The sequence below is a fragment of the Lynx canadensis genome, chromosome B1 (assembly GCF_007474595.2).
Source record: "Lynx canadensis isolate LIC74 chromosome B1, mLynCan4.pri.v2, whole genome shotgun sequence".
In the NCBI taxonomy this organism is placed as follows: Eukaryota; Metazoa; Chordata; class Mammalia; order Carnivora; family Felidae; genus Lynx; species Lynx canadensis.
Genome location: NC_044306.2, coordinates 195,823,584 through 195,967,762, shown reverse-complemented (window position 1 = coordinate 195,967,762; position 144,179 = coordinate 195,823,584). Strand labels below are relative to the sequence as shown.

At 43.0% G+C, this 144,179-nt stretch overlaps 1 protein-coding gene across 1 annotated transcript; it reads right to left on the bottom strand.

Moving 5' to 3' along the window:
- Positions 1 to 48,897: 48,897 nt before the first annotated feature.
- On the bottom strand, positions 48,898 to 103,536 carry LOC115513100 (40S ribosomal protein S5-like). Its single transcript, XM_030314513.1, is given in 5 exon segments — positions 48,898 to 48,999; positions 88,851 to 89,246; positions 89,249 to 89,623; positions 98,362 to 98,505; positions 103,456 to 103,536. Coding segments are annotated over 5 exon segments (1,098 nt in total).
- Positions 103,537 to 144,179: the final 40,643 nt, after the last annotated feature.

Here is a 144,179-nt window from a genome sequence, read left to right as displayed (position 1 = left end):
ATGGGGAATCAGCTCTGGAACTTGACATAGACTCCAGGCAGGCTGTAGCTGCCTCCTGTGGGACTTTGCCTGAAGTCACATCCTTGCTCGACTTCATTCCTTTCCCTTCTCTTTCTTTTACTCCCTTACTCGTTTCTCCCGAGAGCATTTCCTTAAGAATCACATGCACGGGAATCCTGTCTCAGGGTGTGCCCCTGGAGAATTTGACAAAGCTCTGCATTCTTTTATTCATCTTAGTCTTCCAGGGCATAATAGGGGCTTAGCAAATTCTCCAATTCTTGTGGAATAAATGAATTGGAACCTCAGAACATATTCATATGTAGAAACTTGGCAAATACCCAAGTGCCTGCCTTTACTCCGGGTAGGCGTGATGTATGTATATCAGATCCCGAGCTGGAGTCGCCACGAGCAGTCTGACAGAGAGGAGCTTTTCTCTTGTTCTTTTCAGGTGATTTGGCCTGACTGATGTGCTGCAGGTGTGAGAAGGATGCTCCAGACAGTCTTTTCATCATCAGGCAGCCCTGGTTGCTTGTTCACTTGGAGTGGAACTCTTCTCTGGTTTGGCTGATGAATGTGAGCGGATAATATTAACACAGAGGGGTACTGAGGAAATGATTTCTGAAAAGCACTGTTCCTGAAAATAAATGTTCCACACACGTGTAGTAAGAAGAGTGAAGGGCAAAGTGTTTATCTGTGTCCCTTCTTGTCTGGATCAGCCTTCTGCCGAACTCTTTTTAAGGGATCCACAGCCCCTGTCTGCTCAAGTCCAAGATCCTTAGCATGGCATTCAAGGTCCCAAATGATGTGGATCTAACATCTCCAGCATCACTCGCCATCAGTCCTTCCTTCTTGCTTAACCTTCATATAATACTACCTAATGCTGAATAGTCCCTGCTTATGCCATACTATTTCTCATCCTCATCCTGATGTCTTTGCTCATGCTCTTTCCTTTTTCTACAATGGGCTCACCCAACAAAGCCATCTTTAAAGTCCGTTTTGGTTACCACTTCCCTTATGAAGTAGGTGTTCTTGGATAGGTTCTCATAGCACCGTGTGCAAGCATCTGTTATCGGGCTTCCATCAGCGGCTGTTTATAGGTCTTTCTCTTGTAGATTGAGAGTTCTTTCACACTGTATCTTATTCCTCCTTGAATTCCTATTATCAAGGCCAGGAAGAGAGCAGACTCAATAAACGTTGGTTGAATGAATGATTTAATCACATAGATACTTCCCTCTGTTAGCACATAATCTTGCTACATCCATCATAAATCAAGTCATACAATGTTACCATTTTCATATCACGTCAAAAGGTGGCTGGGAGATACAGGAGCAAGTGATAAATAAACAGTGTTTATACTCTGCAGTGATTTGAAGGCAAACTGGAGAGCACAAGAAGTCCTCATCCTTAAGCAAGGTATGTGAAGTATGTTAACAGACTTTTCTCACAGAGCTTCCTGTCTCAGAATCATGAGAGGAAAAGGAAGTAGATGGAAGTCAAGACTTAAGTGGGAACAGAGCAGGAGCGAGAGCCCGGACGGTCACCAAAACAAGAAGGTTCATGGTGGATCAAAACCTGAGGCTGGTTGAGTCCGACAGGAGATGTCAAACGCCAGTTGGGACATTCATGAGGATTAGAGTGTTCGGAGAGTTAAGAGATTCAGAAGAAAGGACCACAAGGGATAGAGAAAATGTTTTATATACCACACAGAATTATCTTCAACATAAACTTGTCATGGAGGAGCCATCCTGAAGGTCTGATTGGCTTGACTCCAAATTACAGACTCAACCCTACAGAGCTGGTTTTGATCACAAGTTCTATCTGAAGCTTGGTGATTTTTAAAAAAAAAGTGATTCAGGGGCGCCTGGGTGGCGCAGTCGGTTAAACGTCCGACTTCAGCCAGGTCACGATCTCGCGGTCCGTGAGTTCGAGCCCCGCATCAGGCTCTGGGCTGATGGCTCAGAGCCTGGAGCCTGTTTCCGATTCTGTGTCTCCCTCTCTCTCTGCCCCTCCCCCGTTCATGCTCTGTCTCTCTCTGTCCCCAAAATAAATAAGCGTTGAAAAAAAAAAAATTTAAAAAAAAGTGATTCAAAGTATATGTAGATTTTAACAACCAAAGGGAGCACTAAGGTCATTTGTTGATAGAAGAGGTGTGAGATAAAGGAGATCCACGAGTGATCAGATGCCGGAGAGCTTCTGTTGACCCGAACAAGAAATGGATTTCTGTTCTGCTAAATCAATGAGATGTTGGGTCAGTTTGTTACCACAGCAAGCATGTCCAATCCTAACTGAAAGAGACCAAGTACTAGGTCACTAAATATTGATATTAAATAGACCATGTTCCATGGTCATAATGCAATGAAATTAGAAATCGATAGTGTAAATACAGCTTAAAATACCATAGGGGCCCCAAATAAGTAGCACACTACTAAATAATTTGGATTATAAAGGAAATGATAAGAAGTCATAAAATGCTTGGGAATAACTGGCAATGAAAACAACGCATGTCAAAAGTAGGAGGACACAGCTAAAGCGTATATAAACTTTTTTATAGTATTAAAACATTAAACGCATTTATAGAAAACTGGAAAGATTAGCAACAAACAAACTAACTTTAAAACTAAAGAGGTTCGAGGGGCGCCTGGGTGGTTCAGTCGGTTAACTCAGGCCATGATCTCACAGTTCGTGGGTTTGAGCCCAACGTTGGGCTCTGTGCTGACAGCTCAGAGCCTGGATCATGCTTCAGAGTCTGTGTCTCCTTCTCTCTCTGCCCCTTCCCCACTCTCCTTCTCTCTCTCACTCCTTTCTCTCTCTCTCTTTTTCTCTCAAAAATAAATAAGTATTTAAAAAATTAAAAAAAAAACCCACTAAAGATGTTCAAAGTGTGATGTATTCCTCCTAAGTTCAGAACAAGTTATTACAATGACTGTTTGCATAGACCAGAGGTTTTGCCACTCATCATAAGAAACTAAATCAGAGCAATAGGAATCATAAGCAAGGGATAAGAATGTCTTTCCATTAGATGATTGAATCACTGGCTTAGAAAAAGCAAGAATACTAACAGATACAAAATTAGAACTAAAATATAAAGGTCGCATGTACAAAGGACATAACAAAATGGTTCAACTTATTTGTAAATAGAAGCTAAAAATTATGGTAGCAAGATACATTACTTTATAGTTATCGGATTGGCAAAAATTAGAAAACTAATAATTCCGGGTGTACTAGGCAAGTCAGCACTCAGAAACCCAGCGGTCATGTAGAACTTAGTCAAATTAAGCATAAGCCATATGAACTCCAAATTCCACTCCTGGACAAGTGTCCCAGAGAATTTCCCTTTCAGGCCCCAAACAGAACATCTTGGAGGAGATCTGTCTCAGTATTGTCTACAGCAAAAAGGACTTAGCCAGCCCAAGGGATGGGGATGTAAGATATTGTGCAAGCAGGCTATGAAATACCTCGCAGCTGCCGAAATCAAGGAACTAGATATGCGATTATAAAAAGGAACATATCTTAACAAAATAACACTGAATGAAAGAAGTAAAAAATAGAATGAGATAAATAACGCTATATCATTCAGAGACATTTAAATGTAAAATAAAGCTACTGTTCGCGAGGCACCTGGGTCGCTCAGTTGGTTAAGCACCGGACTCCTGATTTCTGTTTAGGTCATGATCTCAAGTTTCCTGTGACGGAGCCCCATGTCAGACTCTGCGTTGACAATGTGGGGCCTGCTTGGGACTCTTTCTCTCCCTCTCTCTCCATCCCTCCCCCACTTAGGCATGAATCCTCTCTCTCTCTCTCTCTCTCTCTCTCAAAATAAATGAACTTTTTTTTTTAAAAGAAGCTACTGTTTGCAAGGACACATGCAAACGAAAAGGTGAACATTGACCACATTGGAGGAGAGGGCATATAATGGGAGTGGGGATGGTAGGAAGATACTGGGAAGGGAAGAATGTGTTTTCATCCCTTTTCTTGCAGTCAGGATGTGCACCAGCACTTGAAGGAGGATGTTGCCTTCCCAATCAGCTGGTCTTTGTGCTGCACCTTTTCCGGTGCTCACCTTCCTTGACTCTAGTGAGTTCATTCATTCATTTAGCAAACATTTATGAAAATCCTATTATGTGCCAGGCATCAGTCATATGCTTTTTGGTCTAGGAGGCTTTGGGATGAGTGTGTTTTTGTGTGGAGCAAGGACCAGCGAGCAAATACACAAGAACATACCAGATAGCGTTAAGCCCAGTGCGAGGAACGACTCCCAAGCGAAAAGTGATACATCAGGTGATCAGGATAGATCTATTCGAGGAGGAGACATTTGGAAGAGATGTGAATGATGAGAAGACACTCACCCCGCAAAGCTCAGGAGGAAAGGCTGGTGGGATAGCTAGAATCCTCTGGTGGAGAAACGGCTGATACTGGCGGCATAGCAATGGGGAGGGGGTGGGCAGTGGGAAGTGCAAGGGGAGGGGCCAGCGTCTCAGGGGGTTTGTAGACCGTTGGAAGGTGTGGAAACTGTATTCTAGGAAACAAAAAGAAAATGGAATTATTTTTAGGTTTATAATTTAGGGGCTCTTCAGATCCCAGGATGAACAGCAACTGATAGGCTAGTTTTCTGATACATAAGTACTAAGTCAACATGACTCAGGCCCTTGGAGAACCAATGAGCTATATACTAACTGTGATGGTAAATTGTGTGGGTCAACTTGACTGGGATACGGAGGGCTTGGATACTTAGTTAAGCAAGATTCTGGTGTGCCTGTGAGGGTGTTTCTAGATGAGACAAACAATGGAATCAGTAGACTAAGTAAAGCAGATCGCTCTTCCCAGTGTGGATGGGCTTCATCCAAGTCACTGGAGGCCTGAACAGAGCCAAAGGTGAAGTAAGGGAGAATTCACTCTCTCTTGCCTGGGCATTCTTGAGCTTGGACATTGGTCTTCTCCCGCACTTAGCCTCGAGCTTAGTATCACTGGTTCTCCTGGTTCTCAGGCCTTCAGACTTGGACTGGAGCTGCACCATTGGCTCCCCTGGGTCTCCAGCTTGTAGATGGTAGCTCGTGGAACTTCTTAGCCTCCATAACCATGTGAGCCAACTCCCACAAATAAAGGATATATCCAAATCCATCCATCTATCTATCTATCTATCTAGAAATATCTCTATATAGATCTAAAGATCTATCTTCTATCCATCCATCCATCCATCCATCATCTATTATCTATTTGTCTATCATATATCTATTATCTATCATCTATCTATCATCCATCTATCATCTATCTATCCATCTGTCATCTTTCTATTATGTATCATCTATCTACCTACCTACCTATCATCATCATCATCATCATCATCATCATCTATTATCTATTATCTAGCTGTCTATCTATCCATAAATACCTGTCTATATAGATCTAAAGATCTATCTTCTATCTATCCATCCATCCATCATCTATTATCTATTTATCTGTCATCTATCTATCATCCATCTATCATCTATTTATCCATCTATCATTTACCTATTATCTATCTATCCATCTGTCATCTATCTATTATGTATCATCTATCTACCGATCTATCATCATCATTATCTATCTATCTATCATCTATTATTTACCTTTATATCTAGAAATATCTGTTTATATGGATCTAAAGATCTATCTTCTATCTATCTATTTATCTATCCATCTATCCATTGTCTATTATCTATTTATCTATCATCTATTATCTATCATCTATCATCCATCTATCTCTATCTAACCATCTATCATTTACCTATTAGTTATCTATCCATCTGTCATCTATTAGGTATCACCACCTACCTATCTATCATCATCATCTGTCATCTATCTATCTATCTATCTACCTATATATCTATATATCATCTATCTAATTATCATCTATCATCTATCTATCCTATTGGTTCTGTTTCTTCAGAGAACCTTGACTAATATACTCACTCCTTGTCCTAAAACACTGCTTTACACAGTCATCATGTGCCCTTTAAAAGCTTTCAATATACTGCAAAGTCTGCAAGTTATGACCCAACTGCAACAGTCTGATTTTGGGGTTGTGACCGCTGACATTAATCTCTAACAAATCATTTGAATCCCCTGTGCTTCAGTGCTTCATCTGGAAGCTGTGCCCCATTCAGCTTCCCTGCTCCTCCTCTCACATCACTGTTTGTCCTTAACATTTCAGTCGCATCATCTTGTGACACTTTCCCCGATGGCCCCTAGTCTTGCTTCTAGCATCTGGAGTCACAATCAGAGCAGGGATGTGGAGGTTTGGGTTTGCTTCTAGCCACCCTCACCTTTCTAGTATGTAACTTTGTAATTCACACACGAGTTTGGGAAGTGATCTGGGTGCACATTTCTTACTTTAAAAGCTCTCCTCACTTGTCAAGACAGCATGGAAGGATTGGGGGACTTTTCCCCTTGCATTTCCCCGTTTAATTAGGGTAGAACAGAACTTTCTATGGTTTAAGAATTGTGTCCCAAATGCAATATTCTCTTCTCTGTTGCCTTTGACATTTGTTGCTATCAGATCTCCTCCCCCCCCTTTAAGTCTATAAATTGTTTATTTGATTTGACCTGGTTCTGAATCCAGAAATTGATTCAGAAGGGCGTCTGCCTTTGGAAGTGGTATCGAATGAAAGCGTTACGCTAACATATGCTGAAACTTGAAACTGCAAACGCAGGAGGAGAAAATGGTCTTGGAGCTACTTCCCTCATTTAGAGAACTGGAGACGTGAGACTTTATTCGAATAAAGTGTGGGGTGTTTGCAGCTGGGGCTGGGGTGACATCAAGATACATTAGGAGAAATTGACATTAAAAGTACAATATAACAGATGGATGAAAAAATGAATTTTTATCAAGAGGATCCATTAATGCTCTGCAGCCAGGCAGAGGAGAAACAATGACCCGGAACAAATCAAGAAGAATGATGCTTGACTTGTGTTTGCTTGTTCTGAAGGGTGACCCACATTTATAATCTTTAATTAGAAATGCATTTGCTTCTGGTCGATTGGATACATTTTTCAACTATTGTTATTTTTCCTTTTCTGTGGGGTTGGGGCGGTGGGCGATACAGGTGTTTCCGTGCAAAGGATTTGGTTCATCAAATTAGATGAAATGAAAAGAGAGAAAACAAGCTGGTAGAGTGAAGCCCTAACGAAATGGTGGGGTTCTTTGCAAAGGAGAGAATTAATCTGCAAGTTGGACAGAGCTGAGCAGCAACATCATCAACTGTTAACCTCGCGTAACCTCCGGTGACTTTGGCATCAATATTTAAAAGCAGATCTAGTGCAGACTTTGTTGTTAACCTCGGGTTCTCTCTATTCCTAACTATCAAGCTTCCTGTCTACTCTTTCATTGATCTCGAAATTAATAAGCACTTATTTTTCAATGGAAAGAAAGTAGCAAGGAGAAAGAAACTGTGAACAGAATGTCCTCAATTTTTCTTTAGAAACTAGGCTGAAAATGCAAGCCAGTGGGGGCACTATGCCAACTCATTCGGGAAAACTGGGAGTTTCACTGATGATGGATTGCTAGGTCGCTTGCCTCACTGCCAAGGAATAAGTAGCTTGAGATAATTCATTTACCCTGTCTGTTGCTTGTACCTATCACTTCCTTGCCTCTGGCTGATGTTAATAATATTAGCCTGGGAGGCGGAGGAGGATGGGGAGAGGGAAGTTCCCTCTGATGTCACTTAGACTCATCTAGAATCAGCACAATTGTAGCCCACGGATGCATGCTTGGATTAAAACCCCAGCCTATCAATCTCGATCAAATTCCCTGAAGAACTCGCCTGTGAATAAAACATTGTCAACATAGCTACAAGGAGGAAGGGAATAAGAAATGGCTAAGGACATTTTAAATCAAATTTTAAACCTTAAAAAACAAACAAACAAACAAACACCCCTTATAGATGACCTAATTCAACTTAACCCAGTGTGGAATTAAGGCAGGTGAAAAGAGAGTTGAACTCAATGGGGCCACTATCAAATGCCAGGTAATGTGCCTCCTGTCCACTCTAGCTTACTCGGTAGGTCAGCATATCAGGATTATGGATTATGCCCCACCTCCCTCACTTTTAGACAAGAAAAGCGGTCTCAGATACAAGAAGGGATCATCCAAGTATTCTCAGCTAGTCAGGGATAGAGTTCAGATCGGATCCTGGAATGCTGGATTCCAGTGCCCGTACGTGGATATCTCCTATGGGAGGGCCATACTGCCTTTCCCAGACAGCAGTGATGGGGACAGCAAAATAAAACAATATTCCTAATATGTATATATATATATATATATATATATATATATATATATATATTTCCCACAAAGCTCAAAATTGTAGGGTATTGCTATTACACCATTGGTCCTCTGTATAGAGGAAAGGCCATGAATTGACTATTTCCACTACTCACTGTGAGTATGCATACAAATAATTCCCTTATATGCTCTGTGCCTCAGTGTTCTCATCTCTAAAATGGCAACAGTATGCTTACACACAATATTCTCACACGCAAGGGGATCTGTCTTACGGTGTTAGCAAAGAACGTCTGGTGGGGGTTAGGTGGGGGCCATGGGGAGGGGGAGAGAGCAAATGTTAGGATTTGGAAAGGAAGGAGCCAGATGTCTCTGTGTGACAGGGTGCACTGTGTGACAGAGCTACAGGATGCGGTTGAGGGGAGAGAGAACTTATTTCTACTTGTATTCAGGTGGGATGAGGATGGGCTACAGGCACATTTGGAACCAAATGGACCTGCCTTGCGGGGAAATAAGCGTCAGCTCTTGCCCAACTGGGGTGGCCGTGTCATTGCAAGTTAGGGCTTAGTTGGTCTGGATGTAGGGCAGGACCAGCCTTGCTCTGTGGATATATGCTCGGTCTTCTCTGATACAAAAAGACTCTAATTTATTCTCTGGCATCAGGGTGGAGGGGCAAAGCAACCGGAAGCACTAAGGTCTGAAGCTTCGTGGGAGGGAGAGGCAGGGGTGAGGGAGTCTCTTGCCTGCCTTGGGCTCCTTTTGCGAGCACTGCTCAGAGTCTGATTATTTGCAACGGTTGGGACTGGGAATATATATCTTCTGAACAGCCTCCCACCCAGCCTCCCTCATCATGATGACATATCCCAGCTGAAGGAAAACCCCTGATTATTATGCAGAGATGTTAGTAATTGAACTCTGAGACCTCTAAAGGAGGCTTATAATCCTCTTATTTGAGAAAGCAGGATTCTTAATATTTGTAACTAATCCTGATTCACAACACAGAACAGAGTATGAGATTCAGATGTGCGAATCTGAATCTGAGGTTGCTTGAAAATGTTCTAAGTGATACTTTCAGGAGAACTTTGGTCCTGAGGCCACCTGGACTCAGGAGGAGCAAAGGTTTCTCGTTTTGTCCCTCTGGGGCATCTATGCTGTCTGAAGAACCACTTTGGATACACCAGGTTCTGAGCAACTTGAAGCATAGCCGTAGTCATTTGTGTCTGCGGGCCCCTTGGAAACTACCAGGCATCCGATAAGTGTTTATTACAGAAAGATGCTCTCAGAGACTTGGCGATATTCACCGTTTCGATGAGGGGAAATGCAACCCGTCTCCCAATGGGGGTTTGGGGTTGCAGGAAACAGTTATAAAAGAATTTCTAGTGGCCCTGTCCTCTAAATGATCTTCCTCTATGAATCAAACTCTCTCCAGATTTCTGTTATTGAAGAGTTTTAAAAGAAGTTTCTGATCGCATGGCATTTCAGACCTTTTGTTCTTCTCCTCATTCTCAGCTCTGCTTGATAGAAGCGCTGTGCTTCTGAGGAGAGGGAGGACTCCCAGCCCTGGAGCCGATGGAGCACAGGCTGCAATTAAAAGCAAACACATTTCCACTTCAGTCACAGCCCGTGGGTGTTTTAAGAAGGGGGAAAGAAATCTATTAAAAATATAAATGTCAAACTCCTTGGGGTTTTGATCTATACATTTCATGTAGAGCGAGTTCCTGGCAGAGCTTGGGTCTCGAGGAGCTGATAAGGATCCTTTGCTCCTACACTGTGAAACAGGCAGAGAATATCCTGCTGGGCAGTGAGCGAGGACAGCCAGGCCCTGCTGGCAGGTGCTGGGCTGCAGAGCCAAGGTGGAGACAGGAGGAGAATGCAGACGCTCTCCGGGCATGAGGGTCATGGCCAGGAAGCAAAGAGCAGAGCAGGGAAGGTGATTCCTGTCCTATTCCCCACATGGACGTAGCCTCTGACTGTAGAAGAGAGGGCTTCTAATAAAGTTTTTTGGTTTTGTTTTTGTTTTCGCAGCCCGCCTTTAGCCTCCAGCTCTTCCTTCCCAGGGGCAAAGTTGCTCATCAGGTAGTTCAGAACTTGGGATTTAACTTCAGCTTCCCTTTACTAGCGGGTAGGATGTTACCCTTCAAAAGGCACATGGCCTCGCTTTACTCCCCATTTTGATGACCTGGACCTGTTCACATGGGACAAGATCTTAGATTCTAGCCTCTAGGTCGGGCAATCGGGCAAGACTTGCCCGTTGGTAGAGGCAAGCTTCTAGCTCTTTCCCTTCAGCTTCTGGTCCATATGGTGGAGACCGTATATGTGGACCCAGAGTTGGCCAAGTAGATCTAACCATTGAGTCATATGCGTGGAAGTCCCACTTCGATGCTCAAGTCTGAGCCTGGTCTGACGGGCTGGGTTGTGTTCTCTCAACATCCATGTGTTGAGATCATGGCCTGCAGTGTCTCAGAATGTGACTGAGTAACAATATAGGGCCACTAAAGAGGTGATGATGGCCAGATGAGGTTACTGGGGTGGGTGGGTCCTAATCCAATCTGACTAGTGTCCTCATAAGGGGAGATAGGACACAGACATGCACAGAGGGCGGGCCATGTGCAGACTTGGGAAGAAGATGGCCATCCACAAGCCAAGGAGAATGGGCCCTAAGAAGAAACCAGCCTTACTGACACCTTAATCCCAACCTTTTAGCCTCCAGAACAATTAGATTTCTGCTGTTTTTAAGCCACTCAGTCTGTGGTAGTTTGTTAAGGCAGCCCTAGGAAACCACAGCGTTTGGTTTCCCCTGACCCTAGGAGCCCAGCAGCACATTGTAATTACTGAATAATCGCCCCTTTCTAGGAGAAATCATATTTTGTTTGCCGGTATGAGCCTGAGGGCACCTCCTGTGGCGGGGAGACCTGGAAGCAGGGACAATGATGGGACTGGGGATCCGAAGTTGGGCTCCAGACCCGGCCTCGCACCAGCCGTTGCAGACGACACAAGATGACGCAGAAATACCAGGTCAGGCCTGCAAACTGAGGCTGGCGGAGGGAGCTGCCAAGGTTTGCAAGAAATAGCTTAGCCTTGGGTGAGTTACCCAAGCGACAGGTGGTAAGGAGCTCTGAGGGAGGATAGCTCAGGACAAGCTTTCCTCTACCTCGATGCTTTTCCTCTACCTGGATGCCCCCCACTGCTGTTACATTTCAGCTTTCCTGGACCCTCGCCCCATGATCTCTTCTTTGCAATTCTTTTCCACCCAGATCCCCTCCAGTCCTATTTCAGCCCAGTCACTGGGAAAGGGAGCTGCTGTTACCTTAAAATTTGGAGGTATAGCTGAAAAAAAGATAATGATGACCTTTCTTTCTTTCTTTCTTTCTTTCTTTCTTTCTTTCTTTCTTTCTTTTAAATGTATTTACTTAAATTCAAGTGAGTTAACATACAGTGTAGTCTTGGCTTCAGGAGTAGAACCCAGTGATTCATCACTTACACACAACAGCCAGTGCTCATCCCAACAAGTGCCCTCCTTGATGCCCATCGCCCATTTAGCCCGTCCCCCCCCCCCACCTCCCCTCCAGCAACCCTCAGGTTGTTCTGTGTATTGAAGAGTCTCTTAGGGTTAGCCTCCCATTCTGTTTTTATCTTATTTGTCCTTCCCTGCCTCTACCTTCATCTACTGCGTTTCTTAAATTCCACATATGAGTGAAACCATTTCATTGCTTTCTTTTTAATTCCTTTTTCTAAGTGATGTAAAGGTTTCTTGGGAGTGTTGATTTACTTGTGAAACTTTCCTGGAGATTCTACTGGAATGGAAATGTAATAGATTGCTTATTTGTTTTCTGAGGGTTGGACAATTGCAACATTCCTTATATCATTTGTTCCGAATATGGTTTTTCAAAGGCAATTGTTTAAAAACGGAGCAGCGTCCTAACGGTAATAATGAAACTCATATACCTGATGAAATGGAACCCCCCCCCCTTAGGTTAGATTTTGGCCTTAGAGCCTCCACAGCATGGTGGGTATGTCCTTGGGGCAACTGCTGGAGTCACATTATCATGCATCCTTCTTTTCTCTTCTTTAACTTCCCCCTGCTTCACTCTCCTCCTCATTTCCTCCTTTGAAAAATTGTAGTGAGTGGGGAATGTATGAGTAATGTCATATGCCTCCCCCAGGCATCTCTGCCTCATTTACAAAGTTGAGAGAAGAAAGAAACTAGGAAAATATTTATTTGACTCTATCAAAAAGGATGGCTGTTGCTAAAGGGGCTTCGTTTTGCATTTCATTGAACAAGTCTCATAACAAACCCCATCAACCCCACGAGATCACATGAATGCAAAAATTGGAAACAACAGAGCTCCAATAACTCGCCACTCAGAGGCAAGTTTCCTGCCTGAGGGGGAAAAACAAAACAAAAGGGGCCCAGACTTCAGCAAAACCTGTGTGCTCCCTTGGAAGCCAGCTAAGAGCTTCCTGGGACCCATGCAACGCCTGCAGCGGGAGAATGATGTTGGTCTGGGGGCCCTGTTGTTTATGATGCGAAATAATACCCTTAGACCACTGACCCACGTGACTCAGGAACGGACTGTTTAGCCCTTCTGGGCCCAATTCTTCTATTCTAGGCCAAAATTAAAATAAACAAACAAACACAAAAACCTAGGCAACTCCAGTCCACCTTACTTCGGGGAGCTATCTCAAGTTTCATCATCTCAGATATCAGTCATTTTTGCTGCTTAGACACACGTAGTTCGGGGAAGAGGGCTCTGTCTTGAAAGCTGACTGGGCTAAAACAAGTGTTTGATCAACGAGGATGACAAAATATGGGTAACTAAATAATGCCTGAAAGCAAAGTTTGTTTCACATTTCATTCAGATTTTGCTAGCTCTCCCATCGGTGCAGGCATAACCGAATGATGAACCTAGAGGAAGGTGTGCATGAAAATAAAATGGAATCTCCCTCTGCCAAATAGTTCCCAAACCCAAATAAGCTGTTTAGTTAACAGCAACAATCTGTTAGCACACCTCTCTCCCCTGGCTTGTGAACTATTTAAGGTATGGACTCTCTCTTATTATCATTGTTCTCCCAGTGACCAATGGTATGATAAGGAATATATCAAGTTCTCATGAAACAGTTGTCTATTTAGAATGAGCCCATCGCTCACTGGTTTTGGATCATTTTATGATGGAAGTGATTGGTCAAATGTTCCATTTCTTTTTTTTTTTTAATGTTTATTTATTTTTGAGAGAGAGAGAGAGAGAGAGAGAGAGGGAGATAGGGAAGGAGCAGGGGAGAGGCAAAGAGAGAGAGAGAGAGAGACAGAATCCCAAGCTGACAGTGCAGAGCCTGATGCGGGGCTTGAACCCTCAAACTGTGAGATCGTGACTTGGGCTGAAACCAAGAGTTGGACACTTCACCGACTGAGCCACTCAGGCGCCCAAATGTACTATTTCTACAGCATTCTCATATATAGAAGAATATAACTATGAAACATAAATATAAACATAGATTCTGTAGCTCATACGCATATTTATTTATAAGTGTCACTGATATAAATGCTGGAATTTTGACTCTCTCTGCATATCCTCTGAGTGATTTAGGTTATTTGCAAGCCTCACAAGAGTGTAAGGCACGTGAAGGAAAGTAGGTTAGACTGAGGTGAATGGACATTTAGCTAAGAATAAAATCAACTAATCTAGGGTGGAGACAGAGTTCACACATTTGGGGATGAATTTATAAATACTATTGAAAGCAAAGTCTCAAGTCTTTCCTGGTAAATTTTCAGGAGTCATGGGTTGGGTTCTCTGAGAAGCAGGTGGAGAGAAGGAGGTGGGGCTGAAAAAGGTTTATGAAAGGAAAAGAGGAAGAGGCAGGACTGGGCAGGAGAAGCTATCAGAGTCTGACCCAGATCTGACAAAGTCCTCAATGGCCCAAAGGCAAGCACCAGAGCAGAGACTTCCTATAGAAGGTGTCTCACATTGGATGAACATGGGAGACCCTAGCATCACTGTCCTCCTCAGCCATTTGCTAATCACTCCCCAGAAGAGTGTAGTCTTGACTACCATACCTAAGATCAGTCACTGTCTGGGGACAGCTCTGAAAAGAGCCTGAGCTTAGCTGAAGTGGACACTGAGGGACTAACAGCTGGCAGCATCTGGGCAGCAAGTTCATTCTTGAAGGGTCACCTGAGCAGTCCATATCTGGGTCTGTGACAGTCCACCCCTGTACTTGGCAAACCCACTTCTCACTACATATGTGAAGAACAACTTCTTAAGGGCTCTGGTAGCTCTCTCTCTCTCTTAGTCTTTTACATTTATTTTGTTTAATTTTGGTAAGAACGTTTAACATGAGGTTTACCCTCTTAAACAAATTTTTAAGTGTAGGACACAGTATTGTTAACTACAGGTATAATGTAACTCATCTTGCTTAACTGAAACTTTGCACCTACTGACTAGGAATTCCCCGTTCCCCCCTCTCCCCAGTCCCTGACAGGCACCGTGTTACTCTTTGATTTTATTGGGATGGCCTTGTCAATCTGAGGAGAAACTTATGATAGGGAGTTTAGTGGGATGGTTTGCAGACCTTTTTGCCGCAAGTCCTTGTAGGACCGGAACTAGTATTTGTCGTCTCCTTCTTCCACTATCCATTCTAAGTCTCTCTTCCCCTCAGTAGTTGCCTCTGCGATTTTGGTGGGTTTTGGTGGGTTACATATTTACAACTCAAACCCTCATTCCTCAGGAAGCCTCAGATCCTGGTGACCATTGCCTTCTTGGGCCAGAATTGCTCCACTTGCCCAATAATTGTCACCATCTGGTAAGGGAGTACCAAGGGATGTCCAAGTGGATCACGCAAGATGGACAGATGTTCTCTGCCTCTGTCACTTAGCGGCAGTCCTACCTCCTCTTGCTGAACAGTGTCAATGTCCTGTGATAATATGGTGACTCCTTTTTGTCTGATGAGCCCTAGACCCAGGAACACAAAGTATACAAGAGCCAGTGGCATCTTGGAGTTCTTTGTGATCCTTGCACCTCTTTGAAGAAGAGGGCTTCAAATGCTGTAGAGCCCAGAGCTGTGGATCGAGGAAGTATGATTTCTACCAGGAGGTCATTGGGAATGATGATATGGGGCCACTCCGTCCCACATTGTTTCCTTCCTACTGGTGACACAAAGCCATATTAAAGGTCTCTGATTCAATGAGTGGGCTGAAAACAGGGGTCAGTTACCTAACCACCCTGAATCTCAGTTTCCTCGTTTTTCATGGGGCTTTACCTCTCATACACCCAGAACTAGGCTCCCATCTTATCCTGGGCTCAGAAGTTACAGACTTGAGCCTTATTCATAGCTTTCACTCTCACTAGCTTTGATCTTGAGAAAAACCACCTTAATCTTACCACACCAATACTGAGCTCATTAATTTCTAAAGTCCTTTTCAGTTTCAAGATTTTATGACTTTCTTTGATAGGCAATTTCTTAAATCTTTCCCTTAGGGTGAGAGATTTCATCGTTAAAATTGTGTTTGGTTTGTCAGAATCACTTTCGTGATTTTCAACTTGTATCAAAATGTGTCAGCAGCACATCTCTGGCCCAAATGGATTTTGAGATTCCAGTTTCCTAGCTGGTGACCAAGAAACTTCATTTTTCAATCGGTTAGAAATTCCATCAACATGCCAGAGAGCAGATTATTTAGGGCTCTAATTTCGGTCAGACAAGGTCAAATTATACAGTAACACCTGAGATTAGAGTCATCAGCTGGGAGATGGACTTTACCCTAAAATCAGTGAGACTCTAATTCAGACTAATGGTGCATCTGAGTTATCCATCTTGGTAGGTTTGCTTGATTCCCTGCAGATGTTTCTTGTTTCACTTTCCAGAAATGTTGCTGGTGATTTATTTGCTGAAATGCATGACCACTCACTTGGTTTTCTGCTGATGAATGATTTATTACCATCTATTATGCATGGAAGACAAAGTTGTTTTATTCTTACATTATTTTGGTTTTTATTTGCTGTTCGCTGGTACACAGCAGACAAGTTAGGAAACAGATCTCAATGGTGATAGATGTGATAGATGTGTGGCTGTACATCTGGGTTTGTGCACCAAGGACCAATTTCTCCACCCATAATATTGTAGCGTGGGGGCCTCTTCCTGGACCTTCTTGCAGGCATTGGGATATAGAGGTTGACTATGGAGAGTGCTTGTCCTACTCCTGCTTCACAACTGACTGCTTACTTTTTTTTTTTTAGTATGAAATTTATTGTCAGATTGTTTTTTTTTTTTAATTTTTTTTTCAACGTTTATTTATTTTTGGGACAGAGAGAGACAGAGCATGAACGGGGGAGGGGCAGAGAGAGAGGGAGACACAGAATCGGAAGCAGGCTCCAGGCTCCGAGCCATCAGCCCAGAGCCCGACGCGGGGCTCGAACTCACGGACCGCGAGATCGTGACCTGGCTGAAGTCGGACGCTTAACCGACTGCGCCACCCAGGCGCCCCTGTCAGATTGGTTTTCATACAACACCCAGTGCTCATCCCAACAGGTGCCCTCCTCGATGCCCATCACCCACTTTCCCCTCCCCCCCCACCCCCCATAAACCCTCAGTTTATTCTCAGTTTTTAAGAGTCTCTTATGGTTTGCCTCCTTCCTTCTCTGTAACTTTTTTTTTTCCCCTTTGCCTCCCCAAATGGTCTTCTGTTAAGTTTCTCAGGATCCACATAAGAGTGAAACATATGGTATCTGTCTTTCTCTGTGTGACTTATTTCACTTAGCATAACACTCTCCAGTTCTATCCACGTTGCTACAAAGGGCCAGATTTCATTTTTTCTCATTGCCAAGTAGTATTCCATTGTGTATATAAACCACAACAATAGCCAAATTATGGACTCCTTACTTTTTAGCAGTGGATTCCCAAGAGCAAATGTTTACATAGGGTTCACTTTGTGGCAGGCCTGCTTCTAAGTAGTTAGCCTATATTATCTCATTTAATGTGCTCATCAACTCTGCGAAGTAGGTACTATGATCATTTTCATTTTGTGGATTAGAAAAATGAGCCATCGAGTTTAAATAATTTTCCTAAAGTCACACAGCAGAAAAAATAATTGATTTTCTGACACGAGGCTCTTAAGCATTGCCCTAAGATGCATATAGTATCAGGGTGGAAAGGATCAGAGATTCATGAATGCCAAGGGCTCACCTTCATTTACCTTACTTTAATTTCTTGACATGCATTTCTCTATCCTCTCGGCTTCTCTAGGTACTAGGCCCTCATGTAGTCTGTGTGCGTAGCTCGTCGGTATACACATGTTCGTGCCCGCACACATACTTCACTCGCCAATTGCAGTTACGAGTACACAGAGAGCGTATACTTTCTGCTCTTTGCTCTAACAAGTAGACTGGAAACTCAGTGTATTTGTTTTGTATTGCTGCATAACAAGTTACCAACTAACATGACACGTATTTACTATTTCACAGTGTCTGGGGGTCAAGAGTCTGGAACAGCTAGAGGTCCTCTGACCTAGGGTCTCATCAGCCTGCCATCAAGATGTCAGCCCAGTCCGTGTTTTCATCTGGAGACTTGACTGGGGAAGAAACTGTTTTTGGGTGCACTCAAGTTGACGGCAGAATTCATTTCATTGAGGTTATCAGACTCTTACAGGTTATCAAGACCCTAAATCTTAATAGCTGTTGGCCGGGGACCATGCTCCACCTCTAGAGGCTGCCCATGGTTCCCTGCCATTGGGCCACTCCAGAGGCAATTCACAATATGACTGTTGGCTTTTCCAAGGACAGCAGGGGAATTCTAGTCTAGTGCCAAGGCAGAGTGTTAGATACCAAAACTTCATCGTAAGAAGGACATCCATTATTTCCACCATAGTCCATTGATGGTAAGCAAGCTACAAGTCTTGATCATAAGCTTGCACCCAAAGGCAGGCAATGTACAAGGGCATTGTACAAGGCAATGTACAATGAATGTACAATTCATTGGGGGTCAACTTTGGCTGTGTCTTCTATAGTCACTTTCACTGAGCAGACAGTTCTTTCCCTCCTGGCTAGTCTATGGACATCCAAATGACCTTCAGATCGTTATTTGGTGAGTAATCATGAAATCCAAGAAATGGGAGAGAGATGACGATAACGGCCAATGTCTTCAAGCTGTGAAGTGTAGAGCATTCTTTTCCATGTGCCTATTCCAGCTACCTTATGTCAAAGGCCCTCATCTAGATGCCCTTTTCTCTGAGTGACACCTCTCAACTCTTGTTTCATGTCATTTGTGTTAAAGTCTCAATTGTGCTAATTACTCATGTGTGATCTCAGGCTGGTGTCCTAAACTTCCTGAGCTTCCACTTATGAAATGAGAATCCTATCACCCACCTCCCTGAATTGTTGGGTGGCTGTGCCCAGCACATAATAAGTGCTTTATCTGTGTCAATTGCCCTTCTCATCTCTTCGTTTCTCTCCTTTGCCCTGAAAGCCCTTTCTCTGTTGCTTCATTTGTTAGTTCAGAACCAGAATTTTTCACTTGGTGAAGCTCAAGGTCTCTCAGGAATAATCACATTCCAGTCACATTTCTCCAAGTCTCAACCCGAGACTCCCTAAATCTCTTGGGGAACCTGACTGTTAATCATCAGTTCCTTTTAGAGCTGGCCGCATTGATTGCAGTTTCCCAAATTTCATCCTCAAAGGGTGACCCAAGCGTTTGGAAGGGTGATATGATTGTTGCTTCTTTGTGCATGGTAAACTATTGCTAGTTTTTTATGTGCCGAATGCGCTTTGCAAAGAATTACTGCTCTGCTCACTTCTCACACATTCGTGAAAATGCATACCTAAACAACAGTACTTGTTCTGTGTTTCTCCTTCCCAAAGAGGTTCAGTTATTCTATGCATGGATTCTTTCTAAATTCTGAGCAACTTCCTTAATACTTAGGGTCTTCAGTATTAACACCCCCTTGAATTTTTCTGGGACCAGTCCGTATTTGGAGTATTCAGAGATTAGGGGACACCTCCTGCACTTTCTCTTTTGCAGTCAGTGGCTGATTGTGGAGTAGATGGTATAATCCCAGAGGATGTGAGATTAAAACACCCTCGTGAAGCACTTTTAGCTGCTGAGTATTTCTATTAGGACAGACCAAAGCAAGAGGACTGTGCAGGCCCCGAAAGTAGGCTCAGGGCGGTTGTGAATGGAACTCCACGAGTCTGGAACTGACAGGGTGGTCTAGAAGAGAGCATGCAGGCAGGGAACCCACATGTCTGGAAGAGGAATACTGATTTCTTAAAGATCATTTACTTGCAGTGTTTATTCCCCTCCTGAGAGGTTTATAGTTGACCCAAGGCAGGGGCCCAGGCAACTTCCCAGCATTGCTGTGCTGATGATATGCTAGTACTCTTATCCACCTGCCTGACACAAGGCCTTCAAGTAAAGGGGGAGAGGTTCCCCCTGACCTTACATTCCTGGGGCAGAGGACCCTGCTTTTCTAGAGCTAGAACCCTGGCCACTTAGATGAGACATTCATCTCACACCCTTGGTTTGGACATCAGACTTCTTGTGCTTGGAACTTTTTATTGGTACCTCCTGACCTCTGGTTCAATTAATGTTCCACTGTTTTATTCTCTGTCCCTCTATTAAATGTGTGTAATGCAGAAGCTGATATAATTTGCACAGAGCTTGAAACAACATCAAATAATGTTCATTCCCTTTGATAGTGGTTTCAAGGAGCTACACTTTCCAATTCAAACAGAATCCTTCCTTTGGGGCACTATTTGGTTGTAGTTTTGCTGTTTAAAATGAAACAAAAGTTTGTGTTTCTTAATCTCCTTGTACGTTCTCCCCCAACATTTCTCTGAATTGTTAAAACTGCTCTTCTAGAATTGTTTTTTTTTTTCTCCCAGGAATGCTTAAAATAACCCTTTTTCATGACACATTCATCAAGTTGTGTCCTCCCTAAAGGTTAAAATTGACTGCACAATTCATTTCTGAGAAGTTCATTTTAGGTTCTCCTAGACTGGTCCAATTTCTGATAATGGACTTGAAATGGAAATACACACCCCACGCACTCACTGCTACTCCCAATCCTGCTGTTATTTCTTATGAAGACCCCACGCCTGTCTTCTCTCTGAACTCCAAACACATGCTGCTCCCTTCTTTCAACAACCTATACTGAGCAATCCTGCCTCCTTCACTTGATCAACACCCTGCATCATTAGTCGTAGTTTATAGTCTACTTCATCTATCCTTGATCCTACCAGTCCTAGAAGTGAATCTGCTGTCCCTCCCCCCACCCTGAAGTATTCCAGGGTTTGCTGTATTTAGTGCAATAGGAGAACTGATAGACCTGCCCTGTGAATTGCTGGCCTTTTGCCTTGTTTCCTGAAACAGACTATTAATTCCCTCAAGGCAGAGACTGTGGATCATTCACTGTGTTCCCCCTATACTCTCAATAGAGCTTTATTGAGTGAGCCAATGCATCTGTATCGTACACAGGAGGACACTGAGAACCAGAAAATTTAAGTGAGCTTCCCATAATTACATAGTTGTAAGAATTCAAGGCAGGGTATTAATCTGTATTTAATGGCACAAGAACTGGGTTTTTTACTGCAACATGCTAAACATGTTTTGTTTAACTGTTTACTGTGGATTGAATGTGTCCCCCTCAAAGTCATATGCTAATTCCCAATGCGATTGTATTAGAAGATGAGATCTTTGAGCGGTATTAGTGCCTTTATAAAAGAGACCCAGAGAGCTCTCTTGCCCCTTATGCCATTGTGAGTAGACGGCAAAAAGATGGCCATGTAGGAGCTAGGAAGTGGCCATCTGATGAATGAATACTCTGGTGCCTTGATCTTGGATTTCCAGCCTCTAGAACTATGGGGAATAAAATCTGGTTGCTTATCAACCACCCAGTCTATGGTATTCTGTTTATAGCAGGCTGAATGAACTAAAACATTGTTACAAAATAAACAATCAAAATTTTAATGGACTAAAAGAACCATTTATTTTGCCCACAGTTGTGTGAGTCAAATTTTGGGGGAGGGCGGAACTAAGCAGCTCATGTCATGGCACCGGCTGTGACAGTTAAGGCTACAGCATCCACTTCTGAATGGCATATCCCTCTCATGTCTGGTGACTTGGGGCTCTTTGGTGTCTATCTCTCTCCATGTCTCCTGCCATCCTGCAGGGATTCTCTCATGACTTGGGCTTGTCCAAGCATGGTATTATCTCTTCTGTTTCATTTGACTCCTAAGAGGTAACATCAAGGCAGTTAAAGGCGGTGTTCAGATCTGCCACAGTGTCACTTCTGCTGTATTCTACTGGTCAAAGCAGTCATATGGCTCATCTAGACCCAAGGGGTTGAAGAAATAGACTATACCTTTAGATGAGGGTGTGGAAAAATTACCTTGCATAAGATGTGTGGCATGGGAAATACTGTTGTATCCAATTTGGAAAATATAACCTGCCACAAACCCTAAAGGGAGCAACTGAATGTGTGAAAACAAAAATTTCTTCTTTCCTTCATTGAATACATTTTCTTTAAGTGCCTCCTATATTGTATGCATTACGCAAGTGACTAAGGCATGCTTCCTGCTTTTAAGGTGCAGCATTCTAGCCGGAGAGGCAAGAGAAGTGGCTTATTAGTCAGGATGTGCTGTGTAACAAAACACTTCAAAATCTGGTGGCCTACAAAGAACTGTTTCTTTGGCTCATGATTCTGTGAGTTGTTGATTTAGGCTGGGTTCTGCTGGGTTATTCTTCCAGCTTGTGTCATGCTCGCTCAGATGTCAGTGGTCAGCTTTAGTCAGATAGGCGGCTTTGCTGATCTCGTCTGGGGTTCCTTACTTGTTTTGAGGTTGACAAGCTGTAGGCTAGTCTAGAATAACCTTGGCTGGGGCATCTGGGCTCTCCATCATGTCACCTCTCGTAGCATAGACTTGAAACTGGCACAAAGTCAATTCTGCTGCTCTCTGTTGGGAAAAGCAAGTTACGAGGCCAGCCAAGATTCAAGAGGTCAGGAAATAAATAGACTCTAAGTTTTGATGGGAGAAGGTACAAAATCACACTGCAAAAGGCAGGGATACAGAACGACTATTATTTTTGGTCACCATACAATCCATCCATTAAAGGTGCCAACCAATGTCAGTGCAGGGTGGTCATTGCGATGGGCTGTGGGGTGCAGAGGAAAGATACTTTATGAACCCCGAGGCATCCAGAAGGGATGAGAAATGGGAAGTGGCATGAGAAGGGATCAGGGAAAGCTTCGCCCGGGTGTGGATCCTGAGAATGGGTTAGCTTCTGAGCCTGCATGGAAACCAGAAAGAAACCAGTGGTGCTGCCTTGAAGTGTACAAAGTTATTCAAGGTCTTTATCTCTTATTCCTGGTTAGGCTTGCTACCTGATGTCCCAGCTGAAAAAAAACCACAACAACCATGGAACTTGAAGATGAATGCTTACAGTCTTCCTATAGGGCAGATAGGTCTGCTCTTGTACATTAGTCGGGTAGGGCTGTCATACTAAAATACCAGACTAGGAGGCTTAAACAACAGTAACTTCTTGTCTTACAGTTCTGGAGGCTAAAAGTGATCAAAATGTCAGCAGGGTTTCTTTCTTCTGAGACCTCTCTCTTCAGCTTATAGATGGCCATCTTCTCCCTGTGTTCTCATGTGGTTGTCCCTCTGTGCGAGTCCGTGTCCTAATCTCCTCTTCTTCTAAGGATAGAAGCCAGATTGGATTAGGGCCCACCCTAAGCACCTCATTTTAAATTAATCACCTTTTTTAAAAAAAAGTTTATGTATATATTTTGAGAGAGAGACAGAGCACTGAGCAGAGGAGGGGGAGAGAGAGAGAGAGAGAGAGAGAGAGAGAGAGAGAGAATCCCAAGCAGGCTCCACACTTCAGCACAGAGCCTGACATGGGGCTTGAACCCATGAAATGTGAGATCATGACCTTAGCTGAAGTCAAGAGCTGGATCTTTAACCGACTGAACCATCTAGGCATCCCTAAATTAATCACGTTTTTAAAAGCTCTATCTCCAGGGGCACCTGGGTGGCGCAGTCGGTTGAGCGTCCGACTTCAGCCAGGTCACGATCTCATGGTCCGTGGGTTCGAGCCCCGCGTCGGGCTCTGGGCTGATGGCTCAGAGCCTGGAGCCTGTTTCCGATTCTGTGTCTCCCTCTCTCTCTGCCCCTCCCCCGTTCATGCTCTGTCTCTCTCTGTCCCAAAAATGAATAAACGTTGAAAAAAAAATTTTTTTTTTTTTTAAAAAGCTCTATCTCCAAATACACACACATTCTGAGGTACTAGGAGTTCGGGTTTCAACACGTGAATTTTAGAGGGTATAATTCACCCATGACACCATGGGTACGCGCTACTGGAGTTGAATCTGGAATCTTTTCTCCATGAACATGTAGCCTCTTGGCTTTTAGCTGAAAATGGCATTCCTTCTGCTTCCCAGATGACTGTTGTTCCTGAAAAGGATGCTCGTATCTCGTCTGATCCCTCTCTATGTGCTCGGCATGTCTCCTTCCTCGGGGATGCCTCCAAAGTCAATAAAAAGGCAGAGAAAACTCAGAGCCCAGCGGTAACAGACGACCTGGTGCACAAACAAACTTGTTAGCCGTTGGCACATGCGAGGGATATTATCTTTAAATTAGTTGGGGAAAATTAATATTGCTCCCTCGCTATGCTCTCCCTTATTGTCTGCTCTGAGAATCAGCAGGGCCAGAGCCACGGTAGATAATATTTTTTAATTAAAAGGAAAAATAACTTCTTGTGATTAATCTGCTTCTTTAGGGACTTGATCCGGAATCTCATAAATCTAAAATGGAGGCATGTGCTTGCTCACCAGGCAGACAACCCTCCCTCTCAGCCAGCTCGGGAGCTGGGGATGAGGACAAGCTGCCCAAGCAAGAAAAAACCCCATAGGTCTAAGGCAGGAGATGAGAGGCCAGACTCCAGGAGACACTAGGGATCTCAGCCGGGGCAGAATTCCTGGCGAGGACATCTTTTCGCACAGCGCCCAGGAGGGCAGGCGTCAGTAGCAGGAGGTCTTAGGTGAAGGTTCTGGGACCCTTGTCTGAGACCCTGGGAGAATGTCTGAGACTCAGTTTTGTGATCTGTGAAATGAGGCCAGATGAACGTCTGTCTCAAAGGGAGCATTTATGCAAAAGGGAGTCTGAGCCCTAGAACGATTGCCTCGTTTTGAATTTGGAAGGCTCCCCGTTCTTGTGACCTAAGCCTGGTTATTTAACTTCTCTGTGCTTCTGTTTTCCTTCTGTGAAACGGACATGGTAAGAGGGGCTGTCTCATGGGGTTTTGTGAGGACTAAATACGTTTAAACGCATCAAGTTTTGGAGCATAGTGTGATGAACACCAAATAAACATTTGCTCTTACAAGGCAGCGTTAGCACACACAGCGTCTTCTGTGTTGTTAACGTAAATAGGATCTTAGTGGGGGAAATTATCCAGCCTCCATTGTTGGAGATGGAGAAACGGAGGTCCAGAGAGAGGATGCTACTTGCCCAGAGCACAGAGCAAGTTATGAACAAGACTGGGTCCAGGATGCAAGGTTTAAACCCAGGGGTAGAATTACATACAAGAAGAGCGTGTGATGTTGGAATTCCTGCCTGGCTTCTAGTCCTCTGGCCATCTAGAAACAAGGTGACTTACAGCAGCCCAGGGAGCCCCAGGCAACGCCCCAGGCAGGCGAGAGGGGCAGGTCGTAGCACTTCTCTGCCAGCCCTGGGCAGCATGCCGTCCCCATCAACTCATTTCATCTTCCCACCCGCCCTCTGGACAGCCCTGTTAGACAGGTGGGGACATCGAGGCTCAGGAGAGTTATGTACGTAGCCACAATGCACATCCTGCAACAGTGGAACTGGCATCTCAGTCAAGGTCTAGTCCAACTCTGAAACCCTACGATGATGCAAGGCTGCCTCTCTGAGAAAGAGGGCTCTGTTCCACATCTTGCCTGCACTTCCCTTTTTTCCCTCCCTCCCTTAGACCTCACCTCTTGCTGCTGTGACCTCATCTTCTTGTAAGGAACAATCAGCTTCTTACTCTCACTAGGGTGGCAATGACTGATGAACGCTTCAAATGTTGATTCTTCCCCTTGCCCATCAGCCCTCCAGTACATTCATCACATGAAGGTCATGGGCCATTGAACACCAGCCAGAAGACTAGCGGATTGTTTCATTTGTACCAGGAGCCATGAGATACAGCTGCAAACTTGGGCAATTATAACCAACTGGCAGCTGGGTGAGGCCGGCCAGTCAGGATCATGGTCCCGCTTTATAGATGACAAAACTGAAGCCCAGGGAGATGATCCAGAGTCCGCTATGTGTCAGGCACCATTTAAGTGAATTCATGAAGTCTCGGGTGTTCCTTCCTTCCATTCTGATGCTGTCTCCACGTATGAGAGCAATCAAGAGTTCCATTTGCCTGGAAATGTTGGGATAGTGGCAGGAAGGAGGCTGGGTTTGACGAGACCATGTTCAGAATATTCATGAATTGCTTTTTTACGAACTAGAACTTCTATCAATATATCAATACCCCTGAGCTACCCTCTGAGGAAGTGCCAGGACCCACTGTCCACTGACAGATAATGAAACTGCCTCTCAGCCATGGAGGCCACTTGCACCTCTGACCATCCTGATTAATGGTGGACGCAAGACTGGGACAGCCATGTCACTCAAAGGTAACTTTTCCCCTTTCTTTCTCTGTCCGTAGATCTGCAGACTTTCAGAGCTGATAGGACACTTGGAGAACGCCTCAGCAAACACTCCTTTTACACGTGAGAAAACTGTAGCGCGGAAAGGCTGCGATGTATATCCTGAAGGCAACACGGCTAATTTTGTCCAAACACAAAAAAGAAAAACCAAGAGGACAGGTGTATGGATGATAGAGACAAACCGGTTCAGTAGCAGAAGGACCTTCCAAACAGGCTCCGATTTGTCCCTCGGTGAGACGGATCTTTGCAGGAGGGAGCGGGGTCTTTTAACCAGTGGCCGAGCACAGTGTCCGGTAAGCAACAAGGGGACCCCCGTGTCTAGCTAGGGGCTGCCTCGTGAGGAGCAAAGCGGTCGCGTGTGCACCGCATTAGCTGGTCAGCACCATCTGACTGTAAGGTTAAAGCAGGTATTGCAGGTCCCATTTCCAGATTAGAACACAAAGGTTCAGGGGCACCTGGGTTACTCAGTCGGTCAAGCATCTGACTTTGGCTCAGGTCTCGATCTCACGGTTAGTGAACTCGAGTCTGAAGTCAGGCTCTGCTGTGACCATGCAGCGCCTGCTTAGGATTCCCTCCCCCTACTCACATGTTTGTTTGTTTGTTTGTTTTTCTCTCTCTCTCTCAAAATAAATATATAAAAATAAATTTAAAAAAAAGAAAGAAAGCAAAGATCCAGAGGACTGAAGTCACTTGTCCATCGTCTTATTCTGGAAGCAGGAGGCACTTGGGCTGGAGTCTTGGCTGCCTGCTCCTAGCCTTGCCCTCTGCCCTCTGTGGACCTGCCCTCCACTTGCCAGCTGCCAGATGCCCGAATGCAGGCAGCACGGTCTTTGTTCAGCTGAAACTTTGTTCTCAGCGTGGGGGTGAGGGAGAGCGTGAGTGTACGTGCGGGTGTGGACCCAATGGATCTTTGGAGGCGGACACACTGCTTCACGATTCTAAGCTCTGTTGTTTGTGTTCTGTGTCCTTGAGCGGGTTCCTTACCATCGTGGTGGTGGGGCCCCTTTATCTCGCAGCTGTGGAGGACCGAGGAAGGTCGGGCAAGTAAGTACTGGGAACAACTCCAGGACGCGTTATCTGCACCGTGAGACTGCACGGTCTCCTTCTGGAAGGAGCGCCTCTGCGCTATACTTCCGTGGTTGGAGGGCTCCAAATAAAGCATGAGAGGAGGGGTGGCCAGAGAAGACAACAAACATTTGGAACTTTGGCAAACGTCAAGGTGGTATGGAGAAATGGCGAGTGGCCTGGGATCCTTGTGTCCAACGTGGTCATTCCTTCATTCGGTCATTCACCTGTCAGTCAGTATTTCTGAGCGGCTGGCGTGGACCTGAACTAGGTGGAAGAGAAGAAAGACAAGGGCAAGTCGTGGCTTAGGCCCTCAAAAACTGCCTGATTTTTGTGCAGACCAAGCTCTTCATTAAAAATGCAAGTAAGGAGCATCTGGGTGGCTCAGTCAGTTAAATCTCTGATTCTCGACTTCAGCTCAGGTCACGATCTTATGGTTCACGAGATCGAGCCACATCAGGCTCTGCGCTGACAGTGTGGAGTTTGCTTGGGATTCTCTCTCCCTGTCTCTCTAATCCTTCCCCGTTCATTCTCTCTCTCTTTCTCAAAATATATCAACTTAGAAAAATGCCAAATAAATCCCCACAGCAGGCCAGTCTGGTCGCGGGGGCTGTCAGAACAAAATGCCACAGATGGGCAGGTAAAACAACAGAAATGTATTATTTCTGTATGTATTGTTCTGGAAGCTAGGAGTCCAAGATCAAAGTGTCACAGGGCTGATTTCTTCGGACACCTCTTTCCTTGGCTTGCAGATGGCCTCTTCCCCTTGTGTCCTCACCGGATCTGTCCTCTGTGTTCATGTCCTAATCTCTATTGTAAGGATACCAGTCATATTGGATTAAGGCCCAACTTAATGATTTCATTTTAACTTCATTACTTTTTTTTTTAATGTTTATTTATTTTTGAGAGAGAGACAGAGAGAGACAGAGAGACAGAGCACGGATGGGGGGAGGGGCAGAGAGAGAGAGAGGGAGACAGAATCTGAAGCAGGCTCCAGGCTCTGAGCTGTCAGCACAGAGCCCGATCTGGGGCTTGAACTCACAAGACATGAGATTGTGACCTGAATCAAAGTCAGATGCTTAACCAACTGAGCTACCCAGGTGCCCCAACTTCATTACTTCTTTAAAGACCCTGTCTCCAAGCACAGTCTCATTCTGATATACTGGGGGCCAGGACTTCAATATATGAGATGGGGGGACACAACTCAGCCCATCACAGGATTTGTGATTTCTGATCTTTTTGCCTGGAACAGTCATGCCTCAGATATTTACATGCCTTGCCCCTCACTTCATCTTAAGCCTCTGCTCAAATATTCCCCTTGGAGGAATTATCTGATCATCATTGTTAAAATAGCAGCTCTGGTCTTTTTTCCTCTCTCTCTCTTTGCTTTATCTTGATTTTTCATCATTGATCTCATGGATACACGCACGTTCGTTGTTTTATGTCTGTCTCCCACACCATAAGGTAAATTCCCAGAGGGCAAGGGTTTTGTCCATCTTCTTCACTGATGCATCCTAAGGGCTTTGAGCAAAGCTTGGCCCATGCTGGGAGGTCAGCATGTATTTTGTGAATGACTGAATGACTGAATGAAATGTACCATCCTCTGTGGACTCTTCCCCTCCCTCCTCTGCACTTACTGTTCTAGAATTGGTCAGTTTCCAATCCTTCTCACTCATGAATCTCATGGAGGCCAGGAACCCCTTTTCACTTTGGATCCCTAGAAACCAGCAGCTTGTCAGGCGCTCGATACAAGTCCAGGAAATGTGTGTGCATGTAATTGTTAATATTCCAACAACGATGCCTATTATGCTATGCATTTTCCAAAGGGCTCACATGAGAAATCTCTTTTAGAATTTAGTAGCAGGCTAAAAAACATATAATTTTGTCCCAGGAGGAATTTGTTCATTTCTATTTTTCTTATAAAGAGGACGATGTTAGATTTTCTTTCGTGTCCTGACTGCAAGGAATTGCAAAGCCAAATCTGACACATACTTAAAGCAACATTTTTGGCACTCGTGGTTCAAATGTTTCCCTTCTCCATCTTTCTTAATCTTGAGTTTGCTTTTCTATGCTCAGAATATATTTAGAATTTTCTCAAATCTTTAAAGTCACTCCCAGTATGTTTCTGACAGACAGAGGTAAGAAATAAGTAAGATGAGTAAGTTTTAAGAATGAGAGACTACCTGCTTAGCAGACATTGAATGGCGGTGGAGATGGGGAGAAGGGAAGGTGGGTGACGGTGAGGTCTGGAGAGCTTAGGAGGAAATGGGCCAGGTCTGCTGTCCTGTACCTCCCACAGCTGCCCCCACCCCTGCACTATAGAAGCTGGAACAGGGAGGGGCTGCTGGAGAGCAGACAGGACGTTACAAGGAGCTACGGAGAAGGACGGGCAGACACTGGGAAGATCACTACCCATCAAGTCACTCAGAATTGATACTGGGGAACATATTTGGAAATTGAACGCAAATGAAAGCCCATCGTTCTGCTCAGAAATCAAGAGACTTTTGAAACATGGGCTTGTGTTGCAGCTTTCCCAGCGTTTTGTTAATTGTTGTTATTGCTTAACTCTGCAATCTCGCCCTTCTCCTTCGGGCCAGCGAGTTTTCCTGCCAGATGGGGGTGCTGTGCCAGGATCCCAGGGGTAGCCATGGGACTGATGTCTAGGTTTAGGAAATCTGTTCCCCAGTGGTACGGCCCGCAGAATGGGCATTTCTTTTTACATTTATTTGTTTTTGAGAGAAAGAGTGAGACAAAGTGAGAGTGGGGGAGGGGCAGAGATGGAGGGAGACACAGGATCGGAAGCAGGCTCCAGGCTCTGAGCTGTCAGCACACAGCCCGACACGGGGCTTGAACCCACAGACTGTGAGATCATGACCTGAGCCGAAGTCGGATGCTCAACCGACTGAGCCACCCGGGCGCCCCACAGAATGGGCATTTCTTGAGTGTATGGTTTTCTCTGATGCTCAGACAAGTCTGTGATACTGTACTTGCCCGCAATCTCCCTCTAATGAAAGTGCTGGCTGGCATTGAGTATACACCTTGCCATTTAGAGGTGAGGAAGATAAAGCCCAGGGGAAGAAAGTGACTTGCCCCAGGCCGAATGGATGTCACAGCTGTGCCCTGAAGGCAGACCCATCTCCTGGCTCCGACACGATTGGAGTGCAAGACGGCTTGTAGGCTGGAGAGCTGGTGCCGTAGGTGATGAGGTGACTTTGCCACTCCACGCGTGCCCAGACACCTGAGGCGATCGGGCAGTTCCCTGAGTCTCTAGACAGCCCGGAGAACCTCTGGCATCCAGAGCTGTCTAAGTCAGCTCAGGATGCTGTAAGAAAAGTACAACAGAGATTTATTTCTCACAGTTGTGGAGGCTGCAAGCCTGAGATCAAGGCGTCGGCCTGGGCAGGTTCTGATGAGGGCCCTTTTCGAGGTTGCAGACTGCCAACTTCATGTCGAATCCTCACATGGGGGGAAGTAGACAGAGTTCTCTGAGGTCCCTTTATAAGGCACTAATCTTATTCATGAGGGGTCTACCCTCAGGACCTGACCTCCTCCCAAAGGCCCCACCTCCAAATACCGGGGGTTAGGATTTCAACGTACGAATTTGGGGAGGACACAAACATTTAGTCTATAGCAAGAACCTTCTCTGGTGATGCCTTGGCTGTAGGTATTTAGGGACTTTTCTGGCTTCCAAAGAAGCAAATCTCATCTGCACAGCTGCTTGAGAAGCAACATACGTTCTCTCTCTAATTTCAAAGCCCATATTACCTGTGTAAGAAAATCATCTTCCCAGGGAGGCAAGGGGAAGCTGGAATATCAGGGTAACTACGTTGCACTGGCTGCAAAAGGGAGACCTCACTCTTTTATGGTCATAATGTAGACATGTTCAACAGAGGCGAATTTTAATAGTACATTTCTGTCTAAAAGGGCGACTTTCCTTCTTAGAGCTCAGGGTTTCACAAACAGGGAGAGAACAAGGCCTCCATCCAAAGTGCATTTGGGTCACAAATTTCCACCTCATTTCTCAGGTGAGTCCAAGCCGAAGCTCAGGAAATAGAGGTGATGTTTGGGTAAAAGGTAGACTGAGGTGTGGGGCTTCTCCAGAATCTGTACCAACTGTCAAGGGAGGCCAATTGCAAGAAGAGAGTGTTGCATGTCCTTCTCTGTCTTTTCAACATAATTCCACGGTTGGCAAAATCCAGAGACATTAGTTGAGCTTAATTTACACGCTTACCTTGGGGAATGATGAACTACCTTGAGTTGTTCCTAAGACCTGATTTGCATTTGTGCTCCTGAGCCAAAAGATATGACAAATGAGGAAGGATTTGGGACTATTGCCAGGTTCCTTGCAAATCTTGGTGGGAAGACTGTTGAGAAGGCGTGATGGCGTCCAGCCCAGTGTCCCCTGTGTTTGTGGGCCGGAGACGTGGGGTGAGGGCTGCAAACCCAAGGAGCTCAGTTCAGTGTCGGCTGCTTTGGTTAAGTGATTCTCCTGAGCACTGGGACTTTAACAGTGACTCTTGCAGCTTCTGTTCTTGAGAAGCTCATGATGTTGTCATGAAGATGGATACACAACAGGGAAATATGATCGACTCTAGTGACTAAATGATAGAGATATGAATAAGGGGTCATGGCGGCAGACAGGACCTAACCCGGTATGGGAGGGGCCAGGGAAGGCCTCCTTGAGAGATGATGCCAAACTGGGTTCAAGGCTGACAAGGAGATAAGCAGAAGCATCACGAGTAAGGGAAGCAAGGGAAGCAAGACTGGAGTTGAGCAAACCTAGGGTGGAGCAATGATGTGAGAAGTTCCTGACGGCGGGTGGGGGAGTGAGCTGTGAGGGACGGGGTGGGTCCAGGTAGGGAGGTAATAATCCTCACCTCCTCAACTACCTGGGGAAGTGAGCACTATCAGATGTGGGAATCACATGGAGAGATTTGAGTTGTAAACCAATTAGTCTGATGACCCAAGGGAATGGTGGGTTGGATGGGAAGAGACTGTGGGAGAGGTCAGCTGGAAGTCACCCAGAGAGGAAGGTCTAATGAAATCAGAGGCCACAGGGTTGGAAAAGAAAGGAACATCTTGACATACGTTTCTGGAGTAGTGTCATCTCATCTTGAGCTAAGGGACACCTGGAGGAACCGTTTGCTGCTCTAAGATATGAGAAAAGGGGCCTGAGCACAGCAGCAGACACATGACTCAGAAGTGACAGAGGAAAAACATAAAAAGCCTGGGTCTGGAATGCACATATGAGACCTTCTGTGTTTGTTGTTTGAAAGGCTCCAAGGGGCTGTTCTCTAGGCGTGATGTTGCTGAGACAATTAGATGAGCTATCTGTTCCCCGGAGGACCAGATTTTTTTTTCCCCCCGGAAGGAGAGCATAAGCACAGAAAAGGCATACCCAGTTCTACCACAGAACACTCTGGGAGATTAGCCCAGCAGGAGCTTCTGCAACGAGGCCTAGGGAGAGCAGTGGTGGTGTGGCAATTAGAGCTTGGGGCGACGTCTCAGGAAAAACTGCAGGGTATAGGGTGCCAGGGATGAAGGGGTGGCGTCCCTATTGGGAGCACCCACGGACTGGACCAGTGAGCTGTCCTGCCGAAGAGCATGGGCTTTCATCAGAGTCTTGGACCCAAAGCTAGGCAGTGATACACCCTTTGTAACCCCAGGTGCTTTCTCTGTCTGTTATGGGCTGAAATGTGTCCCCATCAAGTTCATATGTTAAAGCCTTTACCTCTAGCACCTTAGAATGTGACTGTATTTGGAGATGGGGCCCTTAAAGAGAAGATTAACTTAAAAATGAGCACTTCAGGGTGGATTTACCAGGGAAAGCATCCTCTAATAGGTGGGATTTGAGTTATATTATATCTTGATCCCTCTAGATACCTAACAGAATCCTAAGGTGAAGGGTGTTCTCCTGAGTAGATACTTGTAGCATTTCTTCTTTACTTTTATTCCTTCAACAAGCATCTGCTGAGCACCTTGTAAGTTTCAGAGACTGCTGCCCCAAAGGATGACGTGGTCGGTGGCCTGGGAAGGCTTACCGTTCAGTGAAGGGGTTGGCAATCCATATTGCCTGTCACCAGAGTTGAGTATTTGCAACAGAGACTTCATGGCCATGTGGTCTGGCCCTCTGCCGAAAAAGGTTGCCAATCGTGGATCTACTGGAAGGTGGATTGTTTTGGAAGAGCTTGGAATGCTCTCCCAAATCCTTCTTCTCCTTCCAGTAAAGTCTCGCTCGACTGGTTCTCTCCCTTCCAATGTCACCACTTTTAAATAACCTTTGATTCTCCCTCTCCTGGATTCATCCGGGTCTCATTTACCTACATGCCTTTCTTTCATAACACACATCAGTTTCTCTAATTATCCATTTTCTTGGTGATTATTTGATTAATGTCTGTTTTCTCCACCAATGCAGCCTTGATTATGTGCCTAGCACTCTTCTAAGCACTTTACATATATTACCTCACCTTCATCCTCTCGACAGCCCTATGAAGTAGGTTTTGTTATTACCTCCGTTTTACCAACGAGGGCCTGAGATAACCTGCCCCAGGTCCCTGGGAATTACCACTCTTCATATGCACTGTTGGTGTTCCAGGTGCTGGCTTTTGAATGTGACTGTTTGAGGCTCACATCCTGACCCCATCCCTGACTTCTGCATACGGACCCACCATGGTGGATCTTAAACATATGTTTGTCGAGTGGATTCAGCGTCATAAGCCAATACTATTCTAGACAAATCCACTCAGTACTGTGCAGGCAGAAATGATGAGCGCATTTAGAGCTGATGTGGGCGGATCAAAGGAAACTACACACTTGACCTTCGTCTTTCTAAGCCAACTCGAGACCTCAGAATAAGAAACAAGGGAACAGACACCGTTTCATTCCCACTGTCCCTTCATGCCACTGAGGGCTTGTCCTCCTGGTACCCCCCACGTGCCGTGTCTGGGCTGAGATCACGCCTCCCCAGCTGTCCTTCCTGTTTTTCTGATCTGTGCATTTGCAATCAGCCGCTCAAAGCAATTCCCTTTTTCCAACCTCTTCCTTCCTCCCCCAGACTCTATTAAGCTTCTGGAAACATAAAAGCAGCTCAGCTGTTACCCGAACTGAACTTGAACTCTAAACCTCGGGAGATTCACCCATCACTGAGCTGCAAGGCTCCCCGGGCTTCCAGCTGCAGCAATCTTGTGAAGTCAGCACAGCGTGCCCACGGGAGACACCATATTTTATTTTTCAATCAAGCATGGGGCCGTCAAGTATTGCTTAAGTGGCTCGGTATCAGCACTTTTTTTTTTTTCCTTCAAATAACTTGAGCTCGATGTGCGTGAAGCTTCCCTGTTTGAAAATGTGTTGGTTATGAAGATTTTCCGAAGTCCTGGCTTTCCCGTTCTGAGCCACTGCAGGCATTTCCTCCAGCTGTATCCCTCGGGCCCTGCTCTGCTGGTTGGCCAGCCTCCCTCTTCGAGGGGGAAATACACTCTTAGGACTCAAGGTGGAAGCAGTCAGAATCAACCCCAGGGACTCAGGTCAAGGGGGGCCCCAGGCATTTTGTTCCTAGTATTCAGGGCTCCTTCTGTGCAGGTTGACAGTGCAATTCCGTGCTGCTTTCAGACCGAGCAGCCTGTCAGGAGTTGGCTCACAGGTGAAATTTCCCTTCCGGCTCTTCAAAAGTGGCTGTTCCCCACTCTGGGTGGCTGTTCAAAAGATGCTGCTTCTAGCAGAAGTTTCATATTGTCACCGTGAGTCCTTAATCTGTAAAGGAATTTGATTTTGCAAGTGAGAAGTTCTCACCTTCCAGGACCCCGATTTTCACAAGATAGCCGCTGCAGCACCCGGATTTTACCAGTTCCCCTCCCTGGAGCAAAACTGGTTCTGGACTGCGTGGGGTGTAACATCCCCAAGGTCATAGCAGGTGAGGGAGAAAGAGAATGTTGCATGGCTGTAGGCGTCACTGAACTCATTTTCAGAAGCATCTAAACCAGGATGTCACTGTTTGTCATCTACTAATTCAACAACAGCAACAGGGCAACCCTCCCCCCCCCCCCCAAACCCCAGTCATTCTGTATTTGGAGTCAGAGGCACTCAGAGCCTTGGCTCTAACCAGCTCTGGGTTGATTCTCTCTGATCTGAGCACCAAGCTTTTAGGGGAGGGCCAGAAGGAAGCACCTTGGAGACGAACATTCCACACACGTAGTTATTAATATATGTGGGTAGGTTGTAAATTGTAAGGTACTGTACACATTTGAGGCATTATCCTTTATTACTTTTCTAATGTTTATTTATTTTGAGAGAGAGAGAGAGAATGTGAGAAGGGCAGAGAGAGAGAGAGAGAGAGAGAGGGAGAGAGAGAATCCCAAGCAGGCTCCACAGTGTCGGTACGTGGGGCCCGATGTGGGGCTCGATCCCATGAACTGTGAGATCACGACTTGAGCCAAAATCAAGAATTGCTTGCTTAACTGACTGAGTACCCCAGGTGCCCAAGGCCTTATCATTTAGAATATGTCTAGGTTAGTATTACTTCAGTCACTGTGATATTATTTATATAAGTATTATGATCATCGAAATAGTAGGAAAATATAGGATAAATAGGAAATTGGTCTATCTAAAGTAGAAGAATTAATTTTAAGCAATTATTTATTCCCCTTCCCTCTAAAAGTAGGCTGATAGGAAGTTGCATGTGTCATATACAATATGTATTTCATGTCCACAGTGTGTATCATGGCTGTAGCTTTGTTCCTGTTCAATATCTTTTATCTATAAGATTAAGTTCCATGAGGGCAGAAACGATACCTGATTTGCTCACCACTTTTGCAGGTCACAGGTGCTTCACGGATGTCCGCAGAATGAGTGAGATGAAAAATGATCATGCACACTTCTCCCAGAATCTGCTTCTCTGGAGGTTTGCAAGGAAAGACTTTGGGTGTCGACCATTGGCCCAACGTGTGGCAGCCTTAGTCACCCTCAAAATGCCCTCCAATCTTAACATCGGTAAATGAGTCTTTTCTAGCATTGATTGAACCGCCAAATCGTGCAGGCCCATCTCGCCTAGTGCCACATGAGCAGCTTTATCTCACAAACCTTGGGAGGTAGGGTTTTTAAATACAGGCTTTGTTATTATTCAGTTAGGATGAGGCTCACGGGCCAGGAGACGATTGCCATTGGAAAGGTAGTTACTCACGTTTCCCAAGAAGAGGGGGACATCACACCACAGGGACCCATGCAGGGCAGCATTAGGGTTAGTCAGGAAGCAGAGGGACTGAGGGGAAAAGGTGTGCAGGAGCCTTTACAGTGGTTTCCTTGCGAAGGAACAGGCAAGGCAAGCTGATTTAGGATTGGTGAGTTGGAGTAATGTCAGGGCACTCTGGGACATTGGAGCTATTCCTAGCCATCTGGCACTTGGCCTTGGGGCGAATAGAGCAGGACATAGTGGCCTAGCGTGTGAGGTCTTGAGAGCAGAGGAAGTTGGGTGCACACATTCTGGATGGGTTGGCCTGCATATCAAAAGCATGCTCCTAGGAAAGCCCTTTACTGTCTCTAGGAACTGGCCGGCCCTGGGAAGGGTGGTCGTTGTAGAGTCAGCAAGGCCCCGAGATGTTAGATCATTGAAAATGCAGAAAATGAAAAGGCATGAACAATAAATACAGGGTGGTGCTTATTTATATTTTTCTGCCCAGGAAGACGTGGTTCTGAGAGGTTAAATGGCTTGATGAGGCTCCAACAGCAAGAAAGAGAAAAGCAGTGGAATTCAGACTTCTGGATTCCTCTCTAACCCACTGTGGGCAGCCTCTGTCAGCAACAGTTATCCCCTTTGCTTTGTATCAAAAACATCTCTTGTCCAAGAATCGTGCTATTCAGGACTCTCTTCAGTAGCCAGAGAGAGAACCCAAACTTAAATTAGTTGAAATGAATAGGGCCATTTATTGACCTCTGTAGTGGGAAGGACCCGGTTGTGACTGAAGGCTATGATGGGGATTTCTCCTCTACACTTACCTTTGCTTCTCTCTCATCTAGCTTCAATCTTTCCTCTTGCAAACTTTCTCTGTAAAGCTGGACCCCCAACTTCCAGAAGTTTCTGAGAATGTCTCCCGCCTTCACCACCTGAGAGGAAAGAACTCCTTTCCTACTGTGGGAGGATTGGGGTTGGCCTGACTCCACAGACTGATTCTTGTTACCTGAAAAGTGAAGTACAACCATCACCCCATTTTAGACCATGAGTCCATTTGGGGGGAAGAGGGAAAAACGGAAAGAGATCTCTCACCAGAGAAAGGAGGTGGTGGTTATCTTAAATTATTGGATATCCACCAAAGGAAGATTTAGTAAAATTCAAAGTGCGAGTCTCCGCTTCTCATCGATCAAAATTGGATGCTTCCTTATCAGTTCGTCTGAGGCATATTTACCAAAACAAGTCCCAGGCGTATCCCAGCCGTCAGAAAATTGATGGGAAGAAAAAAAATCATAATGTCTTTCATCACACAGAAGAAAAGCAAATTTCAAGAAAATCAGCACAGTTGTGAATGGAGGCTGAATTCTGTTTCAAATAACCATGAATGGCAAGGCAAGTAGAAGCAGTCAACAGTTTTAAGGAGCAAGTTTCTCTGGGCAGTGCGGCACCCGAGTTTGGCTTCTGAGAAGACCAGGCTGACCCTCACAGAGTCACATCTCGAATGAGCAGAATCAGGCTCCTGCAACTATGTCCAGAGGCCAGTCAGTACAGGACAGGGACAAACCAGTTCCCCTTGCAAACCAGAGCCTCATCCACATTGGTGTTTCTTGGGAATCAAACCAACTTTCGACTTTTGTGGGCAATCGGGAAAAGTGCAGTCTGCTTGATTTAGTATCCAAGAGTGATTCCCTCCATGGGGCAAAAATTACACTGAGCGTTTTGTCTTTCTTGGTCTCTATCAACGACGAGTTCTTGCCTCATCCAGTGACCCCTCCCCACTCTCTTCCACACCCGCCTGTGATTTGCTTTAGTGGTTTAAGTCCAAGCCTTCATAAGACAAAGTTAGTATAAGGTTGGAACTCAAAGTGGGGTATGGAGGGCTTTGCACAGAAGCTCCCCATCTGGGGTCCTCAGTTCCTGGACCATCTGCAAAGGAACACGTGAAGGCTTGCTAAGCATTAAATGCATCAAAAAGTGCTACAGAAATCCGACATGAGCCAACGCCAAAGTAAAAAAAATGGTGATTGCACATAATGAATGGTTGCCTCAGCTTGTGGTTGAAATTGTAGCAGTTTCCAGGTGTGTACATCCTTCGGGCAGATCAGAATTTCCAAGGAGCAGTGACATGGGCCATTGATTAATACAAATAGCAATCCAGAAATTAAGTATTATTATCTAAAATGCATATTTTTGCATTTTGGGTAGTAAGCAGAGTATTTTTCAATGTAAAGCTCACGGAAGGATCAATCTTTGCAAGGGACTCTGATAAGAATTTGGAACTATTTGTGAAAGTTGCAGGCCCAGGCTGGTGGCTGTGATGTGATACAGTTGATTGCAATGGTGATGTAATGGTGATAATATGTGTTTAGGGTTTAGCACATTTCTAAATGCTGTATCTTTGTGGGAGGAGAGGAGATTTCATTGTCTCAGATCCTTGAGGTCAGATAGTGAGAACCAAACGGGAAGGCATTTCTAGAAAGATCTTCGGGTTATACGGGAAAAATATACCAGCACTGAACTCCTTCACCCATGGAAAGTCCCCCAGTGAAATTCTGGGAGACCAGTTCGAGAAGGACATAGAATAACTATCAGTGTTTATTCTGAGGGCTCAGAAAATCACTTAGAATCCAAGGTGCAGGAAGTTTTAGAAACTCATCACATACAAGTTACTCATTTTTCAGAGGGGAGCGTGAACTGTATAGTGGAGGGTTTGGGAGGTGAAATAACCCAACCTCGATCAAGTGCTCAAAGCACAAGTGAGAAGCAGAACTAAGAGTGGACTTGTGACTCCTGGTGACACTGTCACCATCTTCACTGTCACACACCAAGGGGATACATTACAGGCTTGTGTGAATTTGTTCTGTTTGACTCAAAATGACAAAGAGAACCAAAATGTGGAAGCTATAAAAGAGACAATTGATGTCTGTGGAAACATTTTCTGGGAGTTAGAGCTGTACAAAGATGGAATGGGTCACCATTGTTCAAAATTTAGTAGGCAGTTTTGGAGAAGTGGTGAGTCCTCTCTCACTGCAAAGATTCCAGAAATGCATGAGCACTTGTGGGAAAAATCAGACAAGTTTCCCTCTCATTGGCTGTGTAGGTGGCAGGGAGGAGTTTAAGAATCACAGAATCTTACTGAATCTCAGTGGAGGTTTGGAATAGCGGACAACTTTTGGTATAAGGACTAGGAAGTCAGGCAGTCTTCCATGATAAGCTCTCCACCCGCAGGATTCATAAAACCTTGTGACAATTCTCAACGGTTACATCTACCCCATTGGGTTAGTATAGGGTACTGAGGAGGGATGTGTTCCCTAAGACCTCATGTAGTTCAAGTACAACTTCATCCAAGACTATTCTTGACAAAATATGACAGACATTAAGAACTCAGCAAATAGTCACTATTCAATATGTTGTTACCAGCTGGCCTTTCTTTGGCCATGAGACAAGTCATGAGAACATAAATTTAGTATGAGAACATACTTCATGAACATGCACTGTGATACAGTGATACACGTGGGCTTTGGAATCAGCCAAAATGCATTTCAAGTCTTTGTTCAAACATGTAACCGCTCAATGGCCCAATGACAATGGTTTACCTTTCTTGAACCCCCTGCCTTTTCATTTGTGTGATGAAGTAATAAGATGTGTCTCAGAGGGTACTCTGAGGGTGTAGGAAGGTGGTAGGCAATGCATCCAGCCCAGAGCAGGACTTCTTGTGTTAATACCCTTTTGTCAGCTCCATTGTTGAACAGCTCCAGTGGTTGAAAACATGTTTTTCTTTGTCCTGTTGAATAGCCTCTGTTTACTTACCTTCCACTGCTACCAATGGATACTGGTTGCAGCACTTATATTTTTCACACTATGCAATACTTCTGATATTTCTGCCTTAAGCTCCCATATGGATCTTTGACGTCAGTGGGGCATAACAACCGATAGTTGACCGTGCCTGAGAATTCACAGTGAAGCCCTTTTACTTTGTATTTCTAGTGGTGACAGATCCTTAATAAATACAAAGGAGTGTTGCATTCTATTACAGAAATAAATACCAGCCGGTGGTATAAATGAGTATCTTCTATATTGCGTTTCTCCAATTTGAGGATAGCGGTGCGATGCGTTATAAAAAGATCAATCATTTTGTCATTATGGTCTTCTTTGGCTCCAAACCAGTTTATTGGATTCTTTAGTTTCAAGTAACAATAAAATAAATTGCTTCTTATATTGAAAGGGAAAATATCATGTTTGAAACAGGATTGAGATTTTATGGCTGAGATAAAAGTGAACCCATGGAAAATACAGGTTCTTATCAACGGGCCAGTGAATTATATGTGGATAAGGTCTATTCCTCCTCTTTCTACTGAGCCCCGATGAAGAGCCATTTGGGGCTTGATCTTTGAGGATGAAGGCTCAGCATTTGATTCAGATACTTCTTGCATTTTAGAGAGAAATAGAATGAAGACTATCATCTATTCTAATGTCCTTGATTTGCACGAGAGAAACTGAGATCCAAGTCCACGCTTTGAAACAACTTCTACATACTCATCATCGAGCCCCAGAGTTTCTCCCCTAACTTGATCCAACAGTCACGATTATGGACTCACAAAGTTTTAAAGCCAGTCTGCAGCTTGGTGATTATCCGGCCATACTTATTTTACAGCTGAAGAAAATGGGAGGTAAGTGATTCTTCAAGGTCACATGGAGATTTACCTGCAGATTTGGGGACAGGAGTCTGCCGGTTTTGGACCTTTCTAGATGATCCCATTTCCTCTCACAGAGTGCTAAGTACCTTGCTATGAAATGTGGGCAAATGCAGCAGAAAAATCAAACATCGGCCTTCCCCCAGAAGAAGTCACAATCGCAGGAGACAAGATGTCTCAGGGGACCAGCACGGAAGAGCGAAGAGCAATGATTATGTTCTGCATTCTTTCCTGCTTCCGTCCTCATTTGGCGTGGCCCTGTACCCCGGGTTCTCAGAGACCCTCCTGTCATCTCAGCTTTCATCTCGACGCAATGCGCTTGTTCAGTTAACTTTTCTGTTTATCGCTTGTTTTTATATCCTTGCCACTTGGCAAGGCAATGCCTCACGCTTTTCAACCCATAAACTTCAGGACTGGAAGCTACTAAAAATACAGAAATGTCAGAAATTCAGAGCACTTGGAGGACAAGGAAATGGAGAAACTGCTTATGGAGCTTGATTCGTCCTAGCACACCTCTGTCGTCCTGGCCTCTCCCTTGCCCTTTCTTTCTCTCTTAAATTTGTGGTGACATTTTAATTAAAACGTTGACAGAAATCAAACATACACAATAAGCCCAGGAACACTGAACATTTGTGGATGGAAGCTGCATTTTTACTCACATGGAAACTCCCAGCTTGTGTGATTCATTTGTGGGAGTCATATGTGAGAAGTCTGGAAAAAAAGACTCTTAGAAGAAAACGGTGGGTGAAATCACGATCTTCAGAGAATAAGAGCAGAAGATGAGGTGGGGGAGAACCTGCCGCCTCACCTCAGCAAGGGCCCCAAGAGTGACCACCGAAGGGCGAGGCCATACTCAGTGATATCTGCAGCAATCAACCTTCCCTGGGGGTAACGGGGACCATTAGGTCACCAGGTTGACCTTGTTGGGATAAACCAGCAGGATTGGTCCTGAGCACTTGGTAGCAAGACCTGCTTATGTTAGCACAGACAGACCCACAGGAGCAGAAATGGTGGGGAAAGGGCTCTGAATTGGCGCCATCAGGAGGGGCTGGACCTTGGCACACAGGGACGCAGCAGCAAACCGATTAGACCCAGCCAAAAGAGCTTCCCCGTAAACATCCAGTATCTAGTAGAAAAAGAAAATGTGTGGGGGACGGGGGGCAACATCGGTCTCTGTGATTTTGCCGCAGGGGTTGAGGAGGGACACAGGGGAACGTATGTTCGTTACCTTTGATCATCACCCACTCCCTTGACCATCTCCCTGAGTATATGTGTCCAGGAGATTCCGGACTCTTGGAAGAGGGGGAGGCAGCAAGGAAAGAAGATGTGAAGAGGAAGAAAGAGTAGATCACTGTGGGGAACGTGCTATCTACAGAACGCTGTCACTGCTTGAAACAAAACAGCAACAACAAGAGGTGTCTCAGAGCTCACTGTTCTAGATACCGTGTTGGACACAGGGACGCAGGCACATGGCTCTGTGCATTCCTTTGTCCTAGCTCTCGTGTCTTATTTTAACTGTCTGTTTGCCTGCCTTTCAGGAGGCTGAGTTCCTCCAAGGCGAGGACCCTGCTCTTTGCATCGTGGCGTCTGCCTGGTTTAGTCTCGTTGCAGTGGAATGGCTGGGACACGAACCTGCAAGCAGAAACGACCTTGAGAGTGAAACAGGTGTTGTCACCATTTGCCCCTGGACCGTATGCCTCATCCGGGCCCGCAATTCGAGGAAGCCTTGCTCAATAAATGAGTGTTCACAAAATGAATGGATTTTAGGCCCATTCTTTGAGCTCAGGGCAGACCCTGAGACGGTCACTGAGTCCGCCCACCGGTGTTGATGGCTGAGGGCATTGTGACTCTATTCTGTGTCAGTTGGAACACCTTATTATTGTGCTGTGCAGAAACCCAGCAGGAGACAGACGGGTGTGAGACTAGGCGTTCTGCAGCCTGCCAGAGAACAGCAAGCCTCCACCTCAGGAGGAGCGTGATAAGAGGGTGAGTTGGTGGGATCTTTCTTGGCATCTGGGGCCTTTCTGGGGTGGATGTATATACTGAACTCACATCAGAATAACTGCAGAGAGGAAAAATAAAAGAAGGAGAAGAAGAAAAAGAAGCCAGACAAGAAAAGTGAGAGGGAATGAATACCCCTGCTAGAGACAATGACTAATTTAAGCAGGCTAAGAGATTTTTTTTTTTTTTTTTTTTTTGCCTGTTCCTTTTGCAAGGCTTCAGAACATTTTATGACAGCTCAGCAGGCAGCTTGGCAATGTCAGAAGAGACCTGGGGAGCAGTGAAGAAGTAGAACCAGAATATCACTGCTGAGAGCCTGGAGATGCTTTCTGGAATTTTCTACCCTAGAGGTAAATAGGAGAGAAGAAAAACCTTCCAGGGAAGGTAACTTTCTTCCCTACTCCCATTCACTTTTACCGGAGGCAGAAAAGACAGTAGACAGTCCCATTTGGCTGGGATTCTTCCTACATAAAAGAATCAGTTAGAAAAACCAAAAACACTTTTTCAGTCTGCTCATGGCGGGATCACTTGAGCGCAAAATGAAGGTGCCTGTTGAGAGAGAAAACCTTGCTCTTTCTAGCTCAGGTCGGCCCATTCTCTGAGCTCCTCTTTCCCACCAGCAGAACTAAGCTCCCTCAGTCTCCCCTGCCTTTTCTCTGCCATCAGCATTTCAAAGAGCCGCTCTGAGGCCCAAAGTGTGTGAGTTTCAAAGAAAGAGGCCACTCATTCATCGCCAGGCAGGGAGGAAAAAAGGGGTGGCGGTGGAGGTTCTGTCCTTCAAAGCCTCCCCGGAGGCACCTGCTCAGACTCAGGGGCTGGACGTCCGCAGCCGCGGTCAGTGGATCACAGTTTCTGCTTGCAAAGGAGCCGTGGGGTTTGCATCCGCGGAGTGGAGGAGGGCACATCCTTGCGCCCCTGCCCTTTTCCCTTGGTTTCCTTTTCTTCTCCTCTCTACTTGGTTAAATATTTGATCTTGTGGCCCTTTGAGGACTGGCACACCTGCTTCCCTTCCCCCCTCCCAATGCCATTCACAGGCCTGTGGTGTATACAGCCTTGGGTTGCTAGGCGACTCGACCGCGGTGCGCGTGTGTGCGTTCACAGGCGTGCGCTGTCCGTGTGGCAGGTGTGAATACAGACTGTGCTGGGCGCCTAAAGCACGTGCTGTGTGCCTGTGCATGTGTATCGCACGTTTGTAGGTGCGACGAGCATTTGTACGCGTCGCGTGCCGTGCAAGCGACGTGTGCGCTGTTCTTTGCGTGGCGCGTGTGATGTGCGTTTGATACGTGTCATCTACGTGCTTATTGTGTTTTCAGCGTGGTGTGTGTGCCCGTGTGGAGGCTGTGTTAGCACGCGCGTGTGCCACGCGTGTATTGTCTGCCAAGTGTGGGGGGTGTTAGGCGCAGGACCCGTGTTGTACGTTTTGTGCGTGTGATGTGCCGGGCACGTGGGCTACGTGAGTGGCCCCGCATGCTGTGTGCGCACGTCATGGGGAATGTGGCATCTGCGCTTTCTTCCGCTGCTCACCAGGGGTGAGTGAGCTCGAGCTTCTCTGTGTATCTCTTCAGCCTCGGGGCCTGGTGGGACGACATTCCTGCAGAGATCTCTGAGCAGCGCAGAAGATGGCATGGCAGGAGCCCTGGCTGAATGAGGGAATCGCTGATCCTTCTGGTTTCGGCCAGTTTATGGGCCCCTTCGTGGCCCGAATCCCCTCCCTGGAGCTGCGGTCCGCCCTCCCCCGTCGTCACTCCTCTGCCTTTGCTTTCCCACCGAGCTGTCAGCGCTCGCTGTCTGCACCCTCCTCGCTGCCCTGTCACCCTGCCACAAGAGAGGGAGGCGTCCCCACCCCTTCCCTCCGGACACCACCGAAAATGGCCTCCCTGTGACTTACAAAGAACTGTTTGGCCAAGTTCACCGGGCCCTTTCCCGTCCTTGGGTTACAGGTATTAAACAACCTTAAGCATTGCTGAGCGTTTGCTCCCAATGGCAACCCTCTCCTCCTCTGAATCCTGCAGCAGTGTGCCGTCCCTCCTCACCCGCCTCCTGCCCCCTCCGGGGTCGCCCCCACCCTGCCTTCTTTTTCAGGCCGTGTTTGAAACGTGAGCTCCCCGCTCTCCATCACGGTTCCCACATTTCAGCCTATTCATTTCTCCTGGCTGATCACAGTTCACACGTCCGACCTCCCTTCCCTCCTTGCAGATGAGCCAAGACCTGAAGTTCTACGTCTGTCACAGGCATGACTATACATACTGCCACACCGGCCAGAAACCCAGGAGAGCGGCTTGTCATCTGTGAGGGGACGGGGACATGCTCCCCAGGGGGCTGTGGTGGGAATAAAATGGGGTAAGCGCGCACAGATTCACCCAACGCGTCGCCTGGCTTTCACTAAGCCCTGAGAAAATCCTTCTGTCTTTGTCTTTAAAAAGCAGCGTGAAGGTTCACTGAGTCAGAGATCATTTGCACATGGGAATTTTTAGGTAGGATTTTAACAACAGGTGAATTAAAATGAGGATTTTGAAATAATGAGAGTGAGAACTATCTCTCCAGCTCTGCAGAGGTAATCAATCACTTTACAACCTCTCCTTTCTTGATGTTGGGAATTCTGTGGGGTTGAAGGGCAGGGATTGTTTTCTCAACTTTGCAGATGAGCAAACTGTGGATTCTGGGAGTTCTTCAGAGTCATCCAGCTGAGCTGGGATGTCAAGTTAGCTGCACCAGTTCTGTGTTCTTTCTGCTTCTATGTCCCGCCAAGGACAAGTAGTGCCCAACTGGCCAGACTGAGGAGGGGGCCAGCCATTTCTGAGCTCAGAGCAGGGGTCAGTGGCTGAGTTAGGAGAGTGTAATCCTAGAAGGGTCCTTGGTGAGGTAGAAGGTTGTGACAGCTTTTAAGAAATGGACACAGGTTTGGGACGAAGAGTGACACGGGCGTGCAAAGCAGGTGCCGTGACACCCAGAAAGTCCTAGATGGAGAGACAGTCTCGGGAACGTGCAGCTGCCCCAAGGGTTATGGAGAATATGTTGCCTGTTTCTCAGTGATCATGCGTGGGTGAGTGAGTAGTACCTCAGCTCAGATGCCAGAACAACTCAACACAACCAGCCAAAAACACCTTTCGTGGTTTATTAAGTGAAGTCATATACGTGATCCGCCGTGGGCCCCGCAAACCATCCTCTGACATTTGAATCATCGTTATCATTGTTACTCCTTTTTTATGTGTCAAGAGAGTGTAAAGTTCAGAGCGGAGAATCTGTTAATGACCGTGTTCCAAGGTCAGAAGGACAACAGACATAAATCTGTAGACCTGAAATCGTCTTAATTCGTTTACCATGCCATATCTGGTTGTAGACCTTGCTTTCTCATTTGGGGCAGAGCCTGAACCTAACAGCCCTTTCACAAACGTAGATAAAAATAACCGCCCTGCCTACCCATGATATTGTTTCTGAAATCCACATTGACAACGAACCTGGAAACACTTTATAAAATTCAATGTAATATACAGACCTACAGAGTATTGATGTGAGTTTCCATTTCTGCAGCCTTTCTGCCCCTTGATGTTCAGCCTTATCTCCCAGAGGCTCCATATTCCTCTGCTGGCAGCCCCCGGCCAGTCAAGTGAACGAGCTGAGTCTGCTTCAGCCGTCAGCACTGTGTGTCCTTGGTTCCTGCACAGGAGGCTCTGGCTGATTGCAGTGCTGTACTCGGATCAGAAATGTCAGAATGTCAGCGAGGGAAATCAGATCTCCCGGGCCAAGCTACTCTTTTTGCAAGGAGGGCACACAGGTTTGCGGTGGTGAAATGCAACGTGCCCAAGGTCACGCAGATGGCTAATGGAAAAGCCATTTCTAATCAGCCATCTGTGTTTTGCTTTGCTAGACCTTTAGCCTGTCTTTAGGACTCTTCCATCCACATCACTGTATTCAAACAGAGGGAGAAAAAAAAAAAAGGATACTCAGACCCCTTGTTTTAAACTCTCAACTTCCTGCCCTCTAGCCATTGTCCAGGCCCAGGCGAGAGGTGGCAGGGAGGGAACGATAATCCTATCACCTCTTGGGAGGAGGGCATTATCAGTTAAGGGTGTTTTCTGTGTTGCCGTTGTCAGTACTTTGGCAAAGGAAACAGCCTTCTGGCTGCTTCTCTGAAAGGAGAACACTAGAGAGAGGGAAATGGGAAAGTAGAGAGAAAGATGTCCATGGCATAAAGGATCAGGTGAAGGCAATGACAACAACAATAATCGACACTGGCTGAAGACTTGGTGTGTGACTAGGTGTGTGCTTTACATATGTTGGTTAATCCTTGTGAAAACCTTGTGAGGCACTATTATTGTTCTCTTTACAGAAGGAGGCTTAGCTTGGCTGAGGCATGAGTAAAATGGCAACACGGTAAAAGGAGAAGGGGAGACTTGAACCTGGGCCATCTGGTTTACCTGGGGAGGCTTTTGTTGGCCATGCATGACGCTATTCTGAGGACAAAGAAAGACCCTATTCTGAGGACACTCTTCGGCTTTGGGGCTGCTTCAGATAATCAATTCATCCATGATGGTAGTACCAGTTAGTCATAGTGACAGGTGTGTAGAAGATGATCCAGTGGCCTCTGTGATTCACCCATTTTTTCATTTGACAGACGTTAGCCTACAGGATTAGAAGTGTTAAGCAAGTAAGAAATGGTTCCCACCTGTAGTTGGCCTTCCTTGATCTTTGGCTCTTTGTTAGCAGGGGCGGACAGGATTGTAAGATGATCCCAGGGACCCTTGCCCTTGTGAGCCTCCTTCTCTTTGAGTGTGGGCAGAACCTATACATCTGATGAAGGTGAGGTTAGATGGGGGGGGAGGGGGGCGGACACTGACCACTCTTGAGATTCTTGGTTGTGAAAAGACGGAGAGAAGAGGGGTGCCTAGGTGACTCAGTCAGTTAAGTGTCCAACTCTTGATTTTAGCTCAGGTTATGACCTCATGGTTCATGAGATCAAGCCCAATGTCGGGCTTTGTGTTGATAGCACACAGCCTACTTGGGATTCTTTCTCCCCTCTGTCCCTCCCCTGCTTATGTGCATTCTCTCTCTCTCTCTCTCTCTCTCTCTCTCTCACACACACACACACACACACACACACAAATAAAAAAACATGGAGAGAAGGAGTGAACCCGCATATGGGATGTATCTAGAGACACAGAAGGCAGAGGACACTTGATGAAACCTAGGTCCTGATGGAGGTGGGATAAGAGGCTGGGCTGAGAGGACAGAAGAGATCACCCATGAACTGAAACCTTACTGCTTTGCTTGCATTCTCGCCGCTAAGTGTGGTTGAGACTGGAGAGAATCTCATTCGATCAAAAAGAATGGGAATGTGCAAGCTACCAAGCCTTGGTATAAAATCTGCAGTTTTTGTGTTGACGTGTCATGTCATATACTTTCCCACTCGTTAGCCTCTAATATAACCGTACCTTGAGAGTATGTGTCTGATGTTCCCTCAGACTGCTGTAAGCGTCGTAGCTCTCTTCCTCCTGAGCATGAGCTATGATTGCACTTCTGTCTCCCCTGGCGGTCAGGAATGGCTGTGTGGCTTGCTCTGGCCAATGAAATGTTAGCGTATCACTTCTGGGAAAACACTGTAGAAGCAGTTCAAAATTGCCACGTCGCCTTTCCCTCTGCCACCGGTAATCCTCAATGGTTTAGAAAAGGCTCCTTTGACAGCCTGGGCTCTGGAGGGAGAACAAGCCAGAGCCATCTCCAGCTAATCCGTGGTGGGAATTTAATGTGAACAAGAAATATATTTTCGTTGTTTTCACCTGTTGGGATCTGGGGAGTGTTTGTTACTGCCACATAATCTGGATCATCCTGACGCATGCAACCCGCAAATAGAGAGCACTGGGCTCCCCATTATTGAGAGACTTCCAACCTGGTTGAAGGACACCACGCCAAGGGCACAGGGACACTAAAGGGACAACAACCAAAACAGCGATGCAGCAAGAAGCGTGGGAGCAACAAAAACAGTGGAAGCTCTACCCCCCTGCTCTCTGGGCATCCATGGCAATTAGAGCCACGGCGAGGGACGCATGAGCTTTTCCAACTCACTGTTCTCTAAAAGCCGGGACTGTCTATCCACATTTACTGTATCATTTCTCGGCAGCTTGTCCTTAGGGTGGAAGAAGAACAAGGGCTTTTATTAACACATTCCATTGGCTGGGTTTATGATGCTCTGCCTCACTCCCTCTGCCCTGGAGTGAAGTTGAATTATCAAATAGGGCCAGCCTTATCTTGGGCAGCCATGCAACAATGGTATCTGGAGGTGAGTGTTGAAATATGTCTTGGGGCTTTGGGAAATGTTTTCAGTTCGACATTCTGGGATCATTGTCCAAAGATTCTTGATAGTGTCCTTTAGGAGTCACTGAATACAAACAGGAAAAAAAAAAGAAAAAAAAAAGAAAACGAAACAACCTTGCATGCAGATGCCTTGAACTAACAAGTAAGCCAGCAAAGGTTTAGAAAACAATTTTGTGGACCCGGTAAGGATAATGACTATGATTATATGTATATACCATATAAAATATTAATACTTCTTGTAATAATGCATATGCAAATAGATTTACAATTTTGGAGCTCAGAGTCATTTAGTAGAACGCTACCTGGGTATTGAAAGACCTGGAGCTCATTCCAGCTCAGCATTAACCAGCCAGGAAGACTTGGGCAAATAGTTGAGCTTCCTTTCCATTCCTCTGACCCGGAGAACTTTACGTTCTAGAGAGCTGAAGTCTGAAGGTTTACTCTTTTTTTTTTTTCAATATCTGAAATTTATTGTCAAATTGGTTTCCATGAAGCTTTACTCTTATAGTGGAAAAGCCTTCCACGGGCTTTCACCTCATTAAAGGTTGTTCTTTCTGAGGATGTTTCAGAGATATTTCCACCAAGCACTGCTAAAGGCAGAGAGGTAAGAGAGAGACTCCTTTGGCAGGTGTTTCCGGTTACAGCCCAAAGCCGTATTTTGTGTATTAGTTACTCTTTGCCGCATTACAAATTATGTCAACAACCAACTTTTATTATCTCATCGTTTCTGTGGGCCTGAAATCTAGGTTCGTCTCAGCTGGGGTCATCCGATCTCTCGTAATTAAGGGGTCAGTTAGGGTTTCAATCACGTCCAGACTCCACTGTGCTTCCAGACTCATTCGCCTTTCCCTCTGCCCCTCATTCCTCCATCCCTTGTGGCTGGTATGACTGAGCGCTTCAGCTCCTTGCTGGCTGCTGCTTGCCAAGTGCACATCTCTGGACGGCAGCTGACCATGGCAACAGGCTTCACCGGAGTGATTACGTGAGGAGAGAGAGAAGGAAAGTCACAGTGTCTTATCCTCTAACCTCAGAAATTTTTATCCCATTGCCTCTGCTGCATTCCATTCTTTAAAGGAAAGTCACGAGGTCTAGGAGGGGATTACACAAGATGTAAACACCAGGAGGTGGGGATCATGGAGAACCATCTCAGAAGTCTACCAATCATGCACTGCAAGCCAGATGTGCTTTGGAAGCTTTGTGTTTTATCTTTAAAATCTATGCCTATGTGCAGTTTATGGCAAATCATGTCTTTGCTTATTTTAACAGAAGGGTAATGGTTTTGAATTATTTATGATCAGGAAAAAAGGCTTTTCTGGGAAGAGGCACCTTGTTTATCCAACAACTTTCAGTATGCCAGGTTGCAGGCATAAGCTTCCATTGGAGGATCACGGCCTTGGGTCATTTCCTGACATCGTCAATTCCAATCTCATCATTTATATAGAGAAGAAAACTAAGGCCAGAAAGAGGGAGTGATTTTCTCATGATCACCACCTGTGAAGGTAATGTATCTTAACTCGTCTGAATATCACTTTCCTCATAGAGTGATTTGGGGGTTTTGGGTTTGGAGTCAGGAGAGGTTTCCTCAAGACCTTGCTTTACTTGGGTAAAGCACCCACACCCTCCAGCATTTATACTGTGTTCCTCAATGCCCTCCAGCAGGGTCCCACACATCGTGACATTCTCCCTGTGATGCTATGAGGTCTCAGACTCCTGGCACACCCCTGGTCACATTAAGATGTGCTCAAAGGGTCCGCTCCATGTATCCTTTTTCTTAACATGGAAAGTATTGGCCACGAGGATCCCATTATCACCATAAACACATTTTTTTTTTCTACTGCAATCTCATAGAGTGAGCTCTCTCTCTCCTTGAATGGCCTCATCCAAGCCCTCATCTGTGTTCTCCTGATTTATGGTCATAAGCTCCGAACAAATCCCTTGACTCCAAATTATTTTCCAATTCAATACATTCTCCTCCCTGTAGTTTGAGTAGGTTTATTATTATTATTATTATTAAATTTTAAAGATCTTACTGACTTTGTACAACAATTCATGCAACAGGCAGCATCCAGTCTAGCAGATAGAAAGGAGCTCCAGGAAACTGTACAAAACGAAATACTTTCCTGGGTAGAAGGGAGTGGGAACAAGGAAGTTATACTAGACAAAAAAGCAGATTGGTTATTGCAAGGTTACTTTCCTGTGGAGGATGGCAGTGGTCTCCCAGGCAGTTAGCTAACTAGTGGTGATCAAGCAATTCCTGACTGGTTTAAGATTCCATTCTTGGGAGAGCTGAAACTAATTAAGTTTGGTGATGCGAGGATTAGCATAAGCCTCTTCATTTTGGGTCTGCTGTTTTGTTTTTAAAAGTGGGTATAGAATAGTACTTAATATTTGATTCATTTTCCTTTTTTTTTTTTATTTCCTAGTGAAATTGAGACTCGTTGCTCTACTTTTTTAAGTTTTTTTTTTTTTTTTTTGAAGTCATCTCTACCCGGCATAGGACTCGAACTCATGACCCTGAAATGAAGAGTTTGCATGCTCCACCAACGAAGCCAGCCAGGTGACCCTCTTTGCTCTACTATTTTTCAAAATTTTGATTCAAGTGTGTTAACATATGATGTAACATTGATTTCAGGAGACGAATTTATTTATTTATTTATGTATTTAAATTTTATTTTTTAAAATTTACATCCAAATTAGGTAGCATATAGTGAAACAATGATTTTAGGAATAGATTCCTTAATGCCCCTGACCCATTTAGCCCATCCCTCATCCCACAACCCCTCCAGTAACCCTCAGTTTGTTCTCCACATTTATGAATCTCTTCTGTTTTGTCCCCCTCCCTGTTTTTATATTATTTTTGTTTCCCTTCCCTTATGTTCATCTGTTTTGTCTCTTACAGTCCTCATATGAGTGAAGTCATATGATTTTTGTCTTTCTCTGACTGACTAATTTCACTTAGCATAATACCCTCCAGTTCCATCCACGTCGTTGCAAATGGCAAGATTTCATTCTTTTTGATTGCCAAGTATCACTTACATGCAACACCCAGTGCTCATCACAACAAGTGCCCTCCTTAATGCCCATCGCTGGGTAGGTTTTGTTTTTTTTAATGTCTTTATTTATTTTGAAGGAGAGAGAGAGAGTTGCAAGTGGGGGATGGGGAAGAGAGAAAGGTAGAGAGAGAGAACCCCAAGCAGGCTCAGTGCTGGCAGCATGGAGCTTGACGCAGGGCTCAATTCCATGAACCATGAGATCATGACCTGAGCCGACCGAGCCACCCAGGTATCACGGGGTTGTGTTTTTCCAGTAGGTCTCACTCCCCTCTGAAAGCCCATCAATCTCTTCCCATTGTCTCCAAAGATGCCCATTTCTCAGGTAGGCCAAATAGGGTCTCCATGGTAGGGTCTCTGTCTTTTTTGCAGCTTTATCTCATCCCTCATTTGGGCATGAATCCTACTCCTCAGCCGAGCTGCAATTCTTGAACATTCCTGAAAAGGCAGAGCTGTCTTCAGCCTTCATCCACGTGTGCCCTCAGCTCTGAGGCCCCTTTCCTCATCCTTCTTCTCTCTCTCACTCATGTGTCGAGATTGACCTCAAACATCATGTTCTTGGAAGCCTTTTTGTGGTCCTTCTTTCCCATGCTATCTCTCTTACCCATTCTCTGTGCTCCCCCTTCACCCATTGCCATCAACACCCAGAGTAGGAACGAACCACCACAAGATGCTCAACAAAAAACACACGGCAATGAGTTATTAGGGTATCGTTATCTGAGTTGTTAGGAGACCTCAAACATGTGCTAAGTGTAGTATATTTATCCTGTTTTTCTCACAGTAACTGTAAGAGCTTTACGAGGAGAATGCCATTCATAGTGGTTGAGATACACCAGGCCCCACAGCTTGCCAAGGGCAGAGCTGGGATGCCAGCCTCAGTCCATCTCATATTCTCCTACTGTAGTAAATGTCTGAGCTTTGAATGTTGGAGTAAATAATCAGGTTAGCCTGAATCAGCATGAACTTTGGAACATTGTCTCTGCAATACTCTAGTGAATGCCTTGTGGTTGATCAAATTTGTGCTACATTTGCTGAAAACCAGAAACTTCCACTCTCTTAATTCAATTTGAGGATTCATTTGAAATGGCTCCAGGAGAGTGGCTACTAGAAACATGGTGTGAGCATCACACAGAGCTCTCCTCCTGCTTATCTCTATAAAATCTTTATAATTGCCTTTGAAATGTTCAATGGTCTGGTCCCTTCATCTAGACTTGGGCTGTCAGCTGTTTACAACGGTGGTTCTCAGACATTAGTGGCGACCCGTGGTGTTTGTTAGAATACAAATTGCCCGACTCCCAGGGTGTCTAATTCAGGAGTCTGAGATGGGGGTGCGAGACTTGGCTTGTCTAACGTGTTCCCAGGTGATGCCGATGCTACTGGTCCACGGGCCATGGATCATCTATTGAAAACCACTGGTTTGCAGAAATTGGCTGGGAATGCTAGGGGAAGGGGGCCAATTGCTACACACCAGTGGCTTTCAATAGATGATCCATGGCCCGTGGACCAGTACGTCAGCATCCCTACAGGGTGCTTAGCTTAGATAATGCTTCTCCCACATCGAGAAGCTAGCAACCGCTCCTCATTTGCTCATCCCAGCCAGCCTGTGTACCTAGCAGTTCAGAGTGAGGGTTTAGGGTTGTCTCCACACAATTCTATTCACTGCCTCACATTATTATTATTATCCAAATCTGGATATATTTTTAAGTTTACTTATTTATTTTGAGAGAGAGAGAGAGAGAGGGGAAGGGGCGGAGAGAGGGAGAGACAGAATCCCAAGCAGGCTCCATACTGTCAGTGCAGAGCCCGGCCCAGGGACTTGAACTCATGAACTGGGAGGTCATGACCTGGGCTGAGATCAAGAGTCAGACGCTTAATAGACTGAGCCACCTAGGCGCCCTGCCCCCTCCCCCCGCCCCCCGCCAAATCTGAATTTTTTTTTTTCTTAAATCAGATTATATATATCTTCATTGTGTAACTCAGATTTACCTGGGATATCTGTTAGAAGTATCTGAAGTAACACAGGCCTGTCTATGAGCTTCTAGAAAGTCTCATTTCGCCCTCCATTCCACACTTAACATAGGCACAACTACACTTTTTTCTGTCCTCTTATTAACTGTGAGAGAGTCCCTCCATCTGTCCAAGATGAGTATTTTGCATACCTTCCCTCTAGAACCTTGCTAAGGTTCTTATTCCCTCAATTCGCACTTTCTGTCTCTTTCTATGAGCCGCTCCTTCCTTACCTTGCCCTCATCAGGATATAAACGTGCTCAAGCCTTTCCCACGCTAGAAACGAAATCCTAAAGACGCTCTTCTCCACTGCTTCAGCTGCAAGACTGAAGACAAATTTTGGTAACTGGGTAATCCACAGCCCAGAAATTGTTGACATTTTTGAAGGGAGGTACAGTTATCTGGGGGAGCCCTACTGGTTTTAGATACAGCAATATTAACCTTTTTTTCTCTCAGGAAGAAAGAATAAACGTGCCAGATTGGCAGATGGTGGAGAAATAGAAAGGAACGGGTTACTGTTTGCGTGATCTGTGGTTGTACACAGAACATGCTTAAAGGTACTGGTGGGAATTTCAAAAGAAGGCCGATGGATGTTTCCCTCAGAACTTGTGCAAGAAAAAGTCTCCCTTGTTTCAATCTGAAGTGTCGGTGCCTGAGTGGCTCAGTTGCTTAAGAATCTGACTCTTAGGGGGGCGCCTGGGTGGCTCAGTCGGTTGGGCGTCCGACTTCAGCTCAGGTCATGATATCAGGGTCCGTGAGTTCGAGCCTCACATCCGACTCTGTGCTGACAGCCCAGAGCCTGGGGCCCGCTTCAAATTCTGTGTCTCCCTCTCTCTCTGCCCCTCCTCTGCTCATGCTCTGTCTCTCTCTGTCTCAAAAATAAATAAAAACATTAAAAAATTAAAAAAAAAAAAAAGAATCTGACTCTTGGTTTGGCTCAGCTCATGATCTCACAGTTCGTGAGATCTAGCCCAGTGTCAGGCTCTGTGTTGGCAGCACGGAGCCTGCTTGGGATCCTCTTTCCCTCTCTCTGACCCTCCACTGCTCTCTCTCTCTCTCTCTCTCAAAATAAATAAATAAACAAACAAATAAAAAATGCCATTAGTTTTAAAAACAAACAAACCCAAATGGATCCTCTGGGTTTTCTTGGCCTGTACATTTTATACAAACATGGAAAAGTACAGTATTCTAGAAGGAAATGTGGAGGGGTGTGAGTTAAAACCCAGGTGCTTCCATCCATGGGCCATGTCGGTCGTTATTCCCCATCTTGCTCCCCTCTCATTGAGGCACTCAGAAAGAGTTGGCAACATTACTGACCCTGGTTCTCGGTGTCCAGTTTTAAGTTGGCTGCAATAGAGTCTCTACCCACAAAGGCAGCCCTGATGGCTTTGGAGGTAATTCAGAAATGACCCCTTAATTTTCAAATTCAGTTGACTTACGTCAGCCCCCCATTTTGCCAAATTCGCCTACTCCGTCCAACCCTGTTGAGGGTTCTCTTCTTCAGGAAACTGTATTTTCTCTTTTCTTTCATGCTCCTCTTGTGCCCATAGTCATGGTCCTCTTTCTGCCCGTTCCCCGTCCTTGTGGCCTCCTTCTCATGCTTTCCTGTCATTAACTGTATTGCTCTGGATTTTGTCCCTGGTCCCTTAATGATTGGTCTGAATTCCCTGGAAAAAATGCTTGTGGCTTTCACTCCACCAATAAACTGCCTCCGGGTCTGGTCACTCACGAGGTCAATGGTTTACCCTGTGAGACATTTTGAAACTGTGTGAGGATATTTTTGAATTTCATGATGAGTGAGGGAAGAGAGCTACTGGTATTTAGAAGGCAAGACCCAGGAAGGCTAGACATCCTGCAACGCACTAGATGGTTCCGCCCACATAATAAAGAATCATTCTAAGTTCTGCATGATTTGGATGTCCATTCTGCCATTCATGTAAGTAAACAAAACAAAACAAAACAAAACAAAACAAAAAAACGTATTGTCATTGTGTGGACCCAGGATATATGCTTGTTTTCCATAAAATCCCAAGGGATTTTGTGTTCACTTTTGGTATACTTTGGATTCCCAGGAATGCGATGAGTGTGTAAATCCATAAGTAACTGTATTTTTCTTTTTTTCTGGACTTTGCTCTGAGTAGCCAGTCTGATCACAGTTTGAAAAATCACATTAATGATGACAGTGTTGTTCGTATGATTTGTCTCTAGCATACCTGTATCCGCCTGCATTAAAAAGGATTCTACCTATTTATACCAATGTGCCTCATTATCCCTTATTTCAAAATGCCACATATTAAAAAAAAAAAAACCCATCGGTATTCATCTGGAAATTATATTAACTTAAAAGAAAATCGCAGCCTGTTGTTCTTGCCTTCCCTCAGAAGGCTAACCCCAGACAACTAGAGGAGGGGAAGGGAAGGGAAGATTCATCATGAAAAATGATCAGTATTAGAGAGCATTCATTAGGTACCAGGCACTGTTTTAAGGACCTGGCATATTTTTCCTCAGTCCTTACACTAACTCTAAAGATTTTTATTATCGTTATTCCCATATCATAATTGTACACTTCGGAAAGGCTGAGGAAGTCTCCCAAGGAAGATAACTAGTAAGTGTAGGTCTGTGATTTGAACCAAGAGTCCATGTTCTCAAAGTACCATCGATACTAATGTTGAGAGAGGCAGCATCCTCAGGAAGGAGCTCAGAGTATGGGAAATCAGGGCAAATCTGGAGGAGGGCAAATATCAGCATTCCAAAAAGTCCTAGAGAGAGAACACCTCACATCAAAGAAGGGCTTATAAAACCACTCCCGTATATTGAGACGCCAAGGTATTATTGATGATTATTACATAAAGCTAAAGTCCACATCTGAGGCTTCCTGCCACATATCCAAGGGTTCAATCTAGTATAAATTGTGCCTAATGCTGTGTTTCACCTGCTCAAGTGATCCAAAGCCTTCCACCCATTCTTTGTGCAGAATCCTTTTGTGCTGGTGCATTATCCTCAATTCTGCCCATGACCTTGCTTCTCCTTCCTAGCTCCAAAGGGTTAATAACGTGGTGACAAGTTTATCAAAGTTGGTTTTTCCTTTGGGCTCCGCCCTCCTTCTTCCCCCAGACTTCTAGTACCATGGCCGAGGTGCTAACCTCCGGATTTTTCGTTTAGCTAGGATGAGGCAAAGAATACTGCCACAATTTCTTCTGTATCCAATGGAATGAGAACTGGTCGAGTGGGTGTCTCTTAAGATTCTTTCTTGCTTTAATGATGAACAATTTATTTTTTTTCAGCTTGCAAATGGTCCCATAATTTAATTTAATAGTGTTTATGACAATATGTAATAAATACCATAAAAAAGTAGAAGTCGTTCTGGGTGTGTTAGCTCATTAAAATGAATACTTGCTAGATTCTGTAGCAAGCTTTGGAAACATGGTGCTAACTCATGTAAATTGCCATGACAAATGTGCTTTAAGACCAATAAAGTGTGTCCTGATTCATTAATAGTCAGATCCAACATCTCCCTGTTGGTTCCCAAGAAAAGTCGAGTGGAGATCGGCAGAAGAGAAATTGCTGTCCGCATTCTGCGACCCTTCAGGCATTCTGATTAGCCCGTGTGATTTGGCGACTGTCTTTTGTGACGTTAGGCACCTGCAATGCTGTCCTCCTGTTTTTGATCTTGCAAGCTCTGAAAAGGCCTCAGAGCTCAGCACGTTCATCCTGCCGATGCCTGATGTGGAGTCTTTGGATTTATGCAGACTCCCCAGTCTCCTGACTCAGAAAAAAAAAAAAAAAAAAAAAAAAAAAATGCTTTCTGGGCTCAGAAGGGGGCTGCCAGATTAAGCACAGCACAGGTGAGGGGCAATGGAGCCCGTCCAAACAGCAAACTAGCGTATCTCCTGTCTCAGAAGCACACTGAAGCCACAGGCATAAATATGCAATAAAGCTGCACTGAGGGGAGGCAAGCTCATGTTTTATAATGTATTTATGTCTTACACAGCATCTGAGATTGCAGGCACAGTCCAGACTGTGGTTCTAGTGTTGTTGTTGTTGTTCTAGGGGAAAAAAAAATCGCCTCCCCCTTTACCTCCTGAAAATACAATTTTGGATTGTACGAATGACTTCGCAAGATGTTAGATATGTTGAAATATACCTTTGTTCTGACTTGTGCTCTCAAGCTTTGCTGCTGAATTTTACTTTATACAAACTGCTTCAGGAACCAAAGATCGGAAGATTTGTTCAGCAGGACCATTGTCTCTAGACCTCGGCTATCTGTGGAAGGTCTCACCTCTCATCCTTTTACAGTTTACAAAGTTGACCTTCCCTACTGCATCCGATATGGATGCTGAGTCAATCTGTGGAGGATTTTAAGGTTTAATGCACAAGCATTTTTTTTTTTTTATTAAATCCTGATGAAAACCTTCTGAGGGGGCATGTTGCCCAGTTTCCGAGCAAGAAAGATGAGATGCAGGGTAGCTAAGGTCACAGACATCACAGCTAAGGTCACCTAACATCACAGAACATGCAGGTGATAGACATGGACACTCAGCTCATGGCTTCTCATTCCAAATCCCATATTCGTCTTAACTCCTTTAACGTGCCTTTGGCATAAAGGGAGAACTTCCTCTTTCTTTTGGTACTTCTGTCTCCTTTTCAATTCTTCTTGGGAGTTGACCTTGATGAGCAGAAGCTGTCCACACTGACACTGGCTCCTGTCATCCTGTCTTCACAGAAGACAGATCTATGCCAGACCCCACTCAACAAGCAGCCAACTTTGCCTATTTGGTGCAGAACTGACTATGCTTCTGGGAAGATAAAAGGACCTCTAAGACTGAGTCAGTCAAAATATTTTACGGAGTGCCTACTATGTGCTGGGCATCTGGTGATTGCCTTTAAGAGTATTTGGAGCAATCAGACTTTTATCAATACATCTGTCCACCACCTACCCAGACCCCATCCGATCGTCCATTTAGCCATCCACTCATCCAATTATCAATCAGTTTAAGTCATTTAAGTGCTAAATCATATGCAATAAGGCCCCCCTTCAAACAAAGAAAATAAAGGAGAAAAAAAAAATAGAAACCTCAACAAACAAACAAGTAAAACCTGTCTGGGCTTAATATATTCAAATAAGACTAAGAATTATCTTCTTGAGAGCTTATTTCTCCCATTTATGCTTTCTTCATCTGAGTAGAAGACAGCTACTCGTTCAACAAATTTATATCCATAATATATGTTCAGTTTGAATAGTGACCACAACTAGAATTACCTTGGCATATTGGACTGCTTTTCTTTTTGGCATTCTTATATTGTATATTTCATGCCAATGAATACAGCTGCCCTCCAATATACTCCTCAGAGTTTTTATTCCCTTTCTTCCTGAGATGCAAAATCCCAGTCAAGAAGGAAATGCTTCAACAGTCACTTTGAAAGCTTTCTTAAATGTAGATTTACTGCGATCTCTAGTCATGACACAGCTATCAGCCTATACTAGCACACCTATTCCGTGTAATTGAATACTTAAAAAATGAAATATGCTTCATAAAATGCAGGTGTAGGATCAATTGCCATAAGCCAGGTTTTTTAAAGAAGCACTCCACCAAGATTTACTGGCATTGATTTGATGTGATTTATTTTATTTTTCATTACATTTATACTTCAATTTCACCACTTCAATTTCTTATTAAGAGATCGCATAAAAATAAGTCTTTATGCAAAGGTCTCAGTTTAAACAACAAATAGACACAAATCTGTGAATGCATCATTGTAAAAATGAAATATTTACCCCAAATAGAGGCAACGAATAAGAAGAGCTAATGTTTACTGGGTCCTTATTATTTATTAAGCATCAGGCATAAGGTACATGTGCATTATTAATTCATTTATCTTCACAACTGTGTTTGTTTTGTTTTGTTTTGTTTTTAATTTCAACAATACCTTGACCCCATCTTACAGGCAGTCAGGACGTGTGGAAGTTACGTAATCCATCCAAGGATACTGAGCTCGTCAGTGCAGAGCAGGGATTCAAAGCCAGGCTGTCTGAGTTCTACTGTTGTTCTCATTAAGGAGTCTTGGGCTCATCAAAGTTCAGTCCATACCTAATATGTGAAGAAGCTTCCTTTTCCCCTTTCTTTTAATTTCTTTCCTCAGCAAGGACAGAAATATCCAGGGATTGTTTAAAACACATTAGATATCAAAGAAAGCCAACGGCTGGCTTCCCTGTGTCTAGAAAGTATTGAAAGAGGCATTTCTAGGAGGGAGTGGAATATGAGAGTTGGTGGGACCCTGGACATGAGATTTGGAAGGACGAATAGAGGGGCACCTGGGTGTCTCAGTCGGTTAAGTGTTCAACGCTTGATTTCGGCTCAGGTCCTGATCTCACAGTTCGTGAGCTCGAACCCCAAGACAGGCTCCATGCTGACCACGCAGAGCCTGCTTGGGATTCTCTCTCTCTCTCTCTCTCTCTCTCTCTGCCCCTCACTCATGCTCTCACTTTCTCTCTCTCAAAATAAATAAATAAGCTTTAAAAAGGTAATTTTAAAAAAGAAAGGACAAAGAGAAAAGAATAAAATGAATTTTTCACTACAGCAGTAGCCCATTTGTGAACAAGTGAAAGTGACGAGGGATAGTGTGAAATAGACAAAGTTTGGTTGAGAGTGCAGCTGGATTTAAAGTGATGGCTATAAAGGTAAAAAGAAAACTCTGAGAAAGAGTCAGTGAGTACAGACATCTGTGCATATTGACAAAGCCGGGATCACTGGGCTAGTGGGTGTGAGGGCTGCGTTCCTCTGGTAAGCGATGAATTATCCGGAAGGATGGTGGTGGTTCAGGATCTAATATCCCCACTAAATCCTGGACTTCAGTGTACCAGGATTGGCTTCTGTTACTTGACGTGGGTGCTCTCTGCCTGCTCATGGAATGTTAGACTCCCTAGAGAATTATTCCCCAACTTTGTCACTTGGCAGATGCGTTTCTTTCCTCGGGCTGCTGTAGCAAAACCACAAACCTGATGGCTTACAAAACAGAAGCACCGTCTCACGCTTGTGTCAGCTCGCAGCCTCCAGTCGAGATGTTGGTGAGGTTGGAGCCTTCTGGAGGCTGTGAGGGATAATCTGTTCCATGCCTCTCTCCTCGCCTTCACCTGCTGTGCTTCGTAGACGTATCACTCCAATGACTCCCTCCATCGTCACGTGGCTGTCTTCCCTCTGTGTGTCCCATGTCTTCACGTGGTGTTCTCCCTGTGTGTCCCTGCCTGAATTTCCCTCCTCGTATAAGGTCACCAGTCATATTTGATTAAGGCGCACTCTAATGACCTTATCAACTTGCTTAAATCTGAAAGGCCCTATTTTCTTTTTTTTAATATACAATTTATTGTCAAGTTAGCTAACATGCAGCATAGTGGCTTTGGGGATAGATTCCCGTGATTCATCACTTACATACAACACCCAGTGCTCATCCCAACATGTGTCCTCCTCAATGCCCATCACCCATTTTCCCCGTCCCGTCACTCCCCCACCCCCATCAACCCTCAGTTTGTTCTCTGTATTTAAGAGTCTCTAATGGTTTGCCTCCCTCTCTGTAACTATTTTTTTTCTTTCCCTTCCCCCATGGTCTTCTGTTAAGTTTCTCAAATTCCACATATGAGTGAAAATATATGATATCTGTGAAAGACCCTATTTTCCAAGAAGGTTACCTTAGAGGTACTGAGTGTCAGGCCTTCAACATATCTCTTTTTTGGAGAACACACTTCAATTCCTAACAGCCCAGTTCATAGATGTGATGATCACTGCTTCCCCGTATGGAAGTTGTCTAGATTTTATAACTAAGAACCAAGGCTTAGGGTTTTCAATATCAGGTTTCACTGGTCGATCTGCTGCCAGACCCAGATACAAATGAATTTCTTCCCACCCTATCATTCTGAGAAACTGCTTTCTAACTAATACTGATGGGCTTCACTGAAAGGCCATGATAAAGGATGTGTTTCAGAGAGCGGGGCCAGTGAGAGTGAGGGTGGGAACCACAGTTATTCCTGTTTGTATCCTTAGCACCTTATACTCTCTGGTACCAAGTACACACTCAATAACTGCTCTACAATTGCATGAAATTGCACATAGCCTCAAGTCTACTGAATATCAGAGATTATTCTGAGGAATCAGGGATCTTACCATTCGTTTTTCAACTCCCTTCTCAGTCCACTCTAAAGCACAATAATCTGAGCGCTGGTTTTCAAACACAATTCTTGTCAGTGGTCTGCCATTTTCAGGTGTCCCACCTAAAATAGAAGTCTTCCAGATGTCTAATCCTTCTGTTCTGAAGAGTCATCTTTGGAGCATAACAAATGAAACCAAGGGATCTCGTTTCAAAGACCAACCTCCTCCCTTACTGGCTTCATGATCTTGGGAAGCTCAACCTCCCTGAATATCAGTCTCTTCACCTATTAAATGCAGATAAAAATAGAACCCCTGAGGATTAAATGAGACAATTTAAATAAACTTTTAGAGAATAGAGAGCCTGGTAAATGGTTACACAAGGAATGTGGTAGGTTTCTGTGGACAAAATTATTTCAGGCTTGAGGTTCTGTATGTCGTTTCACTGTTAATGCTCATAAGTAAGTTTTTTTTTATCCCCATTTTACAGCTGAGAAAATGGACACAGGGGGCCTAGAAACTTTCTCAAGTGCTCATGGCTTCAGAAGAATAGGAGAAGGGACGAGGGCCCATTTGGGCAAGGCCTGTCTCACTCCAAAGCCTCGTTGCCCCTCTCCTCATCTCGTTTAACATGTTGTATTAGTTTAGATAAAAGAAGACAATCTATTTTCGCTTAATATCAGATGGAAAAAGTGAATATCACTTCAGAGTGTTTATTTCAATGTGATCCTTCAGAGAGTAGTAAAATAGAAGCTAATAAACAAGCAAAGAAACAACAAAACTGAGTTTCCATAGCAAGCAGCGAACCGAGCCTGGATCTCACATACTTTTTCCCTCCAGCTCATGCTCTTCTCCGTGATGCAACTGTGACAATCACAGCTTCTTCTGGGTGGAAGAACGGGGCACTGACCAGCCGTGTGCACGTGGGAACAGCAAAGTTCCAAATGGGGTACAGCTTGTTTCAGTCACAAGGGGATTTGAAGCAATTCGCCAAGAACAACCTACATTCAGTGACCAAAAACAGGTAGGGAGTGGAGGATGGGGAATCAGGTGACATGTGAATTACCTAACATGAACGCAGGCCAGAGATAACAGGTATCGAAACACAGGCCAGAGATCCAGGCTTGCAAGTGTTGATGAAGATAGGATGCTACCGAAACAAGGAGGGGCCCTTTGAGAGGCCACTTGCGAATGACGTCTGGCTTCATTGTAGCCCTTAGGGCCCCTCTCATAAAGGAGCTGTTCTCAATGTCTTGTATACTGTGGGCCAAACTGACTTCTGGGAATTGCAGTGTCAATAACTAGTTCTTCCCTATTCAGTTATCTGATCACCCCGGAGGGATGGTCACCATGAGGCCAAGGGCATTCGTCTTGAGGATGCTACAAAACATACATAGTTACGTACTGATCTAGAATATGTGAACTCATCTTCCTCCAAGGAATCGGAGCTTTGGGGACTGAGGAATAACAAGCTAAGCCTAGTTGTTACAGGGGAATCCACGGAGAAAGAGAAGATTTGTTAAGTGAATGTGGATCCCAGACCTACACTGATGGACTTGGTCTCTATTATACCAAACGTCAAGACAGTTAGGGCTCTAAATATTGTAAGTCTTCTCCACTGCAGGTTTTAATGGAGGGACTGATTGAGACTGGATTTTATGCATGCTTGGGACTATTCACTGGGAAAGAAGTGGAAACAATTTTGTTTGTTTCGTGTAGATGGATGACTACGTCAGGAGGAACGTTGGAAGAGGTTTATTGAACTGCTCTTTCAGATTAAAGAGTTGAGGGATTCAGATGACTTTGAAGAACCCAAGTCTTCAAACCCTCTATTGCATATTTACATGGTTATGGTAGAGATATGGATTCACCAACTTGAGGAGGTAAAAGGAGAATATATTCAACTTGGATGCTTTTCTTGAGGAAATACAGGCACTCAGGAGCAAGCTGAACATGTGGATTGAGTACAAGGAGACTTGAGGCTCTACCCGATTCCCATTGCTCACCCTGAAATCACTGGAAACCTGATTTCAGAAAGAACTCGTAGGTCTGACGGACATGAATTATGCCCGATGTTTAGACTCCAACTCTCAGGATGATTCAGTCATTTAGGATCTGCCTCATCTTTAAGGTTGAGCTTCTAGAAAATCTCATTGGACCATAAGCAAAATATGGCTGCCAAGAAGGTGATGTAGCCCAAGAATTTGGGAGATGGGTACAACAGTCTCAGGGATATCCAACAATTTGTAATTATGTGAACAGATTCTGAAACATTGGGCCTATTGGGCTTTGTGAGAACGTATCTCCTTTCATGAAGTGACTGAAGTGGGGACTTTGAGTCACCTTCAGTGACACAGTCTTGGAATGAGCACGGTATTGGTGGCTCACAGAATATGTCATTTTCAGTAACTGTATTCTGATTGACTTGATCAAAATTGTTCAAGGACAATCAATGAGTCCTTAGAACAAGCACATTCTTCTGAGAATAAGATTGTCTAGGGTTATGTAGACTGTCTTTGTACTACTCCCACAAAATCTATGCATTTAAACAGCTAATCGCCTCCTACATTCCATTGCAGTTGATCAAAATTTCATGAGGGTTTTTGAGCAAGAGAGCTACCATTGACAAAAGAATGTACGTTTGTAGTAAATCCCTATAATTTTGTTGAATTGCCAAGGCATCTGATCATCACTATTGAGGAATTGTAAAATTGTCAATTGTAAAAGTGAGCATTGTAAAATGCTGACTGCTCTGTATTTGAACGTTCTCATACTGCTACCTATTGAGAGCTTTTGGGCATCCTAGATGTTCTGCCAGAGCTGTGCCCTAGACCTCACCACTTCCTCTGGGTTCAGAATCTGTTTTTTCCTTTCTGTTGTTTGCTTTCAATCTAAGGAAGGTATCTATTCTCTATTTTGCTTAGTTTCAGTTTCCGTAATCGTAGACATGACAAAAGTTACTTGGTCTCCTAATAACCCTAGAAGGTTTACAATGAAAACATTCAAAAGCCACCATCAGCACTTTAGATACTCATTGTGAAATAGTCCCTGTGTTGCCATGGAAATGTAGCATTCCAGAGTGGGAGAAGAACCTGGATTTCACAGCCTGCTTCATTCTCTTATCAAGAATGTTCTTTTCAGGTGCCTGGACAGTCAGTTAAGCCTCCGACTCTTGATTTCAGCTCAGGTCATGATCTCACGGTTTGTGAGTTCAAGCCCCGTGTCAGGCTCTGTGCCGACAGTGTGGAACCTGCTTGGGATTCTCTCTCTCTTCCCCATTCTCACTCTCAAGCTCTCTTTCTTTCAAAAAAATTTTAAAAAAGAATGTTGTTTTATCTACAGTGGCACCAACAGGGTGAATGATAACGTCGTATCTGATATAAACATCTTTTTTCTCCTTCCAAGTTGTGGGATCCATTGACCACATTTCATCTCTGGGCTCCAGTGAGGTTTAAATTACACCAGCAAGAAATACTTATTATGCCAAATGCTGAAGATTGTTGGGGGGTAAGGAGGGATCATTCAGAATCAAAACATTAACTACAGTCAGAAATGGGACACAGCAAGATGAAATTCTAAGCCCTTGATGTGTTCTGAAAAGTTAAATTACTGCCTTGCATCAGTTGGTAACTTTTTGAGAGGGTCCAGGATGAATAGCTGAGGAACACATAAATGGAAATCACATCTTAAATTAACACAAGACAAGAAAAGAAAAGACAGGTAGATGTGGAGAAAATGTCATGTGAAAGTCGAGCATAGAGCTTGTGTATAACTATGTTCTCCCTTTCTATGACTGCAGTTTGACTCTTTTAAACCTCAGCGTCTTAGTAAAAGAATGCAGACATGCTTGAGAGGTGTTCAGCTGTCAAGCTGTGGACATAGTATTGGGCCCAACTGGAAGAAAGCAAATTATTTTCTCCCATTTACTTTTCTGTCTTTGCTGCCGACCCTGAATCGTGGCTGCTGACAGCTCTTGAGTTTCATTCACTTTCAAGAGATTACCTGGATTCCCTGCCTCAGATAGCTAAAAATACTGGGTCAGGGCTCTGAATGATCTGGTCTGGATTAGATACGTCCTCCTGGTTGAACCATTGGAGCTGAAAGTCAGGGATCCTGAGAAACGCAATGTCCATTTCTCTTTGTGGTTACCAAGAGGTGAATTATAATATCTCACAGCAATCTGGGGTGGGAGGCACTCCTTTGGGTAGGCAAACACTCCTGTTCATCGTGTAATTGAAGATGGATTTCCCACTTTTTTTTTTCTTCCTGTTAATAAGATTAGCTCCTACTGTGCTTGTTTCCTCCAGAGAAAAAAGTAAAGACGGCATGGTGTGAAATTGGTGAGCTCTGTAAAGTTCATGCAGCAGGAAGCCTGCCTTTCTTGCTCGTCATTACACACCCCCATCTAGAATAGAACCTGGCACTGGGGTGCTCGGATGGCTCAGTCGGTTAAGCTTAGGTCATGATCTCACAGTTCATGGATTTGAGCCCTGCACTGGTCTCTGTGCTGTCAGTGTGGGGCCCGTTTGGGATTTTCTGTCTCGCTCTATCTCTGCCTCTCTCTCTCTCTCTCTCAAAATAAATAAATAAAAGAAAAAAATAGAACCTGGTACCCTGGAACCTCAGTAAATGTGTGTTGACTGAACAAACGGGTAAGCGGCTGCCTTGTTTTCTATTTTTTCCTACTATTTTATTCTTCTCTTTCCTTACTAGTATTTTATCTTGTTTTGTATATGATTTTGAAATCCACCTCAACTCAAAAGGGCAAGGACAGGAATTACTGGGATTTCAAGTGGCCATAAATAATACCTCCTTTTCCATCCTGAATTTAAGGGCCACTGAGAGTAAGGTGCAGTAGGAAGTCTGGGGTAGAATATGACTTGCTTATACTTCACCTGATAGTTTCACACACTTGTCAACCTGGCCATCGCTGCAGATGACCAACGACAGGCATCCCCTGGAGGGGGCTGAGCACAGCCTTCTCAATTTCTTCTCACACGTCCTCCATTAAGGTAAATCACTCCTTTTCTCCTGGGAAACAGTGAGAGTCAGAAGGGAGATCAACACTCTTTGTCTACTACAAGTCTCTCCACTTGGACACCAAGGCTTACGGGGGATGGAAACCCTTCCCTAACAGGTGTAAAGAAAGAAATGGAGGGAGGGAGGAAGAAAACAACAAAAAATCTGCCAGAGAAAAATAACAGGACAAAACCAGCTCTGATCTGGTTACTCCTTTGAGTAGCATCAATAGCAAACCTCAATCTCCCCCAACCCCATTCCACTCTATGGGAAACTCCTTTCTTTCCTATTTTGCTTGGCTTTGGATTTCTGTCCCAGTGTCTTAATACCTTTGTTCTCTTTCTGGGACAAGTGACATTTAAAAATCAAAGCAGAAACTGGCAAAGATATCAAGCCTATCTATCATTGCCAGTTCAAACACCCTTTATCCCAACATAGCTATAATTACTAAATAGGTTCAAAACCATCGGGATGAGAGGAAGTCTATGGTTATCACTGGCAATCCATCCTGTCAATATGGGAATCACTAAAACCTTTTTATCTTTTGTGCTGTTTGCAACCAGGAGAGCAGTTAAGAAACTAGAATTATGTCAACTCAACCAACAAATATCCATTGACTTTCTACCATACATAAAACATGATTTATCTCAGAGTAAAATTAATTTTCACTTATACACATATTTTCAAAAAGATATTTAAGAGCACAAAATAAGAACATTGCAAGATGGCCCAGGATCAACTTCCAGATGAGTTACATGATCAATATATCAGGATAGAGGAGAGAACTAAAAACAAACAAACAAACAAACAAACAAAAAACAACCAACTTCCTTGTGCAAAATTTTACCTGTAGCACAATAAACACAAACAGTAACACTGGAATTTATAGGGTATTAAAGAAAATGCAAAAAGGGTCTCAGTATTATGCAAACTCAAGAAATTAAGAAAAGATTATTCCTGAACTGTGAAAGAACATTTATATATGAGTCTATCAAGAACATCCACAAACATCTAACAAACACTGTTCTCTCGCAGACTTCAAAGTCCACAAAAAATATATCTTTCCTAAGTAGTAAGTGTGGGAATAAAGGTTTAGTTAGACAAGGAATGAAAACAGCTGCAAGTTAGGGATGAAAGTACCAGAAGATACAAAAATTATACTTTAAATTTTGCTTCAGGATTTTTTTTCCCTGATAATATCAATGTAAATATCGCAAACTCATTAATATTTCCACAATTCTAATAACAATAATGTCTTTCTTTAAAAGCTGACGTTTAGTGCTACATTCTCTGGGGCTCAGCAATCCACATCTGGAAATTAAATATTAAAGCAGGACCCAAGGGCTCCTGTCAGAAAATGCAAGCGATAATGTCAACTGACCTCTAGAGGGCTCCCTACAAACCAGATCTTCACCAAGTAAGCTCAGACTTCGCAGAGAGAAGGACTTTTTCCTAAAGGTGGTTTACACAGATTAAAAAGGTTTTTTGTTTTTTGTTTTTTTGAAATTAATGAATGAATGAATTAATTTTTATTTTGGGATACTCATGCCTGGCTTGCTTCTCCAAATGACCAATGAATCTTCACTGCTCTTCACACATAGTTTGGTATGTTCCAAACCTTGACGCAGGTCATTTGCAATCTTTGTGGTGCTGGACAAACTGGGTGTTTCCAGTGTGCTCATTGACCTTCGTACCCAGCACCAAATGCCGTGCCCGCTTAGAAGCAGGCAACCAAGAAATGCGGGTTGATTTGAAATTAACCTCTTTCTTAGCTCAAATGGTTCTTGGAAAATGTTATTAGCACAGGATGAAGCTGAGAATAAGAAAAACATATTTGACATTTTTGTAGCTTATAATAATTAACACTTACCTCCAGGCACATTATCTTACTGAAGACTTAAAATATTAGGAAATTAATTTTTATTATCATTTACATAGATGAGACGACTGAAACTGAGGTGCTTGATGTAATAAAGTGGAAATTCAAATTTAGCTCTTTTGATTTCGATCTCAGTGACCTTTTCATTGACTCATTGCTGCTTCTGATTATCCAGATAATGAAGTGACAAATTGGTAACCTTTCAACAGGTGTCCCTTGGTGGGTAGAATGAGACACCCTAAAAAAAGGGATAAGGCACCAGTTGTGATCTCAGCTAATTAGTCATAATCTTGGAAAGCTGGTTGACTCAGGAGGGGAACTAGGTCATGAGGCCTCGATGCATTAGTTTCCGGGGAGAATGAAGGCCTCAAGCCAAATTGGTCAACTCTGCCAGGACCAGAGACCTAAGCCAGAAAGGAGAGCCATTATCTCGGATGGCAAACCAATAGAAATAAAAAGACTGCTAGGATAGGACCCAAGCCATAAGACTGACCAGGTCAGGGCTTAGTATCAAATGGGACACCATTGTGACAGAGCATGAAAGGAAGTGGTCAAGACAGGATCTAGTGGACATGACTTTGATCCCACGTGACCAGTATAACTGAAAAGTCCTAGTTTATTCCATATGTGGCGTTTCTATCTTCACAATGCAGTGCTTAGGACAGGAGGAATAAGGGGATAGAAATCGTTAATCAAAAAAAAAAAAAGATCCATTTCATTACACTTATCAGCTGATACATGGCAGGAAACCTGGGAAATCATGACCCAGAAAATTGTATGCTTTGTTTGGAATGTCTCTCTGTTTGAAAATAAGCATAGGCTGGTAGGACTGTTTCTAGACAAAACCCTGAGAGTGATAAAAGATATTAAGGGCTGAAATGGACAAGGTAACAGGCAAAAGAGGATGAGTTCCTGAAGGTAAATGAGGCCAAACTTATAATTTTGCTCTGGACTCATCTTCCTTGGCATTGGAAGGGAAATAAAATACAATGGTTTAAGAGCACAGACTGCCTGGGTTTGAATCTTTTCTCTGTCACTCACCAGCTGCTTGATTTGAAAAGAAATTGTGAAACTATCTTCACTTCTCTTCTGTAAATTGAGATAATATAGTACTTACTTCATGGATTTTTGTAAAAAGAAAGTTCTAGGTTAAACTAGAACTTTTTAAACTTTAAAAAAGTCCCAGTCTTTATTTAGAATAATTATGTAATATATGTGATTCATTCAGCAAAACCCCAATAATTTTTTGTAATTTTTATGGGGGAGGCACTTTAGTAGATGAGACATTCTGGGAAAAGACAATAACTTGCACTGGCATAAAAGTAGATTGGATCTCATGCTCTTAAGATACATATATCAACATCTTCAGGGTCTACAGGAAATGTCTGGACTTTTCCACATGACAATAAGGCTTTACAATACATTAGTGACGCTGCTACCCAGATTCCTGTTCACTCTCCAACTTATGGTCCCAAAGGAAGGCAGGTACCTGTTCTAATTTATCTATTTATACAACAAATAGTTACTGAGTATCACCCCTATGCCTTGCACTGTTCCAAGCATTGAGATACAGTAGGCAGAATTCTCTTCCCTCAAGGAGCTTCCATTCTAGAATTCCATTCTAGTGGGATTCACTTGAATACTTGCTAATGTTCATTTCTGAGCTTCCTGTCTGTCGTGGAATTGCTGGAGAATGGAAAGTGGGTTTCGTTTTCTCTGAGTGGTGAGGACTTTAAGCCTCTGCACACATTTGTTGCCTTTGGATATTTTCTGATATCAAAATAGATGAATCTCAGCTTCCTCCTGGGACCTGCTATCCATCCAGTTACTAGAAGAGAGACTTGAAGGGGAGTCCAGATTCCCATGTCCACCAGTGAGCTGAGCACAGGACCCTACCTTGTCCCAGCTGCTCACTCCTTACACTGGCGCCGAGTGAGTCTTGCTCTGGGTTTCTGGTGTCCTGTCCTCAAAAGGCCTAACCAGTCAGAACACAGCTGTGATGGTACCTTCTCAGTCTCCCTAAAGCCTATCTGCACCCCAACACAGCCATGCTGTCCTCAGCGACTATCTCCTTGAGGATGGAGCGACTGTCTCCTGGGATGTCAGGAGAATCTTTTGTTCTTTGACAGTCACATCTTTCTCAAAAGGTTGTTGCTTTCTCTGGCCTGGCACGATGGCATAGACCCAATAAATATTTGTCAAATGAATCCAGGTCGTGGACAAGATGATCATAGGGGGTATGTGGATGAACAATTGATATTTTAATATATTAATGTGTAATATTTTAGGAAAGATGTCAATTAAACGGATAGATGAATATTTTTTTTATGTTTACAGACCACCACCTTTAACAGTGGTACAAAACTGATGAAAGTTGGGGAAGTCCTGACCCAGTGGTTGACAATTCAAACTGAAGAGCTTCATTGGCTTGGTTTTCCTTTTGGTTCAGACACAAACCAGTTGAGCGAGTTTGGGAAACGGCTGTCTGGACTTCAATTTCCTTCATTAAAAATGGGACTAATAACAGAACCTACATCATGGGGCTGCTCTACGAGTAAGTGAAATATGAGACGTGATCCATGCAAAATGCTACACCCCACATCAGACACCTGTGCATGTTCCGCAAATGATCGTTATTATTAATCACATAGCTACCAGGTCATCAGCTGCTGCTTCGTAATCGAAGTACCACCGAATGGAGGGCTCACTCCGTTGGGGTAGGTGCATCAAAGCGCCAGTGGTGCTCACCCACAGACATGCTGAGAGGAGCCTGGGAGAGGGGGGTAGGGCACTGCACAGAATCAAAGAGAAACGGAGCCCTGCTCAGATAGCTATTCTGTGGCTTAGCTAATGAACGCATCCCCCAGGAGGCGGAATGAGAAGACTGGACCCTCTTCTGACACCCTCAAGACTACTCTGTCATGCCACTTTATTTTAACTGATACACTACATCCCTTAAAAAACTGACCTGGCTTCCCTGAATCTTCGATAGACAAGTCCTCAGTCCATATTCAATGGTAGGAAGCAGAAATTCTGCAAAGCAATAAAGAGAACACACACATAAATAAGATGAAGCTTTGTTTAACCATAAAATCTGAAGTTGGTTAGTCATTACGTTGTAATCTAACCTGATCTAAACAAGGCAATGCACATATGCCATATAAGCTTTTTCTCTCCTAAAAATATCTCATTACCATCCACAGGAATAGTTAAATATAGATACTTTGTTTTTATGGCCTTTATTTCTGAAACATAAAAGGTTTTATGTTTCTAATCCCTAGACAATTTTTCATGGTATTTCTGTTTATCCTGCAATCTACTTTCAAGCCATGTTTGGGGGGAAAAATGCAATGATTTCAGGAAAGTCTAAAGTGCTTTTCAATTATGGTGAGTGAATTCTGGGACTCAAGGAGGCATTTAGCTCCTCTGATCTTAGACAAATCGCTCTGCATGACAGGAGTTCCTCTGCTTGGGTTTTTACCCTCTTGGTTTCTTTTGCATTCTCTGTGGTGGTTTTCATTTCCTTTGTGTTTCTCTATTGTTTATTGCAGTCAGTTTCAATGGCATTTACCTAGACCGGTTTTGTAGCAATGAAGAATGGTCGGAGTGAAGATTTTCCAACATCAGAGTTTCATTGTGAGGAAAAGTAACAACCTTGTGGTCACTTTCAGTGACCTGGAGGTGGACTGGGACAAAGGGCTCTGAGATGAAACAGGAGGGTAAATTTCGTGCACATTCCTCCATAGGCAGGGTGACCTCGTGGGTGTGCAGCCTGTGTGGTCACAAGGGTCACACTCAGAAGAGCCCTGTCCTTGGTTGAATGCCCTTTGTCATTGTCTTGTAATTCTTAATTTTTTAGCAATCCTTTATGGCTTATGAAGCCACGGACTGCCCCACCTCCAGGCTCTGGTGCCACATGATGTCCCATCTGCTTGGGATGTCCCTGCCTCCTTCTTCCCTTGCTGGTGATCTCATCACAGCTCATGGGTAATTCTCTGCACAACTTTTCTCTCCCTTCTTCTGGCAGAGTCACTCAGTGTCTCTGTGTTCCCATGGCAACGCATGCCCACTGCTGGGACTGCATTTTTCATTCCACACTCTATGTGCATGTGTGACTTTCTATCTGCCTCAACCGTGAACTCCAGGGCACAGATCAAAACTGACTTTACCCTTTTGTTTCTTGGGAACAGTTCCTGATACGTGGTAGTGCTCCTTCAATGCGTGATAATGAGAAAAATTTCAACAAGCATTCCCACTGTGCTGGGGCAACGTGAAGATTTTCATTGCCACTGTGCTTTTCTCTCTGTGCAAGCTACCATGCACCCTCCTTTCTCTGTACATGCAGAACCCTCATGCATCTTGTAATGGCCAACACAAGGTCCCTTCTTCTGGGAAGCCTTCCTGGAACGAAAGAAAGATGAAATCTTTCTCTTCTGTGGTTTCTCTGCACATGATAGATGAAAATTTCAATTGAACGACTTTATTTTTAAGTTTTTTTTTTTTTTAAATTTTTGGGAGGTGGGGGAGGGGCAGAGAGAGAGGGAGGCAGAGGATCTGAAGTGGGCTCCATGCTGACAGCAAAGAGCCTGATGTGGGGCTCGAACTCACAAACCGTGAGAAGATAGCTTGAGTTGAGGTCGGCTGAGTTAGCCACCCAGGCGCCCCAAGCAAGTTAGTTTTATTATCTGACATGCCATGAGTTTCTTACGTGTCTTTTTCTTTATACCTCAGGGAATGGAAGAGAAATACAGGACCTCAAAGCTAACGGATTTTTCAGCACAAGCTTGAGTTGTCTGGTTATACCAGTTTTATGGGTCCAGTTAAACTAGAAACCAGATTTTTTTTTTCCCAGACGAGAAAGAGAAATCTTTGAACTTTACGACCAAGTAGTAGCTCCCTTAAAGTCTCCAGGGGGGCTGGTTAATATATTTAACAAGGAAAATTGTGTATTATGCATTGTACATTGTGTATTCTTGACTTTCTTGTGGAAGATCAGTAGACTATGGATGTAAGGATTTCTTTCTGGGCTCTATTCTGTTCCATGCTGTTTGTATAACTGTAGCTTTGAAATACGTTTTGGAATCCGACATTGTGAGGCATCCCGCTTTGTTCTTTTTTGTTCAATATTCCTTTGGCTATTTGGGGTCTTTTGTGGTGCCATATGAATTTTAGAGTTGATTTTCTATTTCTATTTCTATTTCTATTTCTATTTCTATTTCTCTAAAAAATGCCATTAAATGCCAGAACATTTAATTTTTTAAATGTTTATTTACTTTTGAGAGAGACAGAGGTATGAGAAGGGGAGGGGCAGAGAGAGGGTAGACACAGAATCCGAAGCAGGCTCCAGGCTCTGAGCTGTCAGCACAGAGCCTGACACGGGGCTAGAACCCACGACTGTGAAATCTTAACCTGAGCTGAAGTCAGACGCTTAACCAACCGACTGAGCCACCCATGCGCCCCGCCATTAAGTGGTTTTAAAAAGAAAAGCATCGCTTCGCTTTCTTCCCCTACTAACACTGTCTCATAGGCATGATTATCACCATTTTCTGGTTTTCTGGGTAAGGAAACTGACCTTGGGAAAGCTGAACATCTTGTTCAGGGTTATCTGGTTGGGAAACACAGAGGTAAACAGATCCCATGCTTTCCCCAGTACATACTTATGGATTTTTTTTTTTTTTTTTTTTTTGGTCAGGGGGTGGGGTGGGGTGTTACTTGTGCTAATAGGTTGAACCTATTTCATTTTAAAGATTCAGAAGGCAAAACCCCTTTCTCAGTGAAAGGGTGCCAACTAATTCCAATAATAATCCTTTATAAGTCTCTGCTTGCTAGAGAGCGTTAACTGTTTAGTAGCAGTGATTTTTAACAAGCCCATAACATTGCCATTACATGAATTATACATGGCTTATAAAATGATTATTTAGTCAGTGGAAAATTAAATCCGTCAGTGTTTTCCAAATCTGAGCTAGGACATTCATCAGAAAAAAACTGTTAAATTTTTAATCAACTGTACTGTGCTTGATGTAGCTATCAGCCTAAATTGCTCTTTCTCTGTCATTCTCCTTGTTGCGGAATATGGTGTAGAATTACCAGCTCGACGATGCTAATTGATTTTTTTCTTGCAGAGATTTAAGACAGAGTGACATGCCATCGAGCATTAAGCTAAAAAAAAAGTTGCATGAGCTTCAAAGACACATTTCACATATACTGAGTGGTAATTTAATATTTTAGGGTTTTTTGATCTTCCTCCCTTTGACCCGACACCTCAAACCAGAGTCACCTCAGACTGAGATCACCCTAAGGATTCAGACCCAAACATTAAAACTAAGAGATTATGTAGTGTTAAAAGGTGGTAAGTTTATAAAAAAATAATGCAAGGAAAGAGAATGTCTGCTTGTGTATCAATAATGTAGCATAGTAAAAGAGTAGATTCCCCCGATGAACGAGAGCACCTAATGCTCCATACGAACAGATAACTCATTGGACATTTCTTGTGGTCATAAAGCAATTTATACAGTTTTTCATTTTCTTTATAGATTTCTTTTTCCCACTTTTCTCCTCCTCCTCCTCCTCCCCCTCGTCCTTGTCCTCCTCCTCCTCCTCTTTCTCCTCCTTTTCTTCTTCTTCTTCTTCTTCTTCTTCTTCTTCTTCTTCTTCTTCTTCTTCTCCTGAGCACTTTAAGTTCTTCTGATGGCAGTCAAGGGAAAATATTCTGTTTTTCTTCAGGGAAATTTATTTATTAGGAGAACCTTTCAACCTTGTCTTTGTATCCATTAAAAGATGTATCTTCACTGGTAGACACAAGGAAGCAAGGGAAGGCATGGCCCTAAGAACACATGTCTGCCTCTAACTCTGTGTCAGAAGCATAGCTGGCAATGGGAATCGAAACATTCAGTGCCCACCCATGCCCTCGACACAGGATTTGCCGATCCCAGGCCTCAGCTAGCATCACGCGGTGGGTTTCTGCACAGTTCTGGACCCTTTCTGGCTTTCTCGGCCATGACTTATCTTTGGCAGAACATGTTTTATCTGGACTAGTGTTTCTCAGATTCAGATGTGCACGCAACTTACCTGGGAATCTTGCTAAAATGCAGAGCCTGATTCAATTACTCTAGGGTAAGCTGGAGATCCTGCATTTCTTTTTTTCTATATTGATTTTTGGGGAGAGCACAAGTGGGGGAGGGGCAGAATGAGGGGGACAGAGGATACCAAGCAGGCTCGGGGCTGACAGGCTGACAGCAGTGAGCCCTCTGTGGGGCTCCAACTCACAAACCGTGAGATGGTGACCTGAGCCAAAGTCAGATGCTTAACCGATTGAACCACCCAGGGGCCCCCAGATTCTGCATTTCTAACATACGCCAGGAAATTCTGATACTGCTGTTCCACTTAGAGGATCAAGGGTCTATTGCAAACATCTAGTATGGAACCTTCCAGGATGAGAGTCCTGGCACCAGTCCTGGGTGTGGACCACCATTTCCTATGTGGGGCACATACTGTTCCCACCAGGCAGTCCTATGCATAAGCACTACAGAACTGAGCAAGAACCCAGAATAGACCTTGTAAGAGGGTGGCAGGAGTGGGGTGAGGGAGTAGAGAAGGGACATTAGACATTTCTGCACACTGCTCTAGATGTAGCTCAGGGTGTCATCAGGAAGGAGGAGCTGAAGTGATCGCTGTTCCCACTTTTCCTTCCCATGAGCTCTGGTGTGGGCTCTGTCCACCTAGAGGAAGGGACTCTCATTCTCGTTGTGGAGAAGCCCTTATATATGCTCAAGGCCCCTCACCGCCTGTTCCTAACAGTTTGGGTCCCACCATAGTCTGGGGACAAATATTTACTGCTTCCCTAACTTACCCTGTACTTAGAGACTTCCATATATTTGCAATCACTGTTCCCTCTAAATGAAATATTCTTCTCCATTCCCCTGCCTAATGAGATCTTGGTTATCTTTCTAGATAGAGCTCATATGGGAAGGATGCCCTGTCCCCCTTCCCGGCCACCCCTCACACGGGTGGCAGCAACACTCCACCCACCTGCTGGGCTGGGTGTTGCTGTGGTGGTGACCTAATGGTTCCTCTTGCTTCTGTGCTCACCAACCCCACCCCCGTCCACGTACAATTCTGAGTTCTGAAAGGTGTAAACCAGATGATGAAAATCTCCCCTTAAACACGTCCAGCTCCACAAGTAGCCACTCAGACACCTCAAGAAAAGTCAATCTCCCTGCCCTGGTCTGGAAGCTTCTATAAAACATGTCCCTGTCTGCCTCTGAGACTCCTCTCTATACTTGGATCCCCACCTGCACAGAGGATCTGGTTCCACCTATCTTCCATCTGAACTTGTAAAGGGGATGAGCTTACAGATGTTCCTTCTGCCCAGAATGTTCTGCCTCAGGAGCTTCCCTTGCCCAGCCTCGTCTCTTTCGGGTCTCAGCTCATTCCACAAAGCTAAAGTCGAAGTGACCTCGGGGCTCTCCCTGTGTATTGTCCTGCATTGTTTTCATCATAGCTTCCTGAGTACCTGCCATTTTCTCCCCTGCTGTTTGTCCGTCCTCTGCTGTCAGAATTCCCAGTCCCGTGAGAGAGAGGACTCTGCCTTCTCTGTGGAGCACCGTATTCCCAAGGTCAAAGCAGGTGCTGGGAGGGCTTTGGGTAATCTTGGTTGAACCCGTGTTTGAAGTATTTAACAAAATGGCGTCCCCTTTAGAGAGCTAGGTCTGTGCTTGAGGGCCAGCTCTGTCCTTCACTAGATACTTATCTTCTGTACGCCTCAGTCTGACCACTTGTAAGGTGGGGTTATGAGCCCCACCCTTCAGAGCTGCTGTGAGAAGCAAAATCAGGTACCTCACATACCATGTGTAGCACAGTGCGGCATGAGGTACAAGCATACTAAGCGAAGCTACAGGTCTCATTCTTACCAACAGGCCCTTCATGCACGCAAGAGGAGCTGTGGGGGGTGGCGGAAGTCAGAGGGAGTGAAGGCGCATGCCTTGGACCCACCTGGGAACCATGGCCTTCCTCTCCGAGCTCCAGAAGATACCTCAAAATGGGGAGTGTTTATTTAGAGAATCAGCTTGAAAGTTAGTAATTATCTGATTAATGACCCTCCCACAAAGGGCTTCTGTTCCAGGATGATGGGTTTAAGTGTCTCTGGACTCAAGGGGAAGATTCTAACCTGCTGCTCTGCGGATGGTAAAATATTTAAAATTAGATGTATGGAGTGCTGAGGTAATTATGTGTGTGGCAAACATATGGCAGAAGCTATATTTCTCCCGCTGAAAGAAACAAGTCCAAATATGTAACGTACACACATTCTCCTTCCCTATAAATACACAGATTGGATGATGCCGTAGCAACATTTTGTTAAGTACCAGCATCCCGGAGAACTCACTGGAAGCGCCTCATCAGAGGAACAGATGGCCGGTGTCCCTCCTGGTCTGAAGGTATTTCTGTCTGTCATGTGATTATTCTATAAATAAACCCCACCGAGAGGCAATGGAAGGTAAGCAATCGGTTGAACTCTCTGACTTTACAAAAGAAGGTACTTGAAAAAAAAAAAATTAAAGGCTGGTTATTTTAAGGATGATTCTGTCACAGAACCTGAGGGCTAGAAGGGGCTTGAAAAACCATCCAGACCGTATGCTCTTTTTAGGTGGAGCCTCACTGGATTGGATTCAGCTTGACTTTTGAAGACCTTCGGAGGACGACTCCAACATTCCATGGTGACATCTGTGGTGCTGTTCAAAAACCCTGACTGTGTGGCCTCTGCCCACCCAGCTCCTACCCCCTCGCCTTCTTCCCTCCACAGCTCCCTCAGCCAGCAGACATGTTTCGTGCCCCGCAACCCACAACCAAGTCTGTTTCTGCTGGTCCCATCCTGGTCTCAGGTGGGCGCTTGTGAAAGAAGGTTCTGTTAACCAGGAGCCAAGAACCTCCCACGCAATTGCACGCAATGTGCTTGTTTTGTTTCCTTCTCACAACTGGACAGTGAGACACGTTTCACTGTTTTTATTTTATGGGATGAGGTTTTGAAGTCCTAGGTGTTAGCTGTTATTCAACCAAGCTGATGAAGGTACCAACTGGAAAGAAGAAGGGGGCAGTGACCCAGGTTCTTTGCCTTCTTGCCACCTCATCAGAGCTGGGCCACAGTCCTGTCCTTTCTTTCTAATTCCTTCTATGCTCAGCGCCTCCAGAGAATGCCCTTCCCAGAAATTAAGGGGCCACCATTTACTCTCTAAATTAGAACATGGGGGCACCTGGGTGGCTCAATCAGTTAAGCAACCAACTCTTGATTTCAGCTCAGGTCACGATCTCATGGGATCGAGGCCCATGTTGGGCTCTGTGCTGAAAGAACAGAGCCTGCTTGGGATTCTCTCTCTCTCTTCTCTCTGCCCTTCCCCCCCCCCCATAAATCAATAAACTTAAAAAAAATAAAGTAGAACATGAAACTTAACCCATGCGTAGGTAAGGGATAGCTGTAGAATGAGAATCCCTATGTCCTTCTCTTCATTCATTCATTCATTCACTCCCTACCTTAACAAAAATTCTTCAACATGATAATGGGAGTAAAGGATGTATTCCATACCTGCTCAAGCTTGTCCTTCTTTAAATGTCTCTATCGCTACCTCTGTCTTACCCCCATTTAGTTACTTAAGCTTCTGAATCATAGTTCCCAGGGCTGGAACATAGAGAAATGACTTACCACAGTGGGTGGTCGTGATTATGGCAAAGTGCTGTCTGGGAAGTGCTTGAATCTTTAGCCACTGCTGGTACCCTTTCCCTTGTGTGCAGAATGAAGTAGGGTGATGCCTCTTCTCACGTCCATCACAATCCTTTCTCACGATGGGAAAAACATGTGGCTATTTTCCAAATTCCTAGGGCTGGAGCCGTACGAATTTCTTACAGTTTAAGCTCTACTGATCTCATTCACGGATGTATGTTCGGAACCCAAATGGGAGTGGGGCCAGTCTAAAGCAGGTGCTTAATGGATTTTTGTTGAAACACGTATTGATAAATGGAATCTGAAAGCAAAACAACTTTTTCAGAAAATTCCCTACTCACTAGTTTTTATCAAATAGGCATTTTCTTTACACAGTGAAAATAAGCTATTTTCCAATCACACTTTTATGTGTGTTTTATCCTAAAATGGTAATAGTCTTAGTCATTTCTAAAGAAAACTGGGGTTTTCGAACTGCCTAAAAATCTTTCTTTATTTCCAAAATTCTTTGTTCCTGCATTCAAGGAATAACCCAGATCTTTTACTTAAAGAATTTCAAAGAAAGAGTGGCCTTTTATTTTTTAAATTTAATTTTAGGAATTGATATTTAAGATAATTTTAGTTTTAAGGGAAAAAAAAAGTCTTACATAAATGAAATTATGCCAGAGACTTTTAAAAGACTTTGGTGGTTCTGTGTTTTTACAATTACTGTTTGCCTTATGTGAAAAGGATGTTCATCAGTAGAGAATTTTAAACAAGTCTGCTGGAATTTTATTGGCACAGAAAGCCTGTTTGCATACCTCTGGTTGACAACTTCGCTTTTTCATCAACAATCAAATTGCTTTCTGCAGTACTAATTATATGTCTATTATTCGCTTTGTGAAATTTCTTTGGCCCTGCTGTTGACATTTCCTATAGAAACTTGGACTCTGGGAGAAGAAAAGCGTCGATTCCTCCAGAGAGAAGGATGTCACAGGCTCTGTGGATGAAGCCTTGGACAGATAGATGGCAGTGGCCTTCACCTTGCCATGGGGTCACTGGGGGAGCTTGGCCCTGACATGCGATCCCTCTGGGCCTCGGTTTCCCCATAGATGAATTGTTTAGGTTGGACAAGTAATTCCAATTTTTTTTTCTAACATTATTACAAATGCCTCTCTTTTCTTCCATTAGAGATAATATATGTTCATGGTAGAAAAATAAGAAACATCAGGAAAAAAAATCTCTTCTAAAATCATCACCTTTCTATTTATACATACTTATGCCTATGTAAAAGTGTGTGCACATGCCCACACATGCACACGCTCACACACATTCCCTTATGAGAGCATATGCAGTAGATTTACAAATGCCTTGGAGCCCCGTGGACTGACCAGACTAGACATCTCGACCCGGTCCTTCCAGCTACCTGCTGCCCTTGCCCTTCTTTTTTCTTTTTCTTTTTTGGAAATAATTATAGATTCATAGGAAACTGCAAAGATAATTCAGAGAGGTGCCCTGTACCCACCCTCACCCCCATTCTGTGGCTGCAAGAAATCCTGCTCGCATCATGCACAGTATATAATCCTCACATAATCCTATTACACACGTCAAATAGTTTTAGAACTGCTAACCCGTATCTCTATGAGAAATGACTTTACTGAATGACAGCATTTGCACGCAGTTCTTATTGTCTTGTGCTTTACCAGATATTTTATCCAAATGCCAGTGTTTCAAGGTGGTTTAGGTCAGTTCTTTGCTTCCCCAACCCCTTCGGTGCGCTTTCGATATTCGCAACGATGTGATGAAGTTCATTTTGTGTCTTTTATTCTCCACGTTGGATTCCCCTGCATTCTGGTTGATTTTAATGATTCATGTGGGGGGGTTTGTGAAATATTCCTGTGACGTTAAGAGTGAGGGCTATCTAAAGAAGTCCACTCGGAGAAGCGGCCCTCTCTCCTTATAAGACCACTTGGCCCTACTCTCTGCTCCTGTCCAGCCTTTTCCTAGCTATCCTTTGCATATAACCAATCTCTTTAGTTTTTGGTTTATCCTCCCTGTTCAACTTTTGCAAAAATTATGTGTGGTGCATTTTCTTATATCCTTTTCTTTCTTACATGAAGGGTAGCATACCGTAGACACGACTTTGCACTTTGCTTTTTTCATGTGATAGTATATTCTGAAAAATCACATCATATTAACCAAAGGAGATCTTCCTTGATTTTTGCTAAAGCTACATACTATTACCTTGTGTGGACATGCCACATTTATTTTCAATAATTCTGCTTTGAGTATTTAAGTAGTTTCTGATATTTTGAAATAACAAGCAATGCTGCCACGAATAACCTTGTGCATATCTGTATGTCATGCCGTAGATTCCTAGGAATTGAATTGTGGAGTCAAAAGGTAAGCATGTAGGTAGTTTTGTTGGGTCTGGAGTTCCCCTCCAGAAGGGTTGTATTGGTTCGCGTGTCTACCAGTAATGTTTGAAGAGAATGTGTTGTCTCACAGTTTTACCAACAGGATATGTTGTTCTATTTTTGTAAGAGATTTTGTATATTAGAGTAGTTTTAGGTTCACCGAAAAATTGAGTGGAGAGTAGAGAGTTCCTGTATATTCACCGCCCCGCACATGGGTGTCCTTCGCCACCATCAGTATCCCTGGTCAGGGTGCTATAGTTGCTGCAATTGATGAACCCACTCTGACACATCATAACCAAAGTTCATACTTTCCATTAGGGCTCAACCTTGGTGTTATACACTGTATGGGTTTTGACAAATAATGACATATATAATGACATATATCTGCCATTCTAATATTATATAGAACAGTTTCACTGCCCTATAAATTCTCCATGCTGTCCCTGTTCATCCATCACTCTTCCCTAGGCCCTGCTGACCACTGATCTTTTTGCTGTCTCCATAGTTTTGTCTTTTCCTGGATGTCATATAGTTGGAATCATATCGTATTTAGCCTTTCAGATTGACTTCTTTCCTTTCATAATATGAGTTCAAAGTTCCTCCATGTCTTTTCATGGCTTCATAGCTCACCTTTTTGAGTATTGAATAATATTCCATTGTCTGGATATAGTTTTCTTCCTTCCTTCTTTCGTTTCTTTCTTTCTTTCTTTCTTTCTTTCTTTCTTTCTTTCTTTCTTTCTTCTTTCTTTCAATCCATTTACCTACCGAAGAATATCTTGGATGCTTCTGAGTTTCAGCAAATGAGAACAAAGCTGCTATAAACATCCGTGCTTAGGTTGTTGTATGGGTGCAAGCTTTCAGTTCCTTTGGTAAATACTGAGAAACATGACTCCTGTGTCATAAGGGTAAGAGTATATTTAGTTTTGTAAAAAAAAAAAAAATACCCAACTGTCTTCCAAGTGGTGGTACCATTTTGTATTCTCACCAGCAATGAAGGGGAGCTCCTGCTGTTCCACATCCTCAATTTCCAGCATTTGGTGTTGTCAGTGTTTTAGATTTTGGCCATTTTAATAGGTGAGTAGTAGCATCTTGTTTTAATTTGCAATTCCCTAATAACATATGATGCTGAGCATCCATTCATATGCTATGTGCCATCTGTATATTTTCTATCTTCTCTGGTGGGGTGTCTGTTCAGGTCTTGAACCCAGTTTTGAAAATTATGCCATTCGTTTTCTCACTTAAGACTATATTTTTGAATAACAGTCCCTTATCAGACATGTCTTTTGCAAATGTGTCCTCCAAGTCGGTGGCTTGTCTTTCATTCTGTTTATAGTGTCTTCCCCAGAGCATAAAATTTTAATTTTCATGAAGTCTAGCTCATCAATGATTTCTTCCATGGGTCATGCCTTTGTGTTGTATCTACAAAGTCATTACTTTGTCCAAGATTGGGTGGGTTTCCTCCTATGTTATCGTCTAGGAACTTTACAGTTTTGTACTTTTTTTAAAAAAATTAATGCCTTATTTTTAAGACAGAGCATGAGTGGGGTAGGGGCAGAGAGAGAGAGAGGGAGACACAGAATCTGAAGCAGGCTCCAGGCTCTGAGCTGTCAGCACAGAGCCTGATGCAGGGCTCGAACTCACGAACTGAGATCATGACCTGAGCTGAAGTCGGACACTCAACTGACTGAGCCATCCAGGCACCCCAACAGTTTTGTACTTTAAATTATGTTTAGAATCCACTTTCAGTCCATTTTTTGTGAAGGGTGTGAGGCTTGTGTCTAGATTCTATCTCTGCGTGTGGATATCCAGTCGTTTCAGTACCATTTGTTTTCTTTTAAATCATTTGTCAATCTGAGAGGTGAAAAATAACTCAAGCATTATTATAACTTGCATTTATTTAACTAATTTGAACTTTTTAATATATGTAGAGAGATGTTTATATGCTCTTCCGAATTGTATGTCCATATATATTTTTTTTCTATTTTTCTATTATTTTTGTCCTTTGTCCTTAAAATTTTAAGAATTCCTTGCTTATTAGGCATCTTAAACCTTTGGCTATGGTACATGTTGCTTTTTTCCCCAGCTGTCTTTTGATTTTGATTATGATGTTTTGTGTGATGCATTTTTGCATATTTTTCTGCAGTCAATTTTATCAACTTTTCTTTATTGCCTCTGGATTTTGGGTCATATTTAGGAAGCCTGTCTCTACTCTGAAGTTAAAAAGGAATTCACCCATATAGTATATATATGGTCCCATTTTTTGTATTTAGGTTTCTAATCCATTCAGAATTTATTCTTGTGTATGGTGTGATATAAATCTAATTTTTGCCTTTCTTTTCCAAAATGATTTGCCCAGTTCTCCTAACACCATGTATTTAAAACTCTATCTTGGTCTGAAGTTTGTCCTGATCACTGTGTTCTCAGATCTGGTTTCTGCTGCAGAGTATTATCAATAGAAGTGAGATCTTATACTTTCCTTTGATTTTTGTTTGAAGAACACTTGTTTAAGTGCGGAATTCTTATAATTTGTTTGCCAATGAACTCTTGCTTCTCCTTAGCATAAGAGTTTACCTGTGTGCTCCTCAGAAGGGAAGGCTGTTTCTCTGTATCTCAGCCTGGTACCCTGTGACTGCAAGCTGGAATAATGAGATGGGTGTCTTAAACACCCTTCTGAGAACGTCTTTTGCTGTGCATGGTTGACATTGAAACCATCAGTCTCACATTAGGGAGCCAAGGCCCTTCCTGTATAATGACATTTACCACCTGCCATTCCCCGTCAATAGTAGGCTATAGGTTGTAGTCTATGGGGAATAGATATATTGTCTGCCTTGGGTCTGGTATGGTGCCACACGCACAGTAGATAATAAATTAACTTTTTTTAAAAATGATGATGCAGTGAAAGAATACATGAATGAGTGATGCATTACTCTTATATCATCTCAAGTTCACTGTAAGAGCAGGTATGATTATCAGCTTAGTAGACAGGCAACACCAATTTTGCAGCCATATTTAAATCAGGAAAATTATATTTCTGAGTGTATGTTCCCCCTACAGATCACTGATCTGTGGGTGTTAATATTGTGGATCAGGTATTGCACAAGGACATTTCACTCCTATTAGCTCACTTAATTCTCAGCACAACCCTACAAAGTAGATATTTTTAGCATGCTTAACAACAGGAGAGAGGAAGCTCAGAAATTTTCGGTGACTCGAAGAAGACAATGCAGCTACAGAATGAAGCCAGGTCTCTGGGCTTCAAGTCCACTCATTTCTCAACAGCGTGTTGAGAAGTGTTAAGATTTTTTTCGGCCAAGATGTAGAACCGAGGAGAGTATAATGATGGCCACAACTGCCCATGACCCACTCCTTACATGGACTGATACGTGGTAATTTATTGACAATTCACAAACTATTTACAAAATACTTACAAACTATTTCTTGAGAAGGTGTCAGAGCTTTACTGCTTCTTACAATATTATTCACATACCCTGTTCTGTAGCAGGTGATAAATAATTCAGACTGAATTTGGCAAAAGCAAATGTTTGTCCTTTCCCACTTTCAGTTGGCTTGGGAGGAAATTATTTTCCCTCTTCAATTGTTTACTGAACAAAAAGGCATTTACATTGTTTTCTAAGCCAGCTGTGTGGTCTGGCCTGTTTTCCCCCATTGCTTCGATGAATAAATTGTGCAAAATCTCCTTGTTCCAGTAACAGGAGATCCTGCTAAGAAAACATTCAGTTAGACTCCTACAATAAAGCACACCAATCTGACGTCTGGGTCAGATTTAAGAAATCAATTCTCCCCTGCTTCCAAAGAAGTCATTTTATTCTGGAAGACAAACTATCATGGTATAACCTGGAAAATGAAAATCTTTATTTAGAGCCACTCTGGGTTTTCTGGTGGGTCAATAGTTGTATTTAATATATGTAAAGATAGGTCAAAGGCAGTTTCATATAATAATATTTTCTTAGGGCTAACTGAGTACTCCTGATAACAACATGGTAAAAATATCATGAATTTGTGCAGAGCGTTTTATTATCAGTACAAGGTGGTCCTGCATTTGAAGGCAGCCATAATGCAGGGAAAGGAAGACTAAAATTAGCTGGATTTGGAGTCAGGTGTTGTAGGATCAGTTTCCAGCCGAATGATTTGTTAGCCACTTGAGTGAACCGAGGGTCTTACCTTCTCTGAACATGTAAAATGTGAAGGCTTAAATGAGATTTGCATACGAGAGCCTTCTATATGATCTAGAACATCATGCAAATGTAACATCTTTTATTCCAATAATTTTTCTTATAGTTTTTTCTTCCCATTGACTTATGTAGGTAGGTAAGGATAGTAACGCCTACAGAAATTTACCTGAGGGGCAGCTAAGTCAGTTAGGCATGCGACTCTTGGCTTCAATTCAGGTCATGCACAACTTGGTGAGTTCGAGCCCCACATCGGGTTCTGTACTGACAGCGCGGAGTCTGTTTGGGATTCTCTTTCTCTCCCTTCCTCTCTACCCCCTCCCCCCACTCGTGCTGTCTCTGTCACTCTCAAACAAATAAACTTCAAAAACAATTTACTTGAGACACGAGCAGTGTGAACCTTCTGGTTATGTCCATTTTGGAAGGAGGGAGCTGCAAGCAGGAAGGAAAGGAGCTCAGGTTTCTCTGGTCAGTCTTTCAACGACTTTTTAATGCATATGACTCCATGGCGAGTCCTATTCTAGGTGCTGGGAAGAGGTTGAAGAAGACCACGCTTACCCAGTTTACCACAACTGTGGTGCCACAGAAATTTCAGCAACTATTATAAAAGAGAATATCCTAATTCCTCCCCTCAAGGCCCTTGTGCCATATTGGCGTGGGGTGGGAAGGCTGATGCACAACTAAAGAATTGTTACTGGTCTGACCCATGTCACAGACTTCCAAAACAGAGGACATTATATTTCTCTTTTCAGATTCTTGGCTGAAGTCTCCTTTGCTGCAACTTGACATAAGACCAAATTCTCTCTTGGGTTCTTCTCCTTACACCAACTGGCCGGGAATTTTGGGATTGACTCTTTTTCCAAACAATAGGGAGTGGGTAAAGCAAAATGCTGGGTCCACTTGTGGCCCACAGTGTGGGGCTGTGGTTATATTGCTGCCCCCCCCCCCCCCCGGTGTCATCCTCACTACCCTCTGTGTCCTGAGATATAGCTCATCACACCTTATGGTTACAGCTCTAGCTCACACTCCTGTTCAGAATTCTTGGGAGAGTGACTGCTAAGAGGGCGTTTCTTGTCTTTCTCCCATGAACATCAAGCCTCGCACCATCCAACATGGAAGCTACTTAAAAGCAAGAGCACTTGAAAGTGAAATAAGTCAGGCAGAGAAAGATCCCATCTGTTTTCACTCCTATGTGGATCCTGAGAAACTTAACAGAAGACCATGGGGGAGGGGAAGGGGGACAAAAAAGTTACAGAGGGGGAAGGAGGCAAACCGTAAGAGACTCTTAAATACTGAGAACAATCTGAGGGTCGATGGGGGGTGGGAGGGAGGGAGGGTGGGTGACGGGCATTGAGGAGGACACCTGTTGGGATGAGCACTGGGTGTTGTATGGAAACCAATTTGACAATAAATTATGTTTAATATAAAAAAATAAAAGCAAGAGCACTTGAAATGTGACTTGTCCCAATTGAGGTGCGCCATAATTAGAAAATACACCCTTGATTTCAAGATTTAATACATAAAAAAAGATATAAAGTATCTCATTATTTTTATATTAATTATTTAAGACAATAACATTTTGGATATATTAGGTTAAATAAATAAAAAATGGATTAAAATTATGTAGGTTTCTTTTTACTTTTTAAAATGTTTATTTGAGAGAGAGAGAGCAAGAAGGGGAGGGGCAGAGAGAGGGAGACACAGAATCTGAAGCAGCTCCAGGCTCTGAGTTGTTAGCACAGAGCCCGACACGGGACTGGAACTCATGAACCACGAGATCATGACCTGAGCCAAAGTCAGATGCTATCAGGACCTGGCCTGAAGTCTTTTGCTTAACTGACTGAGACACCCAGGTGCCTGTCCTTTAATTTTTTTAAAGGTAGTAACTAGAGCATTAAAACTATGTACATGATTTGCATGTTTTTCTAGTGGATTTTGTGAGTTAAGTTTTTGGGTGTTTTCAGATTACTTGGTGAACCCCTACTTCCGCCATAACGTTTTCCTCTTTGGGGTTCTTCGTGCCTCATGACCTTCAGTTCCCACCATCCTGATTCACCAGGCACACTCTCAAATACTGGCCCCTGAAAGAGAAAGCATTCAGAATCTAGATCCTTTTCCTCTCAGGTTTCTTCATTCGTGTGCAGATTTACTGACTCTCCCCCCATCCTTCAGGGCTAGCTGGGTACATTTAGGGGGATTTGGAGGGGCTACCTTGCCACGCCCCTCCCCTACAGTAAGTATCCACTTGTCTTTCATTTACAAAAATTTAGAATTACTTCAGGGATTTCTCTCAGAACAGAGACGAGGTTTTGCTTCCACCCAGACTGGGGTGGGCAGTCAGGTTTATCGGGGCCACAGCCAGGGGACCAATGGTTGGACCTGAGTACACTTTCCAGCTCGTGCTTCTTGATAGCATAGGAATTGGAAGGACCCTGGGCTTGACTGATGAGCTCATCTGCTGGCTACTCAGCAATGGTCTTGATGTTCCAGAGGGCGGCCCCACGGGCACCTGTGCACAGCAGACAGATGGCCTGATTCCCACGGCGTAGTGGGGACACATCGGTGGCCTGATGCTTCCCTGTTCTGGTTCGCCCAGTTCGGGTTGAGTCCTCCCAGAACCTGTGAATAATCACATGCACCAGGACCTGTGCAGTCGGGGGGGGATGATGTGTTGTTTCTCACCAGTGAGCAGATAGATGATCTCCAAGGTACACTTGGCAACGGGCATGGTCATGAGCTGCTTGCCGTTGTTATGGCCGTGCAACGTCATCGAGTTGGTGAGGCCCTCCACAGCAAGGCGCCAGGCTTTTAAGAAGCATTTGGCCGCATAGTGCCCTGTGCTGCGGGACAGGTACTTTGGCACATTCTGCTTCACCGCAATGTAATCCTTCAAGGAGACGGCACTCATCTGCACGTCATTGGTGCTCCACTTCCCCAGGGGTTTTGATGTCAGGGGTCTCTGTGATGCAGGTTGCACCATCTCCCACTCGGTCACCTTGAAGGCGTGGCTGGGGATCACAATGGTTCCAGGCACACCATACACACGCCCCTACGGGCAAAAACCACTTAACCTGCTCCATTCTTACCATCTGTAAAATGGGCACGGTATTTAATGCCTATTTGGCTAACAGAATCCAAAAGAAAGCGGTTGGGAAATCATATAACCTTGAGAAGAAACCGCCCCTCCCCCCCAAAAAAATCAGGAGTTGGAAACACTCGTGTTTAAATGGTGTTCCCTGCACATCAGCTCATCTCCAAAAGAAAAAACAAAGAATCAGTTGATGGGATTAAATCACCTAGAGACGTGTCACCTCTTAGAAGCATTGGAAATGTGTGAGAGCTTCAGGCATAACTTGAATCAAAGCACGGATAACAGGCTCACTACCCCATGGGCTAAAGCAAACGCTCCAGGGATCCCACAGCCAGACCACCGTTTTCTAATAAAGCATTCTCCGCTGTAACACAGTCCTTAAAGTGTTAGAAAGGTCTTAGCATGGATTATAGCAAACATCTCAGTACATCTTTCTCAGAAAGGATGTTGAAGCACCACTGGGGTGAATTTTAAATATGGTCTTATTAACATATCCTTTCCTATAGCTCAGAAAACGTAGGAGGCACTAAAAGTCCTCTTAGAAAGTGCATTGTTCATGAAAAGATGCTCAACGTCACTCCTCATCAGGGAAATACAAATCAAAACCACACTGAGATACCACTTCATGCTGGTCAGAGTGGCTAAAATGAACAAATCAGGAGACTATAGGTGCTGGTGAGGATGTGGAGAAACGGGAACCCTCTTGCACCGTTGGTGGGAATGCAAATTGGTGCAGCCACTCTGGAAAACAGTGTGGAGGTTCCTCAAAAAATTAAAAATAGACCTACCCTATGACCCAGCAATAACACTGCTAGGAATTTACCCAAGGGATACAGGAGTGCTGATGCATAGGGGCACTTGTACCCCAATGTTTATAGCAGTGCTTTCAACAATAGCCAAATTGTGGAAAGAGCCTCAATGTCCATCAGCTGATGAATGGGTAAAGAAATTGTGGTTTATATACACAATGGAATACTACTTGGCAATGAGAAAGAGTGAAATCTGGCCATTTGTAGCAACGTGGATGGAACTGGAGAGTGTGATGCTAAGTGAAATAAGTCAGGCAAAGAAAGACAGATATCATTTGTTTTCACTCATATGTGGATCCTGAGAAACTTAACAGAAGACCAGGGAGGAGGGGAAGGGAAATAAAAGTTAAAAGTTACAGAGAGGGAGGGAGGCAAACCATAAGAGACTCTTAAATACAGAGAACAAACTGAGGGTTGATGGGGGGTGGGGAAGACGGGAAAGTGGATGATGGGCATTGAGGAGGGCACTTGTTGGGATGAGCACTGGGTGTTGTATGGAAATCAATTTGACAACACATTATATTTAATATATAAAAAAAGAAAGTGCATTGTTGAAACCTGACTTATTTTTCACTATGTGTGCAAAATTCATGCAAAGTGGTAACGCATGCATTCAAAGTCACTACCCGAGCGGGCTTGTGGGTTGGTCAGGTGAGTTTCTGAAGCAATTACTCTGAAAATGTTAGACTGCTTGGTTTTTTAATGTTTATTTACTTATTTTGAGAGTGAGAGGAACAGAGAGAGAACCCCAAGCGAGCCAGATGGGGGCTCGATCTCAGGAACAGTGAGACGATGACCTGAGCTGAAACCAAGAGTCAGACACTTAACAGACTGAGTCACCCACGCACCCCAGGCTGCTTTTCAATCTAAACAGAGGCATAGCTACTGTGCGTCTCCTCACGAGCTACAAGGTGTTGACATGTTAGAAGGAAGTCCCAATTATTTAAGTGAGAATGGGAATGTGGAAGGGGTCTTGACTTTATTACACTGTTTGGCTGTGGTATTCAAGACATACGGAATTTGAGAATACTTTCAATGGGTATTGAAGATTGGGGATGGGTGATGGTGGTAGACAGTGGGTCCACAACCCTGGGCTGAGATGACCAAAGAGCTAAAAGTGCATAAAAGGCCCTTCTGTTCAGAACAATCTACTCCCACGGTGGCTTCTTCTATATAGAGTTAGTAAGTCAAATCTGTGACTGGCAACACTAAAGTTGGAATGAAAATACCGGCCCACAGACAGATATCTGAAAGAACACTCATAACAGCTTTATTCATTCAGTGGAATACGACTCAGCCATGAAAAGGAAAGGACTATTGGTAAATAGAATACCATGGATTAATCTTATAAGCCTTACATTTGGGCAATAGAGGCCAGAAAATAAGATTAAGTATAATGTTACTCCATTTATATGAAGTTCCAGGATAGGAGACACTAAATTATGGTGACTGGTACCAGCATAGTTGTGTCCAGGGCGAAGAAATGCCTGGAATGTGGTATAAGGGGGGCACTTTGTGGAAAGATGAAAATGTTCTGTATCATTTTGGGGGTGGCATTTGAACAAAGGTATACGTTGGCCAAAACTCATCAACATGTACATAAAATCTGCATTTTATTGTATGCAATTTGTACTCCTATTTATAAAAAAGGTAGAAGAAAAAAAGCCGCTTCCCAAGTTTAAATACAATTTCCTTATAGCACAGCTATCATGAGTCTGGGTTCAATCTGATTTCAACATTCATCCATATATGAGTCTTCTCTTCTCCAAGGATTTAATACAATTTCTTTCACTCTTTTCCCAGGAAGTGGGTAAAAAGGAAAAGTAGTCTGTCCGTGAACGGGCTTTACTAATGGGAGAAAGGGTTTGCCCAACCATTGCACTTAAAAGACCAGAGAACAATCCCCTCCTTCAGGTATCTAGTTTCAGACTGTTTTAATGATAATTGCCCTGTAATGGTTCCCTTAGCAACTAGCATCTAACATCTGAAATAGAATTTGGAGTTTGAGGAAGAAACATGTTGTATTTTTCAGGCCACTTTTTCAAAGGGGCCAGCATCTAGAAGAAGCATCTTTCATTTCAAACAGAATGAAGGCAAAGACGACATAATTACAAGAGAGATATAAGCTGGTTTCACCGCATAACTCTCCATTGCCTTGACAGTCAGTCAGCAATCTAATCTAGCCTCTAGCCTCTGTCTGTTGATTCATTATATTCAAATAAGGTACAGCAAGAGTACAAAAATCTGGATGTGGACCAAAAAAAGTGAATTCTCTGCCATATGCTTTATAATTCTTCCAGTCCTGAGAAACTAAGCAATCTTGTTTCAGTTGTGTAAAAATGTAAAGTAGTTTCAGATAAACACTAAAAGAACATGAGTATTCTAACAGTAATGATTAACAATAATATTTATATTCTGGCTTCCAGACTTTGATGAATTTCTTTCTTTGACTTGTAGTCATAAGAGAGGATGACAATGATGATGATGATGGTGATGGTGATGATGATGGTGATGATGGTGGTGATGGTGGTGATGATGATGGTGATAGTGATGGTGATGATGGTGATGGTGATGATGGTGATGGTGGTGGTGATGGTGATGATGATGATGGTGATGATGGTGGTGATGGTGATGATGATGATGGTGATGGTGGTGATGATGATGGCGGTAGTAGTGATGGTGATGCAGCTTCTTATGAGCATGTTGGCTACCAAGTGGAATGCAGGTAGCAAATGTATTGCCTCCTAGAAGTTATTCATTCTAGAGCTTTCATCTTGTGGTTGGAATCCCTGTACTCTTTGGCTCATACTGTCCACACTATTATGCCCACCCGACATGAAGCCTGTGTTCTCTGCCTAATTGACACACCCATTCAATTTTATTTTCTACAGCTCCTGGACATGCACCTTTCCCACCAGTAAGCCTTTCCTCCACATCATCATATGGTCAATATACACTTATTCTTCTAATAGGAGGGCTCTATCTCACAGGAAAAATAAGCCCTAATTAAATGGAACCATTTAATATCTTTGTATATATTTTTTTGTTTCCAATGTTAGCTGAGTACACAGTAGGCACAAGGCACCATCCTTGACAAATGTAAAAGCACATGCCATTAATAATGCCAGTGCATTAAATACATATGCTATAGACAGAGATAATAAAGTTATGGAAAACTATGGTCATAAACAACTGAATTGGCTAAAATGGCTGTGTTATTGGACATTGGTTTTCAAAAGTTCAAAAGATGGCAGTGAGAGTTTTTATTTTAAGAGCAATCATTGAAAGAATCAACTGACCTTGCTCTTCTCCGTCTCAAGTTAGAAAATAAACAGTGAAAGTATATCTTAGTGGTTTGCAAGTGATTCAGAGCGGGACGCTCCGCTATTAGAAAGCCATCGATTTGGCTGGAGGAAATGAGTTGCCTGCAGGATTGTGAGGTCAGGGAAAGGTGCCAAGGTGCACCACATTTCTTGGCCAGAACTCAAGCTCACTGCTAAATGCCTGCTATTACTCTGAATCCACGTTTTCGAGCCTTTGCAAAACTCTTCCTTTGATAGTCAATATCTTTCATTCAATTTCTCCATCTTTCCAGAGTCTTGACATTGGTATAGGATCTTCCTCTTTGATTACAGTCCCCAAACCCACGTTTTTAACAAATTAATTTGCTGCTTTGAGACTGACTATTCTTTTTAGAATGACAATCAACTTTGCCCAGAGGCTCTATTTTCAGAAATATCTCTCACTCTAGAAAATAAACAAGTTTGCCAAGAGTATTACTCAGGAAAAAAAAAAAAAAGGTACTGGTGGTTTAAGAATAGCAAAGCCATTAGCCACTCTCACCAGACTGCTTCAAGTAAGGTGTATTGGGAAGGGTCCCGGCTGAACGGGAAGCCAGCAGATGCAGTTCTATTCTGGGCTTGTCTTCTGTGTGACCTTGAGCAAATCACTCAATTTTTCTGCAGTTCAGTTCGCTCAGGTTGAAAAAAAAAACTGGAATGATAATACCAGGATGTTGTGGAGAGTCATCAGATTAGCAAGACGCTTTGGACCCTTGAGGCACAAACTAATGTAGAAAAATAGAAGATATTCAAGACCTGGCTCACGGCAATGCATCTTGTATTCTATGTACTGTATTCTCCCCTCCCCCCTTCCTCACTGTTTGCAGGCTCCATGAATTATTCCTTTCAAACATTCTATTCTATTTGAATTGTTGCTCGGTAACAAACGATGGGATACACGTGCATCTTAGTGAAATCAGTTCACTTCAATTCAACACAATAAAGATCGAAGGAGTTACTTATAGAAAGTAGGTTATTAATTTGATGATAATCCATAATCCCCCTAATATTCAGAAACACCCGGCTTCTCTTTTTTTCCTACCCATAAAGAATCTAATGTTGTTTTACTGACACCGCCTATTTGCTAAGTGGTTAGTCGCTGCGGGGCGTTTTTCTCAACACTGTGGTTGCATCATTGCATAGTTGTCACAACTCCATGAGGGGTGTCTCACTTATGTCCTCATTTTACAGACTAGAAAACGGAGTGAAGATTAGCAAAGACTCAATACTCAAGTTATCATGAGCATAACTGTCCTCTGACCTTGGGTCTCTGAGCTTCTAGCCACTAACTTACACTTTCCCCAAACTCGTGATTGTCAAGTGTAAGTTTTTGAATATGTGACGTGCTTGTGAACGATGCAGGTTGCTGAGACTCACACACAGATCATCCTGATGCTATGGCTTGTTTATTGCGTGTTAGAGACACATCCAAGGATTGAAAGTGAGGGGCTCTGCTGTGTATTCAGTGGCGACTGAGGGTCAGAACAAAGACCTTGTGGAAAGCCAGGAGGGGGCCATCCTGTTGCCAGGTTCAGATAAGCAGATGGGTGCAGCAACCCTTATGACACTCAGTTATTGGGTGGTTAAGCAAGTGTGACCAGACCCACAACCCAACTCTTACCCCCCCATTAGCTGGTGAAAAGCTTTAGGATGGTCACACTATAAGGCAGGGGTTCTCTACCTCAGCACTATTGAAATTTGGGGTCTGATGATTCCTTTTTGTGGGAATCGTACTATGCACTATAGAACATTTAGCTGGGTGCATGTCGTCTAACCACCCGTAGCGCGTAGCATGCCCTCACTGTTGTGAAAATGAAAAAACAAAAATAAAAACAAAAAAACCCTCCAGACTTTACCAAATGTGTAAGGGACCAATCACCCTTGCTTGAGAACCATTGTCGTTCCTGTGTTTATATCAGATAACTTAGGACATTGGGGAGGTCCAGCTATGGAAGTCCATTTTCTGCCTAACACGTCTCACCTGAAAAGCATCTGTAAAGAATCCAGTGTTCAATAAGGCCCCCTCTTGGCTCCTAAGGCCTGTCTATTCTACTAGAGGAAATGCCATATTTACATATGTAACAACACAATAAAATAGCGATGGCTGTAAAAAGGGTTCCAAGCCCTGTGTGGACCCAATGGCTTGTACCCACCTCAGACTCCTCAAAAGCCCTGCCTGTAGGAGGAGAACAATCCCACCAAGAAGAGACAGAAGACTAGTCAGAGATGAAGCCTGAGTCCCACGATCTGGAGTAGCTGTGGCAGCCGAGGGAGGCATTTTAGGGACATGGCCCTGCTGACAGGGGCACATGCTCAGAGGGAGAGAGAAGGGGTGTGTAGCATTCAGGAGCCCGCATTGCGGACCGGCACTGGAGCTCTTGAGCCGAGGGCACAGCAGGCGGGTGGCGGGCAGTGAAAAGTGACTGAACATGAGACAGTGTAGGCAGGGCAGCAAACCACTGCAGGAAGGATTTGTTTGGAAGGGGATGAAAGTTACCGCCTGAGGGTGAAGCAGAAGAAAAGGAAAATCTAAGCTGACATATTTACAGGATGGTTCCAGAACTAGACAGGCTGGCTTATATAACACAATACAGGTGTAAAAACTGCATGGCCTGAGCGATGGAAGGACTTTCAAGTCACGCACAACACAAGGGGAGGGCAGGAAGTCACTGGCCGGAGCTCCGGTGCGGGTTATTTAAAAAAGAATATTTTTAATGTTTATTTATTTTTGAGAGAGACAGAGATAGAATGCAAATGGGTTAGGGGCAGGGAGAGAGGGAGACACAGAATCCAAAGCAGGCTCCAGGCTCTGAGCTGTCCGCACGGAGCCCGACGCCGAGATCGAACCCACGAGCTGTGAGATCATGACCTGAGCCGAACTCGGACGCTCAGCTGACCGAGCCACTCGGGTGCCCCTGGTGTGGGTTATTTCAAAGCACTGAAAGAAAAAGTCACAGAGACAGATTTTCATTTCTTCCTGGCACTTCCTTGAGAAATCGCAGAAATGAGAGGCCTTCCCCTTAAGGCATTTCAGATCCAGACGGGCTCTTTGAAACATTGACCTTTCACAGGCCTGTAGTTAGTGCTGTGCTAGAAAAAAGTTTATTAACTGCCTCTCTGGGACAAAACGAAACAGAAAAACATTACCCTCAGATTTGTAGCGTTTGCTGATTTCAGGGATGTAAATACTCCCCCGCGGCGAATTTTAAGCTGCGATCCAGGATCCACGGCAGAGGGGAATCGGAAGAGGTGCGTTCAACTGACTCTCCCTACCAAGTGTGACTGGTTTCCAGCCTGAGTTCGCAGACTTCAGCACACAGTGCAGCCTGTCTCCTCCAAGTCATGCTTTCTAGAAGGCCATCTTCTCAGCACTTAGTCCCTGACTGAACATTTGGGCAGAACGAAACTTTCAAGTTAAGGACTTCTCAAGGGCTAGCTTGGCTCAAGGTAATAGTTTCCATTTTGTTGTGACTTTGTATCCATCGGCCCTCGTGGAATGCACAGGAATGCTACATTCAGGCAGCAGAAGGCCAACTTGAAATTCCCAGGACAAATGTGATCCCCCAAAGATGTCTAGAACAAAATAAACAAATGCGGGAAAAGTGGACGAAATAAAGGGCTCCTGCAGGTAGAATTTAAATCGGTAGCTTTCGCTGTTTGCTTATTTGGAGGACTTTGATTTCACGAATTTGGACTGACAGTAGTAGCTATGGTATCTCTCTTGTGCTCAAGGGGGAGCAGGGGGATAGAGACAGCCCTCAGGAAGCTGCAATCATGACAAGGGCTTAAGAAAAAAATAGTTTCTATCTCCAGAGAAAGGAACAGGGGAGGGAGAAAGGACAGGGCATGCGGCTGAATTCACTGTGTCTTCTGTCTCTCGCGTTTAGTTCCGCTGAAGTTACAACATGAGACTGAGACCCTGTGAAAACTTCCAATGAGCTTGGATAAAACCTTCCTACGTCCTTGTCTTTTTTGGTTCTTGTTCATTACAAGATGCCAGGAATAAACCTTCACACATCAGTGTCCTCAATTTAGAATCCAAGTGGCCACACATGTATGGTCCAATTCCCCACTGAAAACTCTTTTGGAGAGTATTTTTTATGGTAACACATTTTCATGTAGATGAAATGTAAAAAAAAAAAAAAAATGATAGCAAATGACGGAGGGGAAAACATTTGTAACACGAGAGGTACATGAGATGAAACTTTGTGTTTTTCTCTCCAGCCTTTTTTCCCCCTTACTATATTTCTACTAAGTCATCTTACTCTCAAGGTGTTTAGAACAATGAGCTGTGTTTCTAGTTCATATCCTTCTTTTGAAAAGAAATATTAGTAGGCAAATGCCAACAAGAGAAATAACCTCATTAGCATGCCCCTTTCTTCCCTTTTCTGTCCCTGGCTCTATAAATTAAAGACAGGAACACAGACTGGTGCAAAAAAATTTAGAATATTTAATTTCTTGATTTGAACTCAAAGAAGGCGTGTGGGTTAGAGAGCTCGCTCAGAAATAAGAGCGGAGTTTTTTGTGTGTTTGATAACTGGCCTACCTCATTAGGCCCATGCGGGTTTAAGGATGCTTTCCTGAGGGTGCCCTGGAAGGTCCCCTCAGAGGACAAGGAATTATTTTCCTTGAAGATTTCTCGGGCAATTGTAACCCTTTCTCTGTAATTGCCCCATTTGGCTTTGACGTTCTTTTAAGAGCAAAAGGCATTCCTAAACGTGTGCCTGTTTCGCTCACCACACTTCCTCTTGCCCAGCCCTCAGTGGACTCTCTTACTGGGGAGTCTATTAATAGTTCTCCCTGGGCTGTGCGCTCAAGAGTGTTGGGGCCCGTGAGATTTTCATCTGCTTGCCCCTCAGAGCACCTATCCCAGTGGCTCAGAACAGTGACAACCTCTGGCACGTTCAGGATTCGATAGTCTACCCGGTGCTTTCAACACCATTGCTCAGTCCATCATTGCAGCCCTGGGAAAGAAGCAGGAGGGGATTTTGTTGGAGGGGGGAAAGAGTGGGAAGCCAAGATTTTGGAGCAATATCGTGAAGCCAGTTTGGAAGTAAACGTCGATCAGCATTCGTCGTAAACCTTTACTTCCATCTCCTATTTTGTTTCTCAGAAAGAATCCGTTACCCATTGAGACAATACCCTTTTCTGATAGGAGATTTTAAAATTGCCTTTTGTAGCTGCTGCTTGGTAGCACAAGTCTGGTTATTTGCTATGTTTCATCTATGTGATCCTGTGGTCCCCTCACCTATTGATGCTAGATGATGGGTCATATTTGGACCCAACCCAGCATCCCCGGTGCTATGATGACCAGTCTAATTCAGAAGGAGAGAGGCTTCCAAGGATGGTCCCATCCAAGAGCTCAAACAAAAAAGTGACATCGTCAGATAAGGCCTTTGGGAACAACAGCCTCTGCAATGAAAGTTCAAGACACATTTCTAGATTATTCCTCAATCTCCCATGCTAGCAGCAAGCAAAGGTGCTGTTAGGATAAGGATACTAGGACTGCACGGGGCTTACATAGAATTGGATTGGGAAAGATATTTTCATGGGCAATGGGATTTATAAATTTTCATGAAATAAAACAAATAACTTTCTCCTTTGAATTGAGCTACAGATATTGCAACTTCTACTCCCATGATCCATCCATGCATCAGGAAGTCAATATTCTTTTCTAATATTTGACAAGACACTCACTGTCTTATCCCCGACAAATCCAGGGAGACTTTGCTGAAAGTTGTGTGTGTTAGGAGGTGGGGAGAGGTGTTGAGGGATTCCGGTAATAGGAATCGTGTTACTATTCTACCGCAAATGAGCCTCAGAGCGATTTTCATGATGTTCACAATTGGTCAAGAGTAAAGATGGAATTCGGATCCAATTCCTCTGATATCAGGCCTTCTAACTCTGAATCCAATTTTCTGTGCTCTCCAGCCCTGTTGCTGCCTGCATAGAGAGTGTTCAATAAAGGTTTGCCGAACAGGATTGAACGCAACGGCAGGCCAGAGGGAGTTTTAGATCTGCCTTCCCAATAAAGACAATTACCTCTCCACCAGATTCTCAGCTTTTTGTTCTGCCTCTGAGTTCATTTGATAAGAGACTTGATTTGGGCTTGTTTTAGCAGATAAGTTCAGTTAATATTTATTTTAGGAAAGTGGGATTAGTGAAGATAGGTGGGGAATGAATTATACATTCTCTGAGCAACTGAAGGTCGTTAGGAAAACACGCAGCTGCTGGAGATTTCCAAGTGAGACTAGCATAGAGAGGGCTCGAGGCAATTTCCAAATGTTCTGGTTTCTAGTTATTGGAATCACGTCGGAAGTGGCAAACAGGACGATGGGGCTGTTAATCCAAATAAAAGGGAACTTTTTAAAAGAGAAAGTGACACATCTTTAAATTTGGAGAAGACGGCTTCGAAGGCTGGCAGACAGTGTGGGCAGTGAGTTGGGGGAGCCAAAGGAGTTGAGTACTTTGTTGCGTCACCGAGCATAAGAAGCCATGAAGAGGGGGATGAGGTGGGGAAAACCAACTCAACTGGGGAAATGGGCCCTGGCAAGGGCAGCCATTCTAGTGCAGAGGCCAGAAACCGTACCCGACTCAGGTAGCATTTCGGATAGTATTAGCACTGGGGATTTCTCTCCATTGGGACACACAGTCTACTGTAGAATAAAACTGGAGGTTGAGGTTGGGCAGTAATAATACCTAATACGTCATCCTTCATCCTCCTTACCCATAAGCCAGGTACTGTGCTAAGTACTTTGTCTGAATTAGTACATTAAATGCCCATAGCATCCCTACATGCCGGGGAAAATCATACAGAATTTACAGAAGGGGAAACACGCTAAAAATGTGGTTTCTTTGCCCCGATTCATAAGCCCGAAGTGGCCAAATCGGATCAGAATGCAAAATCAGACCCACGTGATGGCACATCGTTACTGTGTATCATGGATCCGAGTACCTAATAGCGTGTGGTGTGCTTCTTCAGAAAGGAGCACCAGAGAACGTGTGTGGATGATTTTGTAGTGCTCTACGGGGAGATGAATTTGAGGCACCAAAACTTCCAGGGTCCTTTTCTATCATAGAGAAAACACAATCTGTGGAAAGGAAGTATTCAGTCCTCCTCATCTGAAGCAGTGGAGGTGAAGAATTGTCTTCTTTCTCTATTTAGGACTGATTGACTCAGGAACAGGGCAATGTGGATAGGTGGGTGGGGTCCACCAGGCTTTCCGGTGAGAGAGGTCTGGTAAAAACAATGGCAGGAGAAGGCAGGTTGTCTGGGCGTCTCTCATTACTCATTCTGCAGATAGTTGTTGGGTCCCTGCTACATGCCAGGCAGTGTCCTAGGCACCAGGGCACAGTGTGTCCAGCAGGGAACAAAAGGACAATTTAGAAGGAGCAGAAGTTTGGGGATAAGAAAATCCCAGCATTGTCACCGACTAGCTAAGTGACCTTGGACATGTTACTTAACCCCTCTCAGCCTCTGCCCCTACCTGATATGGTCTTAATGAAGCCCAGCTCTGAGGGTTAATGTGAGGAGTAGTAAGATAATGCATGTAAGATGCCTGGCTCATGGTAGATGCATATTTAAATAGTAACGCTATTTCTATGCATTATTAAGGATTTCATTCTCCTTAGAAATCATGCGTTCTCTTCATGATGTGATAAGGTACCATCTTCCTCCGTGTCTCCTAAAATTCATAGAATCTAGCTATTTCATCTTGTTTCCTGGAAGATGCTAAATATGAAGAAACCTGGATTTCTTGAGTTTTCAATTCTGTATTTCTGGGCTCTACTTACCCTTCTCCTCCTCCTTTCTTTTCAAGAAAGGTATGGTTGATGTGATGGTTAATTCCGTGTGCCAACTTGAGTGGGCCACATGGTGCCCAAACACGTAATCGAATGTTATTCTGGGTGTGTCTGTGAGGGTGCTTTTGGATGAGATTAACATTTGAATCAGTAACTGAGGGAAGCAGATTGCCCTCCCAGTGTGGGTGGGCCCCAGCTAATCAGTTGAAAGCCTAAATAGAAGAAAAAGATTGATCTCAAAGTTCCAGATAAGTCCACTTGACTCTCTCTGGAGATGGGACATCAGTTTTTTTCCTGCTTTTGGACTTGAACTAAAATATCCATTTTTGGTTCTCAAGCCTGTTGGCCTTTGGACTAGAACTTACACCATTGGCTTTCCTGTTTCTCAGGCCTCCAGGCTTGAACTAGAACTCAGTCTCATGAATTGTCAGTCTCCAGCTTGCTGACTGCAGATCTCGGGACTTCTCAGCCACCATCTTACGTGAACCAATTCTTTACAATATGTATCTATATATAACACACACGAAAAATATATACCTCATCATAATTATATATAAATAATTACATTCTAGTTACATATATAGTGATATATGTATACTTGTATATAATATATACTATAATCATGGAATGAAGCCATATAACTGTAATGTACTAGAAAAATTATACTTATATATCTGTCTTAAAATAATTATATTAAGGTATATAATTGTGTGTTAATCATTACTTAAATTGTACATTCATGATTAATCATATATTAATATAAATTAATCACTATATTACTATAGTTATATGATAACTTTTGACTCCTGAAAAACGTAACTACTATTGGCCAACTGTTGACCAGAAGCTGTACTGATAACCGAAACAGTTAACACATAGTTTGTGTGTTGTATGTATTATGTGCAGTATCCTTACGGTAAAGTAAACTAGAGAAAAGAAAATGTTATCATGAAAATCATAGGGAAGAGAACATACATGATTACTATTGTACTGTATTTATCAAAACAACAAACCCATGCAGTTCAAAAATCAAGTATAGTTACAGAACATATATTATATATTATAGTTACACAGCATATAGTAAAACCAGTTCTCGATCTCTGGAGAATCCCCAAAACAGAGTTGAGGATGCTCAAGTACAGTCATGGCATCTCTCCAAGGTTATGTTAGTGCCCAAGGGCATAGACAAGTAATTTCCAGCTCTCCTGGCTCCTGGTTCCAAGCCCCTCCTGCAGAATTCTTCACTCCACCTGCCTCCCAGTAATAAACACTAACTTCATAGGTAAGAAGAAGGAAATGCAGTTCGGGAGTCTTTTTTTTTACAAGATGGGTGGGCTCTAACTCCGGCAGCCACGACCCTTCCTAGACAGAGGAGGGAAAAGTGTCCCCACAATAACGGAGGGAAGGGGCATGGCCTGCCAGGTGCTCAGCAAGGCGTACCGCGCATGCTCGCACATCTTTTCTTTCTTCCAATTCTCTCCGAAATCTACCCTGGCCCTCATTTTTAGATGAGAACACCGAGACCCAATACGACCAATGCCATAGAGCTGGTGAATAACGGGCTCCCTTCTGCCCGAATCTAGAGCTCACGTTCTCACCGGGACAATAAACAACACGCCCTCAAATTGAGCCCAGGTGTGGATGAAATGCACTCAGAGGAGAGGGTCCGAGAGAGCCTGAGGATGTGCGAGAAGGCTGGGTTCTGCTTCCCGCCCTGATTCTAGCCTTGCGTTTCCTGTCCTGTCGCTATTTATGCCCCATATGCCTGTGTGGTACACATGAGTCTGGGAAGATGCCAGGGCCTGGCAGGCAATGCTTGTTTTACAGCCAAGCACACCTGCTCTCGCAGCCTGCCAAACCCTTTAGCTGCTGGCTGCTGGGCTGCGCGATTATCTCCCTTCAGACCCCATGCCTTCATGCTCCACTCTCTTTCCATGGAAAGAAGAACATCTCTCTCTCTCTCTCTCCTCTTCCGCCTTTCATCTTTCGCTTTCTCTCTCCCTCCCACCTCCTCTCTTTCTCTCTCCCTCCCACCTCCTCTCTTTCTCTCTCCCTCACCTTTCCTTTCCCTCTCTCTTTTTGGGTGGACCTTGTCCTCATTTTATAAAAAGTGATAATAATAATAAAAAAGAAACAAAACCTCTTTTGTGTGCTTTTTGCTGAAACTTGTAGACAGGGCTCGTTCTATGCAAAAGTCTTGTGCCTCTGGCTTCCATTTTTCAGCCCTAATTTGGTACTCGTTGTCCTTTGCTGCTTTTTTTTCCTGCGGAATTTTTACCAAGTCCTAAACACTGGTGTTTGTTCTGACGGATGCTCTGCTGTTTGTCATGCAAATAGGATTTCGCTTCAAACATGATTTTAATTTGATGGATGTTCTGGTTGTTTGTCATGCAAGCAAGATCTTGCTGGCAGAATATTTTTCTAGCCAACTCTGGTAACTCCCACGTTCCCACAGTTACTATAGTCATTTAGTCTTGTTATGTAAAGCCCAGGATTTGGAGGAAGTAAAACCACTTTGATTACATTCATTAAATTTGTAAGCTATAACATTTTCACATACCCATGCGAATGCATCTCTATAACAAATTCTTAAATGTTAAAAATAGCAGTGATTTTTGGTTTTTTATGTATATACATACATGTGTACACATAGGAAGGCAGGTACATGTATATACATGAGGGTACCTATGTATGTATGTGTATTTCGATGATATACTTCTGCAATTTATTCATGTTTATGAAAATAATGATGTCCTTTGCTTATTCTAAAAAGGGGAGATCTAGATCCTGGTGCCCAGCTTCATTTGCTGAGAGGAGCATTGATAGTCAGGGTCTGGGGTTATTAGGATGCTGTGTACCCAGGTGGAAAGGTGCACGGAGTCCATAAATAGAAGTAAGGTAGGGGCCACAGGTGAAGTAGGGACAGGGACATTCCAGGGAGGTCAGAAGTCATCTCCAGGGCAGCAGGCGGGGAAGGCCTCATTATCTCAGGACACTTTCACACTGAGATAAGACCACTTAAAGTGAATCCACAAAAATGGGACACATATTTTGGAGAAAATTAAAAAATCAGTTTGACTGGGATAATGTATGACAAATGAAACTTAACAATTATAAAAAAATAAGTTCATTTTACCTTCTTCTAAAAAAATTTTTTTTACATTTATTTATTTTTGATAGAGACAGAGCACAAGTGGGGGAGGGGCAGAGAGAGAGGGAGACACAGAATCAGAAGCAGGCTCCAGGCTCCGAGCTGTCCGCGCAGAGGCTGTCGCAGGGCTCGAACTCACAAACCGTGAGATCATGACCTGAGGTGAAGTCGGACGCCCAACCGACTGAGCCACCCAGGTGCCCCAGTTCATTTTATCTTCTATTTAACAATATTAGCTAAAATGTAATTGTGATCTAATTCTTAGAATGAACAAAAAAAATGGATCAAGTGGATTTCATCGTTTTGGTGGTGGGTGCATGGTTTTTATTATAAACGTATGGCATCAGGACAATCTATCCTTCACTTTCCAATAGTCCTTCATAGCCTGACCTTAAAGAAAGTACTGTTTTGAAAAATATATATTATTTTGTTCATTGTCCAAGTGTTCTTCTGGCTTTTTTTGCTAATCAAATTATTCACTCTTGAAATGCAATAGGGTATTTTGAGTTTGTCTTTTCTTTAATTGTTAACCGATTTAACGGCCACCTTCTGGACCATCAGCGGTTTTACGGGAGAATTTGGACCTTTTCCGAGATGGGTCTTATAACCTCCATCAATTTAATGAAATTGTTTGGAAATGTTGCCATTCCTGCGCAATTACTTTGCGTCGTATTCTTCAAGCTGGGACTACGACAACAAAGCGATGGATGCATTTATACCAGTCCGGCACTCCCTGAAAGTCTAACCAACAGGGCACTGATACAATAGATCAAGATGAATGCTCGTGTTAGAGCAGTGACGTGTGTATAGCGACTCACTGTATACACGGCTATTTCATTAATGAACACTTTTTTTTTCTATTATATTCGTAGCAACAAACTGTGGGGACAGGAACAGAAATAAATGAATAAACTTCAACATTGTTGGTCCAGAATCATGTCTAAGTGCTGTGTTGTGGATTGGAAGCAGGAGGGAAGGCAGTTCCCAAGGTACAAAGATGTAGGGAATAGGCCAGAAAGCAGAACGTGAGGGTAAGTGGCTGATTCTGTCGGCCTTGGGTGAGGTTTGCATTTTCTAAACCTGGTTTCTGCTGGCGGCTGATGTAAAAGTGATGGGCACCTTGGCAGTATAACGATGCCCTACATTGGATCCCCCAAGAAGCAGACTGAGGTGGAGATTAGATACAGGAGATTTTATCAGGTGTGCTGTTAGGGCCCACACCTATGGCAAGTAGGGACGGAAGCAGAATTTGGCAGAGGGAGAAGATGGTTAGTGACACAGTCCCATCAGAAGCCTGAGCCAACCTTCTGAGGCTGGGATGACCCTGCAGAGTTGCCCCAAGTTGAGAGTGAAGGGTCCCAAGTCCAGTTCATACCGTCATATTGAGTAGTCATGGGTGCAGACAGCCCCAGGAAGGTGATGTGAGTTTGGGCAGGTGCCCTCTCTAGTGGAGGCAATTCCTTTAGGGAGCCAGTGGGTGAGACTGCCTTCTGGGACAGTCTTGAAGCATGGCACGATGGTAATATTGAGAGCTCACTACGTGTTTGTATAGTCATGAATTCAAGTAACTTTGCCAGAATTCTCTTTTTCTTAAATTACCATAATTAACTTGCAACAAAGCTGTTATTATTAGCCCCACTTTAAAGATGATAAAATTGAAGTTTCATTGCTATGTGGAGGAACACTAAGCCTACAGTTTATAATCCACTGCTGTGCCGGAAGAATCACCACTGCTTCAACTTGCAAGCTTCACATCTAGCACAGAGCCGCATCCTTCTTTCTTCTCCCTTGTTCAGGGTGCCTTACACAGTACCTCTCACCCCTCTTGTTTCCTATACAGAAGGGGTACATATTGATCCACATCACGGAGAGAAAAAAATGAGGTTCACTTACTCATTTACTATGTCAAAAAGTAGCTAACTGGCACTGTCCTATTTCAGGAAAAGCACAAAATTTAGAGAGAGTTGGTAATAAGTCAGACAAAGACACCCCCCTTAACAAGGTTATGGCCCGATCGTTTACAGAAGTTGGGTGACTTTTCCAAAGTCATTAACATAGTGATGGGCAAAATTGGGATTGAAGCAGGGGCCCACTGACTCCAGAATCTCTGCGCTTGCCCCTAGGCCACCTGAATCTTGGGTCTTTATTAAAACCTCCTCTCATCTGGACACAAATGGAGGAGCTGCTCCAGGAAAATTTGCACCGGGGACTAGATCTAGTCCCCGCACTGAAGGCAGGGCAAAGTCATCCCCTCTTGAGTTCTGACCTAATGCTTGTGTCCTCACACCTCAATGCTCAATGCTCTCCATTGTCAGCCAACAAAATCAACAAAGACATAAAGGTAACTGGAAAGAAATAGTTTTGTTTAGAAAAGTGTGATTTGGATGTTGGATAGAGGACTTCAGTGCAATGCTTGCCGCCACGCAAAGGCCTGACCCGAAATACCTTTAGCACTTGTATCCCACCCTTTGTAGGTACTGTGTCTCTTTGAGAAGGGAGAGGACTCACTAAAGGGAAAATCAAGGGAGAATGTAGGTGATACAGATTTTTAGACAGACCTGAAACAAGTTAATACAGAAGTGTTCTCTCTAGAATGAATTTCCACAGGTCACTACTCTACGAAGTGGACGCCTCAAAAGTGAGGCTTTCTCTCTTTCCTGTTTGAGCTTTTCTTGGTTAATGGAAGTCAGGTGGTCCTAGAAGTAGTTTCCTTAATCTCTATGACTATATTTCGGCTATGACAATTATATAAATCTTTCTCCTCAACTGCCTGAGATAAATATATAAAAGCTATCAATACTTACATAGCAAATGCAAGAATATAGATATCCTGGGTCAGGAAGATAGGAAATAATCACTAATTCCAATACAGTTATACTTGTGGCTGTGTCATCATTTATGAATACCTTATTTCAATGCCTTATATTAATCCTTTTTTTCATATATTAAGCAATTTTGAAATAACTGTGTAAACGATGAATTCCACTATTACTGATCTCCTATTATGTGCAAGGGGCTATGCAAAAAATTTTATATACATGTTTTAATTCACTCTTCTAAACCTGAAATCAGATCGTGTTACTCAAGGACACTTGGATTTTATGGGCAGAGCTAAAATTTGACCACAAGTGTGTATGTGACTAAAGATTTCTATTTCCTTCAGTCACATTGGCTCACTGTAATCCTTATCAGTGTGGAGACAGTTAAAACATGGTTGTATGTATCTTCATCTCATAGGTCTTCTTGAGCATGGGAAAGGGCTCTTAGGGTTTGGTGTAAAGGTAACAACCATTCCTTGAGCTCCTACCATTGTCAGGCATTGGATTTGCCGTTGTGAAGGAAAAAACAAAACAGACACAGATCCTGCCTTCAAGAGTTTTATAATGTGTAACGAGACCGCACTTTACCGTGTACTAGTGCTATGCCAAAAAATACATGGCAAAAATATGGCCAAAAAATATGGCTTATACTATCAAATTTCATCATCCCAACCACCTTGTGAGGTAGCCTAGAACAGGTGTTATCTGCCTACTTTGGAGATTCTCAGTTTCCTCATTTGGGGAGTGGATTCCCATTTGGTACAGTATCTCATACAGGATTGCCATATGCTATCATAAGTAGCAGAATTTACTTCTGGTCCAATGTAATATCATCTGTACATATGCCTAAATTACTATGATAAAGTTAAAAATACAATGAAAACATGTAAAGTACAATGGTAGTTGGAGGCAAGTTAAGGAAGAAAGGAAGGAAGACAGAGATGAATTGCAAGTCTTGTACGCATGGAACATGGTGTTTGTTGTGACTTTGCAGAAAGAGAAGACGCAGAAAGGTAAACCCTTTTGCTCAAGATTTTATAGCTAGGAAGTGATACAGTCAGGAATGAAATTCAGGCCCTCTTTTTTCTAATGGTTTATTTATTTATATATTTATTTATTTATTTAGAAGGGGTGAGAGGGCAGAGAGAGGGAGAGAGAGAATCCCAAGCAGGCTCCACACTGTCAACATGAGCCTGACATGGGGCTCCATTTCATGACTATGAGATCATGACCTGAGCTGAAATCACAAGTCAGGTGCTTTACTAACTGAGCTACCCAGGTGCCCCCAAATTCGGGCTCTGTTAACCTTCATCCCACCACCCAACACAGCCAGCCCCAGAGAAGTTCATGTAGTACAAGAGGAAGTTGTTCCTGGGACTCAGGGAATACTGCAATGTCACGTCTCAGGACAAAGACTAAATTCCCCTTTTCTCCCTAAATGTATGTCATTGTGCAGATTGATGGCAGACAGCAGTGAAAACCAAGGGGTAAGCTTTATATAATTACAAAAGCTGGTCTTTTTCTTTTTGGTTCTGCTAATATCATTGATAATTGGATCAGACTCTGGATAGAATAGAAAATAAAGACAAGAGTGCTAGCAAAGATGTCTTATATTGCGTTGCTAAATATAAATGTTAACAAAGAAAGACCACTTCCTTTCATTTGCGGAATGAGTGCTGCCACACAAAAGCTTTAATTCAAATCAGAGGAGCAGTTTATTTATAGGTAAAAATGGAGTGTTCACAAAAGCAAAGCATGGAAGCTGTGGTAGGGTCTAGTTCTATTTTCTGGATATTTTTGGCTCTCTTCTTTTTGGGTACATGAAAGAATAGAACTTCTGTTGCCTTTGAATTTAGGTGGGAATAAATAAATATCTTTGGCCAATGGAGGGACAATGATTCGATTATTAGTGCAAGACCCTCCAGCTCTTTTTTTCTATCCAGTTTGTTTACCAGTAATGTTTGAGATGGTGGCTGCTTATTGGCCCAAGATTTTGAGTGATTCCAATGAGGCTTTTGAGTGATTCCACATCCCCCCCATGTTGATGTGCAGTGTAGTCAGTGTGAGTAAGAAACACATGTTTGTTATTTTAAATATTGAGATTTGATGGTCATTTGTTCTTGCCACATATTCCAGTCTAGCCTGGCTGGTATAGGCGAAGCCATGGGACACCCTTAGTACAAATGTTAATGTTGTTTCCTACAATCCTCTTTAATATCAGCCTTTCTGTGCATTGTTTTGAGTGCTTCTTGAACTCAAAAATCTCAATCTTTGCAGCTAAAGACTGTGGCTCTTTCCTTTCCTTAAACTATCTCTGTATCTATTTCTGACATAGTAGATTCAGAAATAGAGTGACAAATCTAAAGGTATTTGATTTTGCTTTCTGGATGGGAACAAACTGGGGATAAAGTATATTCCTACTATATGTGGAAAGCATGATAGTCAAAGGTACCACTTAACACATGATCAATTTAAGATTTGCAGCTCTGTTCAATCACATGGGCCAACAGCCATATCAGTCGGTGGAATTACTATATAATTCTGACTTTGAAATGTCAAGTAATTTTGTTTATTCTGGATTTTTCCATCCTGGGGGGCATAATAAAGCATAATGCGCTGAACTATGTTTACGTTTTGATATGAAAGTTGACTACAAGATCATGATGGTTTTGCATGATTTTAAACCAATTGTTCAAAATTGAGAAGAAAAGTTACACAAACAAAAAACACCTCAAAGCAATTCAATTAAAAAAAATTCGGCACCTGGGTGGTTCAGTTGGTGAAGCATCCAACTCTTTATCTGGGCTCAGGTCATGATCTCATAGTTTAAGAGATTGAGCTCCCTACTGGGCTCTGTGCAGACTGCGGGGAGCCTGCTTGGGATTCTTTGTCTTCTCTCCCTCTTGCCCCTCCTTTTGTGCTTTCTCTCTCAAAATAAAAAGAAAAACTAACAAATGAAAAAGATAACACTTTGTTTTCAACAACTTTTAAGACTATGCAAGAAAATCTCAAAAATATATCTGTTCATCAATCATGTAACTGTTAAACGTAAGTAATAGCCACCAGAGACTGAGAAACTGGGCTAAAGGACTTGCTGAGAAATGGAATCCTTGGGTAATGACTCACAGGAGAAGCAATTCTTTAAAAAGAAACCTTGGGACACTTTAGGATTTGAAAATAACTTTCCTTAGGTTTAGGACAGTAATATTCAAGACTGATAGAAAACTTAAAAAAAAAAAATTCTGCTAAGGTTATCTGTGTAGCACCATTTATTGATGGTGTAGCACCATCAAGTTCAGACAGATAATTCTTTAAAATGCACAACATGTAAAAAAGCTGTTCACACACACACACCCTACTCCTTCTTGACTGTGCCTTTTATTTTGCTATGCATTATCCCTTCTTTTAAATTTCTATTTATTACTTAAATATCTTGCTTTATTGGATCCATTATTATAAACTTCTTCAGTCTAACCTTTTATTTAATTATTTTTGTTTTCTTATTTAATTCTATTTTTCTGTACATGCACTTAAGTCCTTTTTTGCATATAAAAGGATATGTACTTTTAAAAGGATATGTAGATCCAACCTTAAGTAATTTATAATAATATTTATACCTTGAATGCTTGTTGATATCTTTGCATTTATTTCCTATTTTTATCCTTTATGCTAAGATCACCTGTCAACGATTGTTTATAAAGATCTTGGTTATAAATGAGAAACATAGGAGGACTAGGACATTAACTCCTTCGTCTGGCCCTATGGGCATCCTGAGACTAAATAGCTTTTTAAAGAGTCTTATTGTGCTTTTTAACTGACGTTGAATTTTCAGTCTTTGTAAACCTATTTTCTCTCTCATTTGCAAAATGGAGATAGTGTTAGTACCCAGTTCATAGAACTGTGTTATTTTAAATAAGTGGCCACAAGACATAAGGGTTTAATCAATGCCGGTTATTATAATTGTTATCCTCCTTCTCTTCCTTGTCTTTCTCATCATCATCTATAATCTTTGCATCATTGGCTCCTTCATAATATTCAGGTTCCCAAAGAGACGGAGGGAGGGAGGCAGGGAGGAGAAGTGACAGAGAGAGAGAGAGAGAGAGAGAGGGATTTTTTTCTCAAGGAAGCCTTCTCTAATTACCTTTCTCTAAGCTATAATTCGGGCTTATTATATTCATAATATTTTCATTATCTGCAAATATTAAATGTATTTTTTTTTATTTACTTGATTATTGTCTACCACCTCTGACTAGGGATTTGGTTCTTTGTAAGCAAAGACTTTCTATTCTTTCCATTTGTTCCAATGCTTATGAATGTGTCCAGACCTGATAGGACTTTAGTAAGTATTTGCTGAATAAATGAATATTTATTTGAAAGTCAAATCTTTTTAATTCCGTGGTTCATTCTTCCTCCCAGTGTACATCAGTCCGTATTACATGCTGTAATTCTCCAGTCTATCCAAAAACGTTCACAATGTAGTGGAATTATCAATGAAAGAGTGTTTCTGATTGGTATCTTTTGAGATATTTTGATGTGTTTAGAGAATGAACAGACTTTTTAATGTTTATTTATTTATTTATTTATTTATTTATTAGAAAGCCTTATGTGGGGCTGTATCTCACGACCCTTGAAATCATGACCTGAGTCAAAATCAAGAGTCAGACACTTAACCAACTGAGCCACCAAGGTGCCCCAAGAACAGACTTTTGATTGGAGAAAACCAGGCAGGAGATCATGAACATAGAAAACAGCATCAGCAAAGAAAGAGCTGGAGATATGAAAGGTATGGATATTTTTGGAACCATAAGTAGAGTTGTTTGATCAGAGTAGTGACTGATAAGAATGTAATACAGATCTAGACCAAATTAAGTTGGACATTCTTTTCATTGTAAAGAATGTAACCTATATCCAATAGAAGAGATAGTTATATGTAGCTGAAATGATTGCAAGAAACAAATTCAATGGAAGGAGAAGTTGAAGATGACCTTTTGCTTTCTTGCCTGTGGTTGAAAATAATAGATGCTGGAAGCAGGACAATTTATTGATAGCAATGCTCACAGAGCATCAGGCAGGAGGTGGAAGAAGAAAAGCCATGATTCCTGATATACTCCATGCAAATATAAATAAGTTATAGATTTATAAGGAATTATAGAAATTAAGAATATGACAAAATTATCAAACTAAATAAAAATCACTGGCAAATATTATAAAACATAAGTCATGATTTAATATATTCTGCAATATGATAGAAAACATAACTTTAAAAAATCAAGATAGAAAATAAAAACAAAGAAAAACTTATCATTGATGTTGTAACTTCAGTCTTGGTATCAGGCAGGCTGGGTTTTGTTAACACAAACACAGGTATTATTTTCTTGGTTCACATATTTCTTATTCTATAGTTGTTTCACATTCAAATAATATTATTTTGTGGTTTCTCGCTCAGTAACCTTGGATTTCTTAATATGATGATAAAATAACAATATTTCTTTTTATTTTACTTAGCTTTCCCTCATTTATAAACTAGGGAATCAATACCTTGCATCACTGACAGTATCTACCCATTTTATCTGGTTAATAACTCTTGTCTTCCATTTGTGGTTTCATCTCTAGCTGACTAGGAAATTTTGGGAGAAACTGGACAGGAATTATTTGTTTCCCAAGTTTAATACATGGCCAGAACCATGGACAGCGCCACACTCCACTTCCCTGCCCTCACATTTAGTTGTGTTGAGCCAGTTTACCTCACTCATCTCATTCTTTGTTCAATCTAGTTCTCTTCTTACACAAAATCTTAGTGTGTATGCCCTCAAGCTTACCTCTTGAGACCACAAAAATATAGTTTAATGCAGTCTTATCAACTCCATTGCACATGTTTGTGTTTTATTGTTTATGTTCTATACTTTAAAAAATTGCTGGATCATAACTGTTAGGTAAAAAATATGTACAAATCTTGCAGGAAAAACACTAAATGAGTTGGCAATAAGTAATATTTAATTAAATAGACATTATTGAGTTCTAAGGGAAGATGATAAGAGGAGGAGGCTGAGGAGAGAGGTGGCGAGGGAGAGGTGAGAAGGGAAGAAGAAGAAGAGAAGAAAGAAGAAAGAAGAAGAAGAAGAAGAATGAAGAGAGGAGGAGGAGGACAAGGGGAAGGGAGGAGGATGAGGAGGAGGAGGAGAAGAAGAAGAGAAGAAAGAAGGAGAATGAGGACAAGGAGAAGGAAGAGGAGGAGGAGAGGAAGAAGGAGATGGAGGAAGTGGGGAAAGAGGAAAAGAAAAGGGAGCAGGAGAAGAAGAGGAAAGAAGGAAAGAAGAAGGATAGAGAGAGAGGAAGGAAGAAAGGAAGAATGGAAGGAAGGAGAACATGGAAAAGGAGGGAAGCTAATGAGGGGATGGAGGAAGCGAGAGAGAGAAGAGAAATAAATTCAATCTCCACTGACAGCAGGAAACATTACCAAAGATAAGATTGAAATACATAGAATTATCTATCATACTGGATAATCTGTGATTAGTGGTATAAAAGCACTCATGTAGGGGCACCTGGGTAGTTCAGTTAAGCGTCCAACTTCGGGTCATGTCATGATCTCACAGTTGGTGCATTCAAGTCCCAAGTCTGGCTCTTCTGACAGCTTGGAGCCTGGGGCCTACTTCGGATTCTTTCTCCCTCTCTCTCTGCCCCTCTCTCGCTCACATTCTGTTTCTCACTCTCAAAAATAAAATACACACACACACACACACACACACATACACAGAGAAAATCACTCATTTAGATAAGTTAGAAAAGCAGTGAAGTTGCTAACTAGGAATCTTTTACAATTTTATATCATGTTAAAGCTTACATGTTATTTTCACCTATACTTTTAACTTAATTTTAAATCTTTATAATGGCTCTGTAAGGTCTATATTCTAGATATCATACACTATTTTACAAATAGGAGACACTGACACTCAGTGAGATCAAATAAGTTATCTCAGTTCTCAGAGCTAGTAAATAAGAGCTTTAGTTCTGAAAACTAAGTTTTACTATCTGCATTTCCCACTCTATACCTTCTTTTTTTATATGGCCCTTCTGTAATATTTTGTCTACACCTTAGCTTAAAATGTTTGGCTTATTAATTTATCACCCGCAATGTTTCCCATCCCCTGCCAAGAATGAAAGAATACAGTAGTATTGGTCTTGGTTTATGAACATTGTGTAATAAAAACCTGTGTAAAAATACAAAAATCAAAATAAAACAAAAATTTACCTGTGAGACAACATGCTTCCATTAAACAAACTTCTAGTTAGCATCTACAATGTGCTAAAAGTCTTCAGAATATAGTGTTAAACAAGATAGAGTTATCTTGGGGCGTCTGGGTGGCTCAGTCGGTTAAGCATCCAACTTCAGTTCAGGTCATGATCTCACCATCCGTGGGTTCGAGCCCCAAGTGAGGCTCTGTGCTGACAGCTCAGAGCCTGGAGCCTGCTTCAGATTCTGTGTCTACATCTCTCTCTGCCCCTCCCCTGCTCATGCTCTGTCTCTCTCTGTCTCAAAAATAAATAAAAACATTTAAAAATTTTTAAAATAAAAAAAAGATTGTGAGCTTTAAAAAAAAAGATAGAGTTATCTTCAAGAGCTCAAATACATGTAAGGAGACAAAGAATATGATCAGTCTATTATAGAAGTTAAGCACTGGACATGTATCAGGAAAGACACAGCAGGAACTATAATTCAATCCAGATGGTACCCTAACATGCACACCCTTGAGAGTGAGTAACTCCTTGATTTTGTAATTTAGGAAACCCTTTTCTCAATGTTGTCTTAGTTCTGGTGGCAGTGATGCCCTCTGTCATACTGAATCCTTATAAATGCATATAAATCGTCAGCACTAGTTTTCAAAAGAAAAGATATCGTAAGGGGTAAGGTAGAAGAAATAATATAATAAGTTATGCATAAACATATATAATCACGATTTCCTTTTCAGACCACAGTCCATGTTACCCCTGTTCTCTGTGAACCCTGTGGATAAACCTTTTGTACGGAGACCTAAATGTTTATTCCCCAATATTCTATCTTCATTGAGCTGTCTTTTCCATTGACTAGGACCACTGTCAAGAGAGTGATAAAGTTACCCTAATGACTTCATTGATTACTAATAGATTACTTATTTTCTCCATTGGGTAGAAGCAACCTAATTTCTTCTTAGTAAATAAAATCAAGCCCCTGTAGTCATCACTTCTCTGTCAGTGCAGTAGCAGAGGAACCCAAATGACCAGGGTATTTTCTTGCTTGTAAGTTAATAGAAGTGTTGCTATTCTCCCTAAGGGAAACATTATTTTCTTAAGAAATATAATCACTGGAATTTAGAAATCCTCTAAGTGAGTTATGTGACATACCAGTGAGATTGGTCCCTTCTACTTCTGCTTCTTTATTCCCAGACCCATGTATTCTGGCTTTGAGGGAAATGATACCATGGGCTGGTTGTTGGTTTAAATTACATATTACTCCGTGTAAGACAACATTAATACTTGAGGGTGTTTTCTTCTAGCCAATGCTGTAAGTAAGCTTTAAATAGTAGCCTTGGCAGCAGGGAAGGAAGCTGTGTATGATTTCTACAATTCTATTGAACTATACATTTATGGATGAAGGATTACTGATAAGAAAAACACATTGCATATACAAAAGCTTTGTTTTATTTGATTTCCCATATAGTTTCTTACTTGGAAGAGATGCTATCTAGGACGCTGAGATGATGACAGTGGTATTCTGTAAGTCCACAAATGGTTGTTCTGACAGAGTATGGTAGGCAGTCATCGTTATCCAGAATGGGACTCTCGAATATCTATTCCCAAGAATACAAATTACTGTCATCTCATGATGGAAGGTATCCAATGTATTAACTAGCCATTGGTTTTATTATTTTTGGTTTTAATATTAGAATCCACTGTTGTCAAGATAGGAATTCAGTTGTTTCAGTACCTGGATCAGGCTTGGTGGGGCTTAAGTCATGTATTTGTGCTCGTGCATGGGTTTCTTCCTGCCAAGACTGAATAAGGAGACACAGGAAAAGTATCAGTATATCTTGGGAAAGGGGCTGACATCCACAGTATGGATGATTTCATCATGCTAAAAACCCCTTCCAGAGTGGATGACTTCCTGTGGGCATTTATGTAGTACAAAATACATACTACATATTATCCAAAATGTACTACAAAATCCAAGAAATCTACGCACACACCTTTTCCCCAGACCTTCTTGTTACTAATCTTGCAGTTTTGGTCTTTTACATTACCTGAAAGTAGCAAGCCAACCAACTGGCCACTACCCATAAGGTGATGTAGACTCATCACATCATATCTCTTAATGGAAAAAGTGGGGGGAAAAACAGATGTGTTGCTCACAATTTTGCCTACAAAGAGGATTTCCATTCATCGTTGATTTAATAGCTGTTTGTATTATTGGCTTCTTATGATCATTTTTATAGTCTCTTGGTCACACCTATTTCTAGGACCCTTGCTTTATTCCAGACTCTATGGCAAGTGATTCATATAGGCACAGCCTGCAGGCATACCATCTCATGATAGCACCGGATGCTTTTTACCTTCTGACCTGAGGTTTCCATGTTCCTGCTGAGATGTCAGAGATGACTCAATGCCCACCCAAACTGGAAGTGCAGAACAGTTAAAACTCTATGAGTATAATTTTGACCAATGGAAGTTAATGGCGAGTGACAAAGGCTAACATCAACTAACGCAATGAACAATTATTGTTTTTCATCCAGTTTCCATATGGAAGCTGGTTCATAGGCCCAAAACCAACTGATTGAAATCAGAGCTGGAGCCCTTTAAGACAAGACCCTATGATGCTATCAAAAATATATAGTAAATATTTGTCTCATAATTTCACAAAAGCCCTTTTAACTTCCAAGGAAACTGTTCTCTGAGAATATTCAGATTTTTAAGACTATAGGGTATAGAGTTTGCATGATATTTGTGCTCACCCAATCTGGAAGTGTCCTCATGTTCCTCTGGTTAGATTGGGAACTTATAGAAACCAAGCAAAAATGGAATTTTCTCCATTAATCCATTTCCTATTGTGTCTAATGAGTCTGCAGACCTAGCTGTGTTATATCCCTGGATTCTGAGTGCATAGTAAGAGTGGTAAATTTAATAGCCAACAGTCTTCATATTAGTTCTCTGTCCTGCAGAGTGAGGGTCATTATTAAAATGCTATATATCTACGTCGATTCTCAATATTGAACAGATGACTTAGCTAGTGATACAGGAGACTGGATAGGGAAATAATGGGATATTATAAATAAAGAATTCTAGGCAAGTGGTATATACATGAATAAATGAGATTTTAGCATAGGGTGTAAGCCAGGGATTTTTTTCTTAGTGGGTGTACTTTTTTCCAACTCCAACTATTGAACAGTTCTATTATTCATCACTAATGTGGCATATTACATCTGTCATATACTAAGTTTCAATATGTAAATAAACGTGTGTTCCTGGACCCCCAGTCTATTTCATTGGTCAAATTTCTCTGAAAAAAATATTTTTTAAAAGTTTATTTATCCTGAGAGAGAGAGAGAGAGAGAGTACAAGCAGGACAGGGTAGAGAGAGAGGGGTTGAGAGAGAGAGAGAATCTCAAGCAGGCTCTGCACTATCAGCACAGAGACTGGTGCGGGGCTCAAACTCATGAACTGCAGTATCATGACCTGAGCAGAATTCGGATGCTTAACTGACTGAGCCACCCAGGTGCTCCTCACTGGTCAGATTTCTCCACCTGCAACAGTACCACATGCTGTCTTAATTGGAACTTTACACATACAGTACTTAATTGGAGCTTTAGAGTACTGATATTATGTCTCCTCTTCCAGTTCTCTCTTCCTGTTATATTTTTTCATTTGAATGCTTTGTATGTGTCAATCAACTTGGATTTTCTTTGATTATTTATGGTATTAAGTCTTCCTTCGCATTAAAATGCATATATATCCATTTGGGAGCAATCAGCAGTAGGCAGACCACACAGTGAGTTGTACATTTTACAAGTAAGAAAATCAAGGCTTCAATCAAAAGATTGCTAGAAGAGTGTGGAAACCCAAGTTACACACTGAGAGAAGGTAGAAATATCTTTAACTATAACAAAGGATTTGTATCATGATTATACAGTAAGAATGCTGATTACCCAAAGAAAAAAAATATGCAAGAGACACGAGGATGTATTTCATAGACGAGGAAACACATATCTAGTAAATATGTGAAAAAAAGAACAGAGATGGAAGAAGCCTTTGTGAACGAATCAGTATTACAACTTTAATTTTTTAAATGTGCCTGTGTATGTTTTGCATATAAAATTTTGGAATCCAGGCAAGTGGGGCTATATAAAAAGGAGAGCAAGGGAATTACTAATACAGGATTCCTACTGATATTTATATCTTGTTAGTAGAAGCAGAGATCTGGGCTTATGGGAGAACCTTGCCCTGAGTTGTAAGTTACTGTCAAGGTTCCAGTTTGTTTTTCCATTTGGGGTTGTCATTAGGTAGTTAGATTATTAAAAATATTAAGTAAATATCTAAATATAATTGGAGTAAATAGAAAGGATAGTCACCCAATCTAGCATAGGAACCAGGCAAGGATTTGTGTATTTATATACATTTATATATAAGTGTATTCTGGGATCAAGTTCATAGGATTATAATAAAATGCCAGTATATAACATGATATTTAAGGACTTAGGCTCTGGCATATTCAAAGCTTAAAATGATCACTTATTTTGGTAAGTTTCCTAACCTCTCTTGGATTCAGTTATTTTATAGATAGTACTTGTCTATTACCGATGGGAATGATAATAATATCAAACTCATAGGATTACTGTAAGGATTACATAAGTGAAAACTCATAGAGTACTTGGTAAATGCTCATAGTCAGAACATCGTGAGCCAAAGGGTGCCTGGGTGGCTCAGTTGATTAAGCGTCTGACTCTTGATTTTGGCTCACGTCATGATCTCATGTTTCATGAGATTGAGCCCCACGTTGGGCTCTGCATTGACAGTGTGGAGCCTGCTTGGGATTTTCTCTCCCTCTCTCTCTGCCCCTCCCCAACTCGTGTGCACACGCATGCTCTCACTCTCTCTCCCTCAAAATAAATAAATAAACATTAAAAATAAATGTAATGTGTATATATATATATTAGATACATATATTTTTTTTCAGCTTGGACTTTAATTATTGAAGATGCCAGAGTTACACTGAATACATTTTATATGATTGTGTCATTTAACGTAGGAGGAGTGAGTTATACTTGACCCAGGGAAACTCAACCTGGAGAAGTGAAATATTTCATCAATAGGAGGTAGGGGAGAAATGTTAAGATCTTGCTTAAATTATCACTACTTTTGATTGTAAGCTATGTTGCCTGAGAACACTTTCCAAGCATTGGCAATTGGCTGAGACTTCTCCCCATGCCCTGCTGAGTTCTGAGAAACATGAATCAATAGTCAATCGTTCAAAGTAATCAAATTCTACCTGAAAATGTTGTAAAATACAGCTCAATGTGAAATACCATATCTTGTAGAGTGGAACCATTTTCAGATTTAATCTTTTTATTACCTGCCGAACTGGGAGTGCACACACACATATACACACACCTTTACTCAGAGGAACAGAAGTCAACATTTTCCCAGTCAACAGACTTCACTTTCAACAGCCAACAGAACAAAATGCCAGTTTCACTGGGTCCCTTGAGTGCCAAGATGAGCGTTTATAGAACTCTGTGTTGGCATTTTTAAAACTTAGGATGAAAATGATCACTATAATGGAACAAACAAAAAGCCATTTGTTTCTTTAATAGACTGGGGAATTTTGGAATCTAGAATTTTGTTGATCCAACCTAAGTGGATGCATGGAATGCCTGATGGGATAATTCTGGATTAGGCATGCCACTTGGCTTAAAATGCCTATGTGTTATTTGGAGTCTCATAGATGATCAAGAATCAATTGTTTCTAGATGTGAGCTTGCCTAGAAGAACTGCTTCCTCTAGGAACATCTGAAGGGGGGAAAGGGCTATCCATTTTGGCCTCTCAAGATGAACCATAGTATTCTTCTTTCCAATACTCTCGTTTTGCAAGACAAGATAGAGAAACTCAGAAAATTCTGAAAATTCCTAGACTCCGCCTGTGGCAGAATCAGATCTTCTGACTCTGAATATAATGCCTCTTCCACTTCGCCAGAGTGGTAGCAATGATTATGCACATTCATGGTCTTCAAGCCTTTGGAAGTACTGTCTATGCTACCACTCGGCCTCTCACTTCCTGACAACTGCTCCCACGTGGAAGAAAATGTGGAAGAAATTATCTGACGGTCCAGTCAGCAGATTTAGGGCCTTTGTTCCTGACCTCTCGCAACTCTGTGGCATTGTTAGCATCTCTCTCCTCAGTGAGTTCTTGCCTTTATCTCACATATACGTTCAGTTTTCATTTTCCTTCACCGAGACCTTCCACAGGCTCTATTTCCTGCATGAAGTCAGCACTCCTCCCCTTTCTTATGCTTTCAAGCTGTTAGGATTTCCTCTTCCTGGGTTGCTACATAGATACTTGCCACTATTTTATTTTTCTTTTGCTTTTGTTTGTTTGCTTGTCTATCCCCCCTCCCCCAGCCAGGTTTCAGAGTTATTTCAGAGGTGATTCCATTTTTTTCCAGTGGTGCTTTTGCCTTAAGACTTTTCACCTCACCTCCTTGTACATGTACATTTCCTGAGCTTTCTCCCCTTGGCTGGGGCAGGAGTCTGGGCCACCCCCTCACCCACTATGGCCTCTAGCGTTGCAAACGTGCTGTGATTGCTTGCATGGGCACCCATCTCCTTCTTGTAGACTGAGATTCTTTTTTTTTTAAGTGTTTATTTATTATTGAGAGACAGAGAGAGACAGAGCATGAGCATGGGGGGGGGGGCAGAGAGAGGGGGAGACACAGAATCTGAAGCAGGCTCCAGGCCTCCAAACTGTCACCACAGAGCCCGACACGGGGCTCGAACTCATGAACCGTGAGATCATGACCTGAGCCGAAGTCGGGTGCTTGACCGACTGAGCCCCCCAGGCGCCCCGTACCCTGAGCTCCTTGCAGGCAGTATCTGAATTGTCTGCAAAGTTTCTGGTACGTACGTGAGTTTCTTGAAAGAACCAGTTAATTTGCTTCCTTTTAAGAGAGCTAGGCTGCATGACCTAGAAGCTATAAGGCCTTCTTCATTTCTTTCCTGAAGCCCAGAGCAGAGGCAGCCATATTCATCTAGAACATTCTCTTGCCATCTCTCTTGGGCCACATCTACCTGAGGTTCCCTCACCACGTGAGATGGCTTAGGGGATGGGTACTGGGTTACAATCTGGAATGAAGTATCTTGGACTCTGGGTGTGGTACGGGTGCAGCACATCAGTGTTTAGTAGGCTGTGGAGAGGTCTGGAGGGGTAGCAATCGAGACATTCTGAGTCTGAAGTCAGGTAAACAATCTAAAGGGTTCATTAGCTCACATGAATGGAAAAGGGAGGGTGATGCTTCAGATTCTGTGTCTCCCTCTCTCTCTGCCCCTTCTTCACTCACACACTCTCTCTCCCTGAAGAATAAAAATAAACATTAAGAACATTCTTTAAAAACTAAATAAATAAAGTAAGAGGGAAGGTGAGATTAAAAGGCAAGGAAGTAGAAACTGATGGCTGTCAGAGGCTGAGAGTTTGAAACCGACCAATGGGAAAAAGTCCCGAGACATTCGGGAGACTGAGGGAGGTCCTGCTTTTGCTTACTTTAGAGATCGTGAAGTCCTATGTATAGCAGAGGAGGGGTCTTTGGGGCTCTGGCCAGTTCTGCTGGCTACCTCATTTCTCTCAAATCTTCTGTGTCAAAGCACTTCCAATCAAAGATGCCCCCAGCCCTAGATCCCAGGCTTGTATTTTGTTTCTTGATTTTTTTTTTTCATTTCATTTTTCTTTCTTTGTTGTTTATTCTTTTCCTTCAAGGGCCACTCCCCAAATGGGCGAAGAAACATAAAAGCACAAGGAGATGAAGTATGCATGTGGTACTTTCTTTGTTCCTCCCACACCACATCCTACTTTTAGTCCTGTCATATCTTCTTCCCGTGGGGGCAAATCATTGCTGTTCTCTGAGAAGTCGTCAGTGTCTCACAGAGTTCTTCCTCAAACACAGAGAAAGTCAAGTTTCCAGTGATAATGTCAAGAGGACTATGTGACATGCCTCTGGCAATGACAAAATTTGACAACCAAAAAAAAAAATCTTGTCTCCTTCTTCCTCGAGCCTTACCCATCTCTCCTGAAATATATGTCCAATTGCTAAACCCAGTGGACTCTTCCAAATCCTCCTCCTGATATTGTGTCTTTATGAGTCAACACTGAAACCGCACAGTGCCTGGTACATAGTAGGGGTTTAATAAGTAGACTCTTCCCTTGGCTTGCAGAACATGAAAAAGATGTTAGGCCTTTTTCCACTTGTCAGATTTTCCCTTTACTATCTTTCTTTTTCCTCCAATCTCCAAATTTAGGACTTCTTTCACATCCCACCTTCACCAGTTATGAGACAGGGCACAGTCTTGCTTACCAATTCCATTCTTTTCCTGAGCAAGAACACTACATTTCCAAGCTTTCGTTGAAACTGATTTGGGGATGGACACATGCCTAAGTTCTGGCCTCTCAAACTGTGTTTGAGAGTTGTGTGGGCTCCTTTCAGACCTAGCTATTAATTCTTGGCTTGATCATCCTCCTTGCTCTCTTCTTCTGACATGAATGACCATACAGGACAAGTATTAAGGATGGGTCTGGGACACCTGGGTGGGTTCAGTTTGTTGTGTTTGACTTTGTCTCAGGTCATGATCACAGTTCGTGAGTTCGAGCCCCACAGGGCCCTGCACTGGACAGTGTGGAGCTTGCTGGGGATTCTCTCTCTCTCTCTCTCTCTCTCTCTCTCTCTGCTGCTACGGCATTTGGGCTCTCTCTGTCTCTTTCTCTGTCTGTCTGTCTCTCTCAAAATAAATAAATAAACTTCAAAAAATAAAGATCGGGCTATCACATGCTGGAAAGAGCCTGAATCTCCAATTCTCTCCCTGGAAAACACTTACCCGGAAGTGCTGCTCCAGCAATGTTGTCTGTCATTTGTGCAAGAAATAAAATTTTGTTGTGCTCTGTGGCTGAGATTTGGGGGTTGCTCATTATACCTATTAGTTACATTGAGTACAGACAAGTGAACCTAATTTCGGAACCTAATTTCTCCAAACAATGTGATGGAGACAAACATGTGATGGAGGCAATCACATGAATCCTATATCTACTGTTGTAGTAAGGATTAGAAGAAGAAATATATACAGCATGCAGGTACAGCGGTTTCCAAGCACCAGTAAAACCAATAGTTGGTTTTCACACCAACATTGCATTAGCTGGTGTTTCTGGGGTCTGCAATGGGCTATCTGCTATGTTGGGTCCTTCCCACACTCGTTCAATAACTTCTCACAACGACCCTAGGAGATTGAGCTGACTTTACTAAAGAGAAAGCTGAGCTGTGAAAAGTAAAGAAACCTCCCCAGTCACAGAGCCAAAAAGTGCTGAAGCCATGATCCAAACCCAGCCGTGGTTTTATCTCTGCAGCTCTGGATTGTTCTATGCTCTTAATATGAGATCAGGTACTCCCATAGTGATGGCTATTTTATGGCACTTGTCCTTGGGTTTCTCCTGTTTCTACACACTCTACCTTGGTGACTTCACTCTCAAGCTGCATTTTCAATGCCCACATCAACAAGAATGGGTCTCACATCAGTGTCTTCCTTCCCACGCTCTTTCCCAGTCCATAGGCCTCATTGCCTGTGCCCGCGTCAGGCTTGACACATACATGTGGGTGTCCAGTGAGTGCCTCAAACTGAACATCAGCCTTTCTTTTTCTGTTTCTTGACATGATCATTTTTTCAGACTCTCAGACTCAAAATTTCAGAAGCCTCTGATTTTTTGCACTGTCTTGTCTTTTTCTAAGTGTTCCCTAAGTCCTGTTGCTTCTGACCTTGCATATTTTCCCTTTTTTTTTTTTTTTTGGTCCCGTAAGTACCAATAGAATACAGACTGTTTTAAACTGAACTTGGACTATTGCAGTAGCCTCACAGCTAGTACCAGTCTCTTCATCCCTGAACCTTCTCCCTCTTTAACACCAGGTGATCAACTCACCTCCCTGCCTTCACAGTCCAACTAACATGACAATAACATGGCACATAATGCCAAGAACTTAGGATGTTTAGCTCCTATGAGCTATGGAGGAGGCTTAATTGCAGAGCTACTCAATTGGCTGTAAAACAATGAGCCGAAGAAGAATGGAGCGACATTAGAAGGTAGGAAAGCCATTCTCAAAACAGGCAGGCGGTCCCACAACATGGCTAATCTGAGGGGCTCAGCTTGGAAAAGGCAGCTGGCATGAGGGAGTGGGATGGAGGTATGGTGTAGGGGTTGAAGTTAGCATTCTTGAATCGGATCTGAGGTTGAATGATCATTTTGAAAGAACAGCCACTGATCTGTCTTCAATGTGAACCCTTCAGTGTATCTGCCAACAAAGGGAGGATCCCTTAACTTGGCGCCCAAGGCCCCCCATCCATGTGCTGAGTCTCACTGCCTCCAGTCGTCTGCCTTGCTACACACACATTTTGCGGTAGCACTCACCCTATACTTCCCTCATGTAAACTTCTGCAGCTTCTTGCACATAGTTTGCTGTTCATGCTTCATTTATTCATTGATTCACTCACTTAGTCACGAGAAGTAGCTTGGCATCTACATACGAGCACTGACTCTCCAGTTAGACCACCTGATTTAATTCCAGCCCTGCTACTTACCACTATGGAGACTTGATCAAGTTACTTACCGCCTGTGTGCTTTAATTTCTTTATCTATAGAATGGGGGTTACCTTAGTATCTATCTCCTCCTAAAGCGAAGAGAAATAGTGGAGGTAACAATTTGTAAAATCCTTAGAACATTGCCTAGCACATAGTAGGCACTCAATAAATGTCAACTCACAATGAGTTCATCCACTCACATTACATGTTCCGGAAGGGCATTGATAAAAATGGTGATCTCATAATATATTCATTCAAATATTTTAGTGAGAATTGATCATGTATGGTAATGAGCCGGACAGATGTGACCTATGCTCTCAGGAGCTTATTACAGCTCATTGATGGAGATGGGCATTGAAAATCACCCATTTTGAAACTAACATTAAACATTGTGTTTAGAACACAGAAATGTATTTTCATATGAGAGAAATAAAGGCGGATGTTATTTAAGACTGGGAGTAGTTGGAGCAGGCTTCCTTGTGAACCTTGCATTGAAGGTCAAGGATGAACAATGAGGAAATGGTCGTGTGAGAGGAAGTAGGAATGTTTTTAGTGGAAGGACCAGCATGAGTGAAGGTGAGGGCTACAGGAAAATGTACATGTTAAGGAGCTATAAGTAGAAAGTAGAAAGTGAGGTGGGAAATGGGGTGAAGGCTTTCTTCCACATGATCGCCCTTCTCTAATACCCCTCCAAAATGCCCTCCTGTGCCTTCGTACTTATGCAGCATCCTGACTCAAACATAGAAACACAGATCATGAATCATCCTAGAATGAATAACCTGACATCCTTCCTCCTTAGGTGAACTAAGAAGATTCTTTCTTTAAAAAAAATATACATTTATTTATTTTTTGGAGAGCACTTGCAGGGGGAGGGGCAGAGAGAAAGGAACAGAGGATCTGAAGCAGGTTCCGCCCCGATAGGCTGACAGCAGTGAGCCTGTTGTGGGGCTCGAACTCATCAACCGCGAGATCACGACCTGCACATCTTTGCATCTCCCTTTGTTTGATTAATCTCCCTTGTCCACTAGAGAGTGGACTTCCAGAGCCCCATTCAGTCCTCAGCGCCTACTGAATCCTGGCATATGAGTGTTTAATGAGAAACAGGGTTGCTTCTTAGAAAAAAATACACACACACACAAGGAGACACACAGACCTGGTAGGCAAGGAGTGCCATTTTCTGGGTTTGGTTCTGTTGTGTGGTTGACAAGCCCAGCTCATCTCTTCTGATTTCAGATTTTTCATTCAATATAATGATATGGCAAACCATGTTCTCTGTGCTTTCTCTCCCTAATCAAGCATCATATAATTTCATGAAAATCCAAGAATGCCATTAAAATGCAAAATGCCACTTAGAGAGCTCACGTTTTTGAGTTCACACTGCAAGCTGGAGACAGCGCCGCACCAGCTTCTGAGCCCCTCACGCTCCCAGCCTGAACCACGTCCCTGTCTGGCCCTTCGCCTCTCGCAAGCTTGTGCGATTCGGCGACATTTTAAAATGTCAGAGTAAATTCTTGAAGTGTTTTGCAATAATTTTTCTAAACATGAACAAGATAGTTCAAGTTCCAGAGCCCCAAAGTTATGTATCAAATTAACTTACAGCGTCCTCACTTATTAACATTTATTTATATTTATTTTTTAAGTGTTCTCTAAATGCTGGGCTTTGAACTAGCTACAGGGAACACAGTAATAATAAGAGTAGGCTCTTCATTTTTCCACTTCTCAGGAGTTTTGAGTGTGAGGTTTGCGAAGCTCAGAAAAAACAAGTGACATTCACAGCACGACACTCACTGTGGTGAGTATTCTCTGGAGCACTGAGGGCAAAGTTCATGGGGATGAAGAGGAAGCCCATCCCATTCTAAGAATAAAGGAGTGCCTTTATAAAAAATGGGTTAGATAAGTAGGAGTGGGAATCTACTGCCATCTGGTTTTATAGCGAAAACTCTAAGACTTAATCATGCCTGCTTAGAAGAACCTTCTAAAGATAAAGATTTTGCTCAATACCTTTCCCCTTGGAATTTCAGAATCAATTCAGACACATACGTAGGAGTTAAATAGGGGTGAGAATATCAGCTTTACTGTTGGTTAAGATGTGGAGAATTTGGCTTGTCCAAATCTGCCTTTGGGCTCCCTACTCCTGAATCTCAGCGGTGGGGCCCCCGTGTGAGAAGGCTCGGCTTTGTCGACCAGATGTCTGCCCGGCCTGCCGCACAAAAGCCACGATGGGCTCACCTCCGTTCCTCAAAGAAGCTAAAAGTGGGCACGGAAGTGAGCCTCCTGATCTGTCTTTGGAAGGCGTTCCTGGTCTCCTCGTCAGGCGTGCCTCCCTAACGGGTGAAGGACTGGAAAAGAAGGCCTCTATTCTGTGGGTACACTGGGCAAAAAGAGAGCCCGGAAGGGCTACCCCAAGCATTCTGGGTCCCCCATCCAATCTTGGCAACAGGACAAACCACTCCTCATCCGATAGGAAGGATGAAGTGAAAGACAGAAAGCAGGGAGGATGCTTCCACTTGATACTTGTAAGGCAGCTCATGCCTCTACTTGTGGCACGTGGGAAGCAGTGACAGGGAGGTCGTGAGTCTCCCAAGCAGACATCACATGCTCCGGAGATTGTGAAATGCAATTCACTTGAGGGAAGGGTCACACGTTGCACTGTCTTCATTCATTTTTATTCATTCATTTACTAGAAGCTTACTCAACTCTTAAAATATATAAGCCCTGTGGTCGGCACAGGGGATACAAAGATGAATAAGATGTAGCCCATGCTTCAAGTTGCTCACACATACTACGGGGAGAGAATAGACACTGATGTTGTTTGTTACATGAAAGAAGATCTTTGGGGGGGAGTCAACGTAGCCTTTTGCTAAAGAATAATCCAGGGGCGCCTGGGTGGTTTGGTCGGTTAAGCGTCCGACTTCGGCTCAGGTCATGATCTCGCGGTCCGTGGGTTCGAGCCCCGCGTCGGGCTCTGTGCTGACGGCTCAGAGCCTGGAGCCTGTTTCAGATTCTGTGTCTCCCTCTCTCTCTGCCCCTCCCCTGTTCATGCTCTGTCCCTCTCTGTCTCAAAAATAAATAAACGTTAAAAAAAATTAGAAAAAAAAAAGAATAATCCAGAAGGGGTAGAGGATGCGCATATTCCTATACCCGCATTCCAAAGGTAGGTTATTTTTTAAAATAATTTTTAAGTTTATTTATTTGTTTTGAGAGAGAGAGAGAGAGAAGATGAGTGGGGGAGGAGGAGGAGAGAGAGAAAGAAACAGAGAGAAAGAGAGAGAATCCCAAGCAGACTCCATGCTGTGAGCACAGAGCCCGATGCAGAGCTCAAATTCACGAACCGTGAGTTCATGACCTGAGCCGAAATCAAGAGTCAGATACTCACCTGACTGAGCCACCCAGGCTCCCCCCAAAGGTAATTTAATTTAAGGGGAGATGGCATTGATTATTTGTGGGGTCTTGAACCAGACTACCTGGGTTCATATTCCAATACCACTCTAGCTTTATGAAATCACCTTGAGAGTGGCACAGACTTCCCTGCTTCATGCAGAAAGTAGCATTAACTCTTGAATACGTCATTTGAACATCAAAGAAAATAGAGCATAAAAGGCACTTGGCCAAAGGCCTTGAATATAACATGTGTGACTTAAAAATAAATGAATAAAATAGAAAGGAAGAAGCTCAAAGTGAGCTCTGTTTTCTCTTTCAGTATGAGAATTGACCGTTGCAAGTTGGCACTTGGTCTAAGCATTTGTGGCTTCCCCATATTTGTCATTCTTACCGTGCACTGCTCTTCCCCTATAATGGTAAAGGGTGGTTTTGATGGGCTTCTATTTAGGGAGTTTAGTAAGGCAGGTAGATGAGGCTGCGTCACCCTATTTTGTAGTGAGTTTTGGGAAGGTGGACCTCTGGGATCTGGTGCAATGGTAAAATGGAGGCCCATACCTTCTCTTTTTGTGCAGTAATTATGTCTTAATTTAGTAAAGATCACAACATCGCATTGATATCCTCTGACTTGTTCATGTTGTAGATCTGATGACAGTAATTTCCTTATTCCTTTCTCATTGTTTTGATTAACAATTAAAGCTTTACATCAAGAATTTGTAATGCAATAGTTACTAATCCTATGTGATTCCTATCAAATGCAACCTATTCGCTTTTATTATTTCTAGTTCTAGGCAGACTTGCTTTTTGAAAAATGTTCTTTTTTTTCAGCCCTTTTCTTCTTTGCGCTAAATTTTCAACCTCCTGGATTATAATGCCGTATCAATTTGTCCTTATTCTAAATGATTTAAAGGCTTGGAAGGTAACATATAATTGGATTCAAAGTCTCCAAAACTTTAATAAGTGTTCGTCAAAGATGTAGATTGAATGTAAATAGGCAAAAGATGAAAATTATTTTTATTTTTCGGAGTTCATCTAAAACTTGCAAAAATAAGTTAACATTTGAAAAATTCAAATAAAAATTATGTCAAAGTATCAAAAATTTCATTTATATTATTTAAATAGGGGCGGCTGGGTGGCTCAGTCGGTTAAGCGTCCGACTTCAGTTCAGGTCATGATCTCACATTCATGAGTTCGAACCCCGCATTGGGCTCTGCACTGACAGATCAGAGCTTGATGACAGCTCCCTCTCTCTTTGCCCCTCCCCTGCTCACGTTCTGTCTGTCTCTCTCAAAAACAAACATTAAAAAAATTTAAATTATTTAAATAAAGCTGAAACATTTTACTTGGTTGTTTGCAAGTTTAATTCAGCCTTACTGATTTTGTTAGCAATAACACTGTTTATGATTCTAGTGTGTAACGTCCACCTAGTCACAGGTGTAAAGAATTGGCATCATGCTTCTTGCCTGTGATGCTCGCAACGCAGAAATATGAAACTCCCAGAGCAAGATGAATTGTTTAACATAGGAACATGTTCCTTAGCTGTCCCGGGGAAGTGATGTGAATACCTTGCCTGTTCATGCCTACCTCTGGAGCCGTGAGATGCAATATCAAAGCAAGAAAATGGGTGCTTTGTATTACCAGCCTTTTCCATTGTACTATTTGCGAGGAAAGATCTCATAAGTTAATCAGTTCGTCTGCTCTGTTGCCTAACTTCCTCCGGGTGCTCAAGTCCCACGGCATCTATGTCTGACATTGGCAACAGCCCACCTGCAAACCCCCAAGGTATTTGAATGCACTTTATCTTTCATTCCGAGCACCTGGGGCAGGAGAGGTAGAGACGCATTTTCCCGGGGGGGCTTGGACACTCACAGGAGTGGAGGTTCAGGGTTAAGGATCATGCTGTGTCAGAGCTGAGAGTGACGCCAACGAGCAGGGATGATCGCATATTCTTTAATAGATGCATTTTCTTTTTTTATTTATTTATGCATTAATAAATGCATTTTCTTTAAATAATAAATCATAATTTATTTATTTATTTATAATTTATTTGTTAATATAATAAATATTAATTTATGCATTAATAAATGCATATTCTTTAATAAATGCATTTTCTTTTTTTATTTATTTATGCATTAATAAATGCATTTTATTTATTTATTTATTTATTTATTGAGAGAGAGAGCATGAATGGGGGAGGGAGAGAGAGAGAGAGAGAGAGAGAGAGAGAGGGAGAGAGAGAATCCCAAGCAGGCTCAATCCTGTCAGCGAAAAGTCCAATGCAGGGCTTGATCCCATGACCCTGGGATCATGACCTGAGCCAAAATTAAGAGTCAGACACTTAACCACCTGAGCTCCCCAGGTGCCTTGGTAAATGCATATTCTAATGTGTTTGTAATATAAGGCCCCTCTAATGAGGCCCAAGATGGAGGCTTTGTTGCCTAGATCTAAGGGTGGTGCCACCTAGGGGTCAGGTTGGATGGCGGCCATACTTAGGATGCAACAGGTGCTAATCTTCAATTTCATCTTGAGTGTCGCCAGGAAGGAAAGAAGGAAGAAAAACAGCGGGAAGCCATCTTGTCTTGAGAAGTGTCCCAATATGAAAATAGTTTTATGACCCCACTTAACTGAGGTTTCTGGTTAAAATAATGCCACAGAAGCTACACACACACACACACACACACACACACGCACGCACACACACACACACCATGCACATGCGATGCAGGATTTAGAGCACTGCCTTGCCTGTGAACAGATTGCACTCTGCCGCATAAATGGCGGGAGAACCAGATCTCATTGCCTTGCACCCTCACCTAAGTGGAACATAAAAGTACTTGCCAAAAGCCCATCCAAAATGACCACTAACAACATCCCTTGGAGACAGCTAGAGTCAGCAGTTTCTCAGAATCACCATGTTTTAGAGACCTTCAGATTTTCAGGATGATTTACCAGGTCATTAAGGTAATGCTTAGAATTGCTAAATAATGAAGATTACTCGCCTTCCGCCACTGAGAACTCTCCAGTTAGATTTTCCAGGCTTCTCCCGGAAGAGACACTGGACTGGCAACCAGGGACTCTGGGCCCCTGCGTCTTTCATTCAGGAGCTCAGTTCACATGCCTTGCAACCAGGGGGGTCACCTCTGCCCCATTCGGTCAGTGTTCAATCAGAGAAGACACCTGCCCATAATTCTTTTGCTCATTCACCACTGGAGAATATTAATGAAGCTCCTTCCGTGTATCAAGCACATTTCTTACTGCCAGTGAACAAGCCAACCCCTGACTTCCTGGAGCCTACATTCTGTTGGGACAGTTGACAATACGCAATTATCAGTATAAATCCATAGCATGTTAGATCATAAGGAAAATAAAGAAGAGTCAGGGTGATGGGATGTCCTGGGTGGTATTTGCTACCTAGGTCAATTGTGTTAGGCAAGGTCTTCCTGCTAACGAGACATTTGGACAGAAACTTGCATGAAGTTAAATGGATTGGTCGAGAATATATCTGGGCAAGAACCTTCGGGCAGAGAGAACTTCAAGGAAAAACACACGGATGGATGTGCTGTGTCAGAGGAACAGCATGTCAGGCTGGGGAGGAAGAGGCAGTGTGAACAAGCAGGGCAGTGGGAAATAAGGTCTGAGGGATAAGGGGGTCCAGGCCGATATGAAGCCTTTGCTTTTGCTCTGAATGAGATGGGAAGCCATTGGAGGGTGACATGATTTACTTATTTAATGCCTTACCCTGGCTGCTGTGTGAAAATATCCAAGGAGAAGGGATAGAAGCAGAGAGGGCAAGTAAAAGTCTGCTACCCCAGCAATCCAGACGCAAGATGGTAATATAAAGACCACTTACTTAGCACTCGCCATGAGCTACAGTCTACGCATCTTTTAAAGTACTTTTCATGTGTATTAATCCATAAGTACTCCCAAAAGCACTGTGAGGTAGTCACTAATAATGTATCCATTTCACAGATAAGAAAACTGAGGTGTTTTCAAGCAGTTGGCCAAGGCCACATAGGTTGCTGGAGATTGTTAGATGTTTGGATGCACCATGTATCTGAAGGTAGAGCCAACGGAATGCACTGGTGGAATATTTTCAGTATTTCAAAAATCATAATTCCCATTGATTAAACACAATATGCCAGTCTTCAGGGCTAAGCTCTTTAAGAAGATTATCTCATGCCAAGGTTCACAAGTACTTGATAAGTTAGCTGCTTTTGTTCTCCACGATTTATAATTACGGAAATCGAGACTTAGAAGATTTGAATGATTTGTTCATGGTCATAGCTGCAGGTGCCTGAAGTCTATCTGCCTCCATAGCTTGAGCTGAGGAACTGGGATTTCCTGCCTTTCTTCTTGCCTGCTGAACTGTTCATTTACTGACTCGGGGCCTTTTTCATCAGTCTGTGGTCTCTGGCTCTTTTTCCCTTTGAACTCGATGACACACTTGGCTGTAGGTGTTACTGCCTGCAAGAACCTTTCTGCAACCTTTTCCTTCCTCTTTCGGTTTTTAGTCTGTATTTTTTAAATTGTATGTCATACAATATCAGACATCACATCATATTTAGTTATACGTAGGGACTTGATTGTGACTCCTTTGATATTTTGAAACCCTTCCCTCCAGTGTGATAGTATTTGGAAATGGGCCTTTGGGAGATAATTAGACTTAGATAAGATCATGAAGTGGCTCCTCATGATGGGATCGGCCTGATAGGAAGAAATGACAGAGATCTCTCTCCACTGTGAGGGCACAGTGAGTAGGTGGCTGCCTGCAAGCCAGAAAGAGGGCTTTCACCAGAACCTGACCATTCTAGCACCCTAATCTCCTACGTTTGACCTCCAGAACAGTGACAGCATAAATTTCTACTGTTTGAGCCACCTAGACTATGGTATCTTGTTGTGCTAAGCCAAGCCAACTAAGACAATATATATCATATAATATCACGTCTAACATAATTATGTATGATCTTCTGTTTAATACTATATTATATGATCTCTATATTCTGCTAGCCTATTTGCTCTGTTCTTGTCTTCCTGCTCTATCACTTACCACCCAAAACTTGTGCAATTCCTAGAATGCTGTAGGCATATAGTAGTATTCGGTGGATGCGTAAATAAATGAACAAATGTAATTTTAATCACCCTGAGTAACTACCACTGTCGATGAAAAGATTCCCAATATGGCTCCAGCCTACTTGATCAAGGTCTCGAGGGAGCTTCCTTTGGGTCCATGGGAGATCCAGTGCATTATTTGCTCAGTCCAACCGATGCCTTCAGTCCATCAACAGTTCCCCAGTGAATCCTAGCCCTGCAGCCACTTCTCCCAGGGATCTTGGGCAAGTCATTTCCCCTCCCTGAGCTTTAGCTGCCTCATCGAGTATCGACTATCAGTCTGGGCCCCAGAATCTCTGACAAAAGAGGATTGCAAAGATCATCGTCTGAGACAAAATGAAAGTTGCAGAATCAAGGTTGCATCAGGAAATCTTCCACGTGAGTAAGTCATCCTGGGACTGGAGAAGCAATTCTCCATGTCCAGAGCTGTGGGTGGTGGGGACAGAGAAGCCCGCCTGATTGTCTCCAGCTGCCAAACCCCAAGTCTGGGAAACTTGTCAAGCCCGGAGCTGTGTTTTGTAATCTCTTTTTAACAGCCTGCTCACATAGAGGCGCTGTGGATCGATTTACTGCACTGAAGATCCTGTGGCCTTTCCGGAGGGGCAGTGCCCGTGAATATTTAACAAGGCAGGTAGAAGTCCTTAATGGGGGTGGAATGGAGTTGGGTGGTTTGGGTCAGCCACGGCCTGGATTATAAAACTGAAAAGAGAGGACGGACGATTTTTATTGATTCAGGGCCATTTTTTTCTTACTTTATTTGCTGCATTAAATCTATGTACTTTGCTCCCAGCGGCTTCCTGTCTGGATAATAGAAAACACTTTCTGTAAGTGGTTAACTTGACAGGCTTTCATTTGTACCTGCGCTGCCAGGACTCACTTGTAACTCACTTGTAACTCATCCTTCATGCTTACAGTTCTTTCTGTATCTAGGATTCATTAGTCCGTTCACCCATCCATCCATGCGTCCATCCATCCAATCAGTCAGCTTTGATTGTATTCTTACTATGTGAATGGAAAAATGCTCTTTGCAAAAAAACAAAACAAAACAAAACAAAAACAACAACAATAAAAAAAAACAAACAAACAGTGAGTGGGACTGTTTTTGCTCTGAAGCAGCTCCCAGTCTAATAGAATCGGCATTTGAGGCAGGATACATTGGCAATACAATGTGTGATGTGTTACGATGAGGGATGCGTGGGGCCTTCTAGAAAGAATGGAAACAGCATGGCCTGGCTTGGATAAGCTGTCAAAGAAGCAATTTCCTCATTTGAGTCTCTGGGTTGATCTTCCTTGCTTTCATCTCAAGGAGGCAAATCATTGAGTATCTTGGGGATTCTTTTTCTGAAAGTGAGTTGGCAAGACTAGATTTTAACAGGTTTAATGTGCTGTCTGACCTGCCTGCTATTCCCTGGCATCCTTACACAGCTATCTTCTAGGAGTCTGGGCTTTTCTTCACAGGGGAGGTAACATTTCAGAGTGTCTAAGAGATTGACTTTGAGACAGATGGCTTGGATTCAAATTCTGGATCCACTCAGTAGGAAAAGTGTCTAATTTTCCATAAGCCTAATTTTCTTCTCTATAAAATGGTACTCATAGCAGAAATGCCTTCATAGGAAAAATATTAGAGGCTCCATGAAAACCTATCACATTTACAAGACAAGACCATTGGTATACATAAACTACACTAACCCAAACGTGGAATCAGGTCAATGGCTTTCAAACAAGGGTGATTTTGTCCCAGAGGGAATATTTAGTAACATCAGGAGACATTTTTGGTTTTCGCAGTTCAGGGAGTGGGGTGCTTATGACCTAGTGGGTAGAAGCCAGAAATGCTGATAAACATTCTGCAACCTCTACAACAAAGAATCATTTGATCCCTATCGTTAAAGTTGAGGTTGAAAACCCTTGAATGAGTGAAGGCATCTGTTTAGGATGACTGAAGACATTTTAGCAACAAGAGCTACTTTGATCACCTCAAAGCATAGTTGATAATATTTATTCATTGATTCAGAACTTATTTATTTTATAAAAACTGAGCGTTACTTCCTGACCCTGCCCTGTCTGCTCAGGATACCTGATCCTGCAGCATGCGAAAAGTGACTTGTGGGTCCCCCAGATTAGAAGGAACTTGAGCATGACATCTTTGGGTTGGTTTGAAGGGGAAAAAGGAGTCAAGGGAGATCCCATGAAAGATTGAGGGTGCTGTATGTAGGCGTGATAAAAGGAAAGCTAGGATCAAGGATTCTTCTGGGCACTGTGATATGGGAGGGCTCATGAAAAGCTTCTGTGATTTGACTACACGTCTAGTTTAACCAGCCCCGACCCAACTGCTCATATACACCCTGCAACTAGATACAGTAGAATCCCTCCTGGAGTCTCTGAATGTGCTGCTCTCTCTACCTGCAATCCCTCCACCACCCTTGCCCATCAAAATAGAGTGAAACAGTTTTTAAGATGTCACTTCTGGCCCATGTTCTCTGACTCCTCTGCAGAAAAAACTCCTAAGTTCATCTCCCCTCCACTATGCCCTGAATAGGCATCCACTATGTTCCTGTAGCCCCTGTGATGTACGTTCTGACCTCCCTGCTCTTCCTCACTGAGCTGCAAGCCACCTAAGGACAGGGCCCCATCCTGTGTCATCTTTGTTTCTCAGGTGCCTCACACACTTCTGGCGTGAACTGGATGCTCAGGAAATATTGGTTGAATGGATTAAGGCTATGGAAGCCATTTCTGCTTCTAAAATCTTGTGGTTTGCAACTGGAAAGAACCTTCCTGGTATGGAGACCAGGTGAGGAAGAAACAAACTAAAATGGGTGTAGCCTTATATATATGGATCCAACTCATCACGTTGGAGATGACGTCCCTCATGGTGTGGATATCCTCCAAGGCCCCGGGGATGGTTGTTAGGTTTGTGTTGGCTTGACAAGATAGTTGCTAGCTACACTCACATAATGATATATATGAATTTATTCAATGGTTCATTCATTCCTCAGATATTTGCTGACTGCTGTCCTGTGCAGGCACTGTGCCAGTGATGGGAATATCATGATAGACATGAGACAGATATGGTACCTGCCCTCAGAGAACACGTACTTTCCTGGGGAAGGCTGGTACGAATGCATGAGGGATTTGATTCTGTGACACGTGCAGTGAAAGACAAGTACTGAGAGATGTGACATGGTTTCTCTGATGCGTTTATGCATTTATGATGCAACCACTTGGCTGGGCTGTATGACCCTCCCCAGAATTCCCCTTCTGCTGTGTGTTTTGAGGCAGGTTGGGCTCCAACGAATATTAGAATTAGGAAGTGGGAAGCAAGCGTGCATACTTTTTCTGAATTACTCAATCAAACACTCATCTCTGTGCTTCTGTGAAGGGTTTTATCAATGAGATATAAAGTTCCAAATAAGTTGAATTTTTTTAGATCATCAAAAGTGGGAGCACCTGGGTGGCTTAGTTGGTTAAGCATCTGACTCTTGATTTTGGTTCAGGTCATGATCTCATGATTGTGAGATCGAGCCCCAAAACAGGTTCAGCACTGAGAGAGGAGTCGGCTTAAGATTCTCTCTCCCGGTCTTACTGCCCCCTCCACTGCTTGCTCATGGGCACACTTCATCTCTCTGTCTCTCTGTCTCTGTCTCTGTCTCTGTCTCTCTCTCTCTGTGTCACTCCCTCCCTCTCAAAAAATAAATAAAAGAGAGAGATTATGCTGGATGAGAGTGATTTAGTCAGGTGGAAGGCATTGAAAAAGACACTGGGTGTTCTTTTTTTTAAAGTTTTTATTTAAATTCCAGTTAGTTAACATAGAGCGTAATATTACTTTCAGGTGTACAATTTAGTGATTCAACACTTCCATACATCACCCTGCACTCATCACAACAAGGGCCCTCCTTAATCTCCATCATCTATTTAACCTGTCCCCTCATCCAACTCCTCTCTGGAAACCATCAGTTTGTTCTCTATAGTTAAGAGAGTTCTCTATTTCTTGGTCTGCCTCTCTCTTTTTCCCCACTATGATCATATTTTTTGTTTCTTACATTCCACATATGAGTGAAATTAGATGGTATTTGTCTTTCTCTGACTGGCTTATTTTGCTTAGCATAATACTATCTAGCTCCATCTACATTGTAGAAAATCGTAACATTTCATTCCATTCTTTTTTGTAGCTCAGTAATACTCCATTATATATATATATAATATATATAATATATATTATATATATATATATATATATATGGTATATATATATACCATATCTTCTTTATCCATTCATAGAGACTGGGAATTCTTAATAACCAAGTACTCCAAGCATTCTGTGGGCCTAAAATTGCTTTTCCCTTCCCCTGAATCTTTCCTTCTTGCCCACCTGCCAAGACTTGCTTAGCCGGCCCTACAATCGTGTAAACCACTCCCCTGTGTGTGTATGTATATATGAATATGTACAGATTTATGTCATGTAAAACACATACATACATGTCATAAATGCACGTGTGTGTATGTATACATACTGCATGTATCTGGTTATGTACATGCATTGTAGTTCAGTGGTTCAGAGGAGGCTTAGTGGGGAAATGAACTGAAATATGAAGGTTGAATAGGAATAAGAATGAGCTAGAAGAACGCTGTGTATGTTTTGCAACGAGAGTGGGTGTGTCTGGATAGTAAGGGTAGAAGGTGAGGTTGGGGATTTGGGCAGGGACAAACGATGCAAGTCCATATAGACAGGACCCAAAATTATGGCGTTTCCTTTTTGTTTGTTTCTTTGTTTTGATAAGGCTGACCGAGCAATTAAGACAGATAGGAAATAATTTCAGCAGCCATACAACAGGTGCCACAGAGAACTGGGTATCGCCATGCAGAGTACAAGTGAAATTTTGATAGTCTAATATTCATATAATTTAGTTCTTCTTCCATTTCTGCTACTCGCTACCCGTTATTTCTTCCGAATATGTTACCCATTAGCATAGCTACAACTCAAGAATTCTGTTTACCTTAGGTATTTCTCTATAACTTCTGGTGTGCACCATAAAGATTAACAGGTAATATATAATTTCTGGTCATGGGTTTATCAATCTCTATTGGATTTAAGACTTTTGGATAAGAGTCTTATTTCAACTATTTCCCTTGAAACTCACCAAAGTTTTGCAAATGGTCTTGCTGAAAGTACTAGGGAGATGTACAAAGTTAACCGAGACCACTGTTGAAACAGCTTGGCCAATGTCACAACAGAGCTGTCCTTGCTCAGTGTGAGTTCATTGCCATCCTCTGGTCTCAGCCCTGCTTAATCACAAATGCTTCATCAAGACTTGCCTTAATCCAGACTTAGATTAGAATTTATGCATAAACAAAAACATATTCTCGGTGCTGCTTATGTCAACAACTATTCCCGGGTTCATTTTTCTTGGGAGAGTATTTAGTAGAAGTAAAACCTTTAAAAGCCAACTGTGACTCAATGGGCTATTTATATGCCTCTATTCATTTGGGACTGAATATTAAAGATTAACTCAGAGAGTTACTCACTTTGGGTAATCACTGATGATGAAATCCTGAGCTCGTTACCTTGGGACTTATGAAGACCCAACATTAAGGTTTTTGTTGAAAATGTAGGTACTTTGGAATGAAAATGTTATAACTTTTTCTTTGTGGTTAGTAACCAGCCTGTAATCAATATATAATTGTAAGTATTAGCCAATGGAAACATCTAGCTCTCCATTAAAAACTGTTGAAAACCCTTTACGAAGATTTTGCCTTTGTGCTGTTATGTTCTCTTCTCTGGAGAAGGGGGAAAGTTTCAACTCTCTTCTGTGCATTTCTTGTATTAGGACACTCAGTCCTTACAACTTCTGTGCCCAGTACTCAATTGTCCTTCTACTGAAGCGTTTTTTGTTTCTAAGCACCCTTCTCCCAATTGTCCCCAGTAAACATGTGACTCTTATTTTACTTAACGCTTCTGAAAATAGTGCCTCTCTTGTTTGTTCAGTGCTCTAGCTTTGGAAGTTTTAAGGCCATTTTGAGAAAGGATCATACCTTCATTGGAGTGCACACTGAGACATGGGTTTCATTGTTCTTCCTGTGTAATGCCATTAAATAACTTTCTTGGGCTGTAGAAAATCTGGAGTTTTACTTAGTGTATAGGTTGGAAAATACAGGAAGAGACCAATGTGGGTGTTGGCCTTAAGAAAAGCTTTGCATAGTTTCAAATTTTAAAATCATTGGTATGGAAGAGCTTCACTGACCAACCATGAAGGTGTTTCTCCTCAGTGTCTTTGCCAATTACAGAGCCAATAAAAGAATCCTTTCCCCTGCAAACATCACAGAGTTGTTTCAGCCATAATCCTGCAGACCCAGCAGAGCTACGGTGTGAATGAATGAAACATTTTTCTCTAAAAATGGCAAATATGGTGCTGTTACTCTATACGTCCCTCATACTGCAAAAGTATGTTCAAATCATACTATATCATCTTCTCAACAGAAGAGCATTCTTTTCCAAGTAAAGTGTGTGGTAGAAAACTATTCACAGTTTTATTCCTTTTAAGTATTTGTACTTTTTTGCTGTAAAGTATTAGCTTAAAGACTGACCAGGTTTTCAACTTTATGCCCTGTCAAAAAGTTTTGTCTCCACCAACCAATATTTACATCTTAGTTTTAGCTGTAGTTTCTCAATGGTAACTAGAGGAACTTCGGATCATGCACCCTAGTTTACATTTGTGTAGCATGATGAGTTGAACCAAAGAAGATTCCTCGAATTCTAAAATTAATGATAATCCTGAAAAACCTGGAACTCGTTAAAAACAAAACAATACACTTGGCATCACACTCTCCGGTTCCATCCACGTTGCTACAAAGGGCCATATTTCATTCTTTCTCATTGCCACGTAGTACTCCAGAGAAAGACAGATACCATATGTTTTCACTCTTATGTGGATCCTGAGAAACTTAACAGAAACCCATGGGGGAGGGGAAGGAAAAAAAAAAGAGGTTAGAGTGGGAGAGAGCCAAAGCATAAGAGACTCTTAAAAACTGAGAACAAACTGAGGGTTAATGGGGGGTGGGAGGGAGGGCAGGGTGGGTGATGGGTACTGAAGAGGGCACGTTTTGGGATGAGTACTGGGTGTTGTATGGAAACCAATTTAACAATAAATTTCATGTATTAAAAAAACAATACATTAAAAAATGAAGAACAAAAATCATTCTTATTGACTCCTAATAGAAAGCCTTATATCCATCAACAGCTAAAATTTTATTGAGTGATTGATTTATGCCAGGTATTGAACTAAGCTCCTTATATCCAAACTTAATTTTCAAACAAACCCTGGGAAGTATGATTCCCATCTGACACCCAAGTCAACAGAGGCTCACTGATACAACTTGCCTGAGGTTACATGGCTAGAATTCTTAATAAGAGTTTCGACCAGAGCCTAGAACTCTCTGACCCTAAAGGCTTTGTTATTTACCAATATTATCTGCAGGCTCCCTGCCTTTTATGTCTCTTTAAACGGAATGTCTCGTGGCTGTGTAGCACCTGCCCAGAGTTGAGACATGGTGGTTTTCCCTTAAAGAAATTAAAATTTCATAACAGCGTGAAATGTTGTATCTGGAGGCACCTGAAAGTCCTTCCATTTGTCATCCTACCTTGCCTCTTTTCTGTGTCTCTGACACCTTTTAGATCTTATAAATAGCAATGCTGAGCAATTTTAGAAATGGAGTGGCTTGGGATGTTAAGCACAGAAATTCATCCTAAATTTTTTTTACAGTTTGTTTGAAAGTCTCTGGGGCGCCTGGGTGGCGCAGTCGGTTAAGCGTCCGACTTCAGCCAGGTCACGATCTCGCGGTCCGTGAGTTCGAGCCCCGCGTCAGGCTCTGGGCTGATGGCTCGGAGCCTGGAGCCTGTTTCCGATTCTGTGTCTCCCTCTCTCTCTGCCCCTCCCCCGTTCATGCTCTGTCTCTCTCTGTCCCAAAAATAAAATAAACGTTGAAAAAAAAAAATTTAAAAAAAAAAAAAAAAAAGAAAGTCTCTGTGTCCCCTCTGGAAACAGTGGATAAAGAGAAAATGTATACACTCAGATCTGTGTAACTCCATTATGAATTATCCAGGGCCATTCGGAGAACTTCAAGTGTTTCCTTTGCCTCACCTTGTCAATATTTGATACTTGTAAGAGGCGAGGGTGGGGAGAAAGTCACCCTCATCTGCACGATTGCTGGAACCCACCTTGGTAATTACCAAGTAATGGAAGTAAAACCAAAGGCTAGCGAAGCATGGAAGCTGCTGGGGGGCTGAATGTAATGGCTGATTCAGTGGCCAAAGTGTGGCGAGGAAGAAAGGAGTATCGATTATGACCAAGATCATTAAAAGGTACCTATTGAAAATATTTGAGGCTGGAATTAAAAACAAACAAACAAACAAACAAACAAACAAACAAAAAACAGATGTAGAACTGCTGACCCAGGCTCCAGAAGCCTGGTCCTAATGGCATAGGTCCTAATTGCATAGAAATCTTAAGGTAGCCATTAACTGTCGGCCAAGTTATGGTTCCCATAACTTTATTACACATGTTTTCACACAGGTTTGATATGAAAAGCCCTTCAGAATTGTTTTTTTAAGTATAATTTATTGTCAAATTGGTTTCCATACAACACCCAGTGCTCATCTTAACAAGTGCCCTCCTCCCTGCCCATCACCCACTTCCCCCACCCCCATCAACCCTTAGTTTGTTCTCAGTCCTTAAGAGTCTCTTATAGCTTGCCTTCCTCCCTGTCTGTAACTTTTTTTTCCCCCTTTGTCTCCTCCATGGTCTTCGGTTAAGTTTCTCAAGATTCACATATGAGTGAAAACATATGGTATCTGTCTTTCTCTGCCTGACTTATTTCACTTAGCATAATACCCTCCAGTTCCATCCATGTTGCTGCAAATGGCCAGATTTCATTCTTTCTCATTGCCAAGTAGTATTCCATTGTGTATATAAGCCACATCTTCTTTATCCATTCATCAGTTGATGGACATTTAAAGCCCCTCAGAATTGTAAGCAAGCAGAGTGACCATACTAACGTAAGGTGGAAAACAAAATTATCCTTAGGCTTGATGTAGAGGAACTGGTCTACCATTTTGACTGTACAAACTTGGAACAAGTTCTGTAAGCCACGCATTTCTCACTTGTCAATAGGAAAATTAAAACCTGTCCAGAAAAATTATTAAGGGCATTAAGGGAAACAACGCTGGTTAATGAAATTCATATTTTAGATGCTGTATTTGAAAGAATGGAGGTGGCTCAGGGCCTGACTGTTTGTATGAACCATTGCTTTTGTTTTCTGTACTCTGAGGCTTTGACATCTAGGGCCTTCCTAGCCCTGGAAGGACTGCCCTCCCTGGGCTAGCCAACTCCTAGGGAGAGTAAACGCTGGAGCACTAAGCACACTTCACAAATGCAAACCAACCAATCTAGAGTCTACACCCCATCAACCTCCTTTACAGGGGTCTCTCTACTGGGGACCAGTATTACCTGTCTAATCTCTCCAGGGGCAGACACTAGACAACCAGGGGCAACCCCTATGCCCCAGAGCCCGCTGAAGGTATTCAAACTGGCCAATCCTAAACCTGTTGAGCCTGCTTTGCCTGTTCCTTGAAACAGCACAAAGGCTCTTCCTATGGTTTCCCCCTCTCTGTTGCCTCCTGATACAATTCATTGTTTCCCCCTGTGCCCCCAGCCCATGGCATGACACACCCTCTCCTCTTGGGATCTGTCAGTATAAAAGCTCTTTTTCAATGGCCACTGTCTCCTAGTCTGCTGGTCTACCATACCTAAGTAATAATAATAAAGCCTATATTACAACACTGCTCAGCCCTTCTGCATCTTAAGCTCCAACCACCACCTAACCCCTGCAGCCTCATCTGAAACCACAAAGGGAGTGCAAAGTGATGTGCAGATGCAAGGACCCACACCAGGCCCAGCAGTCAGGAGTTTTGTCTTCCTTGCTTTATCGCCCGTGACTTGCCGGAACCACTATGGTTAATGGAATCTATTTCTCTTCACCTTTGTCTGTATTCATGCCATTATTCCCAATGGGCTCCCTATAGACAGGTCAAGATATCCTGCTATGAAATCTTTTTTCTGGGTCATTTTATTCTTTCACTCTATATGGGCCAATGTGAAACGTGAAAGAACCAGTTATAGAGGCACACTCCTCACTTCCTGTGACGTTCTGTCAGTCAAAGTGATCCCTGTGGATGCCTCTTCTGAAGGGAGCTCATTTAATCC